Raw genomic sequence first — 144,179 nt, 5'->3', positions numbered from 1 at the left:
ACTGCCCTCATGACAAGGAGTGAAATAAATAGGATGAGTAGTTGCCTCCATCGCCGTTTAATCACACGTGGGCTGCAAGAGCACCCTTGCTGACTTGGAAGTCTGGTTTACACTGAGACATGGAAATGATAATTTCTGATTGCCTGAGAAAGTCTACTCTGATCTAACAACAGACCCAGATATCTAAAAATGTATGTTATTTATGTATTTTGTGTGAGTAGCTTCTGAACAAAATATGGGTTCACGAGATGAATGACCATCCCATCATGTGCCCTCCTCTACAAAGCAGCTTTGGATTTGCATCAGGTTAGTCACAAAAGAGACCCAAACCTGCCATCTCCCACAGTCTGTGTTAATATTTTAAATAGTTTGGTAGTCTGCCTGCCTCTCCTAGTGAGTGAGAAGGAATGGATCTTTCACAGGCCAAACAGACAGCTACTGGTTTAGCTTAGATGCTTCCCTTCTAGACAAAATATACTCTGGTGAGTTTAATTCTTTCCTGGTGAATAGATAACAAGAAATGCTTAGCTGAAAAGATAAAGGCAATTACAGAACTCATTCAGCATTTAACACACATGTTTCTGAGGCCACCGTTGATATCCGCATGTCAGAGACAAGATATTAATTAGGAACTGTGTTGCTGCAAATGCACACTGCTGTCCCCTTTTGAAAGAGGAGATTATGCCTTGCCCAGCATTTTTCATTTGCTGTGTTTTTGACTACGGAAGGATTTCTGCTGGCTGCAATGGCTTACAACTGCTATGTTGATATATATATATATATATATAGATGTTGCCCACTGCTTTATACCACTTTTATGGCCAGGAGAGTCTGTGTTTGCCTGGTAGTTGGGTCACATTTAGGGGGACTCTGTAACTCATTGGTACATTCTTGTGGCTTACTGAAATTGTCCTTCTGTGGCCCTAATACCATCAATCACTTTTTCTATGACACAAACCCGCTGCTACAACTCAGCTGCTCTGACAGCCATCTCAACGAGCCGGTGCTTGTAACCTTCTCAGGGATCATAGCTATATCAACACTTCTCTTCATCATCATCTCCTGCCTATCCATCCTCTCCTCTGTTTTGAGCATGGGCTCTGCAAACAGGTACAAAGCTTTCTCCACCCGTGCCTCCCATCTGACAGTAGTAACACTTTTCTATGGGCCCGTGAGTTTGAGCCACGTCTAGCCCTATTCAAGATACTCACAGGAACAGGAGAAAATCTCTGCAGTATTTTACACCCTGTTTATTCCTATGCTGAATCCTCTGATATACAGCCTTCAGAACTAGGAGATGAAAAATGCTCTTAGAAGGTGGATGGAGAGGAAAAAATACTGTCCGTCAGCTTGCTTGACAGGATAATAACCAGTTCCCTAAGATTTCTTTTAAGAGGCAGAGTTACGAGTTTGGAACTAAGTACAAACACTCAAGAATCAGATGTAACTGAGAAAAATAGAGAATGGGTGATAGGACTAACAGTAGGAAAAACAATCTTCTCATCTTTGTTTATTTGCTTGGTTTGATGATGATTGTATTCCTTCATCTTTCTGACACATTTCTATCTTCCTAGAGGAGAAGATGAAAATTGTCTCATTCTACTGCTTGGTTCTGTAATGTACCTCCACATTTTTGTTGGAATCATCAAGGAAAAAACTGTAATTCTTTACTTCAAGGGCAGGGACTCATAAATTCAAATACATGCCTGCAGTGTAAGCTTTAAGTGTTGAACCCTGCTTGACTTGTTTTTATTGCTAAACAGACCCAGTTCACTCAGCTTTTCTTCATAGGGGAATGCTCCAGGCCCTTCACCATCTTTGTGGCCCTCCGCTGGACTCTTTCCAAGAGATCCCTGTCTTTTCCATACTGGGGAGCCCAGAACTGGACACAGGACTCCAGATGAGGCCTTTTACCAAGGCACAGTAGAGGGGGAGGATTGCCTCCCTCGACCTGCTGGCCATGCTCTTTTTAATGCACCCCAGAATGCCAACTGTCTTTTTGGCCATGAGGGCACATTGCTGGTTCATACCCAACCTGTTCTCCAGGACCACCCATGTCCCTCTCTGCAGAGCTTCTCTCCAGCAGGTCATCCTCCCAAAATTACTCAACATCATCACACACGAAGGAGAAAAGAAACATACAACTGGAAAATGTTTTTGTGTCCTTTCGGTCACTGCCCGTTATAAACAGATTAACATGTTTGTGTGGCTGATTTTTGCATGAAAACACTTGAAAAAATGTCCCAAAGCAACTCAGCTGGAGCTTCATTCATATCTCAGAGTTGTCATTTGTCCTGAAAATTCAAACAAACCATGGTAAAAAGAGTTCACATTTCCTTCTCAGGAGGGACTAAAACAGCATTTAAAATTTGGCTTTGTATGCGTGTACTGTTTGTGCAAAAATGGTGTTTCACGCACTTAAAGAGTTTCACAGACATAGCTAAAAATGCAGTGTGATGGAGAAGGTCTCAGTTATACCCTGAAGTGATCCTTCCGCATCCAGAGAGAAGTATCTTGCCTGTGTCATGTGCCAAAGTCACTAGCAAATCATAGGAATTGGTGAGCATTGGTCTCAGTCCTCCTGTTCCTTATGGAACTCCCGGGGGTTGCTCCATAGCTGTGTGTGTGCACCCATGGGGATGCTGGTTGGGCAGGGTTTTAGCTGCATGTCATCTTCTCAAGAACACCAAGAGAGATGAGAGCTGGCAGTGCAGTTTCTTTTCAGTCCTCCATGCTGCTGCAACTTTCTCAAATGGACCTTGGCCCCATAGCTCTCCGATGACACAACAGCACAGCGAGGTTGATAAAGCACAGCTGACAGACCGCATCTTGCTGCGGGGTAAGGAGAAGAGATTTGTCAGTTCTCAGCTGTCACGGGGTTATCCCTAGATGTCAGTCCGTGACAGGAACGTGAATTCCTTAACTGCCAATGTTCTGCATGATGTTCTGATGTGGAATACCAACAACAGATATCACAGAACCACAACATTGCCAGTGTCCTGGAAGCTCTCTCCCAAGCCTGAGGAACAGGCATGAGGTGCTCAGTGCCAAAGCCCAGAGCTGCTCAGCATGGGATGTGGTAGGACACAGTAGTGGCAGTGAGTTCAGCTGCACCTTAGGCAGAAGGGTAAGGACAGCCAGCAGCAGCTCCCTTGGGAGATTTGTGTTGATGGGACCACACCTGAGCTTGAGTTGGAATTTAAGTAAAAATGAGTGATGCAAAACAATAACTTATAGCAACTGAGAAAAACAGAGATACAACAGGAAATCCCAAACATTAGAAGTTAAAGAAGTTTGCCAGTATCTTCATTTAAGCATTTTAAATGTAAAAAACACAGCAGTTTGAATCCACCACCTAAAAAGCCCCAGAAGGTGGGACGCTGCAAAGCATCAAATGAGGTTACAAGACAGGGAAATATAATTGAGTTATATGTATTACCCTAGAAAAACTATTGTGAGATAATAAAAGTGCATCTGAATCCTTCATGCTGGATAAAACAGATCTGGACTATCTAATAAGTTGTAGTGCAGTTTATCTTCACTATAAAAGCGATGGCATCCTGCCATATAGAATACTGAACTTGCATTAATTTTACATTTTTGCTAATATAGCTATTAAAAATGAATGAATAAGCAATCAAAGGAATAGAGGTGTCCTCAGCATCATCTTATGCTGTGATTTTATGAAAAATCCTAGGCTCTCTATTCAGTTAATCAGTATTATATCCAGGCACAGTTTTAGGAATCAGTTTGATGCAAAGCCCTGGCTATTTCAGAGTATGCTTGCAGAAGTAATAAGTCAACCAGCTCTGAACTGTTTTCCATTTGAGTTCCCCTCTCTTATTGATCTGTCAGCTTCTGTATATTATACCTGGTTCTGCAGTTTTTGCAGCCAAATGCAAAGCTATAGAAGAGTCTTTTAATGTAGGTGTGTTTTTTTCTTATAACATAAATAATGTAAATAACTACCTTGCGTGTCAAACTAGACATGCTGCAGTTGGCCAGCAAAATCATTAAAATATGGCATAGTCTTAAATGGCATTTCACAAATCTTTGTTCCTTATCTAGGCTAGAAATGCAAAAGCATTTAAAATAACAAAAGTTGTCAAGAACCATAAGGATTTAATTAACATACACTGTTGTCATCCTTGACAATGGCAATCTCTAACCAAGTGTCTTGTTGACTTATGAGTTGTCTTTCTTAGAGCTTAAGAAATATTTCTGTACAGAATGCTTTAGTCAAGACATATCAGTATTCTAACACTAGAGAATTCAGTTTTCACTAACTGTTCTCTCTTTCATGCATAGTGGTCAAACTTTTGATGACTAACCTTACAATACTTTCTACTATGCTTTCCAGTACTTCATTCAGTATGTAATGTCAGAATGCTGATAGCAGATTTTAGCATAAGCATACACTGCAAGAACACAGCCGAGCTAAATCCTCCTGACAGATCCTTTTTGCTAGTTTCATCTCTTATTTAAAGTTCTGACAGCCTTGATTTGATATAATCTGCTCTTTCAAAATGCAGTTGGATACATAGCATTACTTCCCAACTATTTGTCTGTTCTTCACTTGCGAGAACTGAATGTTTAAGAACCATTCCAAAAGTTTGTCACAGATGTCAAAAAGTTTATCGAAGAAGTCAGTTATTTACTTTGTCCCCTACTTCAGCTGAGTCACAGTCCTTCTTTCGGTGGTCATAAACATGTGAAATCACAGTAAAAGTCAGATTGCTCCTCGGGAGCTGTTCAAGTCAAAAAATGTGATGTGGCTCACAAGAAATCAGAGTAGTCATTCATAGAAAGTATTTCCTAAACCTATGACCATCCAGTATTTTAGAAGGCTTTAAGAACATGAATGATACCGCATTGGTCATCAGCAGTAAAAATGACTTTGGATTACCTACATGTGGCAGGAAAGTCTCCTGTGTTTCTCATCATTGCTATACTCGACTCAGAACACAAGAAAATAAAAAGAATTGAGTAAATGCAGCTTACCAGATGCAGAATGGGAGCAGTGAGGCCGAAACCCACGATAATCAGCACAGAACTCGCTCAGTTTGCCTTCATGAACATCTGATTTCGGATCCTTTTTGTTCTCACTCTCATATGAATAAAGTTTATCCAGTTCCATTATCACAGTTGACTTTGTAAGTCTGTCTCGGCATAACCCAAAATATAAACAAAGTGCAATTGAAGAAATTGCCTTAAGCTCAGCTTTCCCAAGCTTGCAGTCTGAGGGGAAAAAAGCAACTTCATGTGCTAAAGCAGTAACATGTATTTCTTCAAGCTGTAATGCTTTTACCTTTATTAACTGGGGAACCATATTTCTATGAGGCCATTCTGCAGAAATTACTAAGTATTGCAGCTCCTCTCTACGGTAGATAACTTCTTCAAAAAGCTCTTCTGGTCTCGGAGTGACAACAATAATACAGTATTTCTGTGGGGCTGGTACAAAAATAGAAAGGATAAGTGAAGACGTCCATACCTGCTAAGTTCTGGATTAACTTTAAGAGCCTTTAATTCCTAATTTGTTCCCCACCGATCCAGCAGGAGGTGTTAAGCCATAGTTCCTTACATGTAAAATTTAGGTATGCTGTTAATGATGGATTAAGTCTTTAGAACTTCATACTGTGCTTACCTGGATACTTGTGATCTTTCCTGGGTATGCAAGCAAGTTCACATCCTATACAAAAAAAAAAAAAAAAAAAGGTTCTCTGAATCTCATTATGCCCATTTGAGCTACAGATAAGTTGTTCTAAATGAGAAACAAGATAATTACCTTCCTCAAAAAAGTCTAAACAGAGTTCAGAGTTCTCTGCTCTCATATTACAGAGTGAAAATGCCCACAATTTATAATATGGGGGAGTCTACAGACTATTGTGTTGCATCTGCTTAGACACGTGCTATCTTCATTCAAATACAGATTCATCAATCAGAAGGAAGAAAATACAAGTGCTGAGAGCCTTATCTCCTAATTGCTATTCGCATAGCTGACTGCATTTTTCAGCAAGCCTACCCTACTTCAACAGCCACTTGCAAGGCCTTTGTTATGTGGTCAGAAACTTGATTAAGGTCAATGGACACAAGGGTGAAGGCTCTGGTAGGCTGCAAGGAAAGTATTGAATCTGTCTCCACGTTTTCGGGAAAGAAAATATGAAGGGTAAGAGAAATAGTAAGACATGCATTTACCATTAAGTTCCAATGCATTTGACAAAAAAAAAATCCCACAAAACTGAGTAGGTAAGTGCACACAAAGACTCTGTTTCTATTGAGGATACCTATCACCTTTAGTGGGGGTATTAGATAATGACCCATCACACCAAGGGCCAAACTGAATTTCTGTATCCTTACCTTTGCACACTACAGTAACAGCAGCTGACTCAAAATCTCTGCTCTGTGACTCTCCTTCCTAGGCCATGCTGCAACACTGATCATTTCAAACATATTCACATATTTCCATGAGCAAGAATAAAAACCTGCGCCAAAGATGCTTCAGCAAACAGAAGGAACTGGATTTGCAAGGGGAAGGAAAAGTGATTTTAACTAATAGAGAAAAAAACAAAACAAAAAGACATTATGCTGTAATGAATCAGAATTGTTTTCCAACAGCTAAAAAAGTGTCAGCTATCACTGTATATTTTTAATCATATATTTTACATTAATTGAAGAGTTATCCATTTAGATTTCCACAGATGTGGTTGACCACATTATACAAACCCAGGAATACCTCAGATTGCCTAAGTTAATTCAGACACAACTCAGATCTAATTATTTTACTATACGAGCTTTGCCGTATTTGAGCTGGTTGAGAAGCAAAGTAATTCTGGCTACATTCTGTAAATAAATTACCACAAGAGAATATCTTGCAAAAAATCTTTCATAGTCATAACTAATAACTCATAAAAGCTTTGGATTTTACGTTTCATTTTCTTATTTAAGGTTGTTGGGAAGAAAAAAATTAATTCTGAATTGACTATCCCATACCAACTGAAGTCTCCTTAGAATTTACTGCAATATTCAGTGAAGTCCTATTCTAAAACAGGACACAGCAGCAATTGTTCTTAGCGGGATAGAGAAAATGAAGCAGTTAAGTAAACAGACAGCACACTCTGTCACCACTATCTTCACTAATTATTATAGGAAAATTAGTTAGGAAATTCCATTAACATCAGACACGCTTAATGATCTGCAGTCCAAGAATCTCAAGGCTTTTTAATCCTTATGCTTCCTAGTTGCAGGAACATATAATCCAAAGATAATTAAAACCACCCTAACTTCTTAGTATATCTAGCCAACACACACACACATACGTATATACACACACAGTGCTGTATCTACCAACATGTTGGTTGCAGCCTAAATTTAAGGCTTGAAAGTCAATAAAAAAAGGACAAAAAGTCATACCCAGTAAAGGAAGACAGTTTATCTTCCAGTCATCTCCAGACCATCTAACAATGTGATTTTTTAACCTTATGAAACATTACAACATCTTTCTTCAGAGATGTTGAAAGCAAGCTGGACCACGATCTGAGCGCCCTGAACTAGCTGTGAATATTCCTGTTCAGATGCTAGTGTAAAAAACCCTAAATTTACAAATCACATGGAAAAGAGAGTTACTTTTGAAGTTAAGCCCATCTCTTTCATTAAGAAGCAAATAATAGAACCCCATATAAAACCTTCACCTCAGTTTCATTGGAGACTGTAACAAGGAACCTTCTTGAGATTCAGAAATCATTTCCTTATAATCAAGTAGGGTATCAAGAACGTTGTTTCTCTAATGTCGTCTCTAATATAAATATACTTGGTCATTATAGTTCTTATTAGTGTATTTCATTCATCATTTATAAAGGCCAATACAGACAAGCATGTACTGAACTGGTCTCAAAAATCAGTTCCACAGAGCAACCATAGGCATGAGCTGCAGATTGACTCCACGTCCACTAGGTGTCGGACTTGCTTCATGATACGATAATCTTGAAGCTGAACACAAAGGAAACGTAAACTATGCAAAAGCAGTTCACCCTGCAAGAAAACTTTCGTGGTTGTTTTTCTTTCCGTGTACATATATTGAATGTATAGATATACATATAGAACATATATACACCATCTGGCCTGATATTCAGTAACAGCAAGGCCTGAAGTATGTACATAAGAATTTTCTGGGGAGCATGAAAAGCCTGAGGTTTTGTGGATCAGCTCTTTGCTTTTCATTTCTCCTCTATGGAGGACATACCAACAGCGTCAGAGTCAGGTCCGGTATTTCAGTGACGTTCTCACAAGTCCCAGCATGGACGAATAGCAGCTTTACAAATTTCCTGTACCAGCCACCATATCCATTGCGTCCATAGAGCTATTGCAATGCCAGCAATTGTGGCTTTTCTTTGTTCCTTTCTCTCAGTTCATTATCCGAGATGCCTCAATAGCTAGAATCCTTCTCTAAATGGAAGTGTACAAAAGAAATAACACAGCAGTTTCCCAACATCAGATTCTAACTTAGTAAGAGGACTGAACAACTGCTTATGTAACGGAATGTAGTGTTTTCTCTAACTCCACTCACACATACCACACCTTGTCTGAAGAAAAGGGTAAGCATCTACTCCTATATTTCCACAAAATGAGTGGTTTGTTGCTAGCAAAAAGGTCAGTTCTTACAGCTTGTTTTGGCTAAAGTTCTCTAATTTGAAACTTAGTCACAATGAGAGGCCAAGTGCTTTTGTTAAGGAAAAGATTCCTGATGAGGTATAAAGCACGTTCCCTAAAAATCACAGCAGACTGTTTTACAGCATTTTAGAAACTTACTCTATTGCAGCACTTACAGATCTGCCCTTCTATGTGCGTCACCTGCCTGCGGCACTCTTTTGTGAGCAGCGTTTCCCCTGTGAAGATAATCCCAGCAGGGCAGGACAGTGCACAGATGTAGGAAGCGAGCTTGGGAACAGTAGAGCTGAAACGCCAGCACTGGATTTTACCCTGAAAAAGAAAACTGTCCAGAAGGTAAAGACCGAATGAAAGTAATGCATTCTCAACACCACCCAAGGAAAATACAGATTCCAGAAATCCAGGAAGAAAACCACCACCTCTCTTCATCCTTATGTTATGGCCTCTAGTTTTGATGACCTTGCCTTTGACTGCAGCCACAGATCCCACGGTGCAAGAAGGATAAAATCAGATTCCTCCGCTTTCATGTACCAAATAGAATATTTGTGTACAGCTGATACTGTAGAAAGGAATGTTAAAAAGAAGAAATGGAGCAATGATTGAAGATGGGCTCTATTCAAGAAATAACTTTCGATTGCTCCCTGTAGTATAATGCTTTTTTTTTCCTCTCCAAAGAGAAAATATCTGATTTCACAAGTGAATAAATGCTTTGGATACAAGCAAGCTGTAAGACCAGAACTTCAGCACATTTGAGATCTTTGACAAAGGAAAAACAATAACATATGACACCCCCATCTATGGAAGATGAGAAGACAAAGGTAAGCGCTTCAGAAAGTGGAAAAACACCTACAAATAGACTATGTGAACTGTCTTCAATGTTAGGGGGGGGAACAGAATGTTTTTCTCAACTGAGACAAACAAGGCATGAAGACGTGAAAGTTATAAAGCTATGAGGAGGGGGAAAGTGAAACGTATCACCTACATTAATTAGCACGAGAAAGGAAAATGCTTTCAGGAATTCTGGACTGAAGAGCTTTGGGGAAAAAAATATTAAAACACGTCTAGTCTAACACTTTAAATATTCTCACGTTTAGTGAAAATTGCCCATGGCATCCTGTATAAGCTTGGCTGACCTAGCTGACTATCATTTAGTGACTCCAGCCTCCAGAGCAATCACAGACTTGAAACAGAAGGACTTTATCCAATGTCTAAGGAATTCAAGTTTCAGTTTAAGAAGTGACTTGGATGCTTCAGTGTCTCCAATGAGGATCATTACTACAGTTGAAATGTCTGTTTCAGAGCTACATCTTCACCTTTGCAGTCAAGGGAATGGAAACTGGAGTTTGACAGGTTGGTGATGGCCAATGAGGACAGTACAAAACATTTGAGTTATTAAGCCCAGTCCGCCTATGATTGGCAATAGCCATCCAATCCCAAGCTCACAGAGAAAACAAAAAATCATAATCACATAATCAAAGAATGGCTTGGACTGGAATGGGCCTTAAAGACCAAAGACATTGTGAAGAAATAACTGAGAACCTGAACGATCACGCATCAAAAGGCAAGTCCTTATTGAATACTGTAAAGCATAAAAATCAGAATTCTAGAGTGCAAGTGCTGCCAGATCCTTACATTAACTCTGTGAAAAAATTGCCTTTTCTCCAGAGGTTAACCTGTTACCTCCTCTACATATCTTGTCCCCTGCCTCCATTTCAACTACTTGATGATATAAGTGAGGCTATATGGCATGACGACCAATTTTAGAATTCCTCTTGTGGCACTCATCTTACCTCACAAAAGGAGAGGGAAGATCTAGCTATATTCTATTTGGCTTGCAAAGAAATATCTTCTATTAAGACATGCCCATCAGCTTCTTGGATTGTATATTTGTTCTATTCCCTTACTTCAGTAGCTTGTTTGCAGGCATTTATCTTAGAAAAATTTTAGCCAGGCTGTAACACAGTATTTAAATCAGCATCTGCTGAATAGCCTTAAGCTACAGCACTAATGCTCCCCTGACTTCAACAGAAAAAGTTGGCCTAATATTCTCTAAAATCACATTAGTGTTTTTCACAGTTCCATCACATTAGCAGTTGAAAATTATCTTCTGATTAGCTCCATTCCAGTTCCCATTGGTCTGCGCTTTGAGTCACAGAATGTGAGATTTCTAGTTCCTACTTAGGAAATATTTCCAACATTTTGTGCAGGGATTTCAGGTCACTAGTGTACGTTCTGAGCCCCCAAACTCTGTATCTAAGCACATCGCTGCTGATTTCTCTCAAGGTTTTAAAGTCGTGCAGCTTCTTGTTCAACCACATTGTTATCCCCACTCCCACCCCCCCTCCCCCTTTCTTTTTAAACCTTAAAAAAAACTGTCTACATTGAAACAACTTACTTTCAGAAAAAAATAATAGCATTTGTTTCACAAATTACTATTTATTGGTCTTGGCTCAGTTTATTGCTATTCTTTTCGACTTAGACACTAATTCCCCATGGAGAACATTTCAAGAAGAAAACCCCATGATGTTCAGCAGAGTATTCATCATCTGGTAGTATGTTCATCACTCCCAGGACGATCATAATTGCATGTCTAAGTTCCTAATACGTATCAAAGAGAGAACACTGAAAACAATAATATTTACACTCATCAGTAACACTATTAGAAATTTAGCCTTTTCCATACTATATGCAGTGTACGTGATGCACTCATACAGTACTCAGCCTTGCCAGTGAGAGGTGGAGAAAATAGGGAAGAGGAAGACCAAGAAAGGTCAGAGTTGACAGCCATAGGAAGTACTCCACGTAAGTACTTTACATGGGCTGGTTTTAACTGCTGGTTCATTAATATGCTTCTGCAGTAAGAGTCTTTCACGTGAAGGATAGAAAGTTTAAAAGACTTCAAACACTAAGTTATACAAAATTATATAAGACTAGATCTAATAGAAGACACAGATTCCTAAATCAAGGTCTGAAAAACATCTAGCTTCCAGGTGTCTTTACTTCTGCTGCTTTAAAGCAAATAGAATTTAGCACGTTTGCCTTAACTCAGAACTTCACTCCCCTGTGCAAAACAAATGCAGTGAACAACTGGCAATGCTTCAGGAAAGAGAAGCGATTCAAGATGTGGATGCAATTACCCATTCCTAGTTTCTTCAGCACTTCAAGTCAAAGCACAAGGGAAGCGATCATTGTTGCAATGAGTGCTCAAAATAAGGAGCACACAAATGAATGCATCCTCAACAATAAAACCCCTTAAAAATACCATCCAATTTCTTACGTAGAAGTTGATGGGTTATAATAAATTCATCCTAAATATATTGGAGAGAAATAGTCCAACAAATCTTGCTAATGCTTTTGGTGTTTCATTTTTTCCTTAATGATAACAAAGAAATAGAAAGGATGTTTTCTTAAAATACTGGTATAGCCAAGTACTGAACCTTAATGTAGAAAGGTCGGAAGGCTGAATTTGGTGGCCACAATGTTAAACAACTGCATAAAAACAGCGCCTTTCCTCAGTATCTCTATGAATGGATAATATCTGGAGAGTCCCGACTCCAAGCAAGCTATTAAAAAAGATGCTATTTGATATTGGGTTATTATCATTGCCAATATTTAGCTTTCAAGGGGGATTAAACTGACGAAGACACCAAGATACTTGAAATAATGAGATAATATCTTAATCTGTTTGCAAATGAGAGCTCAAACTGAAAATGCATGATGGGATTAGCTATTACTGCTGACAGTATTGGTATAACCCTTAGACAAGCGTGTCCAAACCGTGGCCATATTCTTAAACCACACTTATTAGTGAACGCTGAATGCTATTCTTAACTTTACCTGAAACCTATCTAGGGATGTACACTGACGTGATCTCCCTCCTGCGTCTAATCTGTAGGCCTCCAGGTTCAAAGGAAATAAGAAATGATTTCAGAAAGCTCACTACCACTTCCCCTAAATGATGTTTTATGTGCTGTGCCACTCCTCGCTCCCTTAACTAGTTTAGCACACACTGAATAAACAAACATTTTAAAGAGAAAAAACAAAGACAAAAGCAAAGTCAGTACACTGGCAAATTGCACTGAGGCAGAAAAGAGTTTTCTTATCTATTACAAGGAGGAAGTTCTGGGGTAATGGCTGATAGAAGCCTATTCCCACAAATGCTTGAACATGAGAAGGCTGTTAGCTCCTGGCTTTTCTTGCTTTTTTTGTCTGTTATGAGTTGTAATAAACACCTAACAACCACTGTATCACTTCTTGTTCTATCTCATCCACAGCCTCTTTGGGCAGCCTGTTCCAGCACATGCCTTATGTGAAATTCTTGATTATCATATGATTTTGCCAAAGCTTCCCAGCCTCCTGAGTTTAACAAAACTCAGCCAAAAAATGTCAGGAAAAAAATTAGAGACAACTCACCCATGACAAACCATTTATTATACACATTGAAGCAACCTAATAAGAGATGACAGATTATATCAGTAGCAAGCACACCTCTCCTCAGAGGATAGAATTAAGAGAATAGCACTACTGCAATACTGACATTGGAAATGGCAGGGTAGTTCCTACTTCTTGTAGAAAAAAAAATAAAAATCCTCTTCAACTATTTCCCATGGGCTGCTTGCACAAGCAGTATTTCTACTCATGCTACGTAGGAGGAAGGTTTACAAGAAAGTAAAGAAAGCAAAAACCTAGAGATCTGAAAATGCATCTACTGATTTACGAATATTTATAGTAAATTTGCATCATGGTTTTATGGTTCTTGGTATTCCACATCATAACATTACGTAGTGCACTGAGAGTTGAAGTGTTAATGCTCCAGTCCCAGGTACCTGTCTGGAGGAGGAGAACTCCATTCCCCAGGGGGGCTTTGCAGTCAGAGAGGAGATAAAACTCCTGATGAGGTCACCTGATCAGGCTTTTCTCTTTGTCACTCTTCTCCATCATCTCTCCTCGCTGCTGCCCATCCTGACTTGTGCATATCTCTTCAGTATTACTGTAAGGCCTACAGATTTCAGATACTCTCTCATTATACTTGATTTATTAGCTTCAACTCTAATTATATTGTATTATAGTGTGTTATCTCACATTCCAATACCATATTTAGTACATTAGTTTGTTTCTCCACAGATCATTGCTGCTGTTTTTAATTATTTTGGGGTCCCCTGTTTCCCTTTTCCAGAGGTGAGGATTTTGCCCCACTCGTCATGGAACCAGGCCCAACCAGCCCTTAAACCACTGACAGTTTGAGGTTAAGTCAGTAGAATATCTGTGAGAACTTACTATCATTTAACAAGGTCAAACACTGACATTGCATTCTTGCTGAAATTACTCAACAGCTACCAAATACAATGAAAGCTTGTAATGTTGTAATCCAATGGTAAGTACAACAATAACAGCAGAGTAGTTAAGTCCAAGGCTACAACAAGCAAGAGTTTACTCGAATATAACAACCACAGACACAGAAATTAAAAAAAAAATCTGCTTACCTGCAGAAGGCCTCAGATACAAAAGGATCTCCAGCAAGATACCCTCACCTCTACTGCTAACCCTTAAATGAGGGCTGGGAAGGGGTGGATCCTGGCTCCACTCCTTCTGGTCACTCACGTGCATTGTATACACCTGACCTCTTCTGTGTTGGCCCTGCCTTCCCACCTGGTGCTCAATCACTGCTTCAGGCTGTGACTTAGCATCTCAGCTACAAAGCTCAAGGTACTCAGTTAACTAAAACCTTTAGTGTCATTGTAAGAATTCAACTTCTAAAGCGTAGACTCGTCCTCAGTGCAAATAAGCTATGGTTCAAACGTGGTTTCGTTGTTTTCTTCCCCTTCAAAGTTCTCTTTTCACTGCATTGAGGTACAAAAGGAAAAAATCCTGAGATTTTCAGTTCTTACACAAGAAGACCAGAATCTGATAGAAATAGATCCAGAGGGAACACGCAACTATTTGAGCACCTCATGCATCACATTCCCAGGAGACTGGGTGTTACTAGCCGGTGAGATATTGATCAAGCAGGCAACTCCTGGGGACCTATTTTAGGACCTTTGGCATTTAAACACTTCTTTTCCTGCTGTAATGTATAGCCAGAAGAATCAAGTCCTGGAGTGTTCATTTTCACATGAGTTATATTGATGTTATTATCAATATAGATGGACTTTCACATGAGTTTGTGTATTAAAGCAAAGGACTAATTAAGCAAATGGTTACTAATTACAGATTGACATTACACACCACAAGTGCAACCAACTCTAACTGCTTGTTTCATCCAGCCCGTTATCATCATGCTGAACAAGAAATGCTGTTTGCCACGCATCAGCTCACCCATCACCCTAGGTGTGATCTCCAGAAGGCAGAGACTGGGAGCTCTATGTGCCAAACCAGCACAGTGAGCAGTGTGAAGAAAGGAGCATTGAGTGATCAAAATCTGACATGGAAATGAATGAACAAAGCTGGGTAGGACTCAGCTGGGTAGCAAGTACCTGGACTATAAAATGAACAGTAAGAAATAAGTCACAGGCACCAGAAATATGAAGGCAATAAGAATGTGATGAAAGCTCTTCTCAACCTGTTCCTTCAGTGTTACTTAATCTTAACTGCTCCACCAGGTTTCCCTATAGTACTCTTACCAGCGTCAATGCAATCTATACAATATGTGGAAATATCATTTCCTTGAAATATTAATAACACTTTAAAATTCATATCTAATCAACACACATTCAACTGGATATAAATTAACTTCCTTTACAAAGTGAGGACTGAAAAATACTGTTCTAATTATTCTCTTCTTTAAAGACACTTTGGAGAAAGCCAACGAATCATGCTTAGAAGCTGAAGACTACAAATAGACCATTTTCCCCTCAATCCACAAGCACAAGTGGCTGTAGGAAAGACAGTTGTGTTTACAACTGTCATTACCATCTGTTATTCGTCCATTTCTGCTGCTCTTAAATCGTGACCAGACCCAAGTGCAATGTATCCTGAAACACCCCATTGTTAATAATAACCATTAGAAACCTGTAATCAGTACAGAAGAACACTTCTGAGACAAGAAGAAAATGAGAACGTATCAAGAACAAAGCACTTGATGTTTGCAGGAGAGAAACTCAGCTCCAGACTGCTTGTTTAGCCTAGCATTCCCAACCTTGAACCTGTAATTAAATGTGAGATCTTTTTCTAGCTCTGGGGTCCTATCTTCACAAATGTTATTTCATCTGCTAGGATCAGTAGCTGAAGTGCCTGCTGGGGCAGCAGCTCCCTTCCTCCACACCAGGCAAAAGCCAAATGGTAAGCACTGAAATGGAGCTGCTCCCAGTTAGAGAAAAGTAACAACTGTGGACATGTTGTCAATGAGCTCATTTAGAGCGAGTTAAAGCCTAGATCTCTTTTAAACCCAGGGAAGAAAGTTGTGCATACTTCTGCAGTCCCCAAACCTCCATCAGATGAGTGAAACTCATCACAGCCTGAGGCTAAACTGTCACACAAGCTGCTTCCTGCCTCTTTGAGTCCTATCAGAAAATGCACCGATAAAATGACTTTTCAGAAATAACTGAACAGTTGGGTAACCAGCTGTCAGTAAGAACTAAACCATGGGTGCCCAGCCACCTGGCTTGCCTAGGTTGCGCTGAGTACAGCAATAGTCTCGGGACTGAGGAACTGACTTGGGCTGCATTTAAGTTGCTCTGAAAGTAATGCCTTCTACTTAATTCCATGGAAACTACAACAAAGAGCACAATAAAACTTCATAGTAGAGCAAATCCGCAGCTACAAAACACTATTTTCCAACATAGTCACCACCATTAGCCAGGCATTTTTGACAGTGTTGAATAGGACCCTGTGTGCTATGCTTATATCATAAACATCTATACTTCCTCGTGCGCATTTACACTGGGTATCACACTTAGCTGTTACCATATGTCACAGGTATACAATCCCACTATGTGACCTTCTGAAAAGGAAGAACACATGAATCTCATTTTAAATTATTAGACAACACCATGACATGCAAGGCAACACCTCACTAGACAGAACCCTATGACAGTGTTCTGTATATAGAAATAACACAAAAAAGATGAGATGACACTTAACTCGTACCATTGAGCTAACAGTCATCATAGAGAAAGCCCCATGTATATCACATCAAAATACTGATTTCAAGTTTACTGATTTCACATTTAAAGATAGAAACTGAGAACAAGTTTTGTACTTAGTACACATAAAAAACTAGGTATTTTAAACTCACCTCATAAGATTTGTCCAGAACATGTCACTCAGAATATATCAGTAATCAGTAAAAAGTAAAGTGTTTGTGAAAATGTTCTTGCATTCTATTCCATCTCCTGCAATGGTAGGAGGATTTTATTAGCATCTTCATCTAGTTTAGCATTTTCTAAATAACTTCAAACTACACTTACATTTGTATATACAAACAAGCCAACTCCTGTAGAGAGCAAGCGACGTATCAAGTGACAGCAAGTTTTGTTATAAAGAATTTTGACTGTTCCCATGAGAAAACTGGTTATATAAATTCATATTCTTCATTATAAGTTCCAATAATCTCCTCTGCAACGTATTTAATCATTTGCAACCACACACCAGAAACTCAGGGGTTGTGAGCCACGTTCCTTTCATGCAAGTTTGAATACAGCCTGTGAGGAATAAACTTTGGGCATCAGAAAGAGGAAAACAAAAGTGACAGTACAGAAAACTAAACATTGCTGCTCAGGTAAGAAGCAGTTGCTCTGGATTGTGTTTGGAGTTTTCAGGGACCACAAGATACTCCCAAGAGTGCCGCACCCTAAACAACAGCCTATTCAGTTAACTGACCTGGAGTATACACTTCCCTAACATCTGGTCAATGAACCTAAGACTACTGGCCTGAGGTAAGTATGCATTAGTATTTATCACTATTTCATAACGTGCCTTGCCACTGAAAATGCTACAGGATATTATCTTGCTGTTCATTGCACAAATGACTAACAATTAAATAAGTAAATGTCAAGTAACACTGAAACACCCATGTGTCTGGCAGCTGCAAGAAAGGCTGTTCTTGTTGGTAGAGTTCCTCACCATCGATGATGGTGAAGAAGTAATGTGAAGCATTAAACATTTATCTGCAAGCACAGATGAGAGACCACCTTCAGATGGGGAAATTTCCATTAATGGAGGCTGATATCATTCAAACACATAACATATGGGTTTTTTTCATCCCTGCAGTGACATAGGCTGCACCACCTATATTATGTTCTTCTGCAGTTCAACCTGCTGCCAAGCAGGATGCAACCAATGATGTTGATGCATAAAGAAACTCTTTCCAATCAGGTTGATGTGAGCATTTGCAAAAATTAAGGACCTCTCCCTCCTATTCTGAGAGGGTGTATTTCTTGATTACATATAATATAGTAGAGGCATTGTATAGACATCTCTATGGATGAGAAAGACTCTTCCTCCAGAGGGCGATTCAGCATCTTCAACAGATTGTCAGTTCCCTGCATTCAGACATCTTCATTGTCCATCAGTCACATCCTCCTACCATTTAAAATTACTAAGGAAATTCAGTCTCACATGAAAATGGAAAAGGGAAGATTTAGGTTGGATGTCAGAGGTAAGTTCTTTACTATGCAAGTGGTAAGGTGCTGAAACAGGCTGCACAGAGAAGCTGTGGATGTCCCATCCCTGGAAGTGTTCAAGGCCAGGTTGTAGAAGGCTGCAGTGACATCTATTAAAAAAAAAAAAAAAAAAAAAAAAAAAAAAAAAAAAAAGGACCTTCTTTCAATTCTGTTGTTCAAAACTTCATAACTTAAAGAAATCTTAAAAGAAAACATTCACCACTTCCTATCTGCAGTTGTTTTTCAGGATGTTTTGCAAACATCATTTCAATCTCACTATGAAACAAGTAAAAGACTAGTCCATTTGAAATAGCATTACACAATTTATTTAGTTAGTTTCTTTAAGGCTCTACCTCCAATCTTTTAGGATAGTTTTAAGATTTTTTGCATCTTCACATTTTGTGCTGTCTGACAGTTTAGTAAATGAACTTTTAGCCTCTCACTCATGTAATTCATTAACAGTAACATTTAACAGAAGTTGACCTAGGACAGATCCCTGTAGAATGAGATCAGAGCACTGTTCTTGCCTGAAGGTAACCCACTTCACAAATACACATGAACCCAACTGTTCATACACATTGCATTAATAGCAAGCACTCTCCTCTTGATGATGCTTTAAGTTAAAAGAACCAACACAAGAATATAGTTTCTACAAAGTAATGCTTAAAATCTACTGCATAACAAGAAAAAATTTGATCTTTTTGTAAAGGTAGACCTCACTTCCCTGGTAAAAGAAATGCACTTACTGTGGTATGTATGGTGGAAAAGGTGATGACGGGTTGGTGGTTAGACTAGATGATCTTCAGGGTTTGTTCAATCTTCATGATTCTATCATTTTAAAAAAAATAAGCGTTAGGGTAACTAAGACTCACCAGTGCTGAAGCTTTCAATCAAGATGGATGCTCACCAATGTTGAGGTTCACCACAAAAACTCCACACAGGAGCAATCTCCAGAAAGAGAATCCTTGCTGGTATTCAGCCCTTAAATGGGATTTAGGAGAGGTGGAGTCAAGCTCCAACCCCTCTGGGAGCACAGCTGAATAACCTTCACCTGGGCTCCAGCAGCTGACCCATCACTTGCATCAGATGGTTAATCAGAGGTTCAGGCTGTGATCAACAGTTCCCTTACAGAAAGCAAACCATTAGACAGGATAGTCTAATTTCTGCAGCATTTCACCTCTGATGAAGTGCAAAATTGCACTGTGAAAAATATTCCTTCAGCAGATATCTGCAGAAAATTTGAATGGTACTGCTAACACACAGACACTTTGGCATGTTTACTGTGAATTTAGAGGAACAGAGATGACTGAGATTGTAAGTTGGAACTAAGAGAAGTGATATAATTCATGATCTCAAATTCCTCCAGAGTCTTCCATTAAAAAAAAAAAAAAAAAAAAGCTTCCATAAAAAATGGATCTGCCAGCATCCGTTTCTGCCACCTCTTCAACTTTATTCTTGAACTATTTGTGACCTGAAGGACTTCCCAAATCCATAATAATAATACAACAGCTGCAAGGCTATTCAGTACAATTGGAAGTTTTCTAAACACTTAGAATAAAAAGAGTGCTTTTAGACACTATTTTCAGAGATCTTTTATTGGAAAAATGACTACCTTAGAATAGAGGTTACATGTGTAGTGCACATTTTGGTAAGCCACCTAATAGTCTAGCCACAGTAGCCTGCCAGTTTAGAGTCTGGACAATCATAGCAGGACTGATAGAGACAGACAATTTCCTGGGAACCAAAACAAAGTTTTATTACCATCTGAGCAAATTGGACACACTGAGACAAAGTAATTTAAATAATAGGTCTCCAGTTCAGTTGATAATTCCAGTAACTACTCATTGTACCTTTCCATGCCAGCAGACATAACAATTTCTGGCATTGCAGAATTCCAGGCTACTTGTACTACACAGTTCCAGTCACAAAGCAGAGCGTCAGGTTTGAAAGGCAATTCAAATTGTTATTATTATTTTTGCTCTGAGTGTTCAGTACTGAGACATGCTGACAGTTCTGTGTTAATCAGTACGATGGATTGGTGCAGATCACCCTGATGAAAGCCAGAGCAGGAAGACGAATCCCAAAAGGGGGCAGCAGACCCCCAGCCGCAGGTGTAAGCCTCACTGAAAAGCAGATTTTGCTTTGCACCGGACCGTTTGAAGCAAGGTGTGCACAGACATGCTGTGTCCCGTAGCTTTCCAGACCGGCGGCCTTCCTGCAGCTGTTCCTTCTAGCTCTCCTTTTTCCTGCCAGATTGCTCTGTTTGAAGAAATTGGCGTCCCATTTCCTGTGCACAAAGACCCTCCCCTGCTGCATTTTGGACCCCTTTTTAGAACAATATAATAATAATAATAATAATAATAATAATAATAATAATAATAATAATAATAATAATAATAATAATAATAATAATAACAACAACAACTCAGCTTAGGCTCTATCTCTGGTCTTATCACTTCAGATCCCTCATTCTTACATGGTCTTTTGGGCAGGAATTTTGACATTTCAGTGGCCAGAGTAGCATTTGTCCAGATAGTGTCAATCTGAGCCATTCTCTTGGGAAGGAAAAGCTAAATCTTGCTAAAGCTAGATAAATTGGTTGCTGTTGGCTGTGGTGCTGGATCAGGCAAAACAGTGTTGTAAAGAGTGGCAAAATCAGTGGTGCACAGAAGGGATGCCAGTGCTGCTGGGTGCCACCTCCTGATGCCAGTGTCCCCATGGCAGTGGTCAATGGCCAGGCCCTAGGAAATGATGGAACCGACCCTGGGAAGCAGGTCAAGGAGAAGAAAGTGGGGTGACTGTGGGGGACAGTGAGAACGATAAGGGTGGGCAGTTCTGGTGCAGAGCTGGGTAGGTGGGGTCCCCAGGGAGGTTGTGAGGGCAGGCTTCGTGGTGATGCTGCATGGCTGTGGAACTGAAGTGAAAGGACTTGGCCAGGACCCGAATTAGAGGCTGGGGGTCCTAATCAGGCATCTGCGGGGCTCCTGAGGAAGGGGGAGATGGCATTGGGGCTGAGAACGCTTCGGAGAGGAGATGAGCTACAAGGTGGGGTCCATCATAGCCACCCCATCACCACCACGGAAATACAACGGGCACACAGACGCAAACGTACCGCGACGCCGGCGTCCAACACAACTACAGATCGGGCTCGGCTCCCGCGTGGGTGCCAGCCCGGCGGGGCGGAGCGGAGCGCACCGCGTCCGGGGCGGGCGGGAGGCGGAGCGGCGAGGGGGAGGAAGGCGCCCGGCGATGAATCGCTGCAATAAATTGGTCCCGGTGCGGCCGGGTCCAGTCATTGCCGTCCGAGACGCGGTGGGAGCATCGCAGCCCAGGGATCTGGAGCCTGGAGGGAGCGAGAAAAGGACGGAAGGAAGGGACAAGGGAAAGAAGGAGGGAGGGAGGATGAAAATGCAAGCAGAAGTGATCCGCGAGGGTGAGCTGGAGAAGCGGAGCGACAGCCTTTTCCAGCTGTGGAAGAAGAAGCTGGTAGTGCTCACCAAGGACAGCCTCAGCCTTTTTCCCGACGGGCACAAGCAAGCCAAGGGCAAGGAGCTGGGCTTCGGCTCCATCCTTAAGGTGGACTGCGTGGAGCGCACGGGCAAATACATCTACTTCACCATCGTCACCAAGGACCGCAAGGAGATTGACTTTCGGTGCCCGGACCAGAGCTGCTGGAACGCCTCCATCACCATGGCCCTCATCGACTTCCAGAACAAGAGGGCCATCCAGGACTTCAAGAGCCGCCAGGAGATGGAGCAGGCAGCGGGTACCCAGGAGCGGCGGCTGGCCCGGGCGCCCTGAGCCCCCAGGTGAGCTCACCCCCCACCCCCCTCCATTCCTCCCACCCTTAACAAATTCACAGAGATAGATATCTCTAACTCCTGCACACCCATCCTTACCTCTGTATCCCCCACACACCGTGCTTTGGGGAGAGATGGTGCCGCAGCAAGGCAATGGGGCTCCCACAGCCGCTCCTCGTGTTTCACAGCGCAGAGCCGGGTGCCGCACCCTGAACGCAGCGTGTTCTGTGCCCGCAGCTCTTGTGCCTGACTCATGGGGCTCATTCACCCTTCCCGAACCCAGTGCTGTGAATTCCGGGTGGGAGATGGGCACAGTGTTGGGAATTCTGAATGGCAGGCGAACACGTGTCTGTGGCAGAGAGTTATCAGGGTAGGAAATTGCATTCAGCAGCGCTTTTCTTGCAGAACGCCCTATAGAGATGCCGCAAATGCCATGATAAGTTCTGAGTGCTTCCTCTCCCTTCAGAGCCCATTATTTTTATTTTTTTTTCCTTACCCTTTCATTTAACTAACCGGCTTCCTCTTGCTGCTTTCAGAGTGTACCGCTGGATGGTAAACCACAGCAAGTGTCTTGGACTGAAAAGGGACAGGGTACCAATGAAGGAAAGCACGGAAGATAGCTGGGAGCAGCTTGGTTTTCTCCAAGGCCTGTGGAGGCTGCTGAGCAAAGAGCCCCGGGCTTCGCCTGTGATGCATTTTAATAAAGAAAAAAAACCAAAGACTTTCATATGGGACTTCCAGCGTAGCCCCCACGTGCTTTGGGTGGCGTGGCTTCGCGAACAGTTCTCTCCTATTTATAAGACACAAGGAAGATTCAACACTGACTGGTGGTGTTCGACACAGTTTAAATTATTTGTACTATCTATATTTGTATTTATTTTGACAAATGTCTTCCAGCAGTTATTGGTCTTAATATTGCTTTTGCATTAATATGTCCATTCCAAATAAATTACTTGAAGTGTTCACTTTTTATTACTACATGTGGCGGTGCGGTGACTTTGTGGGTGCTGTTTGTGGTGTGGGGGCTGTAAGGCAGCAGGGGCCTGGATGGAACTGTGGAGTGAAGAAGCTCCTGGTAATCCCTCTGCAGGGAAGAGCATGGAAGAAAAGTGCATTGAAGGCCAGTGAAAGAATACAGGAGCCTTTCATGTGTTCAGTCAGGGCTTTCTAGGGGATAGTTGCCCATGTAATTGAGTAATGGCACCTAAAGACAACACAAGAACTCCCTGCAACCATACCATGATGTTCTGCGTTACATGAGTTACTTCTCCGGAGAAAACAAGATTTTCAAGGCTTTTACTCTAGCAACAAAATGAAAAACATTAAGGAATACAATTTTATTGTGGAACACCAAATACATGATCTTCACATGCTGTTTCCTTTGATTTTCCTCATTCTCATGCCTTGCAGAATCAAACTCCAAAGCCTGTTAGGATATAAACCAGGTATGTCTAATAAAGTGAAGTGCATGCAGCCCCAGCATAACATGGCCCTGTGTCCATCTGGGCACGTGCCCCTCTGTCAGCTCGCTCTCTTCCCTTCTAAATCATTAATTGTCTCCTGTCCTCTTCAGAGTATTTTACAGGTTTTGACTTGGGTTCAGAGATTTTAAGTTAACCACCTGGAATTGAAGCCTTCTTCACCTGCCTGTTCTGCCACCTGATCAATCGTCTAATTTTCTGTTTCATGTACAGTGTTACTTTACCAATGTCCTTTACAACATATAACAGCCATCGGTACATTTACATTGTGATGTTTTCCTTGTGTGTGACCGGCTGGAATGCGCAGCTTCACTTGTTTCAAAGCAGTCGTGTAATACCAGTTGTCCGGGAGTTCCGCTAAGGAATGATACTGGGTAGACAATATTAGTTACAATTATTTCTACATCACCCTGCTCTACCGGGATGGGCTGGTATTTCAGGGATCTTTGGGGTGACAGCCAGTGTCCCCCTTTTGCCTCCAATACAGTAAACGCTGTATGAGATGTTAAAACCGGTATCCTTTGGCTTCAGATAAAAGCGCATTAATACATACAGTCGTGTAAAATTTCCTACAAATTTCTAAACACTGTGACTTGTTTTCTTATAGGCTTTTATTTTCAAATGACAGCATTTTCCTGAAGGTGCACATTTAGCAGGTACTGAAATGTAACAAGAATACCCGTGCATCACAATATTCATTGGTGCTTCCCTAATAGAAATAGATCTTTCTAGGGCGGTTCACTGTTTTCTTGATGTTACTGTCTTGTGGCCATTTTTCCACTATGAGTCAGGATTTCATTTAATATTGGGCCTAATGTCTACTTAATTGTCATTTTGGTTTGGAATACATGCAACAGCTTTCTTTTTACACAGTATAATTTTTGTAACATTTGCATATTTTCATTCTTTCTCCTCTACATCTTAGATACAGAAATGCTATGTTTAAATAGCAAGCTTCATTTATATCTAAGGCAAATAGAAGCTTAAGAGCATATAGATACGGGCTAACAAATACCTGATACACTTGGTTTTAAGGTAGTTCTTTCTACAGCTATAAGGACTCATTGGAAAAAAGTGGAGGCACAGATGATCGCAGAGATTATAATGCATATAATTCAGGTTTCTATAATATTCTCATTTGTGCTTTTAACTTGTACCGAAGCTTAATCCTTCTTTGGTTAGTTGGGCTTCATTAATTCTGGATCCACTGTATATACAGCACATAAACAAACAAACAAACAAACAAACAAACAACAACAACAAAAAAACCCAAATAATTAAAAACCCCACAAAAAGACCTCTTACCCCTACTCTTTGCATCAAAACCATCCCATAACTTCTATGAGGAAAACAACTCATCATTCAAAGGGAATGATTTCTTACCAGGGTTTTCTTACTGCCATGTTCGCACCAATTAACAGCAGAGGGGCTGCCACTACTTCATCTTCTGAGTCTTACATACTCCTTAACACAGAAATACATGTCCAACAGACAAAAAACAACACTGACTACAGCATTCTTAGTGACCTGTGGGTTCAAGCCAGTTTCACAAGAGCCCAGTTTCATAAGAGAGTCCTGCTGTTAAAGTATCATAACCAATACGAGAGTTTGCAGAGAGAGAAATAGATTCACTTCTAAGAATGTTCTGGGGGGGGGGGGGGGGGGAAGATGGGAAGGGAAGGGGGGAAAATTGCTTAACTTATTTAAGGAACCATGGCCAGAAAAGTGTGGATTAATCCAAATACAGTTCACAGATCAGGCCCTTCAAATAACTGCCACAAGGGAGGACAAGAACCAGATAACTGCCAGCTGTTCAGCTTTGGCAAACAAGCACAGAATCATAAAATCACCAAGGCTGGAAAAGACCTTAAAGATCATCCAGCCCAACCGTTCACCTATTACCAATAGCTCCCACTAAACCACGTCCCTCAGCCCAACATCCAATTGATCCTGGAAGCAGATCCCTCAGTCACAAACTGGCACAAACTCACAGTCAGAGGCAAGTCCTGGCCTTCCTGCTAAGGACCTTCGCCACCTCAAGTGCCCACGACGGTTCCTCCTCGGCATATTTCAGCTCAGTTTTTGCACTCCCCACAGCTCACTCACACCAGCTCTTTATCCTTCCACGGCCCTTTCCAAATTCATGATTTACGCAGCTCAAAGCAGACGGAGAAACTACCGCTCTGAAGGTGTCAGAAACACCCTCAAGTCTTTGAAGGCTTAAGAGCAACAGCAGACAACAAGGCTGTTTTTTTTCCTCCTGTCTTTTCCTGTATACAAAGTAACTCGGCCTTAGGGAAAGCTGCTGATGTATCAACTGTCCTGGCACACAAGCTAGACTTAAGTGAAAAAAAAGCAGCTTCAGTAGTTGAGCAGTGTAGCTTAAGGCTTAAACAGCAAGCTGAAAGTAAAGGTGTTACATGCACCTTATTCTTCAAAATATTTTCTAACAAAAAGGATGCTACTTATTATCTAGAATTGAACTACTTCTGTGCTGTATCATTAGCTCCACTGAAGGATAAAACCTCTTCTGGTATGATTTCTCTAATGCATTTGAATAACTAAAACATTATTCAGACTTTCAAAAAGACATAATAAAAAACAGACAAAAAACAATCTACACATTTCCACCATGTATGTGTGTGGCATGATAAGAGGAAAAAGAAAAGTTGACCAATTTTTTTAAAAAAATGTATATAAAAACACATAGATTATATATATGTGTGTATATATACACATATATACAATCTCTCTCTCTATATATACATATCAGAGCACTATAATTAAGTTTCATTACTTATAACAACTCTCTACATTCTTGAGAATATATTCAACTTCAGTCCTTGGGTCGTATCTTTACTACCTTTGATTTCTGTTCACACAGGTTCCAAGCAGCAGCACGCTATCTTCAGCAAGAACAGCACGCAACTATAGTTGCTTAGGAGAGACAGCTCTACAGGCCAATCCAATAATAGCCTCTCACCAGAGATGACAGGTTGGTAGGGAGTTAGTTCTCACTGAGTGATTCCTCAGTCAGTTCTATTCAAACAAGCTTGGATTGAGCTAAACAGATTAATAACCAGCTTTTAGAACAAGAATTTGATTTGTCCTTCCTCAGCCTGAGCAGATGTCTAAATCTACACTGTTCCTTTAAAGACTTGAAACGTCAGAATTTCCTCAAGCCTTTCGCACAAACACATCCACAACACATAAAACTCAATGCTACTGCCCCTCACCCACCTCTATACTCCTGAAAAATATGTATATAAAGACATATTCTGTCTAAAAGTTGAAGCTATATTCTTAGCATGGAGTAACTACTACAGAAATTACTAAGGCAAGGAAAAAAAAAACAGGCAGGAACAGTTTGTGTCTCAGTGCTTCATGTACTCATTAAGAAAAAAAAAGTGCATGTACTCAAGAACATGAAAAAAGCCTTCAGTGCTAGCATTTCAAACTAAGCATTTCAAACCTGATGTTGAAACTGGTTATCTCAGCAGTTTCCATCTTTCTTGGTTTCGTGGTGCTGTTTAGGGTCTTTATCCCTGAGGTGTTAACATTGATTTTCACTCAGTATCGTCCTTTCAATCTTTCCACCTTCAGCAATGACAAAAAGGCACTTAGTTCAGCAGCGTTTATTTACTTACACCTGTAAGTTCCAGTAACTGTACTTACTGTTGTAGGTCTGCAGAGGTTGGAATTCCCTTAAGCATCAGCTGCTTCCAGTAAAATCTCTTAGCTTAAGAAACAGAGATAGAATAGATCCTTGTGCTTCCCCGCTGCATTTTAAAATGCATCTAATGAGCAAAATATTTAAATCCCTTTCTTGTTTTTAGCTAAGAAGATACATCCGTGGGATTCATTTCTTCCATTGACCTCGGTGAGGCTGAGTGACCTAAAGCATTAATATGGAAAGTGGTCTAAAAGTCAAATACTGGATGATAATAAATAAAAATCATAAAAGCATTTCAGCGGGGAAACAGCTACGTGTTCTTTCAGAAAAGAAATTTAATAATAATTAAAAATAATTATAAATAATAACCTGTGACACAGTACCTGAAGAGACCTTTTCCTCACAATGTCACACAACGATTCTCTCACCAACTCTGACCTCATCTGCCAACATCACTCAGAAATCATTCTTTTTTTCTTTTACATTAAGTTCAAAAATACAACTTGCATTTTCTTGACAAGATTATAATATTGGATCTCTTCCCTGCATACACTGATACTTCACACATTGATTAGGGCCAGCTAGCTGCAAAATCTGCAATAAGATAACATTCAAAGGGAAAGAACCAATGAAGCACCAGCAGGGAGAACCACATTAAGAATTGGTGGGGAACCAGGCACATAACCACCCCTGAGCACATCCCATTCATCCCATAAACTCAAAAACAAATGTCAAGCATTTGGCAGAACACTGAAAAAGTGCAATGGAAGAAGAACTCAGCAAAAACGTTCCTGAAAGTGAGGCAACTTAACTGGCAGAAAACCTTAATCAGAGCCAGCTTGACAGAGAACGAGGGCAGACTATGGGAAGAGCTGGGCCGTATCAGTAACCACTACACCCCAAATAAAGGCCACCAAAACCTGCAGCTGACAAAAAAGGATCTTACCAATGCATGGAGGAAAGAAACAAATGGCAGCTGGCAATCCAACCACTAAGAAGCAGCTTCATGCAAACAGCTATGGAATGTAATACCAAAATTCAAAGAAGGCAAGAGATTAAAGGCAGATATCATTATAAAAACCAAGCAAACAGATTTTATTCTCAAAGGACAATGGCAACAATAAGGAGCTAACAAGCAAAACACACATGACAACTGAGTTTACTACAAACAAATTGACAGTTAACAGCAATAACTTCTTGCTCTCTCCTGCCACCCAGGTCCCTGTGCCTCTTCTTTCGTCTGCAGCAGCTCCTGAAACATAAGCAGGGTTACCATTAGTCATGCAGAGCAACAGGCCCCCCCACATGAAGGAAAAGGGAAACACTACATTGCAAAGGAACTCAACACCCGACCGCCTGGATATAGAAGGACTTACAAACACAACCCCAAATTCATGACGGCAAAAAATGCTTTGAGCAACCCTTCTCACCTCTCTGACTCACGGTGGTCATCCAGCCGGTGTCGCAGGGGATCACGGAGGCGGGCAGACTGGGCAAATGGAGCTGGGTACACAAAAATCAGCAGCCGAAGGAGTCTGCTTCCCTGCTTACAGGGGACCCTCATCCACTGCCTCCATTGCAAAGGGCCCGGGACTGCGGGGCACGCTCGCTCCCTGAATTACAGGGCAGCCCCCATCCCTACGGCCGAGGGAGGCTCCTTCTCTCCCAGTCTGGCACCCCGCTAACGGGGCGGTCAACCTACACAGGCTGCCAGCAGAGCACTAGCGCTCACACACCCAGAGCCTGATTACAGGCGGGTGGACGACACCCCTGGAGCCACAGAGCCCGGTTTTCCCCCCAGCGGCGGGAACAACTCTCGGAAGCCAGGCAGCGGGGCAAAACAGCTAAAGACCGCACTCAGAATCCCAGACCCGATTATTCCAGGGAGGGCGCAAGCCCAACCCCACATCTCGCAGCCCCGTGCCTCTGAAAGGCCGGGGCCGCATTCCCGCCTGAGTACAGGGGGTCTCTCAGAAAGCATCTCAACAAGCACAGGGGGCACGCACAGCCCTGCCTACAGGACGGCACCCCACACCTCACCATCATCAGGAAGCCCCGTGGAGCACGCAGCTCCCACCAACGCCTGAGCTACAGGCGGGCCCGCCCGGCAGCACAACATCACAACATCACCACGTCTTTAGCACCACAGGCAACAAAACCTCAACCCACCGAGCGGGGAGGTGACACCGCACAAAAGCAGAACCTCAACCTGCACCCTCTGACGGGACAGGGAGGGGTCATCCCCACCAGCTGGACGACTAAAGCAGCCGGCTGCAACGCCGCAGCCTCCCCACACCTGATTACAGGCGGGGCGGGCCACTTGGGGGTCAGAGGGCTTCGTGGCTTGGGACTCACACTAGGACAGGCTCAAGCCCTGGCTACAGGGCAGCCTCAGCCACTGAACTACCGTGTGGCTCTGATCTGTACTAAGTAAAAGGGAGGAAGACAGGACACTCGCTGCGCTCGTGGGACTAAGAGGGAACACCCCTTTTTTTGGCATGCACCAAAATCCTCCGTTCCCCCCTAGGAAGTCAAAGCTAAGCTGCAGCCATCTTTGTGGGGGCCTAAAGGGAAAGCTCACTTGCTCAGTCACTTCACACACTCAGTCAAGGAAAGGGAAGGGAACACGCACACACACATGCGACTTTCCAGAAGGGAAGGACAACACGGTGCAGCCAACTACTGGGAATAAACCCGCAACCACGAGCAACACACAAGAGCCTGTGACCTGTTTCTAGGCTGCACGGAGGCCACGGACCTCAACGTGCCAAGGGGCTTCCCAGCTATAGACAAGGGCCAAACGCCCTGACGCACACCCCGAGTACAGGGCCGTCGCATTGACGGGCCACCTCCAGGCAACGATGCCGAGGGGCAACGGGAGGAAGAGGGGCAGGGAAGCGGCACTACCCTGATTACAGGGAGGCCGCGGGGTCCGGCAGGCTCCGTTTCCCACTCAGGTGTGGAGAGGTGGCTCTCGCCCTCCGTTACAGGGGGCCACGCTCCCCAGGCAGCCAAGGAGCAGCAAGGCAAAAGGCCAACTACAGCAAAAGACCGGAGCCCTGCTTACAGGGAGGTCGCCCAGCACAAAGCCGGCCTGGACACACAAGACGCCGGCAACGTTCAATTCAAATGTGACTATGCCCCTGCTAACAGGGAGGTGCTTTGCCCAGAATGCCTTTCTCTTTCCCCCCTGCATTTGCAGGCTTCTGCTTCCTCTTCTTCCTCCTCTTCTTCCTCTTCCTCCTCTTCTTCTTCTTCCTCCTCTTCTTCCTCTTCTTCCTATTCCTCCTCAAACCGCGTCTTCTCTCTCCGGCAGCAGATCCTGAAATAAATGGCACGACACCTTTAGACCCGAGCAGCAGCAAACCCACCACCTGAAGGAGCGGGGAAACCCAAAGTACCAAAGAAACGCGGCACAAGACTGCCCAGCCAAGGGGGAAAGTCCGTGCATCGCACCCCTCCCCAGTCCGTTCCAGCCAAAACTACTTAGAGCTGCTTTTCTCACCTCACTGGCACGCTGCAAAGGCTCCAGCCGGTGTCGCAGGGGATCACGGAGGCGGGCAGACTGGGCAAATGGAGCTGGGCACACAAAAAGCAGCAGCCGAAGGAGTCTGCTTCCCTGCTTACAGGGGACCCTCATCCACTGCCTCCATTGCAAAGGGCCCGGGACTGCGGGGCACGCTCGCTCCCTGAATTACAGGGCAGCCCCCATCCCTACGGCCGAGGGAGGCTCCTTCTCTCCCAGTCTGGCACCCCGCTAACGGGGCGGTCAACCTACACAGGCTGCCAGCAGAGCACTAGCGCTCACACACCCAGAGCCTGATTACAGGCGGGTGGACGACACCCCTGGAGCCACAGAGCCCGGTTTTCCCCCCAGCGGCGGGAACAACTCTCGGAAGCCAGGCAGCGGGGCAAAACGGCCAAAGACCGCAGTCAGAATGCCAGACCCGATTATTCCAGGGAGGGTGCAAGCCCAACCCCACATCTCGCAGCCCCGTGCCTCTGAAAGGCCGGGGCCGCATTCCCGCCTGAGTACAGGGGGTCTCTCAGAAAGCATCTCAACAAGCACAGGGGGCACGCACAGCCCTGCCTACAGGACGGCGCCCCACACCTCACCATCATCAGGAAGCCCCGTGGAGCACGCAGCTCCCACCAACGCCTGAGCTACAGGCGGGCCCGCCCGGCAGCACAACATCACAACATCACCACGTCTTTAGCACCACAGGCAACAAAACCTCGACCCACCAAGCGGGGAGGTGACACCGCACAAAAGCAGAACCTCAACCTGCACCCTCTGATGGGACAGGGAGGGGTCATCCCCACCAGCTGGACGACTAAAGCAGCCGGCTGCAACGCCGCAGCCTCCCCACACCTGATTACAGGCGGGGCGGGCCACTTGGGGGTCAGGGGGCTTCGTGACTTGGGACTCACACTAGGACAGGCTCAAGCCCTGGCTACAGGGCAGCCTCAGCCACTGAACTATCGTGTGGCTCTGATCTGTACTAAGTAAAAGGGAGGAAGACAGGACACTCGCTGCAGTCGTGGGACTAAGAGGGAACACCCCTTTTTTTGGCATGCACCAAAATCCTCCGTTCCCCCCTAGGAAGTCAAAGCTAAGCTGCAGCCATCTTTGTGGGGGCCTAAAGGGAAAGCTCACTTGCTCAGTCACTCCACAAACTCAGTCAAGGAAAGGGAAAGGAACACACACACACACACGTGACTTTCCAGAAAGGAAGGACAACATGGTGCAGCCGACTACTGGGAATAAACCCGCAACCACGAGCAACACACAAGAGCCTGTGACCTGTTTCTAGGCTGCACGGAGGCCACGGACCTCAACGTGCCAAGGGGCTTCCCAGCTATAGACAAGGGCCAAACGCCCTGACGCACACCCCGAGTACGGGGCCGTCGCATTGACTGGCCACCTCCAGACAACGATGCCGAGGGGCAACGGGAGGAAGAGGGGCAGGGAAGCGGCACTACCCTGATTACAGGGAGGCCGCGGGGTCCGGCAGGCTCCGTTTCCCACTCAGGTGCGGAGAGGTGGCTCTCGCCCTCCGTTACAGGGGGCCACGCTCCCCAGGCAGCCAAGGAGCAGCAAGGCAAAAGGCCAACTACAGCAAAAGACCGGAGCCCTGCTTACAGGGAGGTCGCCCAGCACAAAACCGGCCTGGACACACAAGACGCCGGCAACGTTCAATTCAAATGTGACTATGCCCCTGCTAACAGGAAGGTGCTTTGCCCAGAATGCCTTTCTCTTTCCCCCCTGCATTTGCAGGCTTCTGCTTCCTCTTCTTCCTCCTCTTCTTCCTCTTCCTCCTCTTCTTCTTCTTCCTCCTCTTCTTCCTCTTCTTCCTCTTCCTCCTCTTCTTCTTCTTCCTCCTCTTCTTCCTCTTCTTCCTCTTCCTCCTCTTCTTCTTCTTCCTCCTGTTCTTCCTCTTCTTCCTATTCCTCCTCTTCTTCTTCTTCCTCCTGTTCTTCCTCTTCTTCCTATTCCTCCTCAAACCGCGTCTTCTCTCTCCGGCAGCAGATCCTGAAATAAATGGCACGACACCTTTAGACCCGAGCAGCAGCAAACCCACCACCTGAAGGAGCGGGGAAACCCAAAGTACCAAAGAAACGAGGCACAAGACTGCCCAGCCAAGGGGGAAAGTCCGTGCATCGCACCCCTCCCCAGTCCGTTCCAGCCAAAACTACTTAGAGCTGCTTTTCTCACCTCACTGGCACGCTGCAAAGGCTCCAGCCGGTGTCGCAGGGGATCACGGAGGCGGGCAGACTGGGCAAATGGAGCTGGGTACACAAAAATCAGCAGCCGAAGGAGTCTGCTTCCCTGCTTACAGGGGACCCTCATCCACTGCCTCCATTGCAAAGGGCCCGGGACTGCGGGGCACGCTCGCTCCCTGAATTACAGGGCAGCCCCCATCCCTACGGCCGAGGGAGGCTCCTTCTCTCCCAGTCTGGCACCCCGCTAACGGGGCGGTCAACCTACACAGGCTGCCAGCAGAGCACTAGCGCTCACACACCCAGAGCCTGATTACAGGCGGGTGGACGACACCCCTGGAGCCACAGAGCCCGGTTTTCCCCCCAGCGGCGGGAACAACTCTCGGAAGCCAGGCAGCGGGGCAAAACAGCTAAAGACCGCACTCAGAATCCCAGACCCGATTATTCCAGGGAGGGCGCAAGCCCAACCCCACATCTCGCAGCCCCGTGCCTCTGAAAGGCCGGGGCCGCATTCCCGCCTGAGTACAGGGGGTCTCTCAGAAAGCATCTCACCAAGCACAGGGGGCACGCACAGCCCTGCCTACAGGACGGCGCCCCACACCTCACCATCATCAGGAAGCCCCGTGGAGCACGCAGCTCCCACCAACGCCTGAGCTACAGGCGGGCCCGCCCGGCAGCACAACATCACAACATCACCACGTCTTTAGCACCACAGGCAACAAAACCTCAACCCACCGAGCGGGGAGGTGACACCGCACAAAAGCAGAACCTCAACCTGCACCCTCTGACGGGACAGGGAGGGGTCATCCCCACCAGCTGGACGACTAAAGCAGCCGGCTGCAACGCCGCAGCCTCCCCACACCTGATTACAGGCGGGGCGGGCCACTTGGGGGTCAGAGGGCTTCGTGGCTTGGGACTCACACTAGGACAGGCTCAAGCCCTGGCTACAGGGCAGCCTCAGCCACTGAACTACCGTGTGGCTCTGATCTGTACTAAGTAAATGGGAGGAAGACAGGACACTCGCTGCGCTCGTGGGACTAAGAGGGAACACCCCTTTTTTTGGCATGCACCAAAATCCTCCGTTCCCCCCTAGGAAGTCAAAGCTAAGCTGCAGCCATCTTTGTGGGGGCCTAAAGGGAAAGCTCACTTGCTCAGTCACTTCACAAACTCAGTCAAGGAAAGGGAAGGGAACACGCACACACACATGCGACTTTCCAGAAGGGAAGGACAACACGGTGCAGCCAACTACTGGGAATAAACCCGCAACCACGAGCAACACACAAGAGCCTGTGACCTGTACCTAGGCTGCACGGAGGCCACGGACCTCAACGTGCCAAGGGGCTTCCCAGCTATAGACAAGGGCCAAACGCCCTGACGCACACCCCGAGTACAGGGCCGTCGCATTGACGGGCCACCTCCAGGCAACGATGCCGAGGGGCAACGGGAGGAAGAGGGGCAGGGAAGCGGCACTACCCTGATTACAGGGAGGCCGCGGGGTCCGGCAGGCTCCGTTTCCCACTCAGGTGTGGAGAGGTGGCTCTCGCCCTCCGTTACAGGGGGCCACGCTCCCCAGGCAGCCAAGGAGCAGCAAGGCAAAAGGCCAACTACAGCAAAAGACCGGAGCCCTGCTTACAGGGAGGTCGCCCAGCACAAAGCCGGCCTGGACACACAAGACGCCGGCAACGTTCAATTCAAATGTGACTATGCCCCTGCTAACAGGGAGGTGCTTTGCCCAGAATGCCTTTCTCTTTCCCCCCTGCATTTGCAGGCTTCTGCTTCCTCTTCTTCCTCCTCTTCTTCCTCTTCCTTCTCTTCTTCTTCTTCCTCCTCTTCTTCCTCTTCTTCCTATTCCTCCTCAAACCGCGTCTTCTCTCTCCGGCAGCAGATCCTGAAATAAATGGCACGACACCTTTAGACCCGAGCAGCAGCAAACCCACCACCTGAAGGAGCGGGGAAACCCAAAGTACCAAAGAAACGCGGCACAAGACTGCCCAGCCAAGGGGGAAAGTCCGTGCATCGCACCCCTCCCCAGTCCGTTCCAGCCAAAACTACTTAGAGCTGCTTTTCTCACCTCACTGGCACGCTGCAAAGGCTCCAGCCGGTGTCGCAGGGGATCACGGAGGCGGGCAGACTGGGCAAATGGAGCTGGGCACACAAAAAGCAGCAGCCGAAGGAGTCTGCTTCCCTGCTTACAGGGGACCCTCATCCACTGCCTCCATTGCAAAGGGCCCGGGACTGCGGGGCACGCTCGCTCCCTGAATTACAGGGCAGCCCCCATCCCTACGGCCGAGGGAGGCTCCTTCTCTCCCAGTCTGGCACCCCGCTAACGGGGCGGTCAACCTACACAGGCTGCCAGCAGAGCACTAGCGCTCACACACCCAGAGCCTGATTACAGGCGGGTGGACGACACCCCTGGAGCCACAGAGCCCGGTTTTCCCCCCAGCGGCGGGAACAACTCTCGGAAGCCAGGCAGCGGGGCAAAACGGCCAAAGACCGCAGTCAGAATCCCAGACCCGATTATTCCAGGGAGGGTGCAAGCCCAACCCCACATCTCGCAGCCCCGTGCCTCTGAAAGGCCGGGGCCGCATTCCCGCCTGAGTACAGGGGGTCTCTCAGAAAGCATCTCAACAAGCACAGGGGGCACGCACAGCCCTGCCTACAGGACGGCGCCCCACACCTCACCATCATCAGGAAGCCCCGTGGAGCACGCAGCTCCCACCAACGCCTGAGCTACAGGCGGGCCCGCCCGGCAGCACAACATCACAACATCACCACGTCTTTAGCACCACAGGCAACAAAACCTCGACCCACCAAGCGGGGAGGTGACACCGCACAAAAGCAGAACCTCAACCTGCACCCTCTGATGGGACAGGGAGGGGTCATCCCCACCAGCTGGACGACTAAAGCAGCCGGCTGCAACGCCGCAGCCTCCCCACACCTGATTACAGGCGGGGCGGGCCACTTGGGGGTCAGGGGGCTTCGTGACTTGGGACTCACACTAGGACAGGCTCAAGCCCTGGCTACAGGGCAGCCTCAGCCACTGAACTATTGTGTGGCTCTGATCTGTACTAAGTAAAAGGGAGGAAGACAGGACACTCGCTGCAGTCGTGGGACTAAGAGGGAACACCCCTTTTTTTGGCATGCACCAAAATCCTCCGTTCCCCCCTAGGAAGTCAAAGCTAAGCTGCAGCCATCTTTGTGGGGGCCTAAAGGGAAAGCTCACTTGCTCAGTCACTCCACAAACTCAGTCAAGGAAAGGGAAAGGAACACACACACACACACGTGACTTTCCAGAAAGGAAGGACAACATGGTGCAGCCGACTACTGGGAATAAACCCGCAACCACGAGCAACACACAAGAGCCTGTGACCTGTTTCTAGGCTGCACGGAGGCCACGGACCTCAACGTGCCAAGGGGCTTCCCAGCTATAGACAAGGGCCAAACGCCCTGACGCACACCCCGAGTACGGGGCCGTCGCATTGACTGGCCACCTCCAGACAACGATGCCGAGGGGCAACGGGAGGAAGAGGGGCAGGGAAGCGGCACTACCCTGATTACAGGGAGGCCGCGGGGTCCGGCAGGCTCCGTTTCCCACTCAGGTGCGGAGAGGTGGCTCTCGCCCTCCGTTACAGGGGGCCACGCTCCCCAGGCAGCCAAGGAGCAGCAAGGCAAAAGGCCAACTACAGCAAAAGACCGGAGCCCTGCTTACAGGGAGGTCGCCCAGCACAAAACCGGCCTGGACACACAAGACGCCGGCAACGTTCAATTCAAATGTGACTATGCCCCTGCTAACAGGAAGGTGCTTTGCCCAGAATGCCTTTCTCTTTCCCCCCTGCATTTGCAGGCTTCTGCTTCCTCTTCTTCATCCTCTTCTTCCTCTTCCTCCTCTTCTTCTTCTTCCTCCTCTTCTTCCTCTTCTTCCTCTTCCTCCTCTTCTTCTTCTTCCTCCTCTTCTTCCTCTTCTTCCTCTTCCTCCTCTTCTTCTTCTTCCTCCTGTTCTTCCTCTTCTTCTTCTTCCTCCTCTTCTTCTTCTTCCTCCTCTTCTTCCTCTTCTTCCTATTCCTCCTCAAACCGCGTCTTCTCTCTCCGGCAGCAGATCCTGAAATAAATGGCACGACACCTTTAGACCCGAGCAGCAGCAAACCCACCACCTGAAGGAGCGGGGAAACCCAAAGTACCAAAGAAACGCGGCACAAGACTGCCCAGCCAAGGGGGAAAGTCCGTGCATCGCACCCCTCCCCAGTCCGTTCCAGCCAAAACTACTTAGAGCTGCTTTTCTCACCTCACTGGCACGCTGCAAAGGCTCCAGCCGGTGTCGCAGGGGATCACGGAGGCGGGCAGACTGGGCAAATGGAGCTGGGCACACAAAAAGCAGCAGCCGAAGGAGTCTGCTTCCCTGCTTACAGGGGACCCTCATCCACTGCCTCCATTGCAAAGGGCCCGGGACTGCGGGGCACGCTCGCTCCCTGAATTACAGGGCAGCCCCCATCCCCACGGCCGAGGGAGGCTCCTTCTCTCCCAGTCCGGCACCCCGCTAATGGGGCGGTCAACCTACACAGGCTGCCAGCAGAGCACTAGCGCTCACACACCCAGAGCCTGATTACAGGCGGGTGGACGACACCCCTGGAGCCACAGAGCCCGGTTTTCCCCCCAGCGGCGGGAACAACTCTCGGAAGCCAGGCAGCGGGGCAAAACAGCTAAATACTGCAGTCAGAATCCCAGACCCGATTATTCCAGGGAGGGCGCAAGCCCAACCCCACATCTCGCAGCCCCGTGCCTCTGAAAGGCCGGGGCCACATTCCCGCCTGAGTACAGGGGGTCTCTCAGAAAGCATCTCACCAAGCACAGGGGGCACGCACAGCCCTGCCTACAGGACGGCGCCCCACACCTCACCATCATCAGGAAGCCCCGTGGAGCACGCAGCTCCCACCAACGCCTGAGCTACAGGCGGGCCCGCCCGGCAGCACAACATCACAACATCACCATGTCTTTAGCACCACAGGCAACAAAACCTCGACCCACCGAGCGGGGAGGTGACACCGCACAAAAGCAGAACCTCAACCTGCACCCTCTGACGGGACAGGGAGGGGTCATCCCCACCAGCTGGACGACTAAAGCAGCCGGCTGCAACGCCGCAGCCTCCCCACACCTGATTACAGGCGGGGCGGGCCACTTGGGGGTCAGGGGGCTTCGTGACTTGGGACTCACACTAGGACAGGCTCAAGCCCTGGCTACAGGGCAGCCTCAGCCACTGAACTATCGTGTGGCTCTGATCTGTACTAAGTAAAAGGGAGGAAGACAGGACACTCGCTGCAGTCGTGGGACTAAGAGGGAACACCCCTTTTTTTGGCATGCACCAAAATCCTCCGTTCCCCCCTAGGAAGTCAAAGCTAAGCTGCAGCCATCTTTGTGGGGGCCTAAAGGGAAAGCTCACTTGCTCAGTCACTCCACAAACTCAGTCAAGGAAAGGGAAAGGAACACACACACACACACGTGACTTTCCAGAAAGGAAGGACAACATGGTGTAGCCGACTACTGGGAATAAACCCGCAACCACGAGCAACACACAAGAGCCTGTGACCTGTTTCTAGGCTGCACGGAGGCCACGGACCTCAACGTGCCAAGGGGCTTCCCAGCTATAGACAAGGGCCAAACGCCCTGACGCACACCCCGAGTACGGGGCCGTCGCATTGACTGGCCACCTCCAGGCAACGATGCCGAGGGGCAACGGGAGGAAGAGGGGCAGGGAAGCGGCACTACCCTGATTACAGGGAGGCCGCGGGGTCCGGCAGGCTCCGTTTCCCACTCAGGTGCGGAGAGGTGGCTCTCGCCCTCCGTTACAGGGGGCCACGCTCCCCAGGCAGCCAAGGAGCAGCGAGGCAAAAGGCCAACTACAGCAAAAGACCGGAGCCCTGCTTACAGGGAGGTCGCCCAGCACAAAACCGGCCTGGACACACAAGACGCCGGCAACGTTCAATTCAAATGTGACTATGCCCCTGCTAACAGGAAGGTGCTTTGCCCAGAATGCCTTTCTCTTTCCCCCCTGCATTTGCAGGCTTCTGCTTCCTCTTCTTCCTCTTCCTCCTCTTCTTCTTCTTCCTCCTCTTCTTCTTCTTCCTCCTCTTCTTCCTCTTCTTCCTCTTCCTCCTCTTCTTCTTCTTCCTCCTGTTCTTCCTCTTCTTCCTATTCCTCCTCTTCTTCTTCTTCCTCCTCTTCTTCCTCTTCTTCCTATTCCTCCTCAAACCGCGTCTTCTCTCTCCGGCAGCAGATCCTGAAATAAATGGCACGACACCTTTAGACCCGAGCAGCAGCAAACCCACCACCTGAAGGAGCGGGGAAACCCAAAGTACCAAAGAAACGCGGCACAAGACTGCCCAGCCAAGGGGGAAAGTCCGTGCATCGCACCCCTCCCCAGTCCGTTCCAGCCAAAACTACTTAGAGCTGCTTTTCTCACCTCACTGGCACGCTGCAAAGGCTCCAGCCGGTGTCGCAGGGGATCACGGAGGCGGGCAGACTGGGCAAATGGAGCTGGGCACACAAAAAGCAGCAGCCGAAGGAGTCTGCTTCCCTGCTTACAGGGGACCCTCATCCACTGCCTCCATTGCAAAGGGCCCGGGACTGCGGGGCACGCTCGCTCCCTGAATTACAGGGCAGCCCCCATCCCTACGGCCGAGGGAGGCTCCTTCTCTCCCAGTCTGGCACCCCACTAATGGGGCGGTCAACCTACACAGGCTGCCAGCAGAGCACTAGCGCTCACACACCCAGAGCCTGATTACAGGCGGGTGGACGACACCCCTGGAGCCACAGAGCCCGGTTTTCCCCCCAGCGGCGGGAACAACTCTCGGAAGCCAGGCAGCGGGGCAAAACGGCCAAAGACCGCAGTCAGAATCCCAGACCCGATTATTCCAGGGAGGGCGCAAGCCCAACCCCACATCTCGCAGCCCCTTGCCTCTGAAAGGCCGGGGCCGCATTCCCGCCTGAGTACAGGGGGTCTCTCAGAAAGCATCTCACCAAGCACAGGGGGCACGCACAGCCCTGCCTACAGGACGGCGCCCCACACCTCACCATCATCAGGAAGCCCCGTGGAGCACACAGCTCCCACCAACGCCTGAGCTACAGGCGGGCCCGCCCGGCAGCACAACATCACAACATCACCACGTCTTTAGCACCACAGGGAACAAAACCTCGACCCACCAAGCGGGGAGGTCACACCGCACAAAAGCAGAACCTCAACCTGCACCCTCTGACGGGACAGGGAGGGGTCATCCCCACCAGCTGGACGACTAAAGCAGCCGGCTGCAACGCCGCAGCCTCCCCACACCTGATTACAGGCGGGGCGGGCCACTTGGGGGTCAGGGGGCTTCGTGACTTGGGACTCACACTAGGACAGGCTCAAGCCCTGGCTACAGGGCAGCCTCAGCCACTGAACTATCGTGTGGCTCTGATCTGTACTAAGTAAAAGGGAGGAAGACAGGACACTCGCTGCAGTCGTGGGACTAAGAGGGAACACCCCTTTTTTTGGCATGCACCAAAATCCTCCGTTCCCCCCTAGGAAGTCAAAGCTAAGCTGCAGCCATCTTTGTGGGGGCCTAAAGGGAAAGCTCACTTGCTCAGTCACTTCACAAACTCAGTCAAGGAAAGGGAAGGGAACACGCACACACACATGCAACTTTCCAGAAGGGAAGGACAACACGGTGCAGCCGACTACTGGGAATAAACCCGCAACCACGAGCAACACACAAGAGCCTGTGACCTGTACCTAGGCTGCACGGAGGCCACAAACCTCAACGTGCCAAGGGGCTTCCCAGCTATAGACAAGGGCCAAACGCCCTGACGCACACCCCGAGTACGGGGCCGTCGCATTGACTGGCCACCTCCAGGCAACGATGCCGAGGGGCAACGGGAGGAAGAGGGGCAGGGAAGCGGCACTACCCTGATTACAGGGAGGCCGCGGGGTCCGGCGGGCTCCGTTTCCCACTCAGGTGCGGAGAGGTGGCTCTCGCCCTCCGTTACAGGGGGCCACGCTCCCCAGGCAGCCAAGGAGCAGCAAGGCAAAAGGCCAACTACAGCAAAAGACCGGAGCCCTGCTTACAGGGAGGTCACCCAGCACAAAGCCGGCCTGGACACCTATGGCGCCGGCAACGTTCAATTCAAATGTGACTATGCCCCTGCTAACAGGGAGGTGCTTTGCCCAGAATGCCTTTCTCTTTCCCCCCTGCATTTGCAGGCTTCGTCTTCCTCTTCTTGCTCGCTCCTGCCTCCAGGTCTCCCTCACCACCTCTTCTTTCTTCTCCAGCAGCTCCTGAAACTTTAGCAGGGTAACCATTAGTCATGCGGAGACTGACAAAGCAACGGAATTTGGCATGTGACCATCCAGCTAAGGAAGGCTTCGCATCCCCCCCCGTGCACTGTTTTTATTGGAAGGACAGCAAACCTGAATACAGGAATTGTGATGTGCTATGTCAATCACTGTGCCATCTTGGCTTTTCTGAATTGTGATATTGTCCCTTTTCCAGTCAGAGGTCTCATGTTTCTCTCCTTGTCTGGTTGAATTGAGATTCACATTCACACAAATTCACCTTATTTCTCATTTAGCAGTTCATAATAACATACCAGCATGAAATTACAAGGAAGATTTATCGCTTGTTGCATCTATTACCATGGGTTGTCTATACAAAGTTCTCTGAGCATCCACCCTCTCCCTCCTTTAGAGCTTTTTAAACACATTTATCTTCTTATACCCACGATCACCACTTTAGTGCTTCTTTTCATCACCACTGTATGTCTCATGTCCTCCCCTATTCCTACCACCTCATTACTTAGAACGAAAAAAAAAAAAAAAAAAAAAAAAAAAAAAAAAAAAAAAAGTTTGCTTCAACACGGCAATAGCAGTTGATATTGCTTTATTATTGCTGCTCACTGTTGCTTCGAAGTATCCGTTCCTCCGTCCTTCCTCTTCAAGTGCTTTCAGAGGTCGCTCCCTCGGAGCCCGCCCAGACGCCCCGGCCCCGGCTCCGGCTCCGTCCGCCCACCCGCCATCAGAGCCCATGAGACGGCCCCGGACCCAGCTCCTTCCACTCACCGGCCATAGGAGCCCTCGGGGCAGCTCCAGCCCAGGCCGCCCGACATCGGAGCCCGCGTAGCTGCTCTGGCTCCGGCTGCCGTCCTTTGGAGCCCACGCGGCAGCGGTAGCGGCGGCTGCCGCAGTCCCGGCACCGACCCACCTTGGCCCGACCCCGACCCCGCTGCCTCCCAGCCCCGCCTCACCTCGGCTCTGTAGACCGCTTGCCGCCCGTGCCTCCTCCTCCGCCGCCTGTCCCTCACAGCACCCAGCGCCTTCCCACACTCTGAGGAGAACGCCTCACGCACCTGCCCGCGCGGGCACCTTTTATAGCTGTCCCTAAGCGCCAACCAATCAGAACCCAGAACGCCTCAGTCGCTTCCCGCCGCTGTTCTTCCCGCCTCTTTCTCTCCCCCCTCAGCGTTCCCGCCCTTCCCAGCTGAGGCACCAGCCCGCGCTCACCTGTGGGTCCCGTTGCCGCCCGCCCCTCAGTGCGGAGCAGCCCCACAGCTCTTGTCACTCACAGCCCGGCACCCGGCAGAGCTGGCTGCGGGGAAACCAGTCCTTTAATCTCAGTGTTCCTTCTAACAGTCAGTTGTGCTTTAGGTGCTCATTCCTAATTTGAATGCATCCGCAAATATAATTAAAATAAATATATATTGTAACGGAGTTCTTCACCATCACACCTCCCCCCTCTGCCCCCACAGCAGAAACCCCTGAGCTCAGAGATACTGTTACTAAGGGAAAAAGGCACCTGACAGATGAAGGACGTTATTTATTTGTTTTGTAGAGAGGCTTGTGTCTTGTAACTTCTTCACACAGCCTGCTGGGAAATGCTCACCCAATCTCTGTGCTTTGCACTGCTCTTCTGCTACGTTCCTTTCATTCTCTGCTTGGCTACTTTCTTTCTCATTGTAGCAATGGTACAAAATGGTACAAAAATGTACATTGTACAATGGTACAAAAAAACCAAACTGGGGCCCACAGTCAATTCTGAAACTCAAAGGACACTGTAAGTAACATTCAAAACCGATTCTGTGAACAATGAAGTTAAATGCTGACTTGGACTAAAAAGTTTAAAAATGTGTTAAGAGATTTTTAAAATGTCACTGAAATCAAAGCATCTGAATTTTTCATCTCTTTTGTACATATACAAGTGACAGCGATACCTGAAGAGCAAGAAACTCTGACAAGTAGCATAGACATCTTTTGCTTCTAACCACAGCAAACCATGAAGCTGACACCAGGTTCCCAGAATGGATTTTTTTCCAGATAATTTGAGTTCTCTCACACACATTGCTCATCTTCAAACACAGTCCCTCCATGATGATGTGTGCAGTTTAGAGGGGCCCACACAACACCTGCTTTACATTTCCCAAATGCTTCCCAGTGCTTTGTTGTACATTTCACACACAACTCAAGAGACTCAAAACAAAACTGTGATACAGGAGGAGTCAGAGACTGAGAGCATCAGCAACACCAGATAAGCTTTGGAAGTAGCAGAACATAAATTTCTATAGATGATCCTACACAGACCTATATTATAAAAGAAAAAATAATAATTCCCTGGGAATTCTCTGTCTTATGTGGCTGAAAATTCATTCATGATTCCAAAGCAATCAATTTGAGCATGCAAAATTAAACAGGAGAATTTATAACTCTTGGAAAGGGAATACACTCTGCCTGCATCTAGCCTCAGCACGTAGCAGCATTAAGCACTGAGTGGTTCTAACAGTGACATATCAAGGAGAAGAAATACTTTTCTGTGTGCTGTAGACAACTAGGAGAAGATTTCTTGCTATTTTCAGATGAGGCTGATATATTGGCAGTTCCAAAAAGGTCTGGACTTCTTTTATCTTCAGGGTTAAAACAGAATCAGTTCATGGAGTTGTGAACCCACGGGCTTGTTCATTCCTTATAAAAAAATACATTAAGAAAAATCACAGATGGCTCTTGCCTAAGGGTGCTGCTGAAAGCTGTAGTTCAAGTCTTGTCTAACTCATTTTTCTTACTTTGCTATTTGTACTTATATCTCTCCACCTTGTACTTCTACCATTCACATCTGGCTGCGGAATTTCTTTATATTCCCCACCCTTCATCTTTAAATACATTTTAATATATTAATATAAAATAGCTTTATATAGTATATGTAAGTATTATATTATATAAAATAACTTTAAATATATTTTAATTCTTCATTTATTTATTTAGAGTCTATTGAGTGTGTGCTCTGCTGACTTCATGACCTCATAGTAACTACCTCTGGGGACAAACATTTTAAGACAAGGCCATTATGTAGATATTAACTCCAAAATAAAAGGAAATGGTCTTAGGAAGTGAAGAATCAAGGAAGGAATGATACATTGAGATGGTACCACATCCCTTTGGAGCACTTTGAGAACCCATTTTCTCCAGCAACCTTCAGCAATCCCCAGCAGCAGCTGTTAAAAACAAAGACATTTCACCCAATCTATACATATATCAACTGCCACTCATTAAAAAAGCCCTACCTCTTATTAAACAAGTTTTAAATGGCATGCAATCGTATCTGCTATCCCACCAAGAATTAGGAATCAACACACATGGAGAATAATCTTTATTCTTTCAAGCTTAAAGCCAAAAATTTCTACGCAAATATTAAACTAGTACAAAACATCTAAAACCAAAGAGAATTATTTTTTATATTATCTGTCAAATCATTTAGATGACAAGATGGCAGCAATGAGAAATAAGTTACCAAATCAGAGAAGACAGGGCTAAATTAGCAGATTTGCCTGCCATCACTAGAAGTTGAATTGTTTCACAACCAAAGATACCAACTTCCTTCTCAGTGCTTATGGCTCTCTGCTCCTAAACATTCTAGAAAGTCATTTTAAGTTTAACTTAAACTAGAGTCTATGTAAAGAATGAACAACTGGCCCAGAAAACAACACATTTCACTTACACAAGCATAATTCAGAAAGGATGCAGCTGAAGTAAATGAAATTAATCCTCTGAAAATTCAAGGTAAGATCATTTAGACTACAGCAATATATCAGTATTACTACTCATTGACTTCATAATATGTTGAACATTATTCAACTTTCAGTCTTTTACATTTTAATTGCACTTGCAGGATCTGGGATAAACACCTCCCAAATTCCTCCATGACCACGCGTTCAGCTAGACAGACAGAGTAACCTCCTTTTTCTGCCTCTTCAGCCTTTACCAGGAGACAGGCACACGTTGCTTTCACATCTTCCCAAGAAATAGATACAGCTGGTTCCCTGACATGGAAAAAGAAACCAGTGTAAAATATATTCATTTAAAATACAGAAAATAAGTAAAAAAGCAAACTGTCAAACTCTTATCTAAGAGTTGGAATGCACAGGGCTGATTCAGATTAGCAGAATAGCTGCACTGTTACTGTGAGACACAACCCTGTAGAAATCTCAGTTTTGTACAGAATAGCTTTTACTTCCAATGGTTTGCTCCTGAGTTTTTCTAATTCATTACATGGAACACTGCGTTCACACTACAGAGTCGATCTACACAAATGCTGACCAGTAAGCACAGCATGGGAAGGTTATACAGTAAGCCACTTTCTTTTTAAGCAAGCAATGGTCAGATGCTACATCACATAAAAAGAGATATGTTAAAAAGTCTTAGTCAGAACAGAGGAGGTACTAACTGAATAGGATTACTGCTATTAAAAGAAGTAAATCAAGTATCTCGAGGGCTCCCTGAGTGGCACCTTACCAATATTTCTTTGAAAAAACCTCTTGAAACTACCAGTTGTTAACACCATAACTCCTTCTGCTACATTAATAGCTACACTCACTTTATTGGCACCATCTATCCAATCAATATATTACCTACAGCAGAAAATATTTTACAGCAGAATTATCATAAGAATTTCAAGGCAGTGGCTAATGCAAAGAAAACACTGTATGCAAACTGAGAATTCGAAGCCAGGAGTAAATATCACTAAAATCAATTAAAAGGTGGTTTTCTAATTAGAATTGTTATTAACAGGTATTTCTATTAAGCCAATGACTAAAAACAACCAATCAAAAAATTCAACTGCATTAATATAATATTAGGATAATATGGCCCTCTTGAAAACATTACAAGCAAAATTGTACAGAGCATGATTTAGTAGAGGGTTGTTAGAGTTAGGATAGTATGGTTAGGTTGTGGTTGGACTTGATGATCTTGAAGGTCTTTTCCAACCTTAACAGTTCTATGATTCTATGAATAACAGCTAACTGAAACATTAATGAAGTCAGATTGATGTATTATCTATTCTATTTCCAAATATTCACCTGTCTTTCTCCAATTTTGGTAAAATTCCAAATGTTGTTGTCAAAAACGAGTTATTTTCATCATTGTTTCCAATGTCCATGTAGTTTAGCATGGTCAGCTGGCTTTTTTTATCTGGACTTTCTTCATAATTTTTGCAACCAATGCATTTGCAAATTGAGGAACACACAATCTTAGCCTGGTAAATATAGAATACTTAGAATAAAAATGTATGAAACTTGGATCAAGCGTACAACTGAGCAACCTCTAGAGTTAAATCTCCAGGACTTGTTCTAAATGCACTCATCTCAGTTACTCCTAGAGTGAGGCCATAGGTATTAGCGTGAGGAAGTAAGTCTGTTCCTTGCAGGAATTCTTTTTGGAGAATGATGATGCTCTGCTCTTTATACTGGACAAATCAGCCCTTAAGGTTGTGGTTTGTGCAAGACTATCTGAACTGTTTGAAATCCATTCCTCTTTTCATCTGGAGCACAGCACTGACTGAGAGCTCATGACAATGAACATTTTAACTGATCAACTTCAGCTAGAATGAATTATTTGAAGTCATAACAAGCCATGACAAGAGAGAGACTGCTTCCCTTATGTTCAAAAAAAAAAGTTATGATGCACTAATCAAAGAGATAAGTAATTCTTTTTAGAGACTACTGTTTACAGAATGCAATCAATGTTAATGTGATAACCACTGACAGGAAAATCCGACAGACCCACCTCAAAGCACTCACAATAATTCTTGAGACATCCTGAACGCTTGCAGTTACATCCTTTGTTATGGTGAGGTTTAATGTCTCCCAGTTTGCTTTGTCCAATCTTTGGTAGAAAAGCTTCTGGATTTCTATCAAGGCAGACCTAAAACAAAAAGTGTTACATTAGGAGAAATTCAAGGACTGTTTTATAGCACCTGAATGATACCCAGCATTTAACAAAGAAATTCTGATTTTCACTTGGTGATATGAGGAACATCCATTAGTTTCCCAAAACATGCAAAAGCAAAAATTCAAAGATTGCAGAACACGGAGCTGAGTGGGATCCACCAGGATTTTACGGAATACCCCAAACAATCCACCCATCTGTTTCTCTTTTGGGGCTGTTTTTTACCCTCACAGTAAAGACTTTCTTCCTAATATCCAGTTTAAATCTAACCTCCAGTGTTATTTAAATTTTTAAATAACTTTTAAATATTTAAATAATTTTTAAGTTTAAATTTAACCTCCAGTTTAAATCTAACCTCCAGAAAATCTTCCAGTTTTAAACCATTTCCCCTCATCCTGTCACTACATGCCCTTCTAAAAAGTCCCTCCCCAGCTTTCCTGTAGGCCCCTTTCAGGTCCTGGAAGACCACTATATAAGGCTCCACAGACCTCCTCTTTTCCAAGATGAAGAGCCCCAGCTCTCCTCTCTCAGCCTTTCCTCATATGGGAGGTGCTCCAACCCTGTGAACATCTTCGTATTCCCCTGGACTTGCTCCAACAGCTTCATGTCCTTCTTCCTTTGGAGGACCCAGAACCAGAAGCAGTACTCCAGGGTCTTACGAGAGCAGAGTAGAGGAGCAGAATCACCTCCCACAACCTGCTGCTCATACTTCTCTGATGAGACCCAGGATACTATTGGCCTTCTGAGCGGCAAGCGCACATTGCCGGTTCATGTTGAGTCTTTCATCAACCAGCATCATTGTACAGTAACAATAATGAAAAGACAGTAGTTGTAAATACCCAAAAGGACATTTACAGGAAAAAGTCACCCTTATGGAAGCCTCCAGTCTGCTGGGAACCACTGAGGCAATCTCCAAGAGGTGCTGCCTTAGTGGTGGTCAGCCCTTAAATGGGGTCTAGAGGAGATGGAGTCAAGCTCCACCCCTTCGGGTAGCACAGCTAAATTACTCTCACCTGTGCTCCCACAGCTGACCCGACACTTGCCTCATCTGATTAATCAGAGGTTCAGGCTGTGATTACCAATTTCCCATACAATCATCAACCTAATTCTGTCTTTGGGACACAAATTTTCCCTCAAGTGGAAATATTTTCTGAGATTAAATTTGGAGGTGCACATTTTGTCTCAAGAATGAAAAACATTCCATTAATACACCACGAATTATAATCAAAAGTATCAGAGGCTCCTTAAAAGTAAATTAAAAAAGAAAAATGTTATTTTTTTATGTAAGAAAAATATAGTAGCAGCAGTTGGTGGTATTTTGTATAAAAATAGTATATTTCAAAGACTTTAAGTAGAGAAAAACAATACAAGTGTATTTTACATATACAAAGCTCATACTGATATATATAGTATTATATATATACACATATATATTTTACCTTAATGGCTTTAAATCGCTCAGTTTCGTGAAGTGGATTGTTGTAACAATTATTGCAATTGCAGTTGTTGCAAAAGTCACCGCTGGCAAAGCATTCGCAATATCTACAATCAACATATAAACACAACTTACTAAACAGAAAGATTAACTGCTTTTAAATGTTATTCCTCTTCGAGACAGAATTTATAGTTCCTATCCCTCCCCTGTTATTTAATCATACCCAAATATACACGAAGACCTTCTTTCACTCATTCATTTTCACAAAATACACCCACTCCATAAATGAAACAAATTTTAACAATCACATACACATCTCTGTGCATTTTACATATGCATGTAAATACATAAGACTTGGCACAATAGTTATGTAGATTGCTGTTGTACAGAAGTGAGATAGAGAAATGATATTTCAATATACAGTGTTTTCATTCTTTAAATGATTTTCTAGACAATTCTGAACAATGCCTTCTAGCTGCTCTTTATATTTTCCATGGTTTGAATTATGTTAATCATCCACAACTACACTTTGAATTGTGGATTTATGTGATACTAGTTGACATAAACTGCTGATTTTTAACTGAACGCGTGTCTGTTTTCATGGGGAGGGGAGAAAGCCCTGCTGGAAACGTACCTGAAATCCCAGTCGCACAGAGCATCAGGTGTTTGCAAACCGTTTCCCGGCTGTATCGGGATGAAGTTTGTGTAATACCGAATCAGCACGAGTCCTGTCTTACTGCCATTGTCAGTTTCTGGGGGGAAATACACGCACGCCCTGCGTGGCGGCTGTGGAACAAAGATGCCGTCTCCGTACCGCTGGGATATTCACTTGTTCCGCACGAGCAGCATCGTCCATCACACTGACATCAGGCTGTAGCTTTTTTCCACCTTAATTGTTTCATAAGCACAGATTTAGAGAACTTAGAACGTTACGATATTGCTTAAGCTTCATGCAGATGGAAGTGATACATACGTAATATGTATAATATGTATAATATATATAATGTGTATAATATATATAATATGTATAATATATACAATATGTATAACATGTATAATATATACAATATGTATAATATATACAATATGTATAATGTGTATAATATATAATATGTATAATACGTATAATATATATAATAAGTATAATATGCCCCAAATTGTCTTTCCTAAGCTCCGAGTAAGAATTAAACTACACAGCAGCTCTGGAAGACCACTCTATCAGCACATCTGTGACGTGAGGGAGCAGTTATCTCAGTATCTCACGTGCGTCACCGTAGTGTTCTTTTGGTTAATGCGTAACATTTGATCCGAAGATTCTTAACGAAACAAATTAAAAAGACGAGGTAGTGAGATATAGACTTTGGCGGAGCGAGTAGAGAGATGGCAATGGGCACGGCGCTCCGCTTTCGGGGCAAAACGGACGGGCCACACGGGGCCAAACTCCTCCGTTGCGGCTGACGCGGGCAGAGCGCGGCCAGGAGAGCCCGCGGCAGCCGGGGGAGGGAGCGGCCCGGGCCGGACGGAGAGCGTCGGGCGGCGGCTCCCAGCAGCCGCTGGGTGTCAGCGCGGCCCCGGCCAGGGCGGAGGGAGCGGCCGCAGCCGCCCGGGCCGCTCCGTGCCGGCACCGCGCCGCGCTCGGCCGGGAGCCGCCCTATAGCGCCGTGCCGCGGCCGCTTGCGGGACGACGGGCCGAGCCCGGCGGCGTTCCCGGCGGCTGCCGTGTCACGTCCCACGAGCGGGGCCCGTGTGCTCCGGAGTTCCTTTCGCACCCCGCTGCTAGAAGTGAGAAACAGCAAAAGATCGTCGGAAACAACTTGCGACAGGTTAAAGGAACCGGCCCCGCGCCGTAACGTCTCACCCTCCTTTTTCCTGCTCCGTTGTCTGTCCCCTGTACGCTGCCGTCCCTTTGGGGTGTACCCGATTCGGCGGCGCTCGTCCGTCAGCGGCGGTCCTTTGGATGAAGTGACTCCTCTCGGGTGCATTATCTGGGTGCGGGTCGCCCGCTCCGCCGTGGCGCGTCTCCGTCTCCGACCTTCACGATCCCCCCGCTCCGTGTCACTCGTGTCGTATCCCCGTCCGGTTCTGCCGGCAGAGAAACGCCGCCAAACTAAGCGCGGGGAAGCGGGTAGCCGACTCAGTATGAGAGATAAACGAGTTGCCACTTCATTGCAACCCCAAGAGGCCAAATTTGAACTCACGTGACCCCAAAGGGCTAATTGGGTGACCTCATGTTACCCCAAGCAGCCAAAAATTTTGAAGTTTGACCTCTAGTAACCCCAAGCAGGTCAAATTTGACCTCTCATGACCCCAAAGGGCTAATTGGGTGACCTCATGTGACCCCAAGCAGCCAAAAATTTTGAAGTTTGACCTCTAGTAACCCCAAGCAGGCCAAATTTGAACTCAGGTGACCCCAAAGGGCTAATTGGGTGACCTCTAGTAACCCCAAGCAGCCAAAAATTTTGAAGTTTGACCTCTAGTAACCCCAAGAGGCCAAATTTGACCTCAAGTGACCCCAAAGGGCTAATTGGGTGACCTCATGTGACCCCAAGCAGCCAAAAATTTTGGAGTTTGACCTCTAGTAACCCCAAGGGGCCGAATTTGACCTCACATGACCCCAAAGGGCTAATTGGGTGACCTCATGTGACCCCAAGCAGCCAAAAATTTTGAAGTTTGACCTCTAGTAACCCCAAGCAGGTCAAATTTGACCTCTCATGACCCCAAAGGGCTAATTGGGTGACCTCATGTGACCCCAAGCAGCCAAAAATTCTGGAGTTTGACCTCTAGTAACCCCAAGGGGCCGAATTTGACCTCACGTGACCCCAAAGGGCTAATTGGGTGACCTCTAGTAACCCCAAGCAGCCAAAAATTTTGAAGTTTGACCTCTAGTAACCCCAAGAGGCCAAATTTGACCTCAAGTGACCCCAAAGGGCTAATTGGGTGACCTCTAGTAACCCCAAGCAGCCAAAAATTTTGACGTTTGACCTCTAGTAACCCCAAGCAGCCGAAAATTTTGAAGTTTGACCTCTATTAACCCCAAGCAGCCAAAAATTTTGAAGTTTGACCTCTAGTAACCCCAAGCAGGCCAAATTTGAACTCACGTGACCCCAAAGGGCTAATTGGGTGACCTCTAGTGACCCCAAGCAGCCAAAAAATTCTGGAGTTTGACCTCTAGTAACCCCAAGGGGCCAAATTTGACCTCAAGTGACCCCAAAGGGCTAATTGGGTGACCTCTAGTAACCCCAAGGGGCCGAATTTGACCTCACGTGACTCCATAGGGCTAATTGGGTGACCTCCTATGACCCCAGGCAGCCAAAAATTCCTTAGTTTGACCTCTAGAACTGCAACAGGCCAACTGGCTAGAGGTCACGCGAGGTCACCCAATTAACCCTTTGGGGTCACGCGAGGTCAGATTTTGCCTGTTGGGGTTACTAGAGGTCAAACTCCAGAATTCTTGCCTGATTTAACCCCAGCAGTAACCCCAACAGGCCAAATTTCTAAACATATGTGATTTTGTGGGATACACTAATTTTCCTGAATCCCAGAGACATACAGTATTCTTAAGGCATCCTTCCCCATTCCTTTGTCTTAGTAAAGCAAACACAATTTGCCATAAATAGGGCTGCAGTGGACTGTGAGCAGCTGTGGGAGACGAGATCTCGGTCTGCCTATTATTAGAGGACTCCCATGAGGACACTGTAATTATGTCCTTTGTAGTCTGAAAAATATCTGAAAAATATTAGCCAAAGAAGACTCGGTTGTTTGTTGAGTTCCTAAAAGTCCAAGGAGCAAATGTTTGCAGTATCAGGTCCTGACATTTCCTTTGGTCGCACGTGTTCTCTAAGGAGAAACTATAGAGCACAAATCTCACTCAGAAAAAAAATTGTGAAGGAGTCTGGAGTACCCAGCTGAAAGCTAGAAGGCACCTCTTTATGGGCAGACATAGCTTGCAATGGCATCTTTTAGAGGGAGATCCATACTTCTGCAGTGCTGGAGTATCTGGAAGTTCAGGATTGGCAAAAGAAGTGTGGCTGAGCCTTACAATCCAGGTATGTACTTGACAGTTCTAGCATTGACCTGTCATACAGACTTTGACAGGTCCCCTGCTCTGAGTGTTTGACAAGTGCAACCTAACAGCCTCCTCTAAAGAATGCAGAAAGACTGGCTAAAACAATACTGTTCTTTGTATTTCACACCCAGAGACCTCAAAACATTATTTCTTGTTTGATTTTCTAAATTGTGAGTTTTCATGTCAGCAAGATGGTCAGGTTAGCTAAAACCGTTAAGAGTAAATGTCCTACACAAACATAGGAATAGCCTCTGTGCCAGAGATTTCACTGAGCTTCAGAATTCTCCACTAATCACATTCAAGCTAAACATCTCGGCTGCTTTTTTGTTAATGGAAGAAGACTTGACTCTCCACAAGGCAGTTCAACTCACTGGTAGGCTTCCAGCCTGCACACTGCCTTCATGACAAGGAGTGAAATAAATAGGATGAGTAGTTGCCTCCATCGCCGTTTAATCACGCGTGGGCTGCAAGAGCACCCTTGCTGACTTGGAAGTCTGGTTTACACTGAGACATGGAAATGATAATTTCTGATTGCCTGAGAAAGTCTACTCTGATCTAACAACAGACCCAGATATCTAAAAATGTATGTTATTTATGTATTTTCTGTGAGTAGCTTCTGAACAAAATTCTTGCATGAGACTTTATACTGGAGGCAGCTGCAAGGTATTTAGTTATAAGCAGCCTGCAGTGAGAGCAGGAGGGGCTCAGCACAGGGTTGTGCCTCCAGCTCAAGAATGCTAGAGAATACACAACAACATTGCTTTCTTTATTTCTGTGGAAAAAAAGGAAGAGGCAGCTTAATGTCCGCGGGGAAGCGGGTAGCCGACTCAGTATGAGTGATAAACGAGTTCCCACTTCACTGCCCGAAGAGCCAGACTTTGACAGCAGACAGACCAGGGTGTTCAAAAATCACACTCGCAAATTGGAGGAAAGCTACTTCAATAACAACACTAAAACCCCCCTTCAAAGCTGCGAGCCGTTCATTCTTTTCCTAGAGGTGCCCTCGGTTCTCACGCTGTGTTTCCTGCTCCGCAGCCGCTGCTCTGTGAAGTCCTTATCTCGATCCGTCGCTGCTGCTCTGTACAATCCTGCTTGTACCGCAACGCGGTTCGTTCTGTCCTTTCTTACATTCCTTTTCACCGGCAGCTCCGCTCACAAAATAATCCAGATCCCGGGTCACAGGCTGTTGTTACTCGGTGCTATTCCTAATTCGTGAATGATGACACGGTTTGATCAAATTGCCGTACAAACGGAAACATTTTAAAACAGAAAAATATTTACATCACATACGGACATCTGAGAAAATATCTCAACATTGATTTAAATAAATAAATAAGTAAATAAATAAAAACCACTTATACTGTAACCCTGACTTTTAGCAAAAACATAAATCTGTTTCTTTGTATTTTAAGTGACATTAAAGCCAAGTTTCCTGCGCTCTCACCCAGAGTGGAACGCATTTGAATCGATGTAAAACATGTTTATATTTAATGACATAATTCCTTATCATCTCCACAAGATTCTCTGCTAGAATCAAGACACTAAGTGAAGCTTCGGGTCCCTCATATTGCCCAGGTGAGGGCCAAAATGTCATAATTTACCATCAAAAATTTCTATTACATTGAGACTTTAAATACAGTGAATTGGAAATTCATGTTGTCCCTGGAAAACCATTAAAAGAGAGATCCCAGGAGAAGTGAAAGCTGGCCCAATTCTCCGATGCTGTGGGATATACGCCTCCGTGCGGCTCTCCAGTCCCGGCTTCCAGGCTCGTGCGGCAATCGGAACACAAGTGGCTGCTTAACGGGCAGGAGCCCTAATACGAACATAAGGGAATGGGCAGCGGCAGCGGCCGAGCTGCCTGGAAGTGTGCGAGGTGAATAGATCCAATAGTTTCCAGGTCTGCGCAGGGCCGGTTATTTGATACGCTGTTCAAACTGAGAGACCTGTTTCTCTGTTGGAAATAGCTCAGAGAAAGCTGGCAATACATGAAGGTACTATCCCTAAGGAAACGAGATGGAATAAGGTACCTTTATTTCAAACAAGGAAAATTAAGTGAAGAATCAGAATTCCCATTGTAAAATTGCCATTGCTTTTGTTTTATTCTCGGTGACACTCATCTATTTTACTGCTTACTTAGTACTGTGCCATTTAAAAGAACTGTTGAACAAACGCTCTCTTGTGGTGCAGGAGAAATGTTGCCATTTTCACTCATCTAAAAGACAGGTTGTGAGTGTTTCTGAAGAACAGCTTAGTTAGTCCACAGAAAAATATCGCATTGTACTAAATCCAGCCATTTGTGAGCTTTGTTACCAGCATTTAACCACAGGAGAAAACTAAAAACAAACAAACAAACAAACAAACAAAAAACCACCATAAAATAGGACATGATTGTGAAAAAAGGGTGGACCTATGATGCTGGGCTTCCCCAGTTCTTCATAGATATGTTACAAAGTACTTCACTTGAGCCATTTTTATTCTGTCATCTTTAATTATTTACTCTTAAAGGGAAATTGAGATGTACTGCAGACATACATATCACAATAAGGCCAAGTAGTAAACAGGTGAACCAGACTACATATCATTTTTCCCAATGAAGGCTAATTACAAACACAAAGTTTGGTATGTTATGAAATAGGCTGAATCACGTTCTACTTTTTGTCGACCTCCAGCAGAGAGTTACTTCTCCAATGAAAACACGATTCTCAGGGTTTTACTCTAACAACAGAATCAAAAACATGAAGGAATGCAATTTTATTGTGGAACACCAAATACATGATCTTCACATGCTGTTTCCTTTGATTTTCCTCATTCTCATGCCTTGCAGAATCAAACTCCAAAGCCTGTTAGGATATAAACCAGGTATGTCTAATAAAGAGAAGTGTACACAGCCCCAGCATAACACGGCCCTGTGTCCATCTGGGCGTGTGCCCCTCTGTCAGCTCACTCTCTTCACTTCAAAATCATTAATTGTCTCCTGTCCTCTTCAGAATATGCTACAGGTTTAAACTTGGGTTCAGAGATTTTAAGTTAACCACCTGGAATTGAAGCCTTCTACAACTGCCTGTTCTGCCACCTGATCTATCGTCTTATTCTCTGTTTCCCATACAGTGTTACTTTTCCGATGTCCTTTACAACATATAACAGCCATCGGTACATTTACATCGTGATGTTTTCCTTGTGTGTGACCGGCTGGAATGCGCAGCTTCAGTTGTTTCAAAGCAGTCGTGTAATACCGGTTGTCCAACAGTTCTGCTAAGGAATGATACTGGGTAGACAATATTAGTTACATACTAGTTAATATTAGTTTCTACATCACCCTGCTCTACCAGGATGGCCTGGTATTTCAGGGATCTTTGGGGAGACAGCCAGTGTCCCCCTTTTGCCTCCAATATAGTAAACGCTGTATGAGATATTAAAACGGGTACCTTTGGTTTCAGATAAAAGCACATTAATACATGCAGCCGTGTAAAATTTCCTACATATTTATTAACAATGTGCCTTGTTTTCTTATAAGCTTTTATTTTCAAATGAGTGTTTTCCTGAAGATGTGCCCTTAGCAGGTACTGAAATGTAACAAGAACACCTGTGCTTCACAATATTCACTGCTGCTTCCCTAATAGAAATAGATCTTTCTAGGACGGTTCACTGTTTTCCTGATTTTACTATCATCTTGTGGCCATTTTCCCACTATGAGTCAGGATTTCATTTAATATTGGGCCTAATGTCTACTTAATTGTCATTTTGGTTTGAAATATATTCAACAGCTTTTTTTTTTCTTTCATACTAATTTTTGTAACATTTGCATATTTACATTCTTTGTCCTCTATATCTTCAATACACAAATGCTACATTTATATAGCAGGTTTTATTTCTATCTAAAGCAAATAGATGCTTAAGAGCATATAGATACGGTCTAACAAATACCTGATACAGTTGGTTTTAATGTAGTTATTTCTAAAGCTACAAGGACTCATTTCTTTGGAAATAAGTGGAGGCACAGATGATCGCAGAGATTATAATGCGTATAATTCTGGTTTCCAGAATATTCTCACTTGTGCTTTTAACTTCTACCAAAGCTTAATCCTTCTTTGTTTAGTTGGGCTTTATTCATTCCGGATCCACTATATATACAGCACATACAAAAATAAGTAAATAAGTAAACACAAAAATAAAAAACCCACAAAAAGACCTCTTACCCCTACTCTGCATCAAAACCATCCCATAACTTCTATGAGGAAAACAACTCATCATTCAGAGGGAATGATTTCTTACCAGTGTTTTCTTACTGCCATGTTAGCACCAATTAACAGCAGAGGGGCTGCCACTGCTTCATCTTCTGAGTCTTACAGGTTCCTTAACACAGACATACATTTTCAACAGACAAAAAACTCACTGACTCCAGCATTCTTAGTGACCTGTGGGTTCAAGCCAGTTTCATAAGAGTCTAGTTTAAAAAGAGAATCCTGCTGATTAAGTATCATAACCAATACAAGAGTTTGCAGAGAGAAACAGATCCACTTCAAGAATGAAAACCATCATTCCATTAATATACCACTAGTTATAATCAAAAGTATCAGAGGCTCCTTAAAAGTCTACAGCCAGTATGGGGAGAGAAGTATTCAGAAGGGACGGAGGATGCACAGCACACAGAGAACACTGGGCAATAAATGTATCTCATTTCTGTAAGTTTCTCCACCTTTCACATAAACACCTTTCAAACTACACCCTTCTCTCGTTATCATTAGCAATTACTGCAGAAATAGAAAATAATAAGAAACTAGAAAATACTTATATAGAGAAACACTTTTTTGACTGCTCTTACTACATTCTTATATTACAATTGGAAGACTGAAACTGAGAAGTGTAAAATCATCGAATAAGCAATGAATAGTCAGTGCACTGCTGCCTACCATTACTCAAAACCTGAGCAGGATGAGAAGCGACAACCACATCACATTAAGGCACAAATAGGTTCAAGGCTCAGCCATCCCATTAGCAGAAATAAACAGGGCTCGTTTTCTCCTCACATCAATTAAAAGGAAAGAGGGCTGCGCCAGCCGCTCTGATGATCTGAATGATTTTCATTCAGCCAGTCTGAGGTGTGTTTCACCAGAAGTATTTCAGCTAGCTTGGGCAATGACTATCAATGAGAAAGAGTGATCTTAAAGCCTCAAGGCCTTGAATGCATCACATCTCATAGTTGTAACAGTGCAGTCATAATGTTGCTACCTACATATACTTTGAGACGGGTTGGAAGACCAAGCAGGCAAACCCTCATCTCTCTACTGACTACAAAACCCCCATCTCCCTGCTGTGAGTGTCATGGTTTTATGGAATAAAAATAAATGACAAAGCTACTGTGTTTCTGAGGAAAAGAATTACCCGGAAGGCAGTGGCAGCCTAGAAGAACGTAGCTGCCCTTCACTACAGTACCAAGCACCACGCAGCAGCTCTCTGTAGGAAGCATCTGATGGTCCCAGATGCAGATCGATGATGGGATGAACTACCTGTAACGGACTAACAAAGGGACTTAAAAATACAAAAATATTACATGCAAATGGTTCAAAAAGTTTATTGAAGATTTAATTTACAAAAATCATATCTCCCCTATGTGTTGTTCTATGCAAAATTGGATAAAATAAATTGCATATAAAACCCAACCCTAGTAATGCAAATACAACAGAGAAATGAGACCATGGAAAGGAAAAAAATATATATAATCATGACGCACACATGACATTCATTAAGGATTGTCCCAACCATCCAAGAATCGGTTCAACACGATGCCTTCCAAGATACGTTATATATTTTACCATTTTATACAGGTCTCCTATATTCCATTGGTCCAAAGTTACAGTTTAAAAAACCTCCTTGCATTCTTTCTTAGCTACCGAATCAGTTCTGCTTTTCTCACTTGATCAGAAGGTGGAAACAGACGGTACATACATGTAACATGTGCACTACTAGATGCAGTTTACTATCTTTGGTAGGGACCCTAAACCTGCAGAGAAATCAGCTTTCTAGAATGACAGAAAGTTTGGTTTTAGTTTTGGCAAAGAACAGGTTTAAACCCATTGTTTAGTCAAATGCTACCGGCAGTTTCTGCTGAGCATACAAAAAGTACAGACGTCTCTTGCATGGTTTAAAAACTGAGATTATTTATAAGGGTTTCAAAACAAATTATTTATATTAATAATCTTCAACTCAAATACGGTTACGTAAAATGTTATTACTGCACAGCAGGCCCGCCCGTTTCATTGTATGAACAAAGGATGCACCGCACACAAAATGACCGCGATTCCGTCTTGCCTTTTTTCCTCCCCTTTAAAGAAATGAGACTATCCCTTGTATGCAGTCACACAGATTTGGATGCCGGTTTCCCTTTCGGCAAGTAGGAATTTCACTCAGTAACTCAACACTCGTACAGTAATTCTTTCAAGTTTTCCCGTGAAAGTGGGGAGAGGAATTGAAACAGAAAGCAAATAAATTGAGGACAATCAGTGTTAGAGCATTTTGCTGTCCTCCTCTGAAATAACATGAAGAGAGGGAGCGAGATGAGAGAAAAAACAAACAAACAATGCAATATCCTAGAAACTTCACTTTAAAAGAGAAGGAAAAAGTAACCGGACTGTTTCCTTCATAACATTAATATTCAGTAAATATCGGAGAGTACTCAATTAACTGCCATTAGCTGTAACTTTCAAGCATCCTCTTCACTTTTCCACATACTATCGAGAAAACAAAAGGAAGAAATTATGCCCCTTCCCAGTCCTGCCCGCCCCATTTGCTTAGTGGAAATGCAACTAACCTGCACGGCCATGATTTTCCGAGCTGAAAACACTTAGTGGAAGACTAACTAGACTTAAACACTAGGTAAATCTGCTCACTTATGAGTAAAACATGCAATATTATGACAGACAGCTAATTGTCCTCGGAAAGGCTTTTTATGACAATCGCTAATTTGGCAGAGAATGTTTCCAAATGCATGAAAATCATTTTAAGAGCCTTAGTGAAGAACAGAGTAGTTACAATATATTAGCAACTTCTGTGGCATAAACATTTTAAAAAGCAATCGGCAAAGTATTAAATATAAAAGCAATATGTATATACCCCTCCATTCTCAGAAAAGCATCATGATTTGTAGTGTACTAAGTCAGATTTATTGACCGAGGAATTAAGGCATAACCAGCAGACAACAGTCTCTATTGTCTCAGCTCCACATAATTAGCTGGGAACAACCCGTATCGGCCTTTGCAGACGCCCCTCCACCAGCCATCATCTATCATCTCTATGTTCGTGATGATGTCATCTGGATCAAAGGAGATCTCGTCATCACCCGCTGGAGAGAGAGCAGAAGAAAGCTCAGTGTTCGCACAGGACCGATCCCACTATACTTTCATTTACAGCCCACTAAAGATGCCAAGAACACCTAACACCCTGCCTCCCATCAGGGCTGTGAAACAGGGAACCGGACAAAGACAAGCAGCACAGACAGCTGCTCTCTCATCCTCAGCGCTGACACCATTGTTGGCTCTCACCCACTTCACTTTAGGTACACTTCTAACTCAGAGCAGCAATCGCTGCGTAACACCCTGAAAAACACTCTTTCTTGAGCTCTCCCCAGATTTAACTAGAGGAAATCTAAACTACTCACACCAAGGCTATAATATGAGTGTTAACACTTAGTCAAAAAGATTTTTTTTTAAATCTCTGTAATTTCTAGAAGCAGTGGATGGCAGTTTTCAGAAACATCTCAATGTTGCTGTTAAATCAATAAATGTCCTCTTTCTTATTAAACGTTCTTAATGCTTCATATCTTCACACACACATATACAAGAGACTACAAAATGGTAGGAAAAGAAAAAGATCTTGACTCGGCTTTCCAACATAAGAGTTTTCACAAGATGAACAAGAGCTGTGCTTACCAGCCTGATAATCATAAAGGGCTATGGCTGTAATTCCAAGTTCATTTTCATATTCGTCGTAAGTATTTTCTTCTGAGGGAGAGAGAGAGAGAAGAAAAATTAAAAGCATAAAGCCTACTACCTATCACACTGAGCTTTTTTCTGTGGTATTCCTCTTGTCATTCTAATTCTAATGACACACAGAAAGAAGGGAACAAATTGATGTACCTTCTGAGATGGATTATTTTTTCCTAAACTACATACAATTAAATCCTGACACGAACCATTCTCACCTAGGCATTTCATACAGTATAAAAAATAAAAATTATTACTAGCTTTATAGCACTTAAGAATGTGACAGACCAACAACTGAGCACAAGATCAGCATGTAAGAGTATTTAATACAAACTGTTACACGTGCATGTTTGGGGGTGTGTTTAAAGAAGCGATGTGTACTGAATTTTCAGAGCAAATATAATTTTACTAAGCAGAAGAGGTGAAAAAAACAGGAATTCAAAGGGCCTGTATTCTTTTAGTGCCACCAGCTTATTAGTTTTATCTTCATCTCCTAACTGATGTTTGTTGGTGGGTGATCTTCAAAGCCTCAGCAGACAAAGACTTCAGAAAACGAGGACCGTGTGATACTAGCACAACTATCCATCGGGTCACTCCCCAAAGAACAGAGTTTTCATCATCAAAGGTTTCACATCAGATACGAATACTTTACCTGCTTGGTAATGCTCTCCTGCCCCTGCCACTTCATAGACTGTCTCTGGTTCATATTCTGCCTCTCGCTGACTCACTGCTTCTTGGTAGTCTGACTCGGTAGTTTTGTAGCCAGATTCTGGCTCATGTGCAGCAGAGTATGTTGTGCTAGAGTTCTTGTAGGCAGACTCTGCATCCTGCAATAAACAATTGTTGAGGTTGATCAGGATTTTGTTAAGAGGTTCCTACACTTTGGATCAAAAACTAGGAGGGATGGTAACAAACCTGGTACACTGGACTTGAGGGTGTCTTGGGTTCAGCTGGTTGTATGGTAGGAGATGGCGGTGGAGTTTGTTTTTTGGCTTTAGCTTGCTCCTTAAACAAAGAGAAAGAAAAGCTTCAGTGTAGCTCAGTTACTGTTTGACGAAAGAACAAGGAGCAATCCTTGAATAACAGAGATAAATGTCATATTCTGAAATAAACTGGAGCAGGGAGCAGAGCAGAGCTGGACTGACTGCATCATTAGACCTGCACGGGGTTTAAAATGGTTATAAAAAAAAGTCTCAGCAATACTGCAAAGCAGAGGAGGAAAAAAATGTAGAACCAAGAGCTGCACAGAATGTATGGATACATGAATTCAAAAACAGAGTACACAATGTTCTTTGGCACATTTCCACAGGAGCTGCAGGGTTTCTGTGCTCAATACATTCATACTGTTCATTAGCTGATTGGGTTTAATGTACCATTTTAGCGCAAACATAGGGAACTTGAAGCCCCCATGTTCTAATTATACTACTGATTTATTGTTCTTGATGAGAAATGATTCTGTAAACTCTTGCAGGTATGCCAAAAGCCTGCCAAATGGAAAGATTGAATAGCTAATGCAAAATTAAATTCTATATACTGACAATGAGGGGGTTCGGATGTTCAGAAGAGTTCCATGTATAAGAAATGCAGTGGAGAATGTGACTGCTGAGAATAAGCAAAAGGCTGAGAGGTTCTCACTGTCATCTTCAATAGTCAGACCAGTTATCCTCGAGGTCTTCTGACTCCTGTCCTGGAAGCCTAGAGTGAGGTGCAGAATAAACATCCCACTGTTAAGGTGGAAACAGGTAAGAGACCTGCTACTGCACCTGGACTGTCCTTGGGGCCAGATGGGATCTGCCTGAGGATGCTGAGAGAGCTGGTAGGCAGGACTGCCAAGCTGTGTTCCACCATCAGCGATCCTTGTCAGCCAGAGAGGTCCCAGATGACTGGAGTCACACCAGTGCGACACCCATCTATAAGAAGGGCTGTAAGGAGGACCTGGGGAACTATAGGCTTGTCAGCAGACCCTGGTGCCAGGGAAGGTTCTGAATCAGACCACCTTGAGTGCAATCACAGAGCACACTTGGTACAACCAGAGAATCAGGCCCAGCCAGCGTGGGTTCATGAAAACCGGTTCTGCTGGACAGACCTTATCATTTAGACCAGGCGACCCACCTAGTGGATGAGGGCTGTTGACAAAATCTACCTAGATTTCAGCAAAGCCTTTGACACTGTGATAGGGAGTGGCTGAAGGAACTGGGATTGTTCAGTCTGGAGAAGATGAGTCTCAGGGGAGACTTTATCACTCTCTACAATGACCTGAAAGGAGGTTGTGGTGAGGTGGAGGCTGACCTCTTCTTCCAGGTAACTAGAAATAGGACAAAAGTGAATGGCCTCAAGTTGTGCAATGGGACAAAAAAAAGCAGTCACTGTCGCACTTGTTATTAAATTGAGGACTGAAGAGATTCCAGAAAACAGCTGACAGTCAGTCCTGGATTTCATGTGTCACACTAAGGATGTTGAGACAATTTCATATGCAAGACAATTTATTACTGAATTCTGTGGTGGGTGGCATCCATTGACTCTTAACAATAGCTACTTTTGAGGAAAAGTTTAAAACCAAAGGAGGGGAGAGGAGAGAATGAGAATTGGGAGGAATGGGCGGAATTCTCCGATAGGCAGCTGAGAAGAGAAGCAAGGAGGATCTCAAAGAACTGTTCACTATGCAGTGTCTCCTCAACACAAGAAGTGGGAACGCTGAAGATGATGAGGATGACAGTTTTTGCTGTGCACCTTCCTGAGTTGTACATACTTTTCATCAAAATCTGCTCAGTCCCTCTGCTAGTCATTCCTGCTTGTGACACTACTAGCTCTAGCTGGAGCACGCTAGTTGAGTATCAGTGCTGCCTACAAGTTCACTGTTTAGTCCCAGTACAGGGGAATGGCTAGGTAGCATTTACCTAGTGTTCAAAAGACCACTATTTTTTTTTTGTGCACTGTCCTTAGTCTTTATTTCTATGAAGCAAGCAGTGAAGAAAAAAAGAAGGACTATTCCAATGCTACTAACAGCTGCTTCCCAGCTCATGTTATGACAGTATGTATACTTTTAAGTAGGAGGTCATGAAATCAGAATAGCAGCATGTATCCAAGGGGGAAACTGCCACAGTGGCTCTGGACAAATGCTGCTAACACAGCTTTCATGAAAGGTTAGAGCTGCAAACAGCCAGCCCTCAGTATTACTGACGCTAAGGCACTTCAGGCATCACAAAACACAGCTAAGGAACTAGACACAAAAGACTAGTCTTTGCACCGAGCAGCAGAATATCAGAAAACATACAAATTCTATAAAGCAGATAACACATACCTTCTGACTAACCATCCCCTGGAATTACTTTGCATATGATTTACATGCAAACCATTAACCCCTTAAGCATGTTGATGCCAAAAGTCATTTTCTGAAATCCCAAACCAAGATTTATTGAACCTCTGGAACATTATCTCCCCTCACCTCACAAGTGTGAAACAACAGTGGGTGAGAATTGCCTTCATCTTTGATACTGGTTCCAAAGAAACAGCACCACTATCATCAGACTATCAACAGTTAGGTGACCGCATGTCTCTCCCTTAGAAACTCCTTTATGCCCGGTGGAAAGTGGTATTAGTGAAAGGCAGAAGTACAGCAAGGCTAGACTACAGAGACTAGCATCCAAGACTAGCATACTTCTTTTGGAATGGGCTAGATACAGAAATGACACACAGTTAAGTATTATTCCATCACCACATTTGATGTCTGATATGTATACAGTGCACATTAATAGATGATTGGTTTGGCAAACAGGTAAAGCACAGGCAGAAACACACACGCACCTCTAAAGCCTAGCTGTAACAAGGGAAAAATATATTTACTTAAAAGATGTTTTTCTCCCAACTTTACACTGAAATGCAATAGACATGCTACTCAAATAGGATTTAAGTCCTACTGACCTCCAGTTTCCTTCGGGCCTCTTCCTGTTCTTGTTTCTCCCTTGCCATTCTTTGTGCTCTCTCAGCTTCTGCCTTCCTCCGGTCTTCCTGTTCTTTCTCCTTGGCGAGGTTTTCAAAGTTAGCTCTAATGCTACTTGTTTTATTAGCAACTGTAACATTAAAAATAAAACACGTTGTAGCTTAAAGTTCTCTATAACAGTAGCACAGAATGACTTTATGGTAAAATTTCTGTGAGGATTAACTATGTTTCAGTAGCTTCTTCTCTTGGAGCTCAAGGCTGATTTAGGAAAGTCATTCTATCTCTCTCCTCCTCTCCTTTCCTTCCAAACCCAAACCTCTTGTGCAACACATCTATTTAAAAATCTCTGCAACAATATTCCTTCCCTTCCTTTACGGTACAGTCTCTTCCACCCTCGTTCCCTATTCAGTCTTCACTCTGATACTCAGTATTTTCTCTTCTTCAACTGAGTAAACACTCAAAGATAAAACAAAACATCTTCTGACAGAAGACAGACACCAGCCAAAATTGACAGAGATCTGCAAATGCAGCAGTTCTCTCCTCGCTCATCACAATTACATCAGCAGTAATAGCCCAGACTTCTGAAGATCATCAGCTCCAGAAGAAGGATACGGGTGCTATGTCTTACCAGCTTCTACTGGCTTCGTTTTCTGATATGATGAGGTTGGTTTCTCAATATCTTCAAAAGTTGCTGCATTCTATTGTTAAAGAGAAAAAAAAGTAAGTTTAAAAAGGTACAAATTCACAAAGACATTTCAGACAACTGCAACCTCTTCTTATTCTTTCATTAAAATTTTGCTTAATTTAGGAAAAATCATTTTCACGCTTCAGCTTTCCATAATTCATACATCTACACATATTTACGTATACACATACCACACACACTACATATATGTACGCATACATATGTGCATAAACCACCTGAACAATACAGATTTAACCATGCTACTTTTCATCCCTACAGGCTATTTAAGTCATGAGCTATTTTAAGCAACTTACCTTATCCATCCGATCTTTCTGTACACCATACTTCCCACCAAATCCTTTTGAATAATCTAAAAAGCAGGAGAAAAAGGTGAGTGTGGGGAGTTTTCCCACCCCCTTTTGCCAAATGCAAATAGCCATTTCAAATGCAAATAGCCATTTCAGCTGCATGCAAAGACAAAGTGACAGCCGCCAAAGAAAATGCAACTTGCTTTTTGATGCAGAAAGGATACATGACCACAAGAGCCTTCAGGTACACCAGCAGATGATAGACTGCGGGCCACATGCATTCTTTAAGCTGAGTATAGGTAAGGTATCAAGCAAGGAGTAAGGGATGAGCCCTTCTAATGCATCACTTCTGTAACACAGCCTTTCACGGCACCAACTTTTAGCCTTCTGCAGTGATCATATAACCTAAGTCACTTCTGCTTTGCTCAAAGAGTGACATCCAGTCTTTGTTGACCACAGAGGTGGCTTTTTTTAATTCCTTCTTAAATTCTACATACAACAGGAAAATTTAATAAATCTCACGTTTGGAAGTTTGGTTATGATATCCAACTGATGAATATTCACGTTATTGGTAATAACTCCTGCTATCCCCATGGAGAGGGGCAGTTCCACCAGACAACACAACTACGACAACTCGCCACCAAAGAACACGGTGGTCCTGCTGCTCTGTACCACCTGTGAGGTGCACACTCTTACTTTTACCCATTGCTGACTCCAACACTTGTTCCGCTCCAGAAGTGACTAATTGACTAGCGGCATAAAAAGAAACAAGTACTAACAAGAGTAGCTTTGCACTGTTTCTAGTGAACTGTACTCAGAGAAACAACCAACAAGCACCAGAGCCAGTGCAGCAGAAGAAGCAAGAGTGTACGGCTGAGAAACCACCTCTTTCTGGTGGCAATGAGCTGTCAAACTGTCTGTAGGAACAAGCACCAGACTCTGCAGATGGACAGGCTTTCCTATACATCCCTGAAATAAAATTACAACTACTGCTCTTCCTGTCAGCCCCAAAATTGCTGGGGACTCCTAACCAGCTATTTGAGCGTAGTACTTGGGGTCAGCTAACAGCACATTGGACAAAGATCAAATTTGTGTCACTACAGCACGGGAAAATATTGATTGTCAGAATGAACAACCTCATTCTCTTCAGCTTTGTATGTATTTTCAGCCAGAATAAATATACTACACTTACATTTTCCTGATCCAGACTTCTCACTTTAAGATAACGGAAAACCAGGAATTCATGGTTTGTACCCCAACTATTTCACAATGAATAAAGAGAGCATTATAACAGTATTTGCTCATCCAAGAAGCACAAACATCCCCTACTTCTTGTTTTAAAGACTACAATTACACAATCTTACTAAAATCCATTGGTCATTAAGGGTTACATGCACGGTCCTTATCTGAATATTTTTCTACCAATTTATCCAAGCAAAATTTCACATTTAGGCTTTAGATATGGTAAGCATATCATTTACACCATACTAATTATTACGTTGTCACTATCACACTGTATGTATAGTCGTTAACTAAATGCATAATGTTTTAGAGCTGTTAACTAAACACTGGATATCCGTTTCTGAATACAGGCTTGTTTTGTGTCACATTTTAAGAATAAAATGGAAGAACACTGCTAGATCATGTAGAAACAGAAGCGCAAGAAAGTGCCTGCACATTACTAGCATCGATCTACAAAGAGAACTATTGAAGACTGTGTGAGAAGTGGCTGCACTATTGAGAAAGTAACAAGTGAAAACGGTGCCTTGTTGAGATTCATGCTTGGCTAGTTTCTCCTTGTAATCAAACCCCACAGCAGATGGGTCCTGCCTTTCTGTCTGTACACCAAATTTCCCTCCGAAACCACTCTTATAGTCTGAAAAAGCCACATGGTAATACATTAAAATGAAGGGAGGAAAATGAAAAAGTTTAGTCAGAGACACTCACAGATCATTTTTTGCAATATTTCTCAATTACTGATAATTTCAAAAGGATAAAAAATGGTTAAAAAATTCTCAGTATGCTTTTGTACAAATAAATTCAGAAGTTTCCACTTGAGACTAGGAAGAGATCAATGTAATTTATCACACATCGAAACACAATTCTGCAGTCACAAAAAACCAGCGATTTTAAACATTTTTCATACATACTGCATAATGCACTTGATTTTGATGGACATTCTGAACACAGACACACACAGTATATTTACCAAAACAAAACAAGATACGAGAGGATTAGCAGTTAAGGATGAAATGAGCTTCCTTCATTACCATGGTTAACGCCTGAGCGCTACACATCTGTTTAAAGACGTGTTTAAATAGCGTTCACAGACACTAGCCATCAGATATCCCTGCACAACACTGTTTGAAGGAAGGAGCGATATTCTTGCTGTCACAGCAGCTGGAGGAAATTCTCACCTAAGAGCTATGACCATTTTCTACCGCTGCCTTAACACAGCCATTTTAATGAATGATATAAAATGAGGGCAGAAAGCCAGGGATTCCGGTAATAATCCTCTAGCAACAAATCTAGAACACCCAACAGAATAATATTTTGAGGATCGCTTTTAATTAAAGAGCTTTTAGCTTAATGAATCTAATTTCTTTAAGTTAAAGACTAATTATAGGCGGGGAAGCAACAGTTGGTCTGGAGCTTTTCATCTGGGTACCAGCCTTTCATGAGAATAAATATCTCACAGATAATGAGAGAGGACAGTATTAGATATTAGATTTCCTCTGCATGGAAACCAAACCAAAAAGGCAGATTACTTGGGAAAGCCCTCGTGGAAAGTACAGAGAAATTGTGAATTTGTGACTTGAACAAATCAACTCATAATGTAAAAAAAAAAATTAATCCAGGCTACCTGCAGACTCGTAAGGCTTCTCCAGTGAGAACTTAACTAAGTCCGAATTGTCAGGGACTCAGAAGCAGATGTGTTTAACCTGCTTTGCAGACACCAGTACAACCAATACACAGCAACAATTCAAACACAGAGAAAGGAGATTCGTGTTAGCCCTGTAAGACTGTAGCTAAAGATACCGGGGGAGGAGGGTTCACACAGGGAAAAGTGAATATCAGGGAAGATGAAAGGAGAGGCTAAGAATCTTGAACTGATATACCTTTCTGGGATTCATGCAGCTGCACTTTCTCCTGGTGATCCCAGCCAAGTGCACATTTGTCTTGTCTGTCTGTCTGCACACCAAACTTGCCTCCAAACCCCTTCACATAATCTGTATGTGTGAAGTTTCAGAAAACATTAATACAGTTTATGATTGCAAGCAGTACTCAGAAAAAAATGGCAGGTATGCTACTGGGAAAGTTGCCCTATTGCTAACGATGCTTTCATTATTTTCCCCCTGATAAAACAAACAACACCCATCCAGTAACTCTAGGACCACAGTGCAAGGACGCACCAAAAATTCAGTGTAGATTACAGCATACAGACTCAATAATATTCAGAAACTTAAAGAATTTGATGTACTTTCTATCTAAAGCCATAAAATACACACACATATGTGCACAATGCAGATACATAAATAATGAAGGATTTGACACTGCCTCTGAAGACCGTAGATCTGTACAGTTAGACACTTATTTCAGTAATACCCATGTGGATATAAGATCCTTTGGAATTCAGATCGTGACACTCAGGGACAGTTTCCAATGCCTTCTTCTACATCTAAAGGAAATAGAAATCTACGTACACAAAAGGCAAACACACATATACTACCGACAATAAAAATCACGTCTTCCTAGATTGGAAAGGCTGATTGTTTTGAACCGGTATTTTTAAATAAGATAATAAAAACCTTTCTGTGATTCATGTTTTTCCGTTTTGCCTTGATATTCAAAGCCAACAGCACTTTTGTCCACTTTGTCCTTGTCAACACCATATTTACCACCAAAGCCCTTGGAATAATCTAGAGATAAGAGTGAAGAGTTTTGTTTGTAAGCGTTCAACAACATAATGTTACCTTGAAAAACTGTCACAATCAGCTGAGCTAACATTAAATTATATATTAAAAGAAGTACTGACATCCCCTGTTAATTTTGATTCAGGACATTCAAAGTCATAAATTCTTCAGAATACACTCTCTCAGATGGAAAATAAAGTGTCAAGTGTATTTCATCTATAAGGTGATAGTAGCAGTTCTGTTACCGGACTCACTGACAAAATTCTTAAGACAATTATAGGAAAAGTGAACTACAAGAACCAAACAGCAACAGCCTGTCTGCTTTTAAACAAACACCGCCTACTTCTTCTCAGTATTTCTAGAGTGCAAATATTTCTTTGAGACAAACAAAAAACAGATGACAAAAACATCATCGTTTCAATAAAATACTTGATTTTTGGATCAGATATGCCTAGAAATGTGATTAGCGACCCAGTGTTAGTTCCAAACACTGCTGACTCTGAACAATGTTTCATTACACCAATAGCTGATACTTTTAGAAACATCCTGCTGTGGTTAAACTGCTCACAGTCTCAGTACTTTAACCCATAGCTTTCCAAATTGCAAAAATCTGTTGACAAACCTATGTGCCCTGCCTCCAACTAATGTCAGAAGGATCATCGCTTAAGACAAGTTAGAAACTGATTTAGACTTCTTTATGAGAGGCTGAAGTTTTCCGCAACATAAACTGTATCAAGTGATAATTTTCAGCAGGCTATGAGTACAATGGATGGAGGAAAAAACAAACTTCACAACACTGCCTGCCTGCCATGAATGCTGACCATGTCAGGATACGAATTCACGCTCACCTTTTTGTGACTCATGCTTCTCAGTTTTACCCTGGTAATCAAACCCCACTGCACTCTTGTCTACTCTGTCAGCTTGCACTCCATATTTTCCACCAAAACCACTCGAGTAGTCTGCATTGAGAGGAAAGTACAAGAGAAATGAAATGAAGAAGCTTCCAATACCAGCATATTCTATAAATAAAAAGGGTGGGGGGGGGGGGGGAAGAGCCTGTTCTTTCAGCACTGAAATATTACTCTTTGGTACAGGAAATTAAGTTTAAAATTAAACACAGAAAATAAGGAATGCGTCAGCCCTGTAGTTTACAAAACTTCATCTTAAACCAGGGTTTAAGCGAAGAACAATTGCTCCTTTAAAATGTTCCAGAACCTTGCTTCGACAAGAAAAGTAAGACTCACAATGACGCACTATTTTCTTTCATTAAAACCTCACAAACTCATGAAATTACCTTAAAACTCATTCTTTCATCTTCTCTCCCTTCTATATCTCCCAATATTTGATTGATTGACAATGATATACTTCGGCCTCGCTAAACAAGGTTCTTCACAAACAATAGAGGAATGAACATCTATTCAAATAATTTTAAAAACATGTATTACAGAGGTAATCACCTCACCACTTTACCTTTTTGGGAGGCATGTTTCTCAGTCTTCCCCTGGTATTCAAACCCAACAGCTGACTGGAAGAGAAATTAAAATGCACAACAACAAAGCATTAGACGTTTGTAGAAAAAATGCTTGCGCTTCAGTGAATAAACAGTGTGGAAAGTTCCTGTGTCCTTCCATACTGTTCTGACCTTTTGGATTGGGTACATAAAAACCCACTTAAAATATACAGGCCATATTCAATTACGCCACAATCAATAGATGCTCTTGTTTTTGTCATTCGTTGCCAAAATAAAAATTTCCTAGCCAAATGCTGTTGTCTTGCCAGGCTCAGCAATTTAGAATAACAGAAGTTCCATACAATAGAAATGCAGCACTTCTACACAAGGGCTGTTATGCACTCTTGGCATGACATACCAGTGATCCTGCACAGTAGTTCACATTGCAATGCAAGACAAAGCTTCCCTGAGGCCTTCCATCTCTAGCAGTCACACTGATTTCACCCTCACCAAAAGAGCACAGACCAGCCAAAAGCCAGTCATATGTTAACATCTCCATTCCCATGCTATTTCCCATGCTTTTGTTTTGCTTTAAGCAGAAATTTATCTCCCTAACAGTCCATGAGAGCTTACTGCTAAACTTCAAACACAACAGGGAGAACAGACATTGCAGTTTTTCAGCTGTATATAAGGACTCATATACTCAACTACTGTGAGCAGCTGTAGTACCAATAGAAATTGCTTACCTGGTCAACTCTGTCAGTTTGAACTCCAAACTTGCCTCCAAATCCTTTCACGGAATCCACTTGGGAGCAATGCTTAGAAAGCTTCGACTGGTACTCGTGTCCAACAGCTGACTAAAAGAAAGTGGAAAGTTCAGAAACAGGCAGCAGTTCTGTGCAGTTCTGTATGCAGGAGAAAACGTGGCACCAGGTGATCTGATGTAACAAACATGCAACTCTTCCTGCTGAAATCACAGTCCTTGTAAATCACTGGTCAATGAGGAGCCTGTAGCAGACTGTCACTATGCTACATACACAGCACAATCAAGGGAAGTTCCAAGAGTTTGACAGCCATGACTGTATTTTATGGATGCTGTTTTACACTCTGCATTGTTACCTCAAACCACAGGCATGAAAAAAAAGAAAGATACAGGCAAAATCTCGATGGTGTCATCCAAAATTTAAATTAAGGATCAGTTGCAGATAAAACAGCCATGTTCCAGGCCCACTGCCTCCATCTGTGGCTGGAACGCAAGCTGAGTGCAGTGACTGCAGGAGCAGTCGTGTTATGCTGCCACTGGCTTCAGGTAGGGCAGGAGGATATGTAATTACACACTGGAAAGCGCATCCTCCCCTGCTCACAGATAACACTTTCTAGTGTTACCTTAACCTAGAGCTTGGGTGCTCTCCTAGCTCCTGGGCTCAGTGCTGGAGCCATGCACCTTGGGGGTGCTACATCCCACAGGAAGGTGCTCTCTTCCACGTCCAGTGCCAAAGCTGAGCACCAGCCAAAGCAACCTGCACTTTGCCACTTAAATCTGACACCCCAGGGTGCTGCTCACAAGTGTACAACCACCGTGTCTAAAATCCACGTGTAACTTGAGGGGGAAGAAAGAGAGAGAGAAAAAGAGGATTTTACACTGACAAATTGAGGTAGGTAAGGCTAACAACGTTTTTGTCACACGACACCAGAAAAGAGAGTTCAGTAGGGCATTTCATTAAATATAAAGCATCATAATACATCCCTTTTTTCCAAAAGAAATAAGTAAATAAACTAGGGAAAAAAACAACATTTTTCTTCAAAGTTTGTATTTCAGAGTAAACTGTGCACTTCATTCCCAAGTACAAAACTCTGCAATCTTTTAAATCACTGATGGAGTCCTGGCATATGGTGTTACATAGCTTTTCATTTTAGGACTGTGTCACGGTTTTGTACAGCAGCAAAAAGCCTTCCCTCCATGGGAACATCCCAGTGATGAGGTTTTCTAACTACAGCTGCAAGTCAGACAGCTTCATTTATTAAAAACTAAATTATGAATGCCTCCCACCAATACCATTTATATGGACACAACCATCAAGTTTTTCCTGATGGTTAATTTTAGCCTATGGGAAACAGTACTTCCTTTTGTTGTTTTTCTTTCTTTTCCTTTTTTTTCCCCATCAACATGGGAGAAGGATAAACTGCTGACAACAGTTTGCAGTTGCAGAATAGGCCTCAGGATTGAATCTGGTGATCGGTTCCTTTCCCAGATTCACTGGTTATGTTAGCCTAATTCAAAGGCAAGGGCACTTGTATTACTAGTCAGTGTTCACACTTTATCACCATTTAAGAGAGCTACCCTCTAATTTAAAAGACACAGCACACTCATTTCTTCACTCTGTGGCAATCTCAACATGCATACAGCAGCTAGAACACCACTAAAATTCAAACAATGCTAGATATATTCATGCATGAAGTTCTTTCTTAATTTAGAAACACACACATTTAGAAACTTGAATCTTGACTCCAAGCAAATCCACCCATGATGCAAGAATACAGACTTGCTCTATTAACAGGGTATGCAACACTCACACTTGTGGATGTACAGCATATCCAAGAACTTTCCCTCATCATTCACAGATTCCTAATTTGCTACCTGAAATAGGTGTTCCTGGAACTTTGTATGCTTCAGTTCACCTTGTTCTGTAGTAGAATCTTGACTAACATAAGAAAGACCACAATGTTCTACCAGCCTTGGGTGGTAGCGGTCACATGTGGCCATGTTACAGCACTATGAAGGTGATGACCTCAAAATCAGCCACTGCTGTTTACAGCTTACACCATGATCAACGATACTGGCAAAGCAGGAACAACAGCCTTCACCTTCAACCAGTTTAACTCATGTACATGGCTGTGCTGACCACTGGCAAGGTGAGGCAAGGCTTATATCGTCATCCTGGTGATCCAGGAGATGACCCAGACTTACTTTATCCATGCGATCTTGTTCAACGCCAAATTTCCCTCCGTAGCCATGGGAAGCTTTTGGTCCTGTTTCAAGCTCCTTCTCTTTGATGGTTTGGTGTTCTTGGAATACATTCTCTCTCAGCTGATGAATACTTTAAAGACAGACAATTAGACAGCAAGATTTACAAAGAAAGGTCCAGAAGATAATTTCAAGAAGATGCAAAATGAATAATACATAGCTACTATAGAAGTCAGACAATTTATATTTTTGAAGCCCTTCCCATTTCTCAATTCACAGAGCACTTCATATTCTGAGAATCAGAATTTATACCAGCATAGAACAGTCTGAAAAGAAGCAATGGTTTTAAGACTGTCACATAGAAGAGTATTTTGCTATTTGAAAAACCTTTAAATCCATTGCCATGAATTCAAACGTGCCTCAAATGCATCTTCTTATGTCCTAATTTAAATTCTTCCTAGTGCTTTTTACTTACATGGCAACTTTTCAGAATAGGGAACATCTCTTACACAGTCCCTATGGTAACAGGACTCTGATTCCAAACAAGCATTTTGGATGTAACTGCAACACCAAATAAGGATGCGAGGAGACATTCACCTCTTTTTCTTCAGGTGCCCTCTTGCAATGCAGGAACTTAAACTGTGGTAGCACAGATTATGCACAAGAAGGACAAACCCAGATGGCAATCTGTATCTTAGAGCATTTCCCACCTGAGACTAAAGTGTCCCCAGCACAACTCAGCCAGCAGGTGTCAGCACTGCTCTCCACACAAGGCAGAGCACAGCCACACTCGTGACATTCATTCTCAGCTTTAAAACATGGGGCTGGATACCCAGGAAACAGAAAACAGAATCGAGGACCACAGTCATGTATTTCCTAAATCACGCATATCATAAATTGTTCTAAAGTCGCAGGCACTTTTCATAACGGGATTCAGAAGAGGGACTGTTTGGTTTGTGTTCCATTCATTCTTTGATTCTGTCACATGAGCCCATCTGTTAATTTGCCAGAACTTTTTCAATTTGGTTGCAGTTTTCTAAACCAATCTTGAGAACTAAGAGACTAAATCTGCCCTTAAAGTGTCAAATGCATCTTCTCAGATCACCCAACACAAACAGTATTGGCTCTCGCGCCTAAAAATAACAAAGAAACTTCCCAGACACAAAGAAGCAGGCACAATATCACTGCCAGTTAAAAAGCAAGATTTAAGAGTTCTTACATCACAGTTCTGATCTTAATTTCAGTTTTGAAGGTGCTGACGTAGATGAAAAACTAGCAATGTGGCGAATGATCAGTCTTCTACAGACAGTCTTGTTTTAATTATGAGGAGAACATGAAATGATTAAGGAGTTGCCTGGGATTGTGGCTATTAATAGATTTTAAAAAGAGCTGCTTTACTTGATGTGCTCTTGATGGCCGGATCCTTTCACAGTTTTAGCCCCCCAGCGCTGCTCTTTCTCGCTCACGTCATTCTGCAAAGGACACACAAAAAGCGTTATAAACCCAAAGATGTTACCAGTTATTCACAGCAAAACCTGCCAGAAATTGGCAAGATCCAAGCATCAGAAAACCAACTACTTCTGCAAGCTCTGTGCTTTTCCCATTGCAGAAAGCACTTTCTACCCAAAGAAGCTGCTGCTTCATGCAGCACCCTCATGCACAAGTGCTGATTTAAATCACTTCCATGCAGGATTCCTTGCAGCATCCAAGCAAGACAAGATGGCTTTGTTCATCCCACACAGTAAATCCTAATTCTCTTCCAGGAATATGTTCCTACCAGTTTGTCTTGCTTAGATAGACCCAGCCCTCCCTCCCCCCAGTGCAGAATTTCAGCACGTTACATCACATGGCTGCAGTGAATTGATGAGATCTGAAAGCCGTACCACAAAGTCGGGATCTGTCTCCCAGTCATCTGCTCCATCATCCTGGGTGACAGCAATGGCGTGGCCTGCGGTAGCCTTCCACATCTGCAACACCACCAGAAGCAACACCGTCACACTCCCATTGCACAGAAACAGCAATAGCTGTTTTCCACCAGCCATTCGTAATGATGATTACGATACCGTGCTCCACTTGCTGCCTCAGATGTACAATGAGTTACGAGAAATCCAAACAACTACAAGAATTTGCATACAATCTAGACACCGGTCCACTTGCCTGCAACAACACGGAATGCAAGTTGCTGCATTTCTCAGATAATCCCCTGTGAAATGTGCAAAACTCGGTGTCCCGGCTGACTTGAGGAGGAACAGAGGGCGAGTGCTGGTGTGATGATAATAGGAAGCAAAAGGCAAGTGATAACAACCTGAAACAACAGCCAGAGCACTCTGGGTATCTGTCTTTCTGAAAGACTATACCCAGTAGCGTATCAGGTTGGGCACTTTAAATTAACACTTCTTAACATGATCAGGGAGCGGAGTATATCAACTTGCCTGGTACAAATGGCTGTATTTTACAGAGCTTATTCAAAAAAAGTTATTTATATATATATATATAACTATATATAGTTCTTTAGAATATATACTTATATATATATTTCTAAAGAGCCAACCAAAGACAACAACAAAAAGCTTTCTGTCCTCTCAGCTTTTCCAGGTTCATAAGTCAGAGAAAAGACTTTTTCCTTCATTCCTGTGCCACTTGAGTACAGTTCCTGAACATTCCATCATCCCGTCTACTTACCTTTAATAACATGGACTATTTCTTTCACACAAATGAAACTCAGAAGATAGAGTAACTTCCAATTTGCAGTACAGTTTATACTACAAGAACAAAAGCCCTGCTTGCTCTGCAGTCTAACAGAATGAACCAGCGGGCCAGTTTTACTGAGCACATCAGAAATGCCAGGACAGAAATAAGAACAAAAGGGACTGAGAAATAACCAAATCAACAACAGCAAACCACAGATTGCTCTGGGAGGAGTGTGAGAGAATAGAGCATACCCTGACAAAGCAGCAGGTACGCTTCCTCTTGTTCAGGTCTCCCACCTCCAAATTCCTACAGCAGCTAATTAATACCATTGGATGAACTCCCTAATATCTAGAAACCTTATAAGACCAAGTATTTACAATGAGAACCTTTAGAATATTGGGTTTTTGTCGTTCTCCTCAGCTTCTCCCACTCTTCATGTGATCTTAACTACAATAAAATTTCTCTCCAAGAAGGAGTTGAAAAGCAGAACCACTTGTCAGAGATGGAACCCATCTCACCCACAGCGCAGTGCAAACACAAGGTCCCTCCCACCACACCCTGCCACACCACACACACACGGTTGGTTCCTCAGTGTCGGGACCTGAAGCGTCCTGTACATACGTGCAGGGCTTCTCTCCTTCTCTAGTACAGCTTCTTTCCCCAGGTGCACAGCTCAAGTACTCACTTGACTTTTCATCTTTTCTAATTCAGTTGCACTTGGTAGCACAAGGGCTAGATCTTCAGGTCAGGATTTCTCTACCTCCTCAGATTCTCAGACAGTAGCCAAGGAAGAAAGGACTTCACACACACACCCTCATTGAGCCCAGCACCACCAGGTTTTGTCCTAAGCCACGCACAAACACCAGCCCCCAGCCCATCCCTGCACGACAAACAGCAGGAGCCTCGCCCCAGAGCGAGCCAGCGGGATCAGGCCCAGTTTCCACAGCAGCCCACTGCTGCTCTAGCATCTCTTCCAAAGCAGGATGTGGACGAACATGATCTGCCTGTGAGTCAGCGACTCACATGGGCAAATTACTGAAGGAAAACCAGAATATTAGGTTCCCAGAAGACCGAGGCTAGAAATAAGTTCGGAACCCATCGGGCCAGCTCCATCCTTCGCCCTGCAATAAGCAATGGGAGCAGCTGGGCCCCCCAGCACCCTCCGAGCAGCGACCATCGGCAGGGCCGCACGGCACCGGTGGAGCAGGGCGGGTTGTCTATGGGCACAACCCCGCGGGGCCTTTTAGGGGATGCCCGAACCGGCAGCACCCACCCCACCCCTGCGGGCCGCATGTCCCAACGACGGACCCTCACCCACCGTTCTCCGGGCAGCCAAGGGCCCTGGGCTCTCCCACCGCAGAGCCCGGTTCCTCCACCCTCCCTTACCCTGCCGGCTGCCCTGGATGCCGCGGTGCTTCCCGGCCGGACGGCGGCGGCGATTTCCGCTTCTCCCGAGCTCCCACTTCCTCTTCCCGCACGGCGGGGCGGCTCCAGGTGGGAGATGGCCGCCTGCACCGCCCCGCCCCGCGCCGGGAGCTTCCTTAGCATAGGAACCTCGTATAGCAGCGCAAATCAAACCAGGGTGGGCTGCGGCTTCGTAAAGGGCCTATCAGGAATTTTATAATCACATTAAAAATTCTTTAAGTTATAACGCTGCCTCTTGAGGGGCTTCTCTTCTCCCGGGGCATGAGGCCCACGCGTGATTGTTCACGGGGTCTCTTCATCCTATAGGTGCTGGAAAAAAACCCCAACCCTCGTGTTTTAGGTCTGAAAGCAAGACACCGCCTTCCTGACAGTGTTAGCCCATGATTTATAATCTTTTGGGGAGGGGGAAACAGGAGGAATGACATACATGGCTTTTTTTTGTTTTTTATTTTTTTTCTCCATCACTAGGTATGTATGCACGCAATGTGAGATTGTGAAATAATCCAGGACAACAGAGCTTGCAAGATTTTGCAGGCAGGAGCGTGACTTACCAGCTCCTCCAGTCACGTGAAGGCAAACTAGAGTCTGCTCAGCATCAACAGGCTCCTTTCTTCCTATGTGAAATAGAATTTACTCTATGTTCAGAGTTAAAAACTGGGCTAACGTTACTGTAGGAGTATGAGGGCAGCACTTCTATCCATTCCTATAAGAATGCCCTATAAGACCAGGTGCTGCTACCTAAGTTAGACTCCAGTTGCCACACTACGCAAACAACCACCATTAGTAAAATTGAGAATGCTCTTACTCAAGGTTAGACAGTACACTTAAACCACGGCCTTGAAAAATGAAATACATTATCCACTTGAAGGCAAAGTAGTTTCTATGTTCAACAAAAGCATAATCCCTCAACTAATTCTCCAAATCTAACACTGTACCTGAAAATTACCCACTTCCTTTTAGACTACTCAGTTCCAACAGATCCCGTAGCAGCGCCTGCTCTTTTGAAGGCAAGAACCATTTTAAAGGCAGGCCAAATTCATCAGGACTTCAAGCAGGCATAGGCCAAGGAAAAACTCAGCTTTGAATCATCTCCTTTCTAACATGATAAATTACTTGCACTGTCTGATGGTCAGCAAAGTAACTTCTTGTTGTCTAAAGTGGTTAGAAAAGATAGAAATGAAGTCACACTGTGTGTTCAGATATTAGCTGCCTTCTAAAGTTGAAACATTAAAAGTTTGAAGTTCTCAGATAATTGAAACATCTCTTCATTGCAGATAAAAAAAAGGGTTCTCACATTTTCAAACACATGTTTTCATAGCACTGCACAACTGAGGCCTTTAAAGACATTTGGCATTTACAGAAAAATCACTGAATCGAGATTTATAAAGGTTATTCCATGTGCCTTTTACACACGCAGTCACAACATCTTTCTCAGTGGGGTGTTATTAAAACAAAGTAGTGTTTTTCTCAACTTCGGGATAGGAATAGCTTTTTGCCTTGTAATTCAAAGGAAACCAACACACAGTTTTGCAATTTTGTGAAAGCTTTTTCTATTTCGCTCATTTATTCCAGCTCTCATGTTGATTCCATTGTTCCGTAACAGTCAGGGTTCACAGCCTTAAAGTAATAACCATATTTTCCCATTTCACCAGTCTATTCTGCATTTTCACTTTCCAGAAGCAACAGCACAGGACTTCAAACACATCTACCACCACACCAGTGACCAGAGATACACACAGTACTTTTTTTACCTGTTCATCTAAACAGCAAGTCAAGATTTCTTTCTGCTGTTTCATCTTAGGTTTTTTTTCCTAGAAAGAGAGCTTTTCAGAAAATATAGAAGTCAGGTAGCAAATCAAACAGATAGTCATTACTGAACAACGTTTACAGCATTGATCACAGTATTTCCATTCCAAGCATTCCACATCCTGCTCTGGATCTAGAGGTTGTGATGAAATACGCTGCAGTTACTCAGCAAGTTTATTTGTCTTCTCTTATACACAAGAAATAGTTTATGATGCATCTTAATTGAAAGAAGCAGCCCTACTACGACCCAGGTTTTCATCGGATCCCTGGACTCCCCAGATATTACCACTGTCTATTTCATTTTAATAACAAAGCAGCAATCGCTGCTATATGTAACAGCACTTCAATTTTCATCACAATGACCAAAATACACTGAAATTATATCAGAGTTTCATTGGAGGGGAGGGGGAAATTGTGGGGTGGGGAAAAAAAATGTAAATCATAGCTTTAAGTAGCGGAATAGTAGGCAGTAATGCAGTTTTCTTGTGAAAACCGTCAAAAAACTCTCAACATAAACTTGAACAATTCCCAAGCAAATCACTTGTAATGCAAATTTCTTCCTACTGGAAAAGAGAAAAATCTTCATGTGAAACAAGATCTACAGGGCAGCAAGGAGTCATTAAGATGCTTTATTGACAAATATCCACTCACCGCAAAGAAGTATCTGCCTGCATACAATTAGATTTTTAGCTTTTCAATAGTGTTTTATTGGCAGTGGAAAATGCATCAGTACTTTATTGAAAGAAAGCAATAAATAATACTGTGATAAAAATAGTTCAAAAGTAGACTGTACATATTGTTACATAATCTGAAAATACACAAAAGATTAATAGAAAAACAGAACAGTAACAATGAATTTGTTTTACAAGCAAGTTAAAAGTGGAAAACAAAATAAGAAAAAAAAAAAAGACATGCTATATATATATTGTTGCATAATAAATAATGCACCATCTGAACAGAATCTTGCTGGCTTTTTAATATGCCATTTACAAGTGTTGGATACATTTATCTACTCATACAGTCCAAAATGGCTACAACCGTTCAAACTAAAGTCCAGACAACTCTTTAGAACAAGTTTACAAAACACAAAATATGATTTACATAAGAAAATAAGGCCTTGATTAGGAGTTGCACTGCTTTAGTTCTCAGCACACTGTACCTTCATTTTCAATAGTCATTTGACGTGAGACTGCAGTGCTTCGTGACTGGTCCATTAACATTAGTTTTAACAGCATCTTACAACAAGTGTTTTCAGTCAAAAAAGATCTAGCACAAAATCACTCTGTGGATTACAACCAGGAATTATTGTGAAGTCTATCTTCCTCAGTTAAGAAAAACAGTTCTTGGTTTATGGCTTGTTCTCAGTCACTGTGAAGACATGCTATACAAATACAGCAGAGACACAGATATGACCGAGTCAATCACTTGTAAAATGTGTTCCGTAGCGTTTGAGTTCTTCTCAGTTTTTCAAACAAGTTCTATTTTAAATAAAGACAAATTCCCACTACTTGACAATTCCTCTGTGGAAAGGTACACTTCCGAAAAGAACAATTATGTACCATACCTTCAACAACAACATACGCTTGTCTGAAAAAAAGCTGGACTTGTTTTCAGATCTAGCTAACATTTCCAAAAGACAAAATATATACTGCTTGGTGTCATGATACTTTTACAAAGGTATTAAAATTCTTTTCACCTTCAGTTTCATTATTAAAAAACAATGATAATTACAGTAACTGCATAATTTACAAAAACCCTACATTATTTATAGGGACATATACATACAAGCATTACAGTACATTCAGTTGGAAAGACTAAAATTAGATTAAAAATCAGCAATGATTCATTGTAGACTGAATAGAAACAGAAAAAAAAAAAGTAAGTAACTATATAAATGAAAAGTCACATAAATATAAGAAACATTTAGATTCTAAAATATTTTCTCTATAGTACTCATGAATTTATTCGCTAATTAAAAACTCTGTAATAAAATATCTCAAAGTGTCCATTTAAGAAGTATTAACAGGTTACGGTTTCCAAATGTTCAAAATGCTGCATATCACCGGTAGAAATAGTGTGGGTAAACTGCAAAATAAAGAAATAATCTGATTAGAATGAAATGTTTAAAAAAAACCCAACAAAACCATTTGTTAAGTTCCTTACAAACAACTCAGTAGCGTAGCAGTCATGCACCAAATTATTGCCATGCCACAACACACACCATTTCATTGCTGATTATTAATTTCATTTGCAAAGTAAAGCACATGAGGCCAAGTATTTTTACTTCCTAGATTTTCATTCAAGGTCATCCAGATTATAATCCTCCGCACTGTTTCAGAATTTTCTAGCACGTTTATGGGTGAAGACTCCAAGCTTTGGTGTCTTAAAACTAAAAACATGAAGATAACCACTGATATTATATATACTGTCAGATCCACATAGTCTGAGTTGCTGAAACTTTTTAGAACTAAACTTGTATATTAAAGGCTCAGGATTTGAAGAAAAGGCAGCCACTATACATGAGTTGGTAGGGATGTTACTGGTGGAAAGAAAGAAGCTGTACACAGAAGAGACAGAGATGGACAATTTATTGCCCATAGATATCTGCTAGTGGCAGTAAGAATATTTTCTCATTGGATTTCTTCTGTATCCAACAGTCAAAAAAAATGTTAGTTTCCAAACTTGTTTGTAAAATAAGATTGTTTGATGAAAAAATACAGCAGAAGCTGATGAAGAAAAATCAACCCAAATCCTCAAGTAAAACAGAACTGAATATGTATTCACTGTTCAGAATACATCCATTGTTTGTTTAAATATCCTTTGTTATCAAGCTGCTTCACTGGCACCACTGTTCCACAATTACCCAGATTTTGGACTGCAGGTAAGTAAATCCAGCCAGACAAACTAAACAATCACAATAGTATGGAGCATCTGAGAGCCAGAAATCAATGTAGTTACCCCATAAAAATTCAATATATAAGTATAGTGCAGTGTATTTCACCAAGCAAAGACCAAAAGAATCTGAATCGCAATACCACAAACTGAGTTTTCTTTTAGCTATATCCCTAATTTAGTTCTCTTCCTCCCCACTTTTGCTACTTGTTTCATTTCACCTTTGACTCCAAAGCTTTCTACACAGTTACTTTGCATGAGTTACTTTCTGAGGTGGTTGAGAAAAAACAACTGAGGAATACAGCGGTGTACAGAAGTAAATAGTGAACCTCAGTTGTCTCGGTAAGAAATAAGCTGTGTTCAAAATGCAATCTACTCACCAAATCGAAAAGCCTTTACAATTCATTCTATTAAAACACCTGACACTTTACTCATAAATAGCTGCTTTACTATTACACCTATCGACTTTACTCACCAGGAGAAGGCTTTAACAGGAGTAGGTCCTTACTGTAGCAGAATCCAATCTTTGTGTTCCTGATACACTGCCTATTTAGAGGCATGGGAAAACATGCAGAACACAGCATGCATGTTAGTTTACAAAAAACATTACAGCAGTGTGATTATAGCTACTGCACTCATTTAACTCAAAGGTTACAAGTTAGAAAACCTAAATTTACTGTACAGTTTATACATTAATCAAAAAGAATCCTAAAAAAACCTGCATGCCAACTGACACACAATCTTTAATGTAAACCAACTGACATTTTAGGTAGTAAAGGTGGTATCATCAGGTGTAAAGGTCGATTCTTTGACCTTTACTCTAATACACTCCTCAGAACTTGAGACAGCTCTGACAGACTATGAGGAAACTCACACCCTATCTATTCCAATTAAATGTACTTTCAATCTCTTTTTTACTTGTTTCATAAGAAAAAGAGAATTTTATTCTCATGCTATTAGACAGACTGCTTTTAAACTGACAATATAATTAGTATGACAGGTGATCAATTCTCACTTCCAAGTGCTGTTTCTTTTTCTTTTCGTACAGTTTTTTGTTGCTCTCGCTTTTTCTTTTCCCTTCACATAGAGAGAAGGGACACCCATCCATCCATGTAAATTGCTTTAATAATCAGTTCTAAAATAGAAGTTACAAATATCCTCAAAGGGGGGGGGGGGGGGGGGGGGGCGGAAATGCCCCTTTTTCTCAAGTTTTGTAATATTCTCAAAATTATCTGAGAATGTTCATTCATTACATTTCCTGAATGCCATTTCACTGCATTTCAGATGTGGGACCGGTTACGTTGGTCTAATTGCTACTAATTCAAAACCATGCGTCATGTTACAAGACTCCTACCTAAATGTCACTTTATTTTCCCAGTTTAATATAACTTCCTAAATAAAATTATCACTGTTATTCCAATGAAGTAAAAAGAACCTCCTTATCTAATACAGTTCCTGAAATTACAATGCACTCTGTGGTTAAACAGTGTTATAAATACAACCATGCACAAGGCAGATGCTTTCAAGGAGCAAAAAAAGCTCATTTGAACTTCATTCCCCTGTAATCTCAAGCAAGAAAGCACATCATGCTTCAAATAATCCAAAGTAAATACCATCAATCTGCATCTTCTTTGGCTGCATAGAGGGTGAAGACATTGAGGTTGTAACTCTGAAATTTGCAGGAAGAGTCTCTGCTGATCCAGCAGCTAAACCTCTTATGTCCTTTGGTCTAAACTTCTTTCTCCATGAAGGTGCTCGCCTAAAGCTCTTATCGTCATCCTGTTAAAATGATAAACATTAGCAGTTCAAAAATTTAGGATTGTTACCAACATTAAAAGGATTACTGACAATTTAGTTAAATACACCATCATTGAAAGGCCTAATTTTCAACAGCTCAGGTGCAGCTGGTCACTGTTTTCAACAATATGTGCTCATTTGCTGGAGTGTAGGCTCTTCATCTAAGTAATTATGCCAATTCATGTCTTTGGCACATCTAGGAAACCCTTGCAGGTCTAATGTTTTTACTTCCCAATTTGGAGTAATTTGTGTCATATCAAGCTAAGAATGAGTGATATGAAAAGGAACATATCATAAAAGCTACTTAAGAACACTGTTCTTAAGCTGAACAGTTGTTTATAATTTCAAATTTTGTTTTACAGGAGTGATTATACAAGTACAGCATTTTCTCATGCTACAAATTGCAGGTAATCATAGTGAGGAGAAAAAACAACTAGATGTAGTAAATACTGCTCTTCAGAGCTTTGGTTAAACAGTTTGGTAATTACGAGTTAAAGATTCCCAAAGGATTTTTTTCTGCATTCATGTATCTGAATCTTTCAGAAACGCTTTGCTATATTTAAATACAACAGCTTAATTAGCTCTGCCAAAAATGCCTTTTGCAACAAATGTCAATGCACAACATCCACTGTGATTTCTTGTCTATTTCACCTTTAGAAACAATTCTATCCTTTGACTGCTATTTTATATAATGTATCACATTTTATAATTAAAATTAGGAGACATATGCCTGCATCATTTGGAAAGATCTTCATAATAAAATACTTTTGCTGCTCATTGTAACCAGAATAGAACACCCCTCCCACAAAGCTTCATCTCCTGCAGAGAGAAATCACTACTGAAAAGTAACTCAGAAAACTTTCAAGCTGTTTTCTGTTAATATTATTAAAAACTTTGCACAGATACATACTAGGCTATCAGGGTGTGCCATACAAGGGCTGCAAGTCTGGCTTCGTATCTTTAAATTCTGGTACCCAAAACTGCACAAGACTCTTGAGGTGAGGATACACCAGCACAGTTTCTCATACATAGCTTGTTAGAGCTTTAGACTTGTTATATTAGAATGATGCTTGTACACTGAAAATCACAGACTGTCTAATAATAATTACTTTGATGAGCAAACATTCCTGGTCATCACTCCATACTGCTATTAGTAGAGAGCAACACAAGCCTTCATGAAATACAATCATCTGAAATGCTGTTTATTAGGATAAAGGTTTGAACTATCCTATACAGACTTTCTCAGTTATACTCAGTTCACCTGCAACACTGATCATTGTTTTCCCACATTTCAGATAGAAAAGAACGATTCAACCACAAGTGCGCTGCTGCTAGGCTTAACTATGCAAACTACAGATAAACTTGCAAATCACCTCATGCCTTCACATTCAAAGTTACCTTACCAAAACACAAAAAACCTGCCACATTCAGAAATTCACAAAGAATTTCCAAGTCCATTTTTTGTCACAATTCTGTCTATAGATCGACAAAGGTCTAGTCAAAGCTACATTCTTTGACTTAACAGTTCTGATAAAAGTTCCTACAAACATAAACCAGCTCAAAAGCTCATGAAACTTACTTCATCGAGTCTTCTGTCAGTGCCCATAACAAGAAGGTTATTAAATTCCCTCTCCAGAACGGCACGAGCCTAAATTTTAGAGTAGGAAAGAAAAAAAAAACAACAACATTGCTAAAATGTCAGGAGTCTATAACTTCCTTTAAAACACACATATATATGTGTTTTAACAATATAACACAAAATAACACAAACTGTTTAGGATCTTCTAATCAGAGTATTAAACATTCTTAACAGTTGAAAAGTAACAGCAGTTTAACTTTCTAAGTCGTAATATCAAAGCTCACGGTATCTTGCTCAAACTTACTTATTTCAGAATAAGATCTAGCAAACAACAAAAAATGATATGTTTTACACTAACACTAAAATGGAACATGAGGAAATGTTACGAACAGTATTCTTCATTCAAGCAGATTTAACAACTAGAACCGTAGCTAAGTAGAAAATAAGTAAAGCACAGCTCTGATTTTTCTCTTTACAGGAAAAATGATTAGGAACAACTTTCCATTTCCAGACTTTTTAGAGCCATGAACAGAAAGACATGCTCTTACCTAAGAAAAATAGTTGCTTCCATTTCTAACCTTTCTAGAGTGGCAAAAAGGACCCATCAACTATAACGTAATTGTTGCTTACCTGCGTGTTCTGAGTCGGTATTTGTAACAAGAGAGCTAACGCATTGTAATCAAATGTTTCATCTAAGGCCACGAGTGCACCATGAACTCCGCTCTCAAAAAGGTTATTTGCATATTCTTTGAGACCAATGGACGATACCCAACGGATCATTCTCTCATTGCTCCAGACAAGGACATCTGTGGAGGAAAGAATTTGATTTATATAGCGCAACTTTTCTGAACAAAAAACCCACATTCCTTTCTTGTTCTGTGTGTTGCTGTAGGGATTGATTTTCATGTATGCAGAACTCATTGTAGACGATGCTAAGCAATAGCCCCAAATGAATTCTGTTATTTAACATTTAGGGTGCAAATTAATCTGCTCCTGCTTTTTTTTTTTTTTTCCCTTTGAGTGCATGAGATGATCTGAATTGACAGCAACACTTCATGTTTGGAGTGCAATGGATTGTTTCCAGTCAGCAGTTTTTCCTACATCCATCAGCACTGGATCTTACACAACCTCCTCTGTCTATATTGGGAGATTAGTCACGATAAATGTACAGCTGTGCAATAGTGTTCATGCAGGTAGGAATCAACATGGATCTTGCATTTCACACTACTATTTTCAAGTAGCTTATCTTACCCAGAACAGACTAAATACTTAAGTCCTACTCAAAAGTCCAACAGCAATTTAATTCATTTCCTATCAAAAGGGAACAGAAAAGCTTTCCTATAGTGTTCAATAATCTTATTTACCTTAAAGTTCTGACAGCATTCAATTTAGTAGCACACGCTTTTGTATACACGCTACTACAGTTTTCTGCAATTCTAAGTAGAAAGGAAATGTGTTTGAATTTTGCTGAAGGACATTCACACTTTAGCAGTTCAAAGACCAACATACTGTCAATACACTGCCATTTTTTTTCCAAAGAAAAACTCCACAAATTAGCACTTACACAGCACAAATATCAAAACATCAATTATGTTCTTATTAATAGGTTTTTGGTGGTTTGTGTTGTTATTTGTTTTTGGCTACACAGGAGTGTTTATACCAATCAAACCAATACTTTTTTTGAGGCAGAACAGTGCAAGCAGGATGGATTTAGACTGAGGTCAAAACTTCAGTCATTAACCTTTAACTTAACTACTGGTCACCAACCTTTAATTTCAGATTGGCTTTCTTCTCTTTTTCTTTCAAGTTCTTTTCGATCGTAGTTCAGTCTTCTTAGACACATAATACCACACTGAAAACTGTTTCTGTTTAGAAAGGAAAAAGAAGTTATTTAGAGATAAACAAAACACTCGCTGAAAGTGTTTGGTCTCCAACTTAACCTATTTACCTGTGAAAACTGTCCACCATTTTAAGTTGTCCACGTAGATCTTTTTTAGTTAAGTGATCCAGCATTCGAGCATCAACGAGACATTCCATGAAATAGCTGCGATACTGAGGGAGCCCCAGACTGGGGAGCCATTCGTTGCCAATCCACTCATGGTTCATATCACCATATGCTAATGTCTGTTTTTAAGAAGTAAAACAAAAGCTTATTAAAATGAGAAATAATGAGACTTTCTTTAAAATATGTTGTCTAAGAAAAGGATAAAACAATGCTTATGGAACTTTTATTGCTATATGGATAAACACATCAAAAATATTAATCAGTACACGTAGGTTTTTGAAGAAGCAATCTTTGGGAAGAAAAGCAAGCCCAGAGAGTCAGATCAGCAAGTAAAACTGCCCTCATGTATTTCACCTTAAGGAGTATGAAAAAAAATAATGCAACGACATTTAAAAACTACTGAACTACTAAAAAGTACCATTGGAAATATTTTAGTAGCAAGAATCACTTCAAGCTGAAAACAGGACCCAATTATATAAGCAGAAATTAATAAGTTCACTACTTAAGAACCAGCGATTCTAATCGCTAGCCCTCACTATAAGGCTAGACTCCACCTTCATTTTTTTGTAGAACACTTCAGAAAACAATTTAACTTGAAACTAGGTATCTAAATATTCCTCAAGCAACAAAACCCAGCAGCTCTCTATTTTCAAAAGAGAAGGCATATATCATTTTTACAGCAAAATGGAAAGGTTTTATTTCTTCTCTAGAGGAAGTAACTTCCAGAAAAAAGTAAGGTGACACAGGAATATATTTCTTCAAGCCATCACTAGATAACAAACTGAAACAGAACATTACTTTCACAATAGGGATGCAAGTCATGGTTGCTAACACTGACAATCTGAAAATGAGCACCTGAGAAAATTAATGGGACTTGAACAGGTTTAAGCTGGATGAGAGCCAAGGAAGAAGAGGCTGTACCACCCAAAGATACAGGTCACAAGCAAACCCTGAGTTTTGTATATATCCTGTATAAGAAACCTGAACTTTCTCAATGCCTGAAAATACAATTAGGATTTGTCACAACTTGAAGGGAAAACAATCAAGGAGGATTACATAATTAGTGCACAGAAATCTTCTTAGTTGTCTAGGCTTAGTATGCAATATACCTGTGATGGCGGCCAGGTTGAGCAAGAACTTTCTGCATGCAACAGATACTCTTAATGGACTTGCGCCCCAAAGAGCCACTTCCCCATCAAAATATTCAAGGCTTTACATCTTTAAATTTCACTTTGATCTACTATGTTAAACACATAGAATAGCACAATGCTCAGTAAGAATAAGTAACTTCATTTGGGATATTCAAAAGCTTTAGAACAAATATTTTTGAAAGCTAATGATAAACAAAGCCTGTGGGATATTTTTCCTCTAACATTCCTATTAAAAATACCTTAACCTTTTTTTGTGATAAACTATGTAATTAATAATTTACAAATTTTTCCATGAAGAACCATCAAATCTTGTGAGATCTAAAAAACACTAACACTTCAAAATAGCCTAAATAATACAGCTCTGTACTATGTAAACATGCAGTTTCCCACTTTCTCATGTTATACCAAGTGTCACTAAATGAAAAGGCAAACAAATAAAATCAGATTCTTTCATGATAATTATGATGATAGATTACTTGTGGACTATAATATTACATAAAGTTTCCAACCTGAGCCCAGCTTCCCTCCTCATCTTCCTGTTACGTGGTTAGAAAAGCAAAAGAACACGTGTATTAGTATTTAAGTTTAGTAAAGAGACAAAAGTTAAAGATGCACTGCAAACTCTAAGTCTACTGCATACAAAACGATCTACATAGTGCAAGCATCATGCATTGTGAAAAATACGCAAGACACTCATCGCCCCATAAGAATTTGGAAAACCCATTTACTGATTAACTTTTTTGGAAGAGAAATTTCTGCACAAATAAATCAATTTCTCTCTTAGTTAAATCAAGTCAGAGCTCTTTTTTACAGATTCTGTACACTTTTTGTTATTTTGCGTGGTTTTTGATTTTTGTTTTTCACATAGTCTTATCAATGTTGATTTCTTTCCCGTCAGGAAAAAAAACCCATCAGTATACAAATTACAAGGTTAATGATTAGAAGAAGCCACAATGCAGAATCGTAATGCGTTAATTTTTTAAAAAGATAGAAAGAAGACCAAAAGGTCCTTGGTTCAGTAGTTCAAAAAGTGGGAAAAGCACTCTAACAAACAGAAGTGGCAACACCATAAACTAACCGTTTGTTGTGTGGCTGTAAGATTTTCCATTTCTTCATGTGTTACCCAGACATTTCCCGTGGTCTAACATGACCCCACAGTGAACCAATCACATCCAATGAAAGGAAAGCAGTAACAAAGAGGAAAGGTTGCAGAACATATAAGCAATCGGTACATATAAGGAGCAGGCATGGGCAAAAGCAGTGGTTTCTAACGTCGTAAGTATAGGCCAATCTATCTAACATGACAGCATAGAATAAAAGGCAATTAACACAGATCACTTTTCTTCAAAGATATTACACAACTGAATGAGATAAATAACTTTCATTGTAATGTAATCAGCAGACAAACATTTGGCTGCGCTCTAATCCAAAAAATGTATTTGTAGTCTTATGCATAACTCCAGAAAACCCCAAAATAACTTTAGACTGCAGAGTACACAGACTTGAGAGGTGGAATTCAAACCAACTTAAAAACTAAATTTAACATAGCATATAAGAGATAAGTGGATACCTAATTTCAACTAATTTCAATTTTAACTGAATAATTACACTGATACAAACTAGTCTTAAAGAAAGCACCATTCTTATTTAATTTCAATACCAGAAAAGGAAGAAATATTGTTCTCCCTACAATTTGATGTTTCCAGAAACTCTTACTTCAAGCTCAAGTCCTTTCTGTTACTTAATTAAGAAAGAAGATTTAGAAATTCTAATGGTTCTGAAAGATGCCTAGTGCTCAATCACTTTCCTTACCGTCCTTGAGGTGGGAGGGGCAGATGGACTTGTTAGTGACATGATCTCCTGAATGGCCAGTCTCAGCTTCAGTCTGTGCAGGGGATTACTAATCCCAATTTCACGCTGTATTTCTGTATCAGACAAGGCTGACATAATAGCACCACTTTTCACGTTTGCTCGGCATGCAGCCACGTACCAGGCTGGCATCCCTACCCACAGCTGAAAAACAAAAAAGAAAGTAACCAAATCTGGAAAACACTCCAGGCCCCAAAATCTTAAGTTCCTTAAAAATAAGTATATTCATTATTAATCTATTTTGGAGGGACTGCTTACCTCTAACCATACAACTACTGTAGGCCCATCCCATTGTGCAAAAGGTAAACCTTGTCTTCTGGCTTCCTCAAGCAACTCATGCCTATGATGATAAAAACAGTTATTAATAACAAAAACTAGTGTAAAAAGTCTAACTTTAACACTGTAATCAAATTACTACATTTTTGCAAACAGTCATTTTTCTTCACAGCTTAACAAGTACAATGACATAACCACCACTAAGGCACTCACAAGAAATAGACACAGACTACATGGAGAAATAAACTGAACTGGATAGGAAATCTCTGTCTGGCAGGGATGCTGGGTCTTGCCTCTAAAGAAACTACAGAAAAACCTGTCTCAAGCCACTACAGACGCTCAGTCCAAAGTTGCCACCACAAGGTGGAGACATCTGACTTAACTCTGGCAGTTAGATTCTTGATTGCTGCAGTATTCTAGAACTGCCAGTAATTCAACCCAACTAAACACACTACTCAGAAATGAAACAAATAGGAGGAAGAACCATCAAATAGTTAGTTACAAGCAGCCATCCTCGTGTACCCATTTTAAAATCCAACAGCGCTGAAACAGTGTTCAGCAATTAGCAGCTTAATAGTTAATTTCATTTACAAAAAAGAGAAGACTTTAAAAGCTAATTCTTATCTGTACACTTCAAATATATACATGCCTCTGAAGTAAAAAACAGAAGATCATCTGTTTTCCTCCCAGCACAGAACATACTATGTCGATCCCACAAATCATCAGCCCTAAACACATTGCATTGCTTGGCTTTACTCAGTATTTTCCTGCTTTTAATCTTAAATAACAAAGATTCTATAAAACACTGCTTGGTAAGAAGATAATAAAATGCTTAATGCTGTATTTGCCAGAAAGGAATACAATGTTTTTCCAAAGCAGTTCAATTTTGAAACTGGTGGTTTTGTTGCCCTTTTGGGTAAGTACAGTAACATGCTCATGAAGTGAGGGAGGTGCACTAGTGACAAAGGAGCACAGATATGCTCAGAGAATCCCAAAGATGATCTCAGGCAGCCGCGTGAACACTGCCTCCCCTCCTCCTGCTGGCTCAGAATGCTTTCTGGGGCACTGTGGTTCAGACAATTGCAGCAGTAATTTCTTGTTGTTTCAATAGCCTCGCTGCATGCTTTAGGTTAACTATGAAACAGTAAATGATTTAGAGGTGAGCAGTACAGGGAAAGCATTGAAAAAGTAAGGTGAGGTTGCGATGCAGACATACAACTGTATAAGAAAACAGCTGTGTTGCTAGAAGGAAATGTGACAGTGGTAAATGTAGAAAAATAAGCAAAACAACGTTTATAGGAAGTTTACTTATTCAATGGATCCAAAAAGTAACCCTTCCATGAAATAGAATGTTAGCTGCAGAGATTGTTCAGATACAGTGAGTTTTTATCTCTTACTTAGGTAAGAAATCATTAAACTGAAATTTCAAGACATCTCTAGGGAAGAATTTAAAAGTAGCTGCTGTTGGCATTTATAAACGATACATCAGCATTTTGCCTACAGCAGGGAACTCCACTTTTCCAAAAATTACCTTCCAACTTCACCAGAAACGCACCATGCTCCAGTGACGCATGATCAAGCTATACAGAGAGCATAACCGACATACCAATTTAGTTGCACATCATCCAATTAGATTTTTTTGTAAATGGGTGCCAAATCCACCCTCATATCATCTTTGTCTGCTGCAGTGACATTTTCAATTTAAACAGACAGTAGATATAGTCACCACCTCTAAACTTGAAAGCTAAGAGACCTCAAATGGGCAGCTGACTATTTGAATAACATTTAAGTAACAAAACCAGGGGATAGACATCTAAACTTGGTTGAGTGTTACTTTGAATGGGAGAGAAAAACATGCTGAGTTGTTTGATAAATTCAAAATGAGTCTAACATCGACCATAGAAAAATTGTGGTCATACGTGAAGTGAAGCAATGTCAAAAATGCCGTTGCTAGATGTAGTATTGAACAAACTGGCCATTCCAAGACCATCTGAAGTAACCATATTTATAATGCCCCCCAGCAAGCAAGCATACTCTGACCCACAAGGAAATGAAGCAGTTCTGTGCTACAGCACTGCCACTGGATGGAAACAGATAAATCTAGAACTCATGGTATTGCTGTATTCCAAGTTTCTTGGGATGAACCAAAGGTAACAGACTTGGAAGAAGCTCAGAACAGAGAAAACATTAAGGAAAACACTAAGGAAGCAAAGAGAATGATCATGGTAGAAATGATAGTTATATGGTGTGAAAACTGAAATGCTGTGGTAGCAAAAATGAAATGGAAATACACTAATTTCAGGTAGATCGATAGTGTAATTTTCTTACGTACCATTAATAGATACGTAAACTTTGTGCATAACTTTTTTTAAAGAAAAGATGCTGACAGTAGCCGTCCTCTTTAGTTAATACAGCATTAAGCTTGTAACGATGACCAGAAAGCACAAAGACAGTTGTGGCACACAGTGTCAGCAGCACAGCTCACAGAGATGAACAGCACGAACAAAACATTGAAAACAACTCGCATCTAGTAATCAAAGAGCGTACTTAAAATACATACATCTACCCTCCAAATGAGTCATCATGACTATCAACTACTCCCCAAGCAACTTTTAAAACCCAAATTACAGACTTTCAAAGACTTAATATTTCCATTGTAAAAGAAAAAAAACCACACCATGCATATTAAGACAAGACATGGGGCTAGCATTAAGATAACGCTGGATATATGTCAGCAACACACCTTCACAACAACTTCTGAATCTAATCTCTCTTCTCACAATTAGACTTTTTCTGAAAGAAGTTAGCACTTCTCAGACTAAAAAATCCAAGTAAGATTCATCATAATTTGACAACAATCCTAGTAAATCAAATAAAAACTTACCCTGATTTTGCACTACCACAAATGGTAAACAAAAGGAAAATAAAACAATAAAGAAAAATATAAAACCAAGATTAAACTGAAACCAAAGGTGTACAAAAACAGACAAACAATGCATATAATTTAATTCTGTCATTATAAGGTTGTTAAAAAAGACACTGAATGCTACTCTCAGCAGAAAGTACTGTTTGTCATAAGATTCCTCATCAAAACAAAATGCAGGTACTTCACTGTGAATATATTATTTCCATGTATAGCTAGCAAGTAAATTTCCAACTGTCACATACAGAAGCTTGCACCTTAACCAGCCAATGACACGGCAGCCATTGCGTATACTTTATGTATTGGTTGTTAACGTAATCAGCCCTTCAAAAATTTACTAAAAAAATGCTATGATCTACCTGCAACTATACTTACGGCAATATCAAATTAAGACAGCATAGAAAGCTCTACTCTAGAATTCAGTTTGCTGCTACTGTTGATAAAAATCTATACTGTTCCAAGAATAGGCCTACCGCTATTTGTACGTGACAAGATTAAAGCAATTTATTCAAGCGAGATGTGGTACAACTTTAAGGCTCTGTAGAGAAAGCAAAATATCACATTATAGTAATGTGTGATTGCCTTCACTGTAGAAGTCTGAAGAAAAACAGCTGAGCCTACTGTTATGCAAACAAAACCACATTCCATTCTGACTTTTCAAACCAGCATGCTGCTGGTTTTCATTAGTAAAGTGACCTGGCATGATTTTTATTTGCTAATAGAACTTAGGTACTGCAAGAAATCACTCTTGCAAAGAGCAATTCATCACACTGTCATTCTAACATACATTATTTAGTCTTGGTAAGGCAAGTCAAAAAGCCCAATATTTCTGATCTCAGACAACTTTTTTTTTTTTAGCTGCGAGTAATGGCAGCTGGACAGAATAAAAGCACCAGAAGTATAAAGTATATGGCTAAGCTTTGGGGGAAAAAAACATAAAGGAGGCCTGATCTTATTTACGCAATTCAGGTGTTTCCTGTATTACCATATAAACATCAAGTCAAAATTCCTAATAATATATATTCTCACCTACACTTTGTAAAATCTCTGCTAAGTCAAGGAATAACAAAACACGCAGTAGGTACTCAGTGAACTTCAAAGGTTTGCTTGGACAGATTTGGGAAAAATTCCTATTACTAGGAAAAAATAACCATATATCTAAAAGGTGCCTTAAAGGATGTAGAGTCAAGAGTTCATTATGCAGAGGAAATCAGGAGTATGCGGTGAAAACAGATTTGAATTGCTGTAATATAAAATGAAAAATATCAAGATAATCGTAAATAGAAGTGGAAAAAAAACCCAAACAACCACCAACACAATTAGCAACTACAACACAAAAGGAAACTGGTTCGGAGCCACTTGTTACAAAAGACAAGCCAATACATACACGGATGCCCTGTAGTGAACTTTTTGTGCTTTCATACTGCACTCTAACAACAAGCAATTATCAAAACACTTTAGAAAGTCTTCCAAATGAATTGAATTCAAAGCAGGAATTAAATAAAATACTGTAGGACGGTTTGATAAGAGTCTGCTTTTAAGCAACAAGTATTCACCAACTAAATCCTTTCCAAATTTACCAAGACTATACTACCACTAATGAACTGGAAAAATGTGTGTGTGGGGGGGGGGAAGAAATCAACAGAGGCTTAAGAGTCACAGCACCACACTAGGGAAAAATACCAGAAAACACAAAACTGATAACAAAGCATTTTTTAACAACGTAATACCTTCATAGAGGATTAAAATATTTGATAACTTACTTTTTCTGCATTTTTCTGTTTTTTTCTGCCTGACCCCCAAGTTTGCTAAGACCTAATGCATCCTGAGAGGAACTATCTGCTTCTGCCATGCCACCTGCGAAGAAAGAAAAGGAAAAGAAAAAAAAAGAAAGAAAAAGTCTCATCATCTCAGTTTTGGTCACATGGTTATAGATAAAAATCACTACTGCTTCCCTAAGCAAAAACATCCTTTAATCCTTTGTAGTTGACATCATTTTTAACCAGGAAATTTCTTTCCACCTAAGTGGCAGATAAAAAGTTTTTCTCCGTTCAGGCCCATAAAAGACAAACCAGACAAAACCTTTTGTAGGATTACAGATGTGCTTGGGCTCAGAGTTTCATTAAGTATTTATCATAATCACACTTAACAGTCTTATACTAACTACCTTCAGTTATCAACAATCCTTAGGAGACACAACATATTCAGACCTACAACGAACCCCAAAAATGTATAAATGAAGACTGTAACTAGAAGAACAGGTACAGAAATAGCTGTGACTGAGGTGAACAGTGGAGTGAGGGCAGGAAGAAGAAAACCGTGTAAACATTCTTCTGAATATTTTTTCTGTATTTCAGTCTTAATGGCAAAACTTTTACAGAACAGACCTTTCCTGGTCACAGGACAACTCACCCACAGATCACATCTAAGCATTTGAACCAGGAAGTGATATGAATGCTTTTTTGAAAATTCCAAGTAGTGACTGTACAAAACCAACTGGAATATTTGTAAAGTAAATCACAACGTGTTTACCAGCTCTGGTAAGCATTTCACATTGATTAAAAAGCCTTAATTGATCTTTAGCAGTCTACAACACAGCTGGTGATTCGAATAATGGATAAATATCAATTTTAGCTTCACAGTTTCATTTAACTTCATTTGGTTTTACTGTATTGCTGGTAGAACACCTATAGAAAGTTACAAAACGTAAAGGAAGGGCTAACTCTTAAGACCTCTAAGGGTATAGAATAGAGTACTTCAAAGCATTTCCTTCATTAGAGAATTATGTCAAGACCAACATGGGAAATATAAAAGACCTGTAATCCCCTTCTGGGGGTAGTTGCAGCCACTGCATTATTGCTCTGGTTTTCACTGCTCCCTCTGCAGATCATCTGTCCCAACCGCAAAAGCAGCTATTTTCCAGTGACTTAATCATACTGCTTAAGTCTGCATTTAACTTTTCATCACACATGCCTACAGATGTAGCTTTATACACAACTACCACCCCAACAGACAATTGTTCTTCATATCATCTTTGGTGAAATCAGGTCAAATAATCATAATAAACCATGTCAAAGCAGTTCATTTTACAAAAGGGACCTTTTATGTAACAAATACAAAAGAGATGACTTGCCACATACCATTTTGTCCTGGTGGATCACTTATATATGCTAACTGCCAGAATCTTTGCCCTGTTAAATGAAAGCTTTTTTGGATTTCATAATTTTCATTTTTCAATATTAGTTGTGTTGGTAGCATTAAATATAACCTTCATAATAGTGTTAAAGGTCAATCATACTCAAGCGTTCAGAGAGCAACGTATTTTATCCAGGGAGCACAGAACTATGCTTTCACAAAAGAAAAAGGCATACCAAAAAACAGCAATACCTGAAGCTTGCACATAAAAAGACATGCCAAAAGATTATGTCTAGTTTGATAAAACACATGCACAGGCAACTAAACACTCTGTCAATCATAAATACTACTAGCACATACATCCTAAAATTCAGTCTTTCACTGAAGAAAAAGAAAGGCAAGCCAACCTTGTCCTAATGCTTCCTTGCTTGTTTGTCCAGGTCGTCCCTTTTCTTTCTTGCCAAACAAGCGGCCAATAGAGGATTTAATCCCCTTCTTTTTGGGGGCTTTATGAAGGGAATCTTGGCTACTATTGCTGCTACTAGGATTACTTGTTTGACCATCTTGTGAGCCGGTTGAACTTTCACAAAAACAAAACAAAGAAAAAAGGTGTCAAACAAACTGGTTTACGTACGCATTCACTGTCATTACAAAGTGAAAGACAACTTCTGGTTTCAATTAAATTTAACAAAAGATTAGTAGCTTACTAGTAACGTTTAATTTCAGATTTGCTGAATATCATGAGAAGAAATAGATATACTAAAATAAACAGAGAAAAACATTAAGCCATTAAACAGAAAAACAAGGGAAAGAATAGAAGGAGTAGGGAATTTATATATTATAGAAAGGAACTTATTGAGGAATTAAGATGTTTAAAGTGCAATTCAAAAAAGCCAAAACTGTCCATAAAATTTCCTTACAAAATAAGCAGACAATGCAAGTTTGAAATGCTTGAAAAACTACACACTAACAAGTTAATTTTTCAACTTTCTTATTTATAAATAAACTGCAATCTGTGAAAGAGGATGTCAAGCAAACAACTAATGCAGACCTGATGCTAAAGGGATCATTCACAAAGACATTTCCAATCATGAAAATGTGTACTGTTTATTCAATACTCATTTATGCAGTCTTAGTCCTTTCTATTTAGGGACATTTCAATATCTAGATTAAAATCTAAAATTGCAAAGCCGCTCATCCTGGAAGAATTTTTACTCCGATGATGTGAAATAGCAACCAACATTACTAGTAGACCTGACTTATTCATAGCTACTTACTTTCTTATGTCCCTGATATCTTCGTGGCTCACCGTATGCAAAGCTCCTTTTTGGACTCTGTCTAAACGCAAAGAACGAGGAGAAGAAGGTGGGGACGTCTCACATTTTATTGTCGCTTTATCATCTCGTACCTCTTCTCTAGAAGCTGGAGACTAATAGAAAACAAAACTTAAGTGTTTGGTTGGAATACACCAGAAACATGAAAGCAATGTTAACAACACAGAAAACATTAAAATAAAAGACAGTAATTTCCAAGTTAAAGAGTTAGTCTTGCCCTTACTGTTCTGCAGTTACCTGAACTTCTGAATTATTTTCTTTTTTAACCTTCATTGACAAAATTCCACATTTCAGTCTTGCTAGTGAAATGAGCAAGTAGCCACCTTTTGTTCATTCACAGATCTATCAACTTAAGTAACGTCATCAGCTCCGTGAAATCAACATAGCTGGCTTCAGTTTAAGCAAACTGCAAATACTAACAAATAAGTTCTGGGAAAAGCAGTTCTCACTGTCATGTTTAGATAAGCATTAGCAAAACTACCAATTCTATAAAGTCAGTTTCTATGTACCTGTGGCCATGGCTGATCTTCTGTTTGAAGAACAGAAATTACAATTTATTTGCGTATGTATTAATAGAGCCTTGAAATTAAATGCTGTTTCACTAAGATTGCAAAACAGCAATTACAAACAGAACACAGCTGCACCACGTAGCAGCAAAAAAATCCTCAAAAACAAACGACCAAACCCACACTTCTATTAAGAAAAGCCACTTCACACTTAATATCAAAGAACATATAATCTCTATTATACAGATAACCAGCAAATTCTCTCATATGCGTCTGGTATCCTTTAACAAGTTGAGAGAAGAATACAAAAATGAAGGGGCACAGCAGTAAATAAAGATTTTACCTTTCTACGGTGTTTCCTTAAATCACTAGGCTGAAAGATGCGTGCAAAGAAAATTTGGAAAAGCCATATTTATTGTAAACTGTAGCATAAGCTGAAATAACTACCATAGACAAAATATATTACGAAGAATTGAAACAACTACAACAACTGCACAGAGAAACCATAAAGAGAATGAAGCACTCTTCAAATCACAGGAGCATTTAAGAATGTGTGCCTGAAGACAGAAAAGGAAGAAAAATAATCAAAATTTATAGCTGATATAGTGGTACTATACGTGAAACCAGCACACAAGATGCGCAATTTATCTTCAGTAAGAGAAACAGTAGAGCATTATGGGGCATGAGTTGTTGCTTCTAAAACAGTGAGGATTTCCAGTCTTATGTCAAGGACTCTCCTTCTCCCCCTGAACAACATGAGCTACACATAACAATAGCAGGCACAGAACTTAACTCAGCAGCATTATTTCAAGCACCTTAGCCAATTCTGCATTCGTGCTATACACCATAAAAACCAGTCATACTTCAATAACTGTGAAAGAGTGCCAACAATGGCTCATTTTGATACAGTAACACTGCTCCTTTTAAAAAGTTTAATGTGCTGGAATGCTTAATTCAGATTCTGCTACTAGTTCTACCTAATCTTCCATCCACTCCAACACCCACTGGATTTCACTTCTTATATACTTCTCAATTCTGCCACCACATGGATCGGGATAGCAACCTTGAGTTAGGTGAACAACTTATTATTAGCCTGAATAACCTGATATTTGCCATCATTGTATTTGGCTACTTATTATTTCAAAGACTGTAAACCAAAAATGAAGTCAGTAAAATAGTCAACAGCCTTCATATATTTTGCTGTTTTGCTGTTGGTGTTTTTAAAATCAGTACCAACTTCTAATCATCTTCCAACTAGAATGGATGCAAACTACACAAAATTAATAAGTTTTGTTATTGTATTATGACTGTAGGGAATCAGCTAAATAAGACAAGTTCTGAGAGAAATAACATCAGATTCATACCCAATTTTCTGGCTCTTTCCTCTATTAAATTTAACAGAACAAAAATCTGAAAATGATTGCAATGTGGAATGAAAGAGATCCATGCAAATTGCTGAAAAGAGCTATATAAGCTTCAGAATTAAGTTGATAGCTTTTAAACTAGATGAAGGGTTTTTAGCTAACTGTACTACCAAACACTGCTTTAGTTACTTAATTAAGCTAACGATGCCAATCATACTCAAAACTAATGCAGTAAGAACTCATTCTGTCTGATAATTCCCAATAGCCTCTTCAAAAGTTTCTGGAATCTTTTGTTCAGTATTTCTAGAAACATTGCTTATTGTCTACATGCTTTAATAAAGACTTTCATAAATCAGTTCCAAAGTATGAAAACAAATATACCATTACAATTTAATTTGTACCCCCATCTGCATTATGTATTAAGATAAAATATTCTTCTGATCTCATTTTCATAAACATGGCTATTTTATTTTATACCTGTTTTTTCTTTTAAAAGAGGTACTCAGTACGTTAACTACTTTTTATTGTGAGATATAAAGCACTCCAGCGCTTGAAACACCTTAATCTACACAAAATAAAGATGCGCTTGACTCTGGATTCTTAACCTGAGCTGTTATAACAATCTCTGTTTTTTTGTTTTTTTTTTAAATACAAGAATGGCAAATGATCCTATTTTATGGAAAAAAAACATGCGCTACACACAGAATTATTACATATTCATTTCAAAAAGCTGGAAAAATAGGTGGCAGAAGTACTCCTTTTTAAACTCCTAGCAAAGACCTAGATTAGATATATCAATCTGTTGCAGTCTACCTGCCATTGCTGTGTTGGTTAGCATGCCTTGTCCACTGAGTCTTACAGACACGAGACAAGTGCAATATTCCAAGACAAAATGTAGTAACCATTATATTGCACATAAAACTATTAAGTACTGGTTCCAAATCTGAAGACAAAGTAATGTTTATAGAGAGAAGTATTCTTTTAATTCTGACATATGGAACATGTTTCACCGAGGAGTATATTAAGGAGACAGACTTGTCTAAAAGTCATATAAACATAAAGGTGGAAAACTGGTCTTTTTCTTTTTTTAACAGGTAGACTTATTGCATCAAGCACCTCCTAGAAGGATTAATTTCCCTAAGTAGTTGTAGGAGGGTCAAAAGAATGTATACCCATCCTTCTCTGTTCACTGAACTGCAAAGACCAAGCTGCCACTACACCAGCCTCTAAGTCTAACATATTTATCAACATGTTTAATAGGCTAAGAAAAGGGAACCAGCACTCAATGCTATCACAGCTGTGACATCGTACAAACTTCAAGATGTAAGTAAGATGTGCAAATTAAGCTTTAGTTGAATACTTAGCTTTAAAAAAAAAAAAAAAAGATGACTAAAAGTAAAGCTTAAAACAGACAGTAACTTGTTGCTGGAGTGAGGGTTAAAAAGAATACATTCACTTCTTCCAGGAAGAGTAACAAAGAAAAATCATAGCAAAAGGAATACTTCAGTGTGAGATGCTGACCAGTAGAATTGAGTTCTCAATGTTTTGTTGGGGTTTGTTGTTGTTTTTTTTTAAAATCATTCATTATCATTATTACAGAAGTTGAAAGGACGCAGCAGAAAAAAAAAAGAGAAAGGACAAATAGAGTTAAGTAAGAAGCAGAGGAAGGGGAGAATCAAATGCATTTCCTACAGAAAAGGAACAGTCGCCTTGGAAAAATAAAGTTAGTGAATACTTACCAGCGTCATGATACCTAGTCTGTCCACTTCCCTAGCTGGACTATGCGGAATCCGCCTTGGGGTGGAGCGACCACTGCCAGGTGGGGAAGAACCAGCAAGGGAACCACTTGCATAGGGAGGAGGAATGGAGCTCATGGATCGGAATCGTCCGTGGGCATCCAAACTCCCACTACCCACTCTGCTTTCAATTTCCTCTGCACGCTGTTCTGTGTTTTCCTTTTCTTCCTGTATAAGCCTAAAAGAAAAAAGGGTTCCAAAGGAACATAGCATTCATACAAGTACCATATAATGAGAACAGCCCACTCAAACATTTTGAAAAGCAGCGGCACTTGACAGACAAAACAACTGCACTGAAAATTTGGTAATCCAATCTGAAAAGAGGTTGTAAATACTACAACTATTACCACCATGCAGGGGTTTTTGCCCAACTGGCAATACAATCCCTTCCACAAATGAGACCGAAGACCTGAAAGGAATACTTAAGTCAAATGCACTCCATGCTTTTTTTTGTTTGTTCATCAATTCCCACTCTCCCAGTCCCTCAAAGGAAAGTGAATGAGCAAACAATTCTGTGAGTAACTGTATAAAAAGGAATTCTTCTGTCACACATAATTTTTCAGTAAAAATGTAGCAGCAAATATGCCATACCTAATCTCTTTGTTAATTGCATCCAGCTGCTCCTGAAGCATCATGGCCAAAGTCTGAGCATCAGCCTGACCACTTGGTGACAGCAGATCAACTGAACTGAAAATAGTCTCTCTGTCATCCTCACCATCAGACACATCGACATCGCTTTCAAATGCTTGTGCCACATTTGCCAATACACTTGCTTGCTGAGCTCGCTCCCAGTCCTGCTCATTCAGAGTTTGAACCTGTTAAAAGAGAATTAAAAACAAAATCTCAGATATAAAAAGTGATATTTCTACTTGTATGGGAGATCACAGTGTGAACCACTGATTAATCAGCTGAGGCAAGTGTGGGGTCAGCTGTGGGAGCACAGGTGAAAGTTAAGTAGCTGTGCTCCCTGGAGGGGTGGAGTTCGACTCCACCTCCTCTGAGACCTCATTTAAGGGCTGACCCTCACTGAGGCAGCATCTCTTGGAGATCGCTTGCCAGGGAGGATCGCCTCAGCTCTGGTGAGTTCCCTTTTCCTTATACCTTCTGTATTTCCACCATTTTCCTTGTAATTGCTATTCTTGTTAGTACCAGCATAGTTACTGCCAATACACTACTATTTTTCAAGGTGTTTAAATTTCCTTTTTTTTTTTTTTTTTTTAAAGTCCACTTGCTTGAGGAATGCATCTATAAAGACAGTGATATTCAGAGAAACGTAAAACAAAAAGCTATGATGCAGATACTTGGCCTCTTATGGATAAGTACAGTTTTAAAACAGCCAGACCCAATAGTTAAAACACCATTATCTTGGCTATATACTTCCTCAACAGATTTTTGCTAACAAACACAATGAAAACGTTCAAATCAGCCTTATGTAAAAGGAGAACTTGCAAGACTTGGTTGTAGGACGGTGAATGTTAGATTAGTGAACCAAAGTTGAAATCTAAAGTGCAGACACACAAAAGACTCTTTCATATTATATTGCACAGATTTATCATACTTAAAGCAAATTGGACTTTACAGCCCCAAAATTGCAGTCTGAAATAAAATTATACAGCCTAGTAGCTGTGTATTAGATATTCTGCTTCACTAAAAGCAAGCACATAATAAAACATATTTCCATATAAAAGATCCAGCCCTTTTAATGTTGTGTAACCCTATTCCACCAACTCCTTGCAACAGGTTAATTTCAACTCATCTAATCTGTTGCCAAATACTCGATTGCTGTCACTTCCTTTCAGAGTTCTATTACCTTTGAAGGCTCATCTCTGAGAGCTGCCAAACGGCCTTTCTGAGGACGCCTCAGCACAGAAGAGGTGCCATAAGAGTCTGCATGACTGTCAGCCACAGATGAAGATGTCATAGGGTATCTGAAATCTGGTCGGCTAAGACAGGAAGAAATACTACCATTAGCAAGATGAGGAGAAGAGCTAAGAAACAAGCTAAGAAACCCACCCCAACGATTTTAGTTGTACCCAGGCTTTGTAAAGCCTTTTTTTTTCTTTTTTGAAGTGGTGTATTAGCTGCTTTATCTGCTCTATTAAGTATGTTTTATAGCTACAACTGAAGTGTTTTCATTTACAATAGGTAAAGGATGTTTTTTTTTTCCTTTCAGGAAATTAGAAAAAAAATAATTGAACTACAATTAAGTGCTTGTACCTATGATGAAGAGACGTGGCTCTCAGTCTCACTTGGTCATTTTCAGCCCTTAATGCTTCAATATTTAAGACAAGTTTATCCTATAAAGATAGAAAATATGTAACAATATACATTAAAAAATTCAGCCTCATATCCTAAATCTATAAGCTAATATTTAGTCCATTGATCTAATTGTTACGAAACTCAAATGTAACCAGATTTAAAACAGCCTTGAACAACACATAACCAAAACAATTACTGCTATACAGCACAGCACCATAACAAAAGGGCCTCCAAGGATAACTCTTGGTTCTCTACAATGTTAAAAACAAGTCCTAAAAGCATCTACCTTTAACTCTAGCACCCATAAATGCTGCAAAAACTTGGAATTTAACAAAGCAAAGCAATGAATGAGAAAACAATAAAAGACTATGAAAAGTGGCTGATGATAAACATCTGTGCCTTGTGTGAAAACTAGTGGCCTACATAAAAATTCAAAGCACATCCCATAAAGTATTCTGAATATATTCTTCATTTTATTACAAAAATCACAGCCTCTAATAGTTTGGCCTAGCTACTTACTAAAATGATTTGGGAAAATGCAGTATGCCTGTGATTTAATAAGCAATAGTATTATTTCAGAACAAGGTGATCATAAAATGAATCATCACTGCTTAAGGAAGCGAAATGAAAGGCCCCAATGCTATTATTCAAGAAGTATATTTGTCAGTTACAGGGCCAGACAATATTGAAAACTAAGTCTAATAAACATCTCTCTCAGAATTTTAAGACAGCTTTATCAAACAGGCATCTTACAACATCCACTGCTTCAAGTATACATCCAGGTGAAAATACCAACTGTTAAAGTATTTCTTTTTTTTTCTCTTACTGTTCATAGTTTTACGTATAAACAGTAAAAAAAAATAAAATAAAATGCTATGTAATCTTTTAAACTTCAGCAAATTGCTAATATATCCATGCATATTCTTTGCATGTATTTGTTATACACTTTACATATATATATATATATATGTTACATCTGAGAAAAAAAATATTATCTATAAAAACATCACAAAACTGAAGCAAACTAATATAAAATAAAACACACCAGCCCACAAAATTGGTATTTTTGGACTAAATAGTGTTAATAATATTGAGCTTTAAGGGGTAAGCCAAATCTGTTTCTGCTATGAGGCAACACAGCAATTATTTTCCAATGTAACATTGCAGAAATACATATTATACCTTCTCATGTTGAAGTTCCTCTATTTGTTTTTTTGCATTTTCAATTTCTCGAAGAAGTGAATTCTAAAACAAAACATAACACAAGTTATTTATAAAAGCTTACCACTCCTAAACCATAACCAGTAAGAGCTACTAACAAACTTTGGTCATATTCTACAGATGTATTTTAATTTACCAGACAGCTTACTGCTCCTGCTGTTTCACTTTGATCACATCTGAAAGCATATCCTTTTACATATGCAGCCCTGTAAACAATGGATTTACTAACAGCAGAAACTCTATATCCAATTCAATACAAATACCTTATTTGATCAAGAAAAAAAGACACCAAATAATAACTATGCAGCTAAAGAACTTTAAATTTGTTCAGTGTTCGGCTAGTAAGGTACTACTGGCTATCATCACTGAATTTTCATTTTGTTTTCACTTGTCTGATTAACAAAATTACTATAACGCAAGAGCTGTTTTCTTCACAATTATGTTGCAACTTTTAAATAGCTCCAGTAAAGACACTTACAACTACTACAATCTGTTGAAAGTAGTTCCCAAATTCAAATTAAGAATCACCCGAGAGCTACAACAATCAAAAAGATTTTAAACTAACATGACCAGAGTAAATGATTTTAAACCAAAGTAAAAAAACTCCCCCTTCTAATACTAAATTTATAACCACCTCATGTATTCTTTGCTTTTCAAAGTTGCCAAAAAGTTCTGCTAAACGCATTTCCTTGAGATGAGTAATACCACTATTTGCATTTTAAACATGTCATAAGCTTTCGTAAGTGAACAAACAAATCATTCTGGGAAAACAGCTTCAATGATTAGAAGGAAAGTACTCAAATTTTTATATGCGTGTTTCTTTCCAATTTATCACAGAAGAATGAGTTGCGGCAATACTTTTCTAGAAGCTGTTGCTGACAGTGAGGGACAGCTAAATTTTCTCATTATTCATGAATGCAGTCCAGGTTTGAGGAGTAAAGAGCGGTTTCAAGTTAACTCTAACACATCCCTCCCAACACTGACCATAAAAAAAAAAAAAAAAAGCCATCAGCTGCTTCTCAGAAATCAAATGTATGAAAACTGTCAGAGCAACCTTAACAGTAAGGCCCATAACAAGAGTCAGAAGTACTGGGAGCAGCTGGTGATCTTGAAAATAGTGATCTTAAAAGCTAGAATGAAAAGTTTGCAGACTTACATGTCAGACAACTGACTTCCCTGTCCATGGCAAGGACAAGTAAATTCCCTTTCAATTCAAATCATTCTATGATCACACAGGAAGCATCTTCACCATTAACCCAGAAGACCAGAACCAGTAGTGCCTACATTTGTACTACAGTACTTGATTTTTCTTACCCCCGAGAATGCAAAAGAAGGAAAAAGAAAAAGCTGAATTTCTAATGATCTGAGGTGTAGGCAGTTCTACAACTCTCAAAATACCAAAGGTTTAGGGATAAGAACTGAGTTAACATGAATCCATGAGAAAGTAAACACACATTGAAGCCTGAATACAACACTGTAAGCCACTCAGCTTTTACTGAGGCATTTCTCCAGATGGTCACCTCAGCCTCCTACAAGAAACTGTTTACTAACCCAAGACAAAGCAATTTAGCAACGAAGTACCACTGGTAAAAGGCACTTGTTTGTTGTTGTTTTTTTTAACGCAGAATCAGGGAATTCTTAAAGACAGGCATGAAAGAAAATCCTTAAGGACCTAGCTCCAAAAGCAGAAAGAAATCTGAGGTAAATACATAGAAATTTTAAAGAGGAATTAAATACAAGAGAAGGCTCTGACACGTGCACTGACAACACAAGGGATAGTTCCATTATATTTGTATAACCTGTCCATCTGGGGAAAGGAAAAAAAAAGCCACACGATTGTCTCTACTTGCAAGAATCTCACAATGATTTTGAGAAACCAAAGACAAAAGCTGTGGGAAATAAAAAGAATCTGAACTGAAAGGGTCACAGTTCAAGTCCTAATTCCTCCAACTTCCTGTATTACCCTGGAAAAGCCTATTTATGCAGTCCACACCAGTCAACTAAGAAAGAATAAAGCATCCTAACAGATGTGATCTCAATGCATGTTTAAGGCCTATCCTCCACACCTCCTTCCTGCCCCCCCCAAAAAAGACATGTTAAGAATATACTTCACATTACAAAATACAGAACTTACTACAGAATTATCTAATCAATAAACATGCTGGAATGTGACTTAAGGTTACCTTATCTTCCAAGGCAGCCATCCTTTCCTTGAGATGAAGCTGAAGCCTTTCATTAGATTCGGAGAGTAGCTTATCCACCGTTTCTGACAAGCGTTTATTATGCTCTTCATTCATCTTCTCTCTCTGCCGAGCCTAAGATAAACGACAAAAATTAGAATTCTTATGACAAAGTTACTGAAATAACTTGGAATTTACAATGTCTATAATATTGCCAGGTTGTAAAGCAGTATGCTTTCCTTAATCTACATTTTCCTTTAATATAAATTAATTTTCCAAAGGGATAAGAAATACTGTGTGTACCTCCAAGATTCTGCAGGGGAGTATAAGGGACACAAGATTGCAATGACCATTCGAGATAAGAAGTTTGAAAGTCTGAGCTTACACTTCAAAGCAAACTGGATTTCAAAAGCAATTAATTATTCATAACCTATAAATCATTTTTTGCATGCTCAGTTACTTCAGGAAGGTTTCTGATCTGCTCATCAGAAAGTATAATTAGCAATGAGGTAACTCCAAGCTTAATTCAAATTGATCAGAGACTTTCACCTGTTCTTTGAGACTGAAAGTTAACCATACAAAGTGGTCCAGATCTCCCAACTACAAGTCAGCCTGAACAATGGTTTATTTTAGAGCAGAAACAAAACTAGCTTTGCTGAATGACAGAAAAACATGAAGAGAATCAGACTTTCAGCTTTGTTTCTGTGCCAAAAATATGTATCGTACCCTCTGCAGTTCTTGATTCTTTTCTTCTAACTGTGCTTCCATCTGTCTCAGTCGCTCTTCTATATTGCCATGCCTCTCTTCAGCCTGTCAATTTAAAAAACAAAATCAGAATTTTTTAATAAAAAAACTTCCAAAAAGCATAAAAATACTGAAGAATGACTGTATATCTAACATGCTTTGTGTAACTGCCATTTATGGTAATATACAATGCAGAACGGATGCCTTCCTGTCACTAAGAGTACCTGGTGTGAGAGTTTGCAAAGCCTCTCATCACTAGATCCTATGAATCAACTCTCATTTGCAAATGATTTTGTAACAGCAGATTTTCATTTTAAGTTTCCCAAAAGCCAACCAAAAACAAACAAACAAAAAAAAACAAAACACAAAAAAACCAAAACTAAATGCATTCTCAACTTCTCCTCACTAGCTCAGACACTGATTTTTCGTTGTAGATCATGACAAAGCAGAAAGCAGCAAGCAGAAATGAAGACTGATATACAAATTCTACCTTCCTAAGTTTGGTGGTAAGTTCCAACACCTTAGCATCTTTAGCAGCAGAGTTCCCAGGAGACAAAAGGTCAGACTACAGAGCCAGTAAGGGATGGAAAAGATAACAGGGAAAGAAAAGAAACTAAGACTTCAAAGAGACACGCATACAAAAAGGTTCATTTATAGTTAACACATATATTACTTAAGATTTCACTATTCCGTTTGTAGTCCTCTAAAAATCTCTGTACTACTGACTACCCATTACTTCTCTCATCCTACATGTCTGACTTGGTTAACAGTAGAAAAAAACTACTTCCCCTTCAAAAATTGCTACCTTAAAACAATATTTTAATGCCTATTACTGAAAGAACTGTAATAAAACCCAACAAAGTAGTAGCTTTAAAAAGCCCTTTTGTAGTGCAACAGAGTTAAGAAGAAAAACTCAAACTCCAGAGAGAAATTAAAAGAACAGGACAAGTCACAGTGTGTTTCAAGAGATGAGAAGAAAACGGAGATAATCTCTGAACTGGTTGGGGAAAAACTAAAACAGACCAACAAAAACAACAGTAAGAACAGATTTTTTATAGTGAGACACTTGCAGAGATAACACTGTCCCAGTTATCTCACCTTTGTAAGTGCTGCAACTCTCTGTGCCAGCTCAGCTTCTACCTCTGGTAAAGTTTCAGCTTTTCTCAAAGTCTGCTGCAGCTTTTGCTCAGCTAGTTCAAGCCGTTCTTGCAATTGCCTGTTCTTATCTTCACTCTATACAGGATTATGATCAGCAATTTTTAGTGTTAAAATGGGAAACAATTTTGATCGAAGATAAAGGTAAAGGGACAGTTTACTGACTTTACTAGAACTAAGGACAACAAACTATCCAAAACTGGTTTCATGAACAAAGACAAGGCATCTTCCCTTTCAACATATGAAAGCCTTTTTCTTTTATTTATTGCAATTATTTTTTGCATGGATTCCAAAAGCAACTCTATCACGGAATATAGTAATGGTACAGGATCTATATAGAAAATGTTACAAACTTCCAACGTCAAGGCTCTGCTAAAAGCGAGTTGTATCAAGAACAAATTACTTTGTATTTTAAATAACACTAAGCACATCATCAGAAAATTTGTATTAAAACATAAGTGTGTACAAAACTTACAAAAAAAAATTACGAACAATAATTAAGTAAGCATTGCCTGGCTTCCTTCAGTTAGAAAGCCATTGACTAAATAAAGGACAAAACCCCACCCTTTGACACAATCAATCCATTGAAATACCCTAAAAATCACTTCTTCCCCAGTATATCTCATCTTCATTTCCAGGATAAAACTCCGTACAATACACTCCCCTCCCAAAAAATAATTATCAACAATGGCACACTATAAATACTTGTTTTCCTAAAAGCAAATTGAAATGCTTTAGAATAGTACAAACATTATTTCCATTAGCATTATGCTGAACAAAATGTACTGAGGAAATTACAACCTGTCGATGCATGGAGTCTTTAGTGGCTATTTCATTTTCAAGTTTATCATTGAGGTCATGCACAGATGTAGCTTCACGTTGTGCAGCGAGGTAGCGTTTTTCAAGAGTTGTAATTCTCTCTTCCATGTCCTCCTTTTGGGCCATAGTCTACCCAAAACACAAGACAGAACTTAGTCTTTGATATTGGAGATAATTATTTACTAATCAAACTAGGGAGCACACAAATGTGAGCATAAATCATAACTTCAGCTAATGAGTTCAAAGCCTCTCTTGTTTTTAACAGTACGTTTAAGATCACTAATTTTTACATTAAGGTCCAAGTGTTCTGTGAACTAAAGGTCTCTTTCAGTTTAGAAAGGATACATCTCTTCCAGAGTTCAGAAGACAAATTTTAAGGTACAGGTCTTTTAAACAAAAAAAGACCATCATGCTGTAAGCAATTACGCCTTACCTTTAAACCAACCAACATTAAGGATGAACTAAGCACCAATAATGAATTTTATAAAGCAACTACGACTACCCCAATTTTGAAAGTTTATTCCTCACCTCTCGTACATCTCTCTGCAATTTTGTGTTCATTTCTTCAGACTTGATTAAATCTTTTCTAGCTGTGTCCAGATCTTCTTCTAGCTCTGCTACTCTACTAGACAAAGCAGTAAGGCGTTCTTTCATTTGTGTCTGTTCCTTGTTTTGCTTATCTATGATGTCTTGGAGTTCAATCACTTTAGCAAGATTTTCATCATGGCACAAAGAACCATCAGAAGATCGCTATTAAGGAGAGAAAAATAATTACATATCACATAGAAATTTGAAAAACGAACAGTTAAGTTCACATCCCACCCCTGAAATAGTTCTATTATGAGATAAACTGCAAAAACCTAAACAGGCTTTTTGATTAAATCTTCACTCATAATCTTCTATTATGGTTTGCAATTAAAATATTCTGGTTAATCTTAACATAATAATAAAAATAATCAGACAGCTTAAAGCAAATAGCCCTTACCTTCCCATTTGTAGTTGGTGTATTTTCTTGTTCGTGATTTATATCCAGCATCCCATCTGGAAGCGTTTTTTTCTGATTATTTTGCTCTTTCAGAATCATTAACTAAAAGAAAACAAAAGCTTATGTAAGTTTCAAGTTTAATTTCCATCTCAATAGCAATATAAAGAACAGCTGCAAAAGCAAAGGAGCAAAACAAAGTTACTGATTTCACTGCAAGGTATGTATTAAGAAAATATGTCACAAGTACTCAAAAAAATATGCCACTGCTCCCCAACAGCAGCTGTTCTAAAACCACAGAAACTATTTTGTTTGTTTTTCTCAAGTTTGATTTTCTTTTTTTTTCCCCCTCTCTCCCCTTCTGCTCTTTCATAGTTACAGAATTAAAAACTACAGTCAACTCCACTTGGTAAAAATTAAAAGCACAAAATTGAAAGAAAATCTTTAATAAATGAATAAATGACAAGTATTGATTAAACACAGTGCACACCTGAAGAATACTTTTAAAAGACACTTACCTCTTTATGTGTAGTACCTAGTTCTTCCTCCAATAAGCTACATCTTTCAAGTGCTACTCGTAACCTCTCTCTTACCTGAAAGAGTCATTTCAGTGATATCAAACTATTTGAAATAAGGAAATCAAGTTCACACACTGTCATTCTGCCACACACTCTTCGGTTATAAACAGTGCTTTATTTTCACTACATTCAGAGATCAGCTTAATCTCAAGCCACTAGTAATTACAACAGGCACTAGCAAAAAAAATTATATCTAGATAAACAATGACTGTCTCACAATCTAGTGAATCTCCTTTTCTCAGTCATTAGCATATTATATTCCCGCATGACCTGTACACATAGGCAAGAATTAAGCAAATCCAGAATTTACCCACCCTTTTGTAAGGTATAAAGCATGTGTGCTTTTCCTCATTCTCTACAAGGAAGAAAGGATATATATCTCCTGAAAATAACCTGCAAGACTTTATATACAAATTCACAAAAGTAGTTCAGCAAACTATGAGTTGGCAGCAAAATTCACAATAAGTTTCACCATTTGCATTGCCTGCTTCTAACATCAGGTACAGCTGAAGGGCGGAGCTCCTTTAAATCAGCTTTATTTAATAGCTCAGTGTAAGCAGATTTCTTTCCTCCTGTTCTCTCTAGTCCACTTGTTGTATTACACAATTAAAAGTCTAAATCCTGATATTATACAGGTAAACAAACATGCTTTGCTCCAACAAATATATAAACCAAGCATGGTTTGGATGCAACATTAGCACATTTGACAGAATGATGGAATAAGCTTACTGCAATGTAACACCTTTTCTTGGGAGCACAGTTATTGACAGTATTTTAGTACGGTCTCCACTTTAATATAACAAGTATATACAACTGTATGGTTTACACTAAGAAGGAAAACATGAAGCAGCATAGTTATTACCTTTTCATCAAGGGCTTTATGGTGTTCAAATAAAGATTTTAGTGCTTTGAGAACTTCTACTTCACTAGAAACTCCTGCTGGAGACTGAGCTTGTCTCTTCACGACAGTCATTCTGAGAGACCGCTCATGCCTGGAGACGAGACACTCCAAATGTTCCAGTAACAGCTATAAAAAAAAAAGCAACAATGTTTATTCCCATTCTAGAGAGTTACAGAAAACTGTGCCTCCTAAAACATAGCATTTTGACATCTAAATTTCAAAGAACCATTATATTTCATTCATTTCACCCATACTAGAAGTGATATCCGAGCTAATGAATTCCCTATACTCTATGTAATTTTAAAATCAGGTTTCTACTTAACTGACCCTTTCCAGTTCTTCCACTAATCTGAAGAACAGCATGCTTGTCTGAAGGACATACAAATGAAATACCCTTAACTTTCTGCTGGCAGAATCTGTGTAATCTGATGGAAAAGACCACTACAGCTTGCCCACTCAACTCCTCTAATCTTGAGCACAATATATTTTCAAAACTGTAACTAGAAGAGAGTTGAATAACAGATAGTACTGTGATCTTAAATGCCTTTTTCCTGATTCTGCACAGCAATATTTGGAGCCATACATAAGCTTCCAGGCCTTCTTAACATACATTTGCGCTCCCAGAATTACCCCTGTGCAAATAGCAAGGTAAGAAAGCATTGAGCTTTTCTAACTCAATATCCTTTTTTTTCCCCCCCTTCATTTCATTGGATGATAGAAAACCAACGATCTTGGAGAGAAGACAAGGAACTAACCCTCGTATTATTTCTTTCAGCTTTCAGTTCAGCAATTTCTTCTTCCCTTTCAAGCAGCTGTTCCCTGCATACATTTAGCTCTTTTGTAAGCGCTGCGAATTCCTGAAATAAACCAGACAAATGTAAATACATTAAATCCTAGGATGTAGCAAGAGTGGATTCATATGAACACTTGATGGAATTTCTTAAAGAATTCATTTCAGATTTCTAAAGCCAATACATTTGTACAGTCAGGATAAGCAGGCTTAAGTTTCAATGCTTAAAACAGTTATAAAGTAACAATAAAATACACCGGAACGGTACTATGATAACCTTCTTCTGTCTTTCCAGGTAATTACATGAGTTAGGGTAACCCTGTTCACAGAATCACAGAATTATCAAGTTGGAAAAGACCTTGAAGATCATCCAGTCCAACCCTTACCAATACTTCCCGGCTAAATCATATTCATCAATACAACATCCAGACGTTTCTTGAACACTCCCATGGTCGGTGACTCCACCACCTCCCTGGGCAGTGCATTCCAATGCCTGACTACCCTTTCTAAGAAGTAATACTTCCTAATGTTCAGCCTGAATCTCCCCTGGCGCAGCTTAAAACCATTCTCTCTAGTTCTATCATCGATTACACGAGAGAAGAAGCCAACCCCCAGCTCACTACAACCTCCCTTCAGTTTCTCTTTGTTCAACAAAGAGAAAAGCCTGTTTCTATTGCACTTGAATATTGTTTCTAAGGTTTGGGTTTTCTGATACAAAGAGATACTACTGCGCAACTGGAATAGCTACAATATCCTAAACTATTTCCATTCTCCAGCAACAATGTTACAAGAAACATAAAAGGCATTGGACCAACTGAAGGAGCACACTCCGGATACAATGTAAGATACAACTACATAGTATCATTCGGTAAATGCTGAGAATTCCATTCCAGCTTAGTTTGGTAACATTTCAGGTGTAATCTGAAACATGAAGAACAATTATTAGCAGTAAGCCTAAACATGAATGAGGTCATACTTTAGAGGACAGCGCTATATGAAACAGACCGCTTTTGTTAACTATGTCACTTAGGATAAGAAAATACACATCAGCCAACTCAGTAGCTGGTGAACATTACAGAAGATAGAAAAGCTAGTAAACTAATTAGTCTTCTCTATTTTTCTACTTTCTATAAAAGAGAAAGATAAATCATGTCTGTTAGAAAGCCCGTAAGTACAGTTGCACTGCTAAGACAATCAAGGTAACAATAAGAATATGCTGTGTAAATACACTGCATAAAAGTTACTTCTCTAATCTTTCCAAACTCTGCAAGATACGCTGCTCAACTGGCAGCAGCTGCATATCAAGTAAAGGCTTAAGATGGAGCTGTTTTGTAGTAAAATTCAAAGTGACAAAAAGCCATGCTGAAAACAAAAGGACACATCAACTATTTATACTAGTATGTCCATTCACTCTAACTGGAAGCTAAAACAAGCAGCCTAAAAATGTCTTAATTGAAGTAATTAAAAGACTGGTTTAGAATGCTTTAATCTAAAACACATACATGACAAAGAATTCTTTTGCACGATATATTGCCTAGAGAGAACTCCTTCAGGATTACTAACACAGCAGGTGCTAAAAGTTGTCATGAACAGAAAACAGCACCACCACAGATAGAGAATCCCTCATCATAACCACTCCTGCTAAATAAAAACTTATCATGCATATTCCAGTCAGAATTTGTGAGCATCATTAGCTCACCCCCAGTAACTCTGTGGGACTTTCCACGACTCCCAAGCAAATGACAGCATGCATCTCTTTTGCTCCAGATGGAAGCACAGGTAAACCCAGCCGAGGTTCTAAACGTGTAGTTCTTCACAGGCCCATCCCACTTATCTTTGTATATTATGCAACTGACTGTTTTCAAGTTGTAATGAAGTACTAGAAGTACTAAGTACAAGACTCAAAGTATTTCCAAAAGAGCTTGATACAAACTTACTTTATGGGTTGCTCTTTTCCCCAGTTTTCCAAACAAATAAAAATGCCTCCAAGTGCCAACATCAAAATCCAGAAGCATGGAGACTCATAAAGGACATCAGGCTGACATGGTGAGCTCTACATTCCTCTAGACTATCTCTAGTCCTGAGGACAGAGCACTGAAAGCAGTAAGGATTACCAGACACTGTTTTGCCACTTGTCCTCAACTTAGTATCACTGTATGGCATTAATAAAAATGTTGCTGAGGACAACAATGAGCTCTGCCTACAGAAAAGCAGTGTATGTTTCAAAGGAAGTTGATTCACCCTTCAAATAATAATTACAGACAGTTCTGTTCCATTGCATTCTCCTGTGCAAATATAAACTGTAGCACAAATATATCATAATTCTGACACGAACCATCACACTGCGAGGCGACCCAAGAAGAACAATGTACATGGGAATTTATACTGCTGCTCCATAAACAGACTGACACGTATTTCTAGCATTGCATAATACATTCATTGCTGTTTGTTTTTACAAAACGTATTTGCTTAGAGTCCCATAAGCTGCTCTATAAAGAACACTCAAGTGTCCTCAGTTTCAGCTGATGCTGCCAAAAGACATGTCCTTTCTAGTTTAAATCACTCTCTTCAGCAGTAGATAATTTGTGATTTCCTCAAGCAGTTCAAAATGAAACTTTGCAACTTCATGACCTAAAAACATTCTGATTTATCTCACCTTCTCTGGCACTAAATCAATGTACAGAAACAAACACAAGAAACAAGAAAATTCATAAGCAGCTTTTTTACTTGTCCAAATACCATATTGCTTTGTACATAAAGAGAAGCTTGAAAGTTTCAGAACTGAAGATCTGCTTTGCTTCCAGTTGCAATCAAAATAATAAATACTCCACTCTGAAATTGACAGGAGTGGGGACTCAGAATAAGCCCGACAGAGCACTTACTACAAGAAACAGTGTGCCAAATATACTAGATAAATGTCCTCTGTTGTTTAGAGTGCACTGGCAAAAACCCATGTAGTAAACTGAAATGCTTACTCAAGAAAGTAACTTTCTGAACCAAACGACACTCAATGTCAGAAAAGAAAACTCAGCAAAAAACTAAACTCAGTAGAATTAACTCTGTTGCTGCTCAGTAATATATTTTCTGGGTTTTATCCACATATTCCAACATTTCTATATGTCTTCATCAAAAAGAACTGACCTTCACCCCCCAGTGTTCTAAACACCACAAACATTCTTCCAACAAGTAGCACCAGCTGATTTAGATGTCAAGCCTGTAGAATTGCAATGTCTGATTTTATATTTGACTACTTAAAAGATGATAAAACATGAGTTGTACAGCAGGGATGCCCTTTCTATGATAACTGCAGAGAACAGTAGGGTTGTTTGGGACTTGCTTAAACATAAGACATTTTTGCACAGAACACAAACACCACTCAAGCAACTAAGAATTCAAGACTAACGGTAACAAGGTGACTATAAAACTTACTTTAAGGATAAGAGGGTAAGAAAAGCTTTTAGCTCATTAAGGAAATATTATGTATTAAAAAAATATCTTCTGGCAATACAAGGATGAAGATGCAATTGTTGCACCTCTAGGAACATCTCTGCCCCAATTATGTGAGCAATATTTACCTATTTAATCCTTAAGTAACATTCTGTTTTACTGTTAACATTCTGTTCTGTAATCTGCACATCAAACAACCTACACAAGTATCCAATATGCTGAAAATATGGTAAGAACAACAGGGGAATAACCCAGGCCATCAGGGATGAGAAACCAAGGTAAATATGAGACAAGTTTCAATGACGTTATTCATATTACATGCAATCCATGCTTACTCCAAACACTGTGCACACAGAAATGAGAACTGTCATAAATACAACGAAGTAAACCTAAATATCTACACTTAACAGGATATTTAATAGCCAACTCATTTTAAACCTAATGGTTATAGACAGCAGCAGTGGCCAATACCCCAACATAACGGGTTTTAAAATACTCACACATTTAATAGAACTGTTTAACAGAATCTGGAGGGGTCAAGTACCAGCAAGCAAGTTTTGTAGCTATTGACTCACACCAGTTCACCTTTTTCAGCTCACAGGATTATTTAATAATTCAAGAGCAGAGCTACAACTCAAAAGCACTTGCATGTTTTGATCATTAAAATCCCGCCTTCCAAGAAAATGCAGAAACCCCAGAAGAAACAATAACCAACATAAGCAGTGCTTTGCGTATCCAGCCCAACAAATCCGATTACTTTCAGCCTTTCCAGTATCTATGGCATGCTAGAATGGAAAGACAAAAATTAGCCTAGAATGTATAAAAAAAGAATTTGCTTTTCACCCAATGAGATTACTTTCCAGTAAGCATCAAACACAGATATGGTTATGTCAGACTCCTGAGAGTGAACTTAAAAGATCTTTCACGCTCAAACCGGCAGAGAACCTGCCTGCCAGTAAGAACAGTGCAGTAAACACCGCCTTTAAAAATATCCACCCTCCTCTCCTATTCCTCATTTTGCTTAAGAGGTTTAAGTATCTCCCCAAAAAAACCCAAACTCTGCTATTAAAACACAGGTGCAAATTTCTTTAACAATTACAATTTTTTCACATTCCAGCCACCAACACTGAGATAGTTTAATGAGTAGTTACTAATAAATTCAATACATATTAAAGTTAAGCTTCTTTTATCATTCTAGTTCTCTTTCAGTCGAATATTCTTGACTTTCACTTTATGGATTGACCTTTCTGGGCTTTGTCATTAATGATGCTCCACTCTAAATGTGCAATTAAGTTTTAAAACGTTTACAGTTAATAATTTTACTGCTCTGGAATGAAACACACTGCTTCCAGTCCACTTTGGAAGACAGTCAAACGAATGCCCAAGAGTAAAACAGGAATGCACAGAGCAAAACCAAATATCCACTGCAATAAACAGGTTTCCAGTTACTGTCTTGACTGACCTGCTCTCATTTACACATAGTGTTCACTGAGCCTTAACTACAAAGCACTAAATCTAGATTTAATTGCTAAGGACTTTCAGAAAGTGCTGCATGTTGAAGTACAAGGAAACATAAATGAACATGAACAATATTTGGCAGTTTTGCAATAGGAATGCAGAATTAACAGAAAAAGGGGGAAGGAAACACATCAGTTCCACATTCTCTTCTAAAGCTCTTCTTTCCCCTTAGTAAGATTTCTGACAGACATTTCCTACTGGGGCATAGAAATGTAGAAGTACCGAAACCCAAACATGGCAGAATCTTTGACCTCTTGAAAGATCAGAGGTCCTCCTTTCACCACACTAATTAATACCCAAAGTTCACACGCACTCTTTGGAAAGAGAGCCTGTAAGCTCTAGCACACAAACTGAACTGGAGGTTGAAGGCAGGCAAACAGGAAGCACCTACGCTCAACTCATTAAATGCAGACAACAGAAGCCATTTAAACTAGCAAAATCATTACCACCTCTGCTATCAAGTTCAATTTTCTCTAAATCATGCAAATCATCACTGTTATGCAGATAAGGCTAAGGGCAAAGCCCAGTTCAAAAACATATCTTGGTGAACCACTGGACAGCCAATAGTCACCGATCAGACACATCATTCTAGAGCGCGAAGTAGATCTAAGCCCTGGCAGCATTCTATTTTCTTCAGTGCTCAGCGCACCTCGTTTTAAGCCTGCACTATTAAGCACAAGGAACATAAGAGTATTCAAACAGGCCAGAAAATATCACCCAGTTACTCCTGGTTTAGGTCTAATTTTGCAGTTTGCTAAGTTCCTTCCTTTAAGACAACCAGCCTTGATATCGCTGACAGGTAAAGAATCTGCTCTTCAATTCATTCCTTCACCTCTTCATCAACTTTAACAAATTACCATCAGCATATGTGGCCTGTTTCAAAGTATGGTGGATCACAGAGTCTACTTTCAGTTAACTCAGGGCAGGCAACACCTACCTTCATCTCAACCTTTTTAACAGAGACTTATAAACTACTTTTACAGCTACAGAAGTGTGTCAAAGATTTCATACTGAATCAGCAAACAACAATACCAAAGCAATTCCACCCTATCCCCAAAGGCTTTTTCCAAACACTCACTACTAGTGGGGGGAATCCTGTCACTTAGTACTCAGCAGCATGCACTAAGAATTAACAAGAAAGAAACGGACCACTAATTACAAACCCAAGTTGTAAGTTCTTTTCTCGTCTTGCAAGTAGTTGCAAAACGCTGCTACTGAAGCTACATTGTGAATCTTCAGATAAAAAGTTCGGAAGTACAACAGCCAGCACGCAGCAAGCACAGAGTTTACAGAAGCTGTCCTCAAAAACTTAGCATCTATTCATACACAAAGGTAGTGAGTGTATGGCCCACCCAATTCCAACACTCTGCCATAGGCAGGACTGCCACCCACCAGATGGGGCTGTTCAGGGCCCCATCCTACCGCACCTTGAGGACCTCCAGGGACAGGGCATCCACAGCTGCTCTGGGCATCTGAGCCAGGGGCCTCACTGCCCTCTGAGTAAAATTACAAGATCCAATAAATATGCATCAGGAAAGCTTCAGTCATCATGGAGGAGCAGGCTTTTAAGCATAGGGTGTGTTTGGCTACTTTGTGCAGACTGGTCAGCTCTACAGTAGTCGTTCCCAACACTGTGCAAACCTCAACATTCATATTCCAAAATAATAGCTCACCTTAACGCAGAAACACTTTGAAAAATATTTAGGGGATATCTGGAACAAACATGGCTCTCAGATACAGGCTGAACTGGTGAATTTGAAGGGCCTCACAATGTGAAAGATCGCAGTCTTGCACTCATTTAGTCTATTTCCAATAGTAACTAATACAGTGAGTAGTAAGACAACTTCTTAGTTGTAGCTTTAGGCACCTCCATTTTTGGAGTCCATGTCAGTAAAAAACTTATCCACACCCATATCCACCATGGCAAATGGAGAATACAGTTGTACTTAATTAAGAGGAAGAATCTTGCTTTACCAGTTCGACAAGATACAGGGCAAAACCAGCCTCCATATTTAATATGACATATAGAGATTTCATTTAAGCTTTTCTTCTCCGTAAAGTTGGTAAAGATCTCCTGGGATGCTGCAGAGGATTTCATAATATGTGACACTCCACAAAACTGTACAATAACTGCAAGGTATCTGAGAAAATAAGAGTTCCAACACTGTTACTGGGACCCTCCATTATTGAGACTGACTCCTACTACAGCTGTAACAAGTTTGTAGTAAACAACGCTGAGCTGTCAAGTTTCCTTAGGCAAGAAAAAGTTAGCAACTGCAAGCACACTGCACTCACAAGGAGCAGCACAATTATTGCTCGTCTAACATGTAATATTAAATTCCTGTAAATTAAGAATTAATATCATTTAATCCTACATCCTGAATTTCAGCATCTTAATCCTCGCAGAAATAATAATTCACTTTGTTTCAGAAATAGACCCAGAATAAGATTCTTCATGAATGATTATTTCAGAAATGGGTACTCTCTGCTTGCAAAAACTGTAAGCAGAAGCTGAGGCTCTGCCCTGCCTTATTCCAGCCATTAATCTTGCCTCTAGCTTCCAGGTTTAGCTCTGGCCAGTAGTTGTAGAGTGTGTTTTTCACACTGTGTTACAAGGGAGTGCTTGGGAATATCTGAATAAGGCTGGCCGAGCCACTCTCATTAAACAAGCTTCAACATGAATTTCCCTTCAGTGCTCCGATATATATTTATATACACACACGCACACTTTTTTTTTTTTTTTTTTCCAACTGATGAAAGTTCAGTTTTATAGTTTCGAACTTGTTTAAGCAAGTAATACTCAATGAGGACAGGCAGATGCCTTCAGCACGTAATTCAACTTGCAGGCCCTTTACATTTTGTTTTTCTACCTCTTTGTATTCAGTCACCCAGTTCACAAGCTAAGTGAATTTACTAGCTGAAGCTAAATACTCAAATCTGCAATATTAGGAATGAAAGCAATTAGACTATTCTATTAAAAAAGATTACTTTTACAAACAAAAACTACTCTAAAACCTGTTCAAAGAGTATAATCCGTATCCAATACTTAAAAACAAAAGCTTAACCCAGTAACAGATTGTCAACATTTGTTTTATGCTTATATTAATGTTTTGTTGCTCGTTTGCTTTGACTGCACAGGAGACATTCAAAACAAACAGTTCCATCAAACCTCATAACAACGACCTGAACACAAAAAACATGTTACCTCACAAGACACATCCGAGGACATGAACGACATTCAACAGTGAGGAACGAAAAAAAGGAGAAAAGAGTCTTAACATGCTGAGACCAGCAACAGATACTGGAGCAAAATATGGATTGGTGAGGAGCCTGGCCTGCAAAGAGGAATAAGCTCCTGTTCCACAATGGGTTACAAACAAGGGAAAGATGACACAGCCAGGAAACCATGAGGCCTTGCACTCACATGAGAGAAAATACAAGCTTGGCCCATTTCTCCTCTCCTGCCTTCCAGGACAATTCTTTATAACCGTTAAACCGAATACAGAAAGTGTTATGCAGTCTCTAAAGACTCCAGTTAAAAGGAATCAGTTGCACCAATGTAAGTATCAGCATAAAATTACAGCAAGAGGAAAGGGCAGTTTCTTTAATGTGTGGCACAGAAAGCTAAAACCCTAAAAAGCCTTTTAATTCCCATTTTACAAGGCCTAATCCCCTACTTCTTGAAACAAAGACTCAGATTTGAGAAGACAGTATTGTCCAACCACACCCTCTAAAGACATTCTGAAAACTCCAGCTGCGTGTTCTAAAAGAACGAGCTGCACCTGCCCCATGTTCTTCAACACAAAGCTAACAAACAATGTTATGGATCTTCACAGCCTTATCCCCAACAACTGTACCAAAGCACATGAAAAATATATTACTCCATAAAAACACTCACAGCAGTATCCCAAGGCAAAGGAAGCCAAAAGGAAAGGAAAGGAAGCCAAAAGTCATTCACCCAAAACTAACACAGCAAATACATCTCTGGAAAGAGATTCTAAATTCAGATGTTCCACTAAAACATGCAGATACACATAAAGACCACAACAACACTTAACCATATATATGAGGTCTGAAAGACTGTCTTCCATGCACTCCCTTGCCTTCTAACCATGGTATCTAAGGGGGAAAAACATTCTCTATATTCACAGAGTTTAGATTATCTGAAAAATTCCTAATGCCAGAGGTAACTATTCACACAACAAAAATCCCAATTAAGTCTTGAAATGACCTTTGAATTACATCAAAATTCTATTACTGTGTTTTCAACTCATGATGCAAGAGGTAGCCCTAGAAAAAGCAAGAGATTGAAGTATGAGATGTCAGTCAGGACTTCAAATATGACATAAGCAAATCTTAAAGGATATCACATGACCAAGAATACAGGTTCCCCTTGGGAACAGTAAATCCACAAACCTTATTCATTCACAAACTACAGTGGAAAGTACAGCTGTAAAAGAATTTAAGAGCAAAATAAAAAATACCACACTTCAGATATCAGATATCCCATTTATGGGTAGAAAGGCAGAGAAAATGAGTTTAAATTATGACACTCTATTAGCAATAGTACATACGGCTACATGACTTTTGTGCTGGACATTTAAGAATCCACAAGTCAAACCCACAAACCCACAAATTAAACCTCACCACTGACCAAGTCACATGTTCTACCAAATGCACACTTCACAATTCCTTTTCTGCTCAATTTTGTTTCTGAAAATTGCTTAATACTTACAGTTTGACTTTTTTTCTTAAATCAAGCAGTTTGTGTTCAGCACACAAGAAAACAAACAAGCAACTCCACTTTCAGATCTCTCTCCCCCTTCCCAGTGGCTTGTTGTAGGATCACGCTTGAAATCCATATGTAGGTTTTAAAAACCAGGCAAATCAAATTGGTTACTGTTTACTGAGGCAACCAGTGCCACTAAAATAGCAGGAATTGACACTCCTCCATACCGAATGAACCCTCTCCACATTAAAGAAAGTTTTACTGTTTACACAGAGGATTTGGGCAGCCAAAATTCCTTTTCAAGTAAGTAAAAATAAATAATACTGCTCATTACAGGAAGTTGTCAGCATTGAGAAGACAATGATTAAACTTCACTCATGTGCAAGGACTCAACTATATCTGTAGTTCCAACTTTGGGCCACTCAGCCAGCTGAAGTCTCTACAGACTGACAAGAAAATACTTTGTTTCAACTGCACCTCCCGAAAAATTTAGTCTTGTTTTTACACTGTGAAAAATAATTAGCAACCTGAGCTCATATAATTTGATCCTTATACTGTGTGTCATTCGGTAAATCTGAGGTAAGAAAAAAGAAATAATTCTTCCTAAAGAGTTTGTTCGCCCGTTGTGCGCACCTTCTACTCACTTTTATCAGACATTCTATCCTGTATTTCTTTTTAATTCTTAAAAAATTTCTTTTTAATTTCAAATGCAGTGTTTCTCTACAAGACATCTAAATTGCACAGGACTGAATTTGGTATGTATTTATATAGGGGAAACAAGATCATTAAAAAACGAGCAGAAATTCCTAGACAATTAAAAGACAAATGGAATTGGGTAACAAACTGTATCACGTTCTAGCAACAGAGAGTATGGTATGGCACAGCATGAGTCAGAGCAGACCCCCACAGTTGCTCTTCTACAGAAAGGAATCCAAAGCTGCCCATTTCACTGCTGCAGAAGATGGAAAACACTTTGGGTTTTTTCTAAGTGGATTCCCCCCCACACACACCCTGTTTCCTCTTAAGAAAACTACACAGACAGATATTCTATTGAAAATTTGAAGCTTTTTGCCACATGGCATTTGTTTAAAATCTGTCCTGAAGATATGTGACAGTGCCTAACACTGGGAGCAAAAGGACCTTTTCATCATGGCACCTTGAAGCACTCTGTAGATGTTTGAAAGCCAAATACTATTTCTAAACATCCATAAAACAGACGAGCTACAAGAAAATACATTGTGACTGTTCTTATTCGTTTGCTCCCAAGAAAGTCACAGTTTATTTCAAACGCAACCAAAATTATATTCCAGTTAAAATTTTCACTACCACCCTCAAAAACCATTTCCTGAGCAGACACGAGTATAAACACATGAGCACAGTTCAAGGCTGGCCACTGTGGAATAGCAGAAGATTAAGCAATAAAGCTTCTCTGCTTGAAAATGTTACAGCTTTAGCCACTGTAAGAACAGGCCCCAGAGCCTCAGTACAGCAGCCAGTCAGAAGGAGCCAACTTGCAGAAGAACTTAAAATGAAACACAAGGTAAAGTCCAAAACAGAGAGAGGTCATGGGCAGAAGTCTGGTCACATTAGCTTATGGAGGAAGGAAAACACCATCAAAGTCAACCAGAGCAGTACTTTTAAGAAGTATTGTAATCAAAGTCCCCTTCCAGTTTAGAATATACGAACCAGAAGAACAATCTCCTCAAGTGACCTACAGACAAATACTCAGCTCACTATAACAATTATCCAGAACCTAGAAAATGCAGAAACAGCCTTTGCATGCATTTCTGTGAAGAAAAAAAAAGAAATGTCCAATAAGGGAAAAACTCCACTCAGCAGCAAAATAATAATTCTTTTTTCAGCCTGGAGAATGCAAAAACATTTTTCCTGGCAAGCATCTCAACACATTTCCTCACTCCCATCTGGAGACTACATAGACAAACTGGGAGGAAAAAAAAGCACTTAGAAAGCTATGAACACTCAGATAACCCAAAACACACCATCTAAATATTTCCCTTCTCAGTTATTGTGGATTGAGATTCATGCATACAAGAAATTATTAGAAGCATTTTTGAATACATATCAATACCTACTGTCATCCAGACTAACATACCTAAAGATGAGAACCATCTTAACTGCTAAAAGCAGCCTACGTAACAACACTTGACATACACCTTTAAAAGAGGAAAATACAAATGCCAAATCAAGAGCAGCGATGTGTATTAACTGAGTTCTGGGACAAAGGGCTAAGCTGAAAACTTATGAAAGTCACAATTACTGATGGACAGCTAACAAGTTCTCTCCAGAGATTTAAACTCCCTGAGAACACTTAACTGTATATGATCTACATACTGACTTCAGTTCCTATGCTATGTTCTAGAAGGTATTTTCTGTTTTTTTAATCTGCTGTTATCACATCATGCACAGTGAATACTTTCTCAGTAAGTATCAGATGGGGAGTGTTTGTTATCTTCCATCTTTTGATGATTACTCCATAAGCACCTGACGGTCAAGTTTCCACAAGACCATTAACTTAAAACGCAAGCATACATACCACAAACAAACCTATAGTCTTAACTTCAAATCCTGTAGCGTCAATAAAGATATCATTCACATCTCCCAAAGAAATACAAGAATGCAGAAATTTAACATCAATTCCTCTGTGGTTTTAATCATTACAAACTCCCACAAGAAACAAAAATCCACTAACACGTTTTTATTTGTTACTAACCTTAAAAGAAAGCCAAGGGTTTCTTCTTTTAAAGCTCTAGAGATAAACTGGAAATAAGTAGCCACACTGAGATTCTAAGCCTCGGAGCAATCGTCTTAAAAGAAGTTTTGAGGCATAATCTTTAAAAGCAGAAAAAGAGCAGGAGGGCTGGCAGGTGAAAAATTCTCTATTTTCAGGATGCCAAAGCAATCACTACTTATTGTACAGGTGGATACAGGCAAACTAGCATAAGTGAGTATATATGCAAAGTTTGCCTTGTCCTAAATACACTAAATGCTTTACAAACTGCTTGCTTGGGTTATAACTCTTCTTGCTCAAGCCTATACAGAGCCTGTTGGTCAGACTACAAGTTAGATGACAACACATCACAAGTTAATAAACCCGTTATCAGACATTTCCACAGTGAAGAGTGAGAAAAATAATCACCAGCACATCTTTCAGAGCCACATCCATAAATCACCATTAAAAACAAACAAAAAGCATTTTTACTTAATCACCAATACATCCTTCTTGCTGATCAAGGAACAAAAATACAAACAATTGCTTATACTATTAATTTTATCAAAGGGATTGATAGAACATGGTAAGATCAGTAAAGTTTCAGTGAACTTGCACAAACACATTTAAATGAAAAATCAGGAAGCCAGAACAAATGCTGGGGGTCTGGTCCTGAACATATGCTTTTTGGACACAAGCTGTCTCTTTCTGTGCCTATTAATGAAAAAAAAAACATTAGGAAGCTGAGATTTATTGTTATAGTCAGTGAAGAATTCTAAACATTAACCCATAACTCCATCTGACTTCAGCTAGTGTGGGTAAAGACGATCCAGTAGTTTACTAACAGTAGTTCCAAGCAAAACTCAGCAGCTGAACATAAACAGGAATAAAATAATAATAAAATAATGCTTGTCTGAAAAAAGAACTGAAAGACGCGTGTTCACCTCTGTTGTCACAATGCTGGGTGAGAAATGGAGGCTATGTCTGTGTGCCACACAGCTGCACAGCTAAAAACCTTTTTAGATCTCTATCAGTCCTGGGTAGACTGGTGAGACTAATGGCTTTCACTAAGAAGCCAGAATTGCATCTTGCTGAAGTAAGAAGAACAGGCTACGTCACCTCAAGGCTGAGTAGTTGTGAATACCGTAAATGAAGCTGCACTTAAAATGTTCAGGAAATTTCAGCTACTGCAAAGTTTGGCAAACCCCTCACTTAATGTACTTTCCGCAGCCGTGTTCTTCATATCTATGCACAATTCAAGACCTCAGTTCTCTGTCTATGACATCCTGTATTATTTAAAACTTGCCTGGAGGAAATCCAAATAACACCATTAATAAAGTGACAACTAAATCCATAAATTCAACATTACTAAACAACACCGGGACAGAATTCAGACTAAAAGTTTAGATATTTCTTGCATGCGAGACATCAAACTATTTGTCAGACTAAGAAAAATCATTATATAGACAGATTTGAACTTAATTAAACATAAATATAAACAGACATACTCCCTTTTTTTAATAGAAGCATGTAGCAGTGATAAAACATTCACTATAGATAGAACGCGACTAAAGATGACCTAGCAGGGATTCATTTTAAATTAAGATAAGATAGGCGTCCTAGTAAAGCTGAAGCCAAACCAAAATTACAGGCAGCTTTCTTCCATATTTAATTCCATATTACAGTAAGTGTTCTTAACTTTTATACACACATGCACGCAACGCAATGAGCCTCCAACAGAAAATTCTCATCTGTCCCTAATCTTCGGCCTCTTACACACAGAGCTTCTGAATGCAGAACAGAACCATGACAACAAACACAAGAAGAACTAAATATGACTTACAAGCTGCTTTGCGCAACAAATGGTACAATACATTTTAGACTAAAAGGCAACCACCATAAGATTAAGGTGCGTCTGTCTTACCGTACTGCTTTATCACTAAAGCACCGTATTTGTTCATTGGCGCTCAAAGTTCTGTAACGTATATAATTATCCTGATAAGAACTGCTGTGAATTCATCCATTGTACAGGTATGAGTCTAAATTAAATGGCGGTCTTCTCTATCCAAAACAAGCCCGACGCTGGCATTCACAGAAACATCTACATGAAATTCACCAACAAACTGAAGCCCAGTCTGCCACATCTCAACACCACAACTGGTGGTCACCTGGAACTCATCAGCCTTACATTTAAAACATTAGTTTGAAATGCACCAGTGTCCCACGCATTTCTCAGATTAATTTACAAGTTCTGAGCCTGCTTATCTTAAAATACATAGAAAACACATTGGAAGTAAAGGGCATGGAAATAACAGAGTCAGCTATTCATCTGACCATAATTATATCATAACTGAATGTGTTTACATTGAAAAGACAAGTTATTTAACTTCTCAAAGTAAAAAGTGCATTTTCATTATTTCTGTAAAGAATACAAGGAAGAATGGAAGTGGTTTTCAATTCTTTCATGGCAATTTGATTTCATCCAATTCATATTTCAAGGTCAGAGTAAATTTTAACCAAGGTAAGAGATAATGCCCAGGAAACAAAAAGCATTTCTAAATTAAACAGAAACCAGTTCCTTTATCAGGGCCATGTTGACAAATTTTGTTTCAAACTACTTGTACAAGGAAAGCTTGTCAATTTTACAAGTGAATGTAACAAAGCACACCTATAACAGAATGCTCTTCTCTTTGTGAACTAGACAACCAAAAACAAAAGTCTTCCTGCTCTAAATAGCTGATCCAATTTTATGAGAACGGGAACAGATGCCTTTACAGTACTAACTGCCCGTCATACAACAAGCACATTAGAAGGGTCTCTTCAGTGTTTTAGAGAAGGGAAAATCACTGCAACAGAATAAAGTGTAATTATTTTTATAACTTACAAACATGTTCAAATACACAAGTACTGATATGCCATTTTGTAGCTACATACACTGAGGTACAGGCTCCTTTACCATACTACAGAAACTCAGTGAACACAGGAAATTCAGAGCAGCAACATCATGAGAGACAGTGTATTTATACCAAAACCAGAGAAGTTCTGGTGTAGAAGCAATCTGTTATTGCCCCCTTAGCCATCCTACTGCCCTTGTATACAAGAAATTCCCATCAATCATCAGAATGGTCCAGCTGGTTGATTCAGCTAAAAACAGAAATGATAGAAAGTGCACCTACAAACAAGTCAGTTCAATACTCCTGAGGATAAAGCATCCCAGAATTAACTACAAAGACTAGCTTCAAGTACACACTAAGCCACGGGAGAAATAATACATTTGGTAGATATTGACTCAGTAATTCACACCATTATACTGGTGTTTGCACAACCACTCCAACTGATCTACACAACTTTCTGCTAAACTGAAAATATCTACTATGATTAAAAATACTTAGAGGGAAAAAAATAGCACTGCCAAGTAGCCTTTTCTTCCCTGGAAAAAAAAAAGTAATGCAGTTGTCAGTAAAGTTATCCTGCTTCTACCCCTACTTGAAATCCACAGTTGAACAATGGGTCGTTTGAGACAGCAGTTCAAAAGAATGTTCAGCTTGAAATAATTAACAAAAAAGTTTGACTAGTTCCAAATAGCGTAGCCAGCAGAAAGTTCTCCTACTGGACACTGAACAGAATTTCAATTAGAATTTTGTCAGATATTTACTAATCTGAAGTAACCAATTAATTGCCATACTAACAACAAGGGTTTGTCAAACAGAGAAGACACTTCTGATCTGCAACAAGAATGAGTTATTTTGTGAATGTAACTTTTGAAAGCACCGTCAATACTCACTTTCCAAAATCATCTCAGCTTAAGCATGAATGAAGACAAAACTGGCACAGTTTCACATCACGACAACATTATTTTCCAACACCAATCTACAGAAATGCTTTCTTGCAGTGTATTTATATGGAGTTGCGACTGAACCATGAGACTTGCTTCCCCACTGATCTCATGTGAAAACATACAAGTGTGACATACATGAAACTGGGGATTGTTGAACTGTCTGAATCCTTCATAAATGTTTAGAAGAAACATTTACACACTGATAGCTTGTAAGATTTAAGCAAGAAAACTGAGAATGGAAAAGGTAAGATATAATACAGCTTATAGAGCTTTGGTGATTCTGCCCAGCCACAAATTCAAGTGTAACTGTTCACAGATCATACAATTGGTTAATGGCACCCATTAATGCAGCAGACCTGGAAGAGCAGCTAAAGAGAAGCCACAATTATTACAATAAAAAGCAACAGAAAAACAAAGACTGATTTTTGCCTGCAGCACATGATTTAACACAGGGAGCAGCAAAGGTTGGAAAATTTCTCCTTTCTGATTTCCATCATAACACTGTAATCCAACTACATTAACATTTATTACTTTTTAGCTTCTGTCCCTGAGTAATTTCCAGCATTATTAACATATCAACAGTCATACAGTAGAAACAGGAGAGTTTAAAACTACCGCTTTAAACGGTATGAACAGTAACTACAGTATTTAGGAACATATAAACACTTGTAATAGTTTACCTGTTCTCTTGTAACAACACATGCAAGCCCAACGTCATCGTGACAAACTTGGGACAACAACCAAGCAGGCTAGAAAGTGCAAGGCTGTCATGTCAATAGTTAACTGACAACTGAAAGTGGTCTCTGCTTTGCCTACAACCAAAAGCTTTCCAGAGTGTTCAAAGTTCAGTTGGTTTTGATTTTATTTATTAAGACTGGAATGGAATAATGAAGAACAGAGAAGATCTGTAGATGCCTATCATCTCTCAACTGCACACTACCGCCCTACACGATTATGTTAAGCACTACAGGCTATACGTGGGCTGACTGCATCCCCCAGGAGCCAATTTTGTTCTGATACTGTTACAGACTTGAGTTTGTCTGCTTCATTCCCCTAAATGGTCTACGTGCATCTCTTAAGCACACAAATGAAATGAAATGGCAGTAAGAAACACTAATGACAGAAAAGAAGTCCATCAGGTTCTATTAAACAAAGGAACGTAGAAAGGACCTCTTACGCCTGAGCCAAAGAAATGCAAGAAATGGAGAAAGTACACTGGAGGGAATGGGCTGATGTTCTATACTCATCTTGCTTGAGTATAATAAATACTTCAGGAAATTATTAGGCTGGATTGATCCCCCCCCTACCATAACATGTATGTTAAACTGAACATACAAGACAACAATAAATTCAGAAAAGAAAAGTTATCATGAAATAGTTTCCTTTCAAAACATCCGTACCTGTGGAAGTGCAGTATTGAGCTGTCTCTGCAAGGAATCTCTTTCATGACCAACTTCATGCAGCTTGCCCTGGGTCAGTGCTAGCGTCTCTTGAGTTTCTCTTAGTGTTTCCAGCAGGCGATCCCTTTCTTCCAGCATGGATACCATTAACTGCTCAAAATGGGAATCAGCATCTGACTGTAATGGGGAACCTGAACCATGGCCTCCATTTCCCCCAGAGGGAATCTCTGCCTCACTGATGGTTGGCATCACCTCACACATCATCTTGAAACAAAACAAGACAAAACAAAGACCGTACATTTAAGTCAAACAAATCTAAACAGGATAAGCAAAGGGACTCTGGATACTATCCATAATATCAGCTTAGGTCTCTCAATGATAGCATCAGCAACAGTTGCCAACACCTTAGCGTTTGCCACTACTTCATTAAGATTGTGGGTGAAAATGTAGACAATCAATTTTAATCAAGGCATCACTTCATAATGAGAATCCTGTGACATCTTGCAAGACCAGATTTTTACAGCTGTTTTTCAAACTATGAGCTCATTTTAATGGACTTATATTTTTGTTAAGAGCAAACTGTTGCTGAGATCTTTAAAAAACAAAGATAAGGCATGCAACAAGCCACCAAAAATCATATACTTAAACCAGTTACTGATTAAATTGCATATTTTGAGAATCATTGTATGTTTCTTCCAAGTCTTCAAACATATAAAGATAATATCTAAAACACTACTCTGAGCTCATGCTGCTGTCATGTAGAAACCCGCTGGTAAATGTGATGCGTATAAATTAGAGGTAAATCCACATAGTCCAAATTTGGGAGATAAAGACAAGGAGAAAGATAAAAAGACAAAATTCATTACAAAATAGTGGCAGCTGTCATTGTGAAGAACAAAAGAGAGGTAAAAGTAATTGAAAATAATTCGAGGCAGAGTATGAAAACAACTAATTATACAAATGTAATTATACAAAGAGCTTCTAGGAGACCCTAACAGATCACAAACGGCAACAAAAGCAAGCATTTAAAAACCATGGAAAACCATCCAAATGTTTACAAATGCTTAATTGCACTCTTTCATTGAACCACTCGAGACTTACGAAGTTCTTTAGACAGCCTCATTCAACATCAGAGATCTGTAATGGTTAAAAAATTGTTCGCTCAGTTATCAGTTTGTTCTCAGCATTAAGCTCTACACCCATTCTAAAGGAAAACTAAATTTATATAGAGCTTTCTAACAGAGTTACACCCCCGAATACGCTGAAAGGTTCTGAACACCCTTAAGTGCTCTGCAACATCTTCACGTATGATTACCACAAGCCCTGTACTTTCAACACCACTACATTATTTACCTTGCTCAATAAAATCAAAAGGCTTGGAAAATGGGTTCCAGGTTTCCAGCAGTACCGGTTCTTCTGTTTTTAGTAGTTTCCTGTTAACCTCCAAAACCTCGCGTACTGCAAAGCATCCATTCAGCTACAGTCCAACATCTGTTTAACTGAATCACCCCGTGTACGTGAAAACAAATAAAATCGCCCAATAAAGAGCAGCTCCAACGAAAAGCAGCAGCAACCCCAGCTAACTAGCCAAGTCCCCAGCACAGAAGAATGTGAAAATGAACCTCCCGTCTATTGTTGGCCCATAGGTCCCGCAACAGCTGGGATGGGGGAATCATGTGCAGAGAGAAAAACGTAGTCCGATGCACTGGTGCAAAAGCTTCAACAGTTCATGGCTCGGAAATCCCACTCGGGTCACAATCGCATTATTAAACGGAATAAGGACAGCATAGGAAAACGGCTCGAGTTTTATCGCGAAGGATTTGGAAAAGCCTCCTTCCTTTTCTCTTCTGCAAATTCCAACTGGAGGCTCTCCTTTCAGTTTCCTGGGTCTCCGTCCAAACATTTATAATCCCAGCAGCGAGGAGCTGATATGGGGTCGGAAGACACGGGGAATGGAGACCCGTCGCTTGCACAACCTTCACCCTTCCATCCGACGCGGAGGCAGCTCCCAACCGGCTCAGGCCCGGAGAAGAAACGGGGGAACGAAACCGTGCGGGCCTCGCCGCTCCTCTCCCCAGCAGCGGCCAAGGAACAAAGATGCTGTGCGAACACACGGAGCCTTCTGCCCCCGTTGTAGGCCCTCAACCGCGAGCCCGCCCGCGGAGGCTCCGAACGAGCCCCTCTTTTTGGGCCCTACCGAGCAGTCCCTCCGAGCCGGGCCCGGCTCCGCCCGTCGCCTCCTCCACGTCCGTGGCGGCCGATAAGCGGCCGGCCGAGGCCGGGCGAGGTGCCTCCGCGTCCCGCGGCCCGGGGGAGCGGTGAAGGATCCGTAGATCCCGGATGGCCGCCGGCCGGCCCGCAGCTCCGCGCCGCGCCAGCCCCAGCACCGCCGCCTCCGCGCCACCGCCTCCCGCGTCTCCCGGCGCCCTCTGCGGCTCGTGCATAAATCAGTGCGGGGCCCACAATGCACAGCGAGCGGTCAGCGCACGGCCCGCCCTTCTCTCCGCCTCTGTCTCTAGTCTCGGTGCGGCCGGGCGGGTTTAGTTTGGCTGCGGCCCTTGGAGCCCGGAGTTCGAATCCCGTTTCCCCGCTCGCCCTTCCCTGACACAGAATCACAGAATGACCCGGGTTGGAAGGGACATCAAGGATCATGTAGTTCCCCCCTGGGAACCCCCCTGCCTGGCAGGGCCACCAAACATACACCTTTACTAGATCAGGTTGCCCAGGGCCCTGTCCAACCTGATCTTGAACACCTCCAAGGACGGGGCATCCACAACCTCCCTGGGCAGCCTGTTCCAGGGCCTAACCACTCTCCTAGTGAAGAACTTCCCCCTAACATCCAACTTAAATCTTCCCTCTTTTAACCTAAAACCATTTCCCCATGTCCTGCTATTGTCAGCCCTTATGAAGAGTTTACTCCCCTCCTGGGAGTAAGTTCCCTTCAGGTATTGAAAGGCTGCAATGAGGTCACCCCGCTGTCCCCACCAGCGACACTCCCACCGCCCACAGGTGCCCGCCCTGGGATGGGAGGCGTGTTCGCTGAGCAACAGGGCTGGCCTAGAGGCCTGGAGTCGTTGCCAGCACCAGAATGGCCCCGTCACGGCAGGGGCTCAGCATGTCATGGCACAGCCCTGCCGGGCTGGTCTGCCCGCTGCTCGCAGTGCTGTGGCCCCAGCTTCGTGTGGTGCCTCGGCCTGTTCCCTGTTTTCAATGCCTAATGGGATGAAAGTACAGCATAGGAAGTTCCGCATGAATGTGCGGAAGAACTTCTTTACAGTGAGGGTGACAGAGCACTGGAACAGGCTGTCCAGGGAGGAGGTGGAGTCTCCTTCTCTGGAGATATTTAAGACCCACCTGGACACCTACCTGTGTGACATGATGTAGGGAGCCTGCTTTGGCAGGGGGGTTGGACTCAATGATCTCTAGAGGTCCCTTCCAACCCCTACAGTTCTGTGATTCTGCCCTCAGCCCGCCCCTCAGTGCCAGAGGTGGCCTTGCTGCCATGGCCCATTCCCACAGGATGCAGGTTGCGAGTGCACTGACATAATAATGTCTTTTTTTTTTTTTTCCATGTGACCTGTTTCCAAAGCAGCATACATGTATTTTCCACATTCCGTTCCTGGTTGATTGTGCTTTTTTTCTCCATTTTTCCCGAGTTATGTCACTGCAATGAATAAAGCATTTGCATTTTAGTTCCTGTACTTGCTTTTATAGTGCAAAGCTCTGAAAAGCACCAAGAGCCAGTTATACGGACGCAAGCATGTCATGCCAAGAAGCAACAGTCCCCACGCTGAAGCTTGTGTGGTTTTGTGCCTAGATTATGTGACACCTCATTTGTAAATGGAACATATTGACAACCAGCACCAAATAGAAAGGACCATTAATTAGTCACTCTTCCCCAAGTACAGAAATCTTTACAGTTACCAATTTACTACACTGTGCTCTTTTTCTTCCCTTTGGTATTTGAGTCTTTAGGGTGAATTCGGGTCACGTTTTTAAGCTTTCCTCCCTCCACAGCCATGAGGTCTCGATTTCTTTTTCCCTTGAGGGTTCTGTTGTTATCACATGACTCTGGGAACTGGAAATTTAAGGAAGAAGCCAAATACTACGAAGCACATTCAAATCACGAGTTCTGCCAAATGCTGGTTAGCACAGTTAACACTGAGGGCACAACATAATTGGAAAAAAAATACTGAGAACTGTATTTTCAGTACAGAAATGTTAAGGAAAAAAGGGTAAAATCAATTATGCTGTTTCAGAGGAAACTGCCCAATGCTATGAATTAACCTGTGTTGTCCAACAGCCTCAGTATGACTTAATACTATTATTTATAAGCACTGATATATTCATATTGAAATATCTAGAAGCCTGTATGAGTGGATTTTAACATAGCCTGCTTAAAATAATCCCAGGAGGGGAGGAAAGCAGAGGCATTCTTCATTTGGCCTTCTCCTTTCGTGGGTTACTGAGGGTTTCAACCCATGCTAAGGGCTCTTGTCATATATGTATCAAAACATGGACACAAACTTCTTCAAATAATTCTCTGCAAGGAAAATAGTATTTTCACCTGCAGCAGCAGAACAGCCATTTCATTGCATCCACTGATCTATCCTAGGCCCAGTTTATGCAGTTTCTTGATTTCATGCTTACGCCTGCATTAAAAATATCTGGAAGCAAAGAAGAGTATTCCAGGTTAATTCTGAAAGGAGGAAAAACATATTTTACACAGAAATCAGAAAAGATATATGAAAACAAGTCTAATTTTTCTGTCATTCTCCAAACATTACTAGGTATGGACCTCTTCAGCTGAACTCAACTACTATCACAAAACAGACAGTGGAATTTTTTCAATAAAAAACAATTTCAGGATGCTAAATTACGCTGCCATCAACTGATTGTGATCAAATATTTCTTAGGTTTCTTTATTGCTAGTAAAGCCATTTTTTCCCCCCACTGACAACAAAGAGTGTAGAACTCCAGCCAAAGCTTTTCTCACTGCAGTTGTTTCAATGAATCCAGAAATACAGCTATTTAGAAAGGAGCAATTTATAGGATAGTGACCATAATAACTTTTGGAAAAGTAATCAGAAAAGTACAACTACAAATTTCAAAAGACTTTCAAGTGTTTAATGGAATTATCTCATTTCTACTAATAGGCAACCAAAAAGCTGTTGCAGCATGGAAGCAGAGATCCAAATGTGAGAACCAGCACAGGCAATTGGTGCTTAGTGTTGAGATCTCTGTTTAACAGACTCAAAAGTTGTGCCATGCCTCTTATGCTAAACTGGGATCAGAATTTTTTTACCCTCTGAATATTTTCCTGTATGGGAAATTGGTAATCACAGCCTGAACCTTTGATTAATCAACTGAGGCAAGTGTTGGGGCAACCGTGGGAGCACAGGTGAGAGCAATTTAGCTGTGCTCTCAGAACGGGTGGAGCTTGACTCTACCTCCTCTAGACCTCATTTAAGGGCTGACCACCCTAAGGCAGCATCTCTTGGGGTGGAGATTGCCTCAGTTATTCCCAGCAGACCAAAGTCTTCCATATGGGTGAGTTTTTCCTGTAAATAACCTTTTGGGTATTTATAATTACCATCTTTCCATTATTGTCACCATACAGTTCCTCAGCTGTGGTGAATAGGGCAACAATCAAGGGATACCTTTGCTGATAGGACAGTGCTCATTGTTTTGTCCTCATCCTTTGGGAGTCAGAGTTCAAAGGCACTGAAGGTGTTTGTCCTGACTCTGCCTCATCAGTGTTGCAAGTCCAGGAAGTCTTTCCAGGTGAGGATGCAGGTGAGACGGTACATGCAATAAAGGGTGAAATCCTTACCTGTTATCTTGATTACTTCTGCTGTACCAGTTCTGTGGACAGAGCACTTCCGTCTAAGGAGCTGACAACCGGCCTCTTCAGAACAATGCCTTCAAGCAAAAGCAAAACTGGTTGGAAAAGAATAAATGTAGAATTTACAGCTGTGTAAACAAACACTATTTCACTTCAACTTGTTATACATAAAGAAAAATGAAAACTAATAAATCTCTCTAGAAGGATTACAGCCTGGTTTGATTTTCATTTAATATGAGTCAAATGGAAGGCTTGTGAACGTAAGGATAAAAGGTTGAATGGCATAGGTACAGAATGGACAAACTATAAAGTTGGACACTGTGTTACACCCAGTCAGACTAATTGCTCTTCGACCATGGCTACGTGGAATAAACTCATAAGTGAACTTCTTTATCTACAGAGATCCTGAAAGATATCTTTACATTTTCTGTTTGGGGTGACCCAGACTGTAGGTTTTTTTGTTTTTTTTTGCTTTCAAAACTAAATGTTGTTTTGGCTTTGAGTGGTTAATAACAGAAGTAAACAATTCTACCAAGTAAAATCATGCTCTGTTATGAAGGCAGAAGAAAGAATATAACACAGTTCCGAACTGGAGAGTAAATATATAGGACATAAATTAATCCTCACCTTCAACCAGTTGGTTGACAAGGCACAGGCACTCTCATTCAGCTTTCCCAGCACATCTCACCTGTGACCAGACTTCCCTTCTAGGAAGCAAAAGGTGTCATCTGTAGACTCTCCTTTGCCTAAAGGAGTTGCCACCACAGTCTTTGTCATCTCCAAGTCTTCTATTACCCCACACACAACTTCTAGAGGAGAGATGGAAATGCTAGTGGTTTAAGCACTTTCTTGATATAATAGGTTTCAGTCTCCAGAGCCTCAGGTAAAAACAGAGTTCACATGGCATATTAAATGTCTCATATAAAAGGGAGGCACTGTCTCCTCATATATAAAGAGCCAGGCATTTATTCATGCCCAAAAGGATAGCTTAGTCCAGAAGAAAATTCAAATTCAGATGATCCCATTCAAGTATGTGCATCCCACACACTCTATTGCAAATGTCTCTGTCAGGCACTCTGCTTTCTAAGTGCTATACTCAAAGACTAGACCTTACATACAGCAGAAATTTCTAAGGCACCCCAAAAAGATCAGAGTTTCAAAGCCACGCTGTGTGGCTCTTTGTGTGGAGCCCAGCATAGGCCAGGGAGATGAGCGTAGGTAGGATCAGCGCTTCAAAATGTGACTGAATCATCAGATCTTTGTGTAACACCCTGTCTTGCACATAGTACACATGAAATACCCAGGATAGAGTCAAGAAAATTCCCAGGTATTTCCTGTACAACATCAATATACTTCTTCGCATTTTTCTTTACTTACAGTATCATAAAAGTGGTCTCCTTCCTTCCACCAAGGCACGCACCCCGGGACATGCTGTACAGCATCAAGTATGAGCAGCTTGGATATTTTCACTGAATGAGCACGATGACTTCTTTATTAGTTCACTGAGAGGTCTGGCTGCTCACCCACAGCATTTAGTGAGGCACTACGCTTAGAGACATGATCAGTAAGAGCCATGCACTGAAGAAGCTGGCAGCAAAGTCATAGCTTTGAAGGCTGGGATTTGATACCCAGTCACTCCCCGCACTTCATAACCACACAATGAAGTTCAGCAAAAGATGTTAAAAACAGAGTGGGAAAAATAAAAAAGGAGGGGGTGGGGGAAAGGCAGAATTAAAAAAAACCTCAGCTTTCCTGTCACACAATAGACACAGCCCCAGTGTTTATCCCATCCTAGCAGCAGCAGCCCCTTCCTGCCCTCCCCAGCTGGCTGAGGGAAGCCACCTGCTGCCACTGGCCTTCCTGCACAGCATCACATCACCTGGGGGAGGATCAGAGCCCACAGGCTTCTCCTTCCTAAGCTGAGCCTGTGGCACTGTGCTTACTCCTCATCCTTTCCAACTGCCCTACTGGGAAAATACATTTTGAACACATCTCACTCATTTCATGCTGAAAGGAGAGGATTTTTGCCAACAGCACCAATTACTCTTCCATCAGTAGAGTAGAGTAGTCATTCTTCTACCATAACAAATGCATCCAGAGGTTGCTGAGCAGAAGAGCCTCTTCGCCTGGGGGGAGAAGCAACAACAGGGGTAAAACCATATGGTGGTCTATAGAGAAGAGGACAGAGCAATTAAAGGCTAAGCCAGACTGTAGGGGTAAGTGCACTAGAAAATGTGTCAACCCTTCAGCAACAGAAGTTGCGACTGCTAGAAACAGCGGCTTGCCATATTTGTCTACATCAACATATTATTTGTACTGTATATATTTAAATGGATTAATGTTTGATTTATGCAGGTGTAAATCAGATCAGAGTTAGCTGCTCTGAAATCTCAGAAGGTTTTCAGTTGGATTGCTTCATCTGATAGGAAGAACGGCCTCCACAAAACAGACAGCTCTGAAGATGTGCAGAAAACTTTTAAGAGAGCAGATGAGCTTAAAGTATGTATTTTAATAGGAATCACATAGTATTTATTTTATTGGGTATGTCAGGACTATAAATATTTTCTAAATTCAGCTGCTGTTCCTACAACCAAACATGCATATGCCCACTCAAGTACAAACCCACTGAACTGGAAAAGGTTTGCAGATTACTTTCAGCTCCAGTTGTGCAGTTTACAGCACAGAATTGTTGCAGCTGTTGTCTTTTATGTATTGATCTACAGTGACAGAAATCCCCTTGAGCTGCAAAGACTTTCTAAAGAAAAGTATCAATTAGTTTAATCTCAAGTAAAATATATCCCTAGTATCTAGTGCAAGGGTAGTTTACAGTAAGTAAATATACTGATTTCAGAGCATCTTTAAAGAGACTGTTTGAATATAACAAATGACATCTACTTACAGTCCCTTTCAGTTGTAAGTTCAGGACAACAGGGCTGAACATTTAGTTACACTTCATATATATATGAAGTATATATATAATAATATATATTATATACATCATATATATATATATATATTATATATATATATATAAAAATCAGGAAATACATATATATCAGGAAATTCATGTGGCATAGCTGAAGCAAAAAGGTCTGGAGTAAAGGATTCAGAATCAGCTGTGATACTGCACCTCCTGACTCACTGGAGCAGGTCTGGATACATTCCACCTGGCTGATCACCTACATTCTGAACCCATTTACCCCTGCCTGCCTCTGTAATCAGTGGAGCAAGAGAGCTGCTCCATGGGAGCGATTCAGACCTTTGGTGTGGTACATGAATCACCCGCTTGGGATGCTTGTTTTCTCACTGGCTGCAGCAGGAGCCTAGGGCAGCTGTACTCTGGTCATGGGAGACACAGTTAAGTCTCTGGAGCAGCCAGAGACAAATTTGGGGCTCGGATGCCAAATACATGAGAAAAATGGCACATCTTGTTTGTAAGAAAGCTAGTAAAATGAACACAAATGTCTGTGGAAATAAAAAGTACTGTACTGTAATCAGCTTCTCTGCTTTGTGTTTTGCAGCCTGAGGCTTGCCTGCCTTACTCATTAATTCTAACTGGTCTGGAATTAAACAATTATATTTGCACAACTGGTATCTATAAATACAGAGCCATGGCAATCTCTGAGGATATACAAAAATTCAATTACCAAAAAAAAAAAAAATTGTATTTTTTGCTTTTTTATTGTAAAACACCTTGTATACTCACGTGCTGATCCTAGAGTAAGCTCTATGGATGGTCTTTCAAACTTCTGAATACTAAGAGGGATTGGGAGTTGATTTCTATGCAGATCATTTCAAAACTGAGGCTTCATCTTTTCAGAATGATTTAGGAAAAAAATAAGATTATTTTAATAACAAGCACACAGGGAGTTTTATAGATAGTCTAACTAGATTAAGAAGGATTTGCACATGAAGTAACACTTCTGCTCCTATCTGCTATGCAAGGGATCCTACTGCTTCAAGTGGCTTTGGAGTGGGCACTAATCAAACTGGACCATAATTTCTATGTACTCAGTATCCTCTACTATTAGCCCTTCTTGCTGTCATAGGAAAGTAGATAAAGGCATTAAAAAAAATAAATAATTAGAGAGATCTCATATAGTGTTTAATCTCATTTTTAATCCTTAACCAACTAGTTTTCAAGATGCTAACATACCTTTCATTAGACACTCATTGCCTGCGTGAAACTGCATACAGCAATCACTATCATCATTATTCAGATGCACGCTGAATTGGAACTTGTTGCATGCGAGGGTAATAATGTTGGTAAGGTATTACTCCCAAATTGTATGTGTGTAAAACAGACAACGTTTTGCTGTGCAACCAGATTTTGCTTATAAGCAAATGAAAATGTAAACACTGTTCTCAGTGAATCACTGGTTTATGTACACTGGAGTTAAATCACAAAATCATAGGGGTTGGAAGTGACTTCTGGGAATCAACTCCAACCCCTCAGTATTTGTTTCCACCATTTTATAAATCCCCAGTCTCAAAAAATATTTGCTAAAAGAAATTAATCTGTAAAATGAATCTGCTGAGTTAGTGAGCAAAAACACAGCCTCAGTATCAATTCACACAAAAAACTAAAACAGATTAAAACATTGAAAACTATGGATACCTGCAATGGCACCAGTGCATTCTGCCAAAAAATAAAAAAAAATCTCCAGTTTCAAGGTTATCCCAAGGATCAAATGAAATTATCTGCCAATAGATATGGTGCATTAAACTGCTGCCAAAGAAAGGTCATTACCCAGCATCATTTTTCTGTTCTGATTAATAGCAATCCTACATAGGCAAACAAGTCATTTAAAACTAAACATCACCCTTGGCATTTGGAGAAGAAGAGGGTTACTAGGTCAGAGTCTGACACAGAAAATAAGTATAAGCCATATAGTAGTAAACATTCAGCTCAGAATACCTAGTAGTAGCCTTAAGCAGCAGACTGACTTTTAAAAGGAATCAGAGTCAGAGAAGAACCCGGAGGGAAAGCAGACAATATTTTAGAAAAAGGAGATCTACTTATGCTAGATGAACAGGAAAAAAAAAAAAAGAAAAAAAAAACCACATTGGAAACAGTGTTCAACTCAACCTGAAACAAACACTAAGAAAAATAATGGGAACGCAGCAAACGGTGCTTCTCCTCTTCTGCAAAATTTACATAACATTTCTTTAAGTAAATTCCTTCTGTGTTTGCCTCTATGATGGTCTGCCCCTACCACCTCGTGGTATTCCAATACTATAAACTCTTTAATTTAATAAGCAAATACATGAAAGTTGGCACATGCCTGTCAATATATAAGCCAAGAAATTTGCTCTCATCCCTTTCTTTTGAAGAAATGCCATTATTTGAGCAAAACGCCTTGCAAATCCATAAATCCAGAGTATATACAACATGATCTGGGTGAGATATGCACTGGGGAGCAGACTCTATAGAGCCTTTCAAAGAAGGTGGAAAGCCAGCAGAGCCCTCTGCACCTCACCAGCTGCAATGGTTATCCCTACCACTGCATTCATATTTGCTTTAAAGAAAGACAGTTTCAGTGTTCCTGTCAGAAATCACCATTTTAGTGCTGCTGGGATTTTCTTATATAGAGATGTGTGCATCAAGGATGTCCAAGTCACTGCTGAATAATCTTTTTTAACAATAAGAAAAACATAATGAGGCTTTGTGTCCCTTCTTGGCTTGCCACTGGCTGTGTGTCTGTTATTAGCCTGACCAAATGTACCTACCTCAACACATCATCTCCTCTATAAAACTTGGAGTCACACAGCACATGAAGGAGATTCACCTTGGATATCAGGAAAAGGTTCTTCACTAAGAGCATGGGCTGGGCATCAGAACAGTTTCCCAGAGGAAGTGGGCCTGGCACCAAGCCTGACAGAGTTCAGGAAATGGCTGGACAATCCTCTCAACTATATAGTGTGATTTTTTTGTGCTCCTATGTAAGGCCAGGAGCTAAACTTGATGATACTTAAAGGTCCCTTCCAACTTCAGATACTCTATGATTCTACCATTTAAAAACTAAGAAATACCTTCCTGTGTAAGATATGAAGGGGAATAACTCACAATTAAAAAAAAAATAAAAAAAAATCCGCCCTGACTTTGCTCATCGATACTCTAACAAGCAGGGCAAATAGTTTATTTCAGAGCTAAACTCCTTAATCTCCTGAACATGGTTCATATTAAGGACACTATGATCATCTGCAGTGCAATTCACTTTTAAAAGAGTCAACATAAATATTTACTCGTGAACAGGCTCTAGCTGTGGTCTGTAAGTGAAGTTGCCATAGGACATTCATGCTGGTGCATGGAGGCAAAGAATGTTAGGATCCTTCTTTGTGTGCTGCACACCATCAGTCAGCCAGTACTCCCCATACAGGGTGGGACCCTCCTGCAAATTCACATAAGCCTAAATCCCTTTTGTCCCTTAAACAACTGTGGACAATAATATCTGCAACTATTCCAGAAATCATTTATTCATACACAAATACAAAATACTTAGTCCAGCCAAGGTGAGGCTAAATTGGTAGTTTCAGTCAGGTGAACCATTGCCCTTGCCACAAAAGGAACTTGGAGCTA

General features: G+C 41.2%; 3 protein-coding genes, 2 long non-coding RNA genes and 1 pseudogene across 27 annotated transcripts; 2 read left to right on the top strand and 4 right to left on the bottom strand.

The window, feature by feature from the left end:
• Positions 1-252: 252 nt before the first annotated feature.
• Positions 253-1,366, top strand: LOC146760661 (olfactory receptor-like protein COR8; annotated as a pseudogene).
• Positions 1,367-13,073: 11,707 nt separating this feature from the next.
• LOC146760660 (uncharacterized) lies at positions 13,074-19,095 on the bottom strand. The gene is made up of 2 exons (XR_014946998.1): positions 19,010-19,095; positions 13,074-18,373 (listed from the first exon to the last, which is right to left on the bottom strand). It is a non-coding gene; the product is annotated as an uncharacterized LOC146760660 (long non-coding RNA).
• A 2,458-nt stretch (positions 19,096-21,553) lies between these two features.
• Positions 21,554-23,041, top strand: LOC107314568 (pleckstrin homology-like domain family A member 2). The gene is made up of 2 exons (XM_015863922.3): positions 21,554-22,072; positions 22,600-23,041. The coding sequence occupies exon 1, from the start codon at positions 21,666-21,668 to the stop codon at positions 22,062-22,064; it is 399 nt and encodes a 132-aa protein (XP_015719408.3). The 5' UTR covers positions 21,554-21,665; the 3' UTR covers positions 22,065-22,072; positions 22,600-23,041.
• Positions 23,042-58,222: 35,181 nt separating this feature from the next.
• CTTN (cortactin) lies at positions 58,223-78,051 on the bottom strand. Of its 9 annotated transcripts, none has more exons than XR_014946997.1 (17): positions 77,994-78,051; positions 75,800-75,883; positions 75,315-75,388; positions 73,920-74,049; positions 71,698-71,808; positions 70,972-71,026; positions 70,350-70,460; positions 69,397-69,507; positions 68,707-68,817; positions 66,780-67,463; positions 65,594-65,649; positions 65,223-65,292; positions 64,576-64,724; positions 61,570-61,659; positions 61,307-61,481; positions 60,601-60,672; positions 58,223-60,014 (listed from the first exon to the last, which is right to left on the bottom strand). XR_014946997.1 is itself a non-coding variant. In XM_085549997.1 (17 exons), exons 2-17 carry the CDS (start codon positions 75,881-75,883, stop codon positions 59,878-59,880), a joined length of 1,647 nt encoding a protein of 548 aa, XP_085406123.1. In that variant the 5' UTR covers positions 77,926-78,051; the 3' UTR covers positions 58,223-59,877. The 9 variants fall into 9 exon arrangements, 8 of the variants coding, with proteins under 8 accessions (XP_085406123.1, XP_015719179.1, XP_085406125.1 ...); XM_085549997.1 differs by having other exon boundaries at positions 67,353-67,463; positions 77,926-78,051; XM_015863693.2 differs by having other exon boundaries at positions 67,353-67,463.
• A 2,397-nt stretch (positions 78,052-80,448) lies between these two features.
• On the bottom strand, positions 80,449-134,173 carry PPFIA1 (PPFI scaffold protein A1). 15 transcript variants are annotated; one of them, XM_085549984.1, is made up of 32 exons: positions 133,108-134,173; positions 132,856-132,891; positions 131,755-132,018; positions 114,060-114,161; positions 113,266-113,430; positions 112,344-112,418; positions 111,829-111,930; positions 111,372-111,593; positions 110,826-110,972; positions 109,968-110,102; positions 108,852-108,935; positions 108,129-108,260; positions 105,907-105,969; positions 104,683-104,762; positions 104,276-104,408; positions 103,057-103,280; positions 102,409-102,643; positions 99,649-99,678; positions 98,743-98,894; positions 97,873-98,045; positions 96,094-96,187; positions 91,390-91,471; positions 91,075-91,275; positions 90,341-90,403; positions 89,772-89,798; positions 88,055-88,230; positions 87,874-87,971; positions 86,737-86,912; positions 86,107-86,175; positions 84,344-84,509; positions 83,206-83,276; positions 80,449-81,923 (listed from the first exon to the last, which is right to left on the bottom strand). In XM_085549984.1, exons 3-31 carry the CDS (start codon positions 132,016-132,018, stop codon positions 83,218-83,220), a joined length of 3,729 nt encoding a protein of 1,242 aa, XP_085406110.1. In that variant the 5' UTR covers positions 132,856-132,891; positions 133,108-134,173; the 3' UTR covers positions 80,449-81,923; positions 83,206-83,217. The 15 variants fall into 15 exon arrangements, with proteins under 15 accessions (XP_085406110.1, XP_085406112.1, XP_015719158.2 ...); XM_085549986.1 differs by lacking the exon at positions 99,649-99,678; XM_015863672.3 differs by lacking the exon at positions 132,856-132,891.
• A 1,892-nt stretch (positions 134,174-136,065) lies between these two features.
• On the bottom strand, positions 136,066-141,782 carry LOC146760659 (uncharacterized). The gene is made up of 4 exons (XR_014946876.1): positions 141,306-141,782; positions 138,227-139,725; positions 137,588-137,676; positions 136,066-136,421 (listed from the first exon to the last, which is right to left on the bottom strand). It is a non-coding gene; the product is annotated as an uncharacterized LOC146760659 (long non-coding RNA).
• Between the last annotated feature and the right edge of the window lie 2,397 nt (positions 141,783-144,179).

The sequence above is a fragment of the Coturnix japonica genome, chromosome 5 (assembly GCF_054131305.1).
Source record: "Coturnix japonica strain WE chromosome 5, WE-NBRP24, whole genome shotgun sequence".
Classification (NCBI taxonomy): Eukaryota; Metazoa; Chordata; class Aves; order Galliformes; family Phasianidae; genus Coturnix; species Coturnix japonica.
Note: the sequence above shows the minus strand (reverse complement) of the source record. Positions and strands in the feature narration are given on the sequence as shown.

What these genes read in the sequence shown, in the direction of transcription:
- LOC107314568 (XM_015863922.3), top strand. Translation starts at nt 21,666, where the DNA reads ATGAAAATGCAAGCAGAAGTGATCCGCGAGGGTGAGCTGGAGAAGCGG.
- CTTN (XM_085549997.1), bottom strand. Translation starts at nt 75,883, where the DNA reads ATGTGGAAGGCTACCGCAGGCCACGCCATTGCTGTCACCCAGGATGAT. An exon ending in GGCCATCAAGAGCACATCAA is followed by an intron (nt 74,050 to 75,314) that starts GTAAAGCAGCTC and finishes CTGTCTTTAAAG; the next exon opens with TATTCATCAGCTGAGAGAGA. An exon ending in AGGAGAGCATTACCAAGCAG is followed by an intron (nt 60,673 to 61,306) that starts GTAAAGTATTCG and finishes TCTCTCCCTCAG; the next exon opens with AAGAAAATACTTACGACGAA.
- PPFIA1 (XM_085549984.1), bottom strand. Translation starts at nt 132,018, where the DNA reads ATGATGTGTGAGGTGATGCCAACCATCAGTGAGGCAGAGATTCCCTCT. An exon ending in TCAGAGATGAGCCTTCAAAG is followed by an intron (nt 103,281 to 104,275) that starts GTAATAGAACTC and finishes CTCTTTTAACAG; the next exon opens with GTTCAAACTCTGAATGAGCA. An exon ending in CAAGGAAGCATTAGGACAAG is followed by an intron (nt 96,188 to 97,872) that starts GTTGGCTTGCCT and finishes CTTTCTTCGCAG; the next exon opens with GTGGCATGGCAGAAGCAGAT.